The sequence below is a fragment of the Argentina anserina genome, chromosome 5 (genome assembly GCF_933775445.1).
Source record: "Argentina anserina chromosome 5, drPotAnse1.1, whole genome shotgun sequence".
NCBI lineage: Eukaryota > Viridiplantae > Streptophyta > Magnoliopsida > Rosales > Rosaceae > Argentina > Argentina anserina.
In genome coordinates, this window is record NC_065876.1 from 25,051,777 (window position 1) to 25,165,078 (window position 113,302).

Sequence of the window (113,302 nt, forward strand, 5' to 3'; positions counted from 1 at the left end):
AGCACAAGAAGAAGAGAAAAACCAACACCAACAAATACAACAAAACAACTCACAAACCCCTCTTTTCTTCTCTCTCTCCTCTCTCTCTCTCTCTCTCTCCTCCGCGCTGCCCTTCGAGGCTTCCACCGCCGGATGTGTATGCATCCATCGCCGCTCTCCTTCTCCGTTCTCCCTCTCAGGTAACTCCGGCCGCGCTGTCTCTAATTCACCTGATCTACTTTTTTCAATCCAAGCTTTTTACTTGCCGGCTTTTCTAGGGTTTCGGGAGGGTTTTTAATCCCCTCGCCGATTTTGCTGCTCCGGCCGGCTGTGATTCTCTGCGGCGTAGTTTGATTTTTGTTGTTGTGGCTGATTGTTATTTGTGGTTTTTGGTTTGGGTTTTCTTTAGGGGTTGAAAGTAGTTTTGCAGTAGAGAAAGCTGCGGTGGAGATATGACTACTGGAAGATCAAGCTTGCCGTCGCGGATTCGGCAGCTTCTGTCCGCCGACGGTGCTCTCGGCCCGTCCGTCAAACTCGACTCCGAGCCGGTGAGTAGTTGTTGTCCCTTTCGCCCTTTCGGTTTGATTTTGATTTCTTATATGACAGTTGTCTGGTGTGAAATTTGTGAATTTCTGCTGCTTTTTGTGGTTGTGGTTTAGGTTTAGAGATTAGGGTTTCATAGGTTTGGGTTACTGATTTGAAGATATGTGGGTGTGCTTACTGATTAGGTTCTATTAGTGATTAGGTTTGAGTAATTGGACTAAGTGAGTTTTCAATACTTATCTTTTGTTTGGTTACTTTTTGATTCTGTAAAGGTATGGGTTTTCGTAGTATTGGGGTTTAATTGCTTTATACCATACAGTGGGACTCTTAAATATTTTCTTAAGGAGCAATGGCTACATATCATTTGTTTTCTACAATTGGCCATTCTTGTGGAGAATAGGTTTGTTGGGAAGTTTTAAGAAGCAGTGTGTTTGATGTTTGTTTGGAAAGGATAGCCGCCCTTTGGACATATCCGTGCTCCCTGTCCTATAAATGTACTCTTGAAATTTGTGTCCCTAGAGCCTGTACTTTTCATGGGTAATAGGCTCATAATTCCCAAGGCAGTTTTGACCTGAATATACTCTTTCAATGCCCCATAGGCTCACAAGGAAGACACAATCCAAAAGTGTAGTATCCCTCTTTGTTTCTGTCTCTTTGCTCAGAACACTCTACCTGCATTTTTACTATGTATTTAGTAGATAATTAAATGCATAGTAGGTTTATAGGACTGATAACTGCTGCCTAATATATACTATTCTGGCCACCTAACATGTAATTAGGGTTTGACAATCAGGAATCTATAGCAACTGAAGAATTTTTATATTTTTTTAAGATAAAGTGTGTAATGAGTTTGTAGGACAGGTTTACTAGAAATCTTGCATGCTGAAATTTCAATTAGAGTGTGAGTCTGTAAATTATTTAAATTGGCACTTTTGTTATACCCTTAATCAGTTGAATAGTTTAAAATTGAGTGGTTTAAGAAACGTAATTCAAATGCTTAGCAGAGTTCCTTTTGCTAAATATCAATTTGTGTGGGTGTCATTTGATATTGGAGTTCAGACTTTTGTTGGTCAGACTGTTAGTATTAGAAATCTTTGCATGGTCAGTCCTTTATCCTTGTTTGAATTTTTTTTAAGCCCCTTTTGAACTGGACTGTCCTTTAACTGGCCTTTTTGTTGTCAAGAAAAAAGTTTTGATCTGTGGCAATCTCCATAGAGCGTATTCAAGAGAAAAAAAAACGTAGAAATGAGGTACAGTTATCCAGACAGGAAGACGGAACATGCCTCAATTTTGAAGGATATTATTAATAGGATATATCATAAACCGTGATATAGCTCTGTACTGTTGTACTTATTCTTCCCTGGCCTATGTTAATTGACCCATCTTGACTTCATTCCTATGTTGCAGTCTCCTAAGATCAAAGCTTTTATTAATAAGGTGATACAGTGTCCGTTACAAGATATAGCTATTCCTCTTTCCGGTTTCCGCTGGGAGTACAGTAAGGTGATACCATGCTCTGTTTCTTCTCATTTAAGTTTGGAATTTTTTTCTCTAATCTGTTGCTTACTTGTTTTTTTTTTGATACTTCAGGGTAATTTCAACCATTGGAGGCCGCTTTTTCTTCATTTCGATACATATTTCAAGACATACTTGTCTGGTAGAAATGACCTACTCTTGTCTGATAAAATCTTAGAAGATGATACTCCCTTCCCAAAACTTGCAGTACTACAAATTTTGAGAGTGATGCAAACAATTTTAGAGAATTGCCATAACAAGAGTTCTTTTGATGGTTTAGAGGTATGTTGTTGAGGCAGGAAATATGTTCATCACCTCTAGATATTTGCATTTTCTTCCTTAAATCATTGATTTTCTTTCAGGTGCTATTATATCAGTATTTGGTATAGTTCTTTTAATTCATCTGTATATCCTTTTCTTTTCAGCATTTCAAGCTGCTACTTGCATCAACAGATCCAGAGGTTCTTATAGCAACACTCGAAACACTTTCTGCGCTTGTGAAAATATATCCCTCTAAGATGCATGTTAGTGGGAAGATGATCGGCTGTGGTCCTGTGAACGGCTATCTCCTGTCTCTTGCACAGGGTTGGGGAAGCAAAGAAGAAGGGTTGGGTCTTTTTTCATGTGTCATGGCAAATGAGACTGCCCCAGATGACGGGCTGAATTTGTTCCCTTCTGAAGTAGAAAATGATTCTGAAAAATGTCAGCACCGAATAGGTTCTACCCTTTATTTTGAATTGCATGGGAATGCCCAAAATACAGAGGAGAGCAGTGATAATGTAAATAATACTTCCAATTTGGGGGTTATAAACATGCCAGATCTGCATATGCGGGAGGAAGATGATTTAAAGTTGATGAAACAGTGTATAGAGGACTTCAGGGTACCTCCTGAGATTCGGTTCTCGCTCCTGACAAGAATCAGATATGCTCATGCCTTCCGTTCACCAAAAATCTGCAGGTTGTACAGCAGGATTTGCCTTCTTGCATTTATTGTTCTTGTTCAATCTAGTGATGCGCATGAAGAGGTTGTATCCTTCTTTGCTAATGAGCCAGAGTACACTAATGAATTGATTAGAATTGTGCGCTCAGAAGAATTAGTATCTGGAACCATCAGAACACATGCAATGCTTGCCTTGGGAGCTCAATTAGCTGCATATTCTGCATCTCATGAGCGGGCGCGAATTTTGAGCGGATCTAGTATCAGTTTTGCTGGAGGGAATCGTATGATACTTTTGAATGTACTCCAGAGAGCTGTTCTATCACTTAAAACCTCCAATGATCCAACTTCTCTGGCTTTTGTTGAAGCTCTGCTTCAGTTCTATTTACTCCATGTGGTATCATCGTCCACTACAGGGAGTAATATAAGAGGGTCAGGCATGGTTCCAACATTTTTGCCTCTTTTGGAGGATTCTGATCCCTTGCATTTGCATTTAGTCTGTTTTGCAGTGAAAACTCTGCAAAAGCTCATGGACTACAGTAGTTCAGCTGTGTCTCTATTTAAAGAGTTAGGGGGAGTTGAACTGTTGGCTCAGAGGCTACAGATAGAGGTACATAGGGTGATAGGTTTGGCTGGTGATAATGATAATTCAATGGTCATTGGTGAGAGCTCCAGATGTAATGAAGAGCAGTTGTACTCCCAGAAGAGGCTCATCAAAGCTTCGTTGAAGGCACTTGGGTCTGCTTCATATGGTACTGGTAATTCTACCAGATTTCAGCATCCTCATGACAGTTCTTTACCTGAAACTCTTTCTTTGATATTTGGGAATGTTGTGAAATTTGGAGGTGACATTTATCACTCAGCTGTGACCGTTCTGAGTGAAACGATACACAAAGACCCAACTTGTTATTCTGCTTTGCATGATATGGGTCTTCCAGATGCTTTCATAAATTCGGTCATTGCTGGGGTTCTTCCATCTGCGAAGGCACTCCAGTGTGTGCCTAATGGTCTCGGTGCAATTTGTCTCAACGCCAAAGGCTTGGAGGCTGTGAAGGAAAAGTTGGCCTTACGGTTTCTTGTTGACATTTTCACCAGCAAGAAGTATGTAGTAGCAATGAATGGAGCTATTGTCCATTTAACAAATGCTGTTGAAGAGCTTTTGCGCCATGTATCTTCCCTAAGAAGTATTGGTGTTGATATTATGATTGAAATTGTTGAAAAAATTACTTCCTTCACCGATAACAACATTACAGGGCTAGCAGGAAAGGCTAGTGGGAGTGGGAGTGCTGCTATGGAAATGGATTCTGAAGACAAGGAACAGCCTCTAGTGGGTGCAGTAGATTCTGCTGCAGATGGTATTAGTAATGATCAGTTCATTCAATTATCCATTTTCCATTTGATGGTATTGGTTCACAGAACAATGGAGAATGCTGAAATATGTCGTTTATTTGTTGAAAAATCTGGGATTGATGCGTTACTGAAGCTTTTGTTGCAACCGACTGTTGTACAATCATCTGATGGAATGTCTATTGCTCTGCATAGTACGATGGTTTTTAAGGATTTCACTCAAAATCACTCTGCTGCACTTGCCCGTGCATTTTGCTCTTCCCTGAGGAGCCACCTAAAGAAAGCTTTGTTGGAATTTGGTGCGGTTTCAGGGTCTTTCTTACTGGAACCTAAGATGACTTCAGATGGTGAGATCTTTCCTTCACTGTTTCTTGTTGAGTTCCTTCTGTTTATTGCTGCCTCAAAGGAAAACCGCTGGGTAACTGCATTGCTTACTGAACTTGGAAATGATAGCAAGGATGTTCTGGAAGATATTGGGCGTGTCCATCGGGAAGTTCTATGGCAGATTGCTCTTGTAGAAGATACTAAGTCTGAAATGGAGGATGAAAATGCTGGTTCTGCCACCGAGTCTCAACAGTCAGAAATGAATGCAAGTGATTCTGAAGACCAAAGGTTCAACTCTTTTAGGCAGTTACTTGATCCATTGATGAGAAGAAGGCAATCTGGATGGAGCATTGAATCACAATTTCTTGATCTTATTAACCTGTATCGTGATCTTGGTCGTGCTACTAGTTCTCAAAGAACAAATTCCCAAAGTCCTTCGAATCTGCGGATTGGATCTAGTCATCATTCTGGTTCTTCAGATGCTGGTAGAAGGGAGTATGACCAGCGGAGCTCCTATTATACCTCTTGCTGTGACATGGTAAGATCACTTTCTTTTCACATTAGTCATTTGTTTCAAGAGCTGGGAAAGGTCATGTACCAACCTTCTCGTCGACGAGATGATACTGTTAGTGTTTCACCTGCTGCAAAATCCGTGGCTTCTACTTTTGCATCTATTGCATTGGATCACATGGGTAGGGGACATGCAAGTTCTTCTGGATCTGAGGTGTCTATATCGGCGAAATGCCGTTACTTTGGTAAAGTTATTGATTTCATTGATGTCAGTCTACTGGAGAGACCAGATTCATGTAACTCTGTTTTCCTCAATTGCTTGTATGGACATGGAGTCATCCAGTCAGTTTTGACGACATTTGAAGCTACCAGTCAATTGCTCTTCACAGTAAATAGGGCTCCTGCGTCTCCCATGGAAACTGATGATGGGAACTCAAAGCAGGATGAAAGAGAAGATAGTGACCATTCATGGATTTATGGTCCGTTAGCTAGCTATGGCAAACTCATGGACCACCTCGTAACATCATCTTTCATACTATCTCCTTTTACAAAACAGTTGCTTGCACAGCCACTCGCAAATGGAACAATTCATTTTCCACGTGATGCCGAGACTTTTGTTAAGGTCCTCCAATCCATGGTGCTGAAGGCAGTGCTGCCTGTCTGGACTCATCCTCAATTCATTGACTGTAGTTATGATTTTATTACTACAGTTATCTCTATAATTAGGCACATATACTCTGGGGTTGAAGTAAAGAATGTCACTAGCAGTTCCAGTGCCCGTATCGCTGGTCCCCCTCCTAATGAGACAACTATATCGACGATTGTAGAGATGGGTTTCTCCAGGTCTAGGGCAGAAGAAGCTTTGAGGCAGGTTGGATCTAACAGTGTGGAGTTGGCTATGGAGTGGTTGTTCTCACATCCTGAGGAAGTTCAAGAAGACGATGAACTTGCTCGTGCACTTGCCATGTCTTTGGGTAACTCAGAGTCTGACACTAAGGAAGCTGGTGCAATGGAAACTGCGCCAGAAGAAGAAAAGGTCCAACTTCCTCCTGTTGAAGAATTATTGGCTACATGCACAAAGCTTTTGCAGATGAAGGAACCTCTAGCTTTTCCAGTGCGAGACCTGCTTGTGATGATATGCTCCCAAAATGATGGTCAATGTAGGCCTAATATCATAACATTCATTGTCGATCATGTCAAAGAAGCGAGTTTGAATTCTGACAGTGGAAACAGTGCTTTGCTCTCTGCTCTTTTCCATGTTCTTGCTTTAATACTTCATGAAGATGCAGTTGCAAGAGAAATAGCTTCAAAGAATGGATTTGTGAAAATAGTTTCAGATCTACTTTCACAATGGGACTCTGGTTCAATGGGCATAGCAAAACGAGAAGTGCCCAAGTGGGTAACAACAGCATTTCTTGCTATAGACCGGCTGTCGCAGGTGGATCAAAAACTGAATTCTGAAATTGCTGAGCAGTTAAAGAAAGATGCTGTTAGTAGCCAGCAAACATCTATTACGATTGATGAAGACAAGCAAAATAAGTTGCAGTCTGCATTGGGACCATCTTCAAAACACATAGATATTGAGGAGCAGAAGAAGCTTATTGAGATTGCTTGTTCCTGTATCAGGAATCAGCTTCCTTCTGGAACAATGCATGCAGTTCTTCAGCTGTGCTCGACCCTTACCAAAACACATACAGTTGCTGTTAGTTTTCTTGATGCTGGGGGTTTAAGTTTGCTACTCTCATTGCCAACAAGTAGTCTGTTTTCTGGTTTTGACAATATTGCTGCTACTATTATCCGTCATGTTCTTGAGGATCCTCAAACCCTTCAGCAGGCAATGGAATTCGAAATAAGGCACTACCTCATGACTGCTGCCAACAGACATTCAAATGGAAGGGTTTCTCCCCGCAACTTTCTAGCAAGTTTGAGCTCTGCCATTTCCAGGGATCCAGTGATATTTATGCGTGCTGCTCAGTCTATTTGTCAAGTGGAGATGGTTGGTGAGAGGCCTTGCATTGTTTTGTTGAAAGATCGTGACAAAGATAAAACCAAAGAAAAAGAAAAAGAGAAGGACAAATCATTGGACAAGGAGAAAACACAGATCTCAGATGGGAAAACTGCTCTAGGTAACACAAATCCAGTATCTTCTGGGAATGCACAAGGCAAGGTTCATGATTCAAACTCAAAGAGTGGTAAAGCTCATCGGAAATATCCCCCGAGTTTTGTGAGTGTGATTGAGCTTCTTCTAGATTCTGTCTGTACTTATGTACCTCCTTCAAAAGATAATCTTGTTGTTGATGTGCTGCTTGATACCCCATCATCAACTGACATGGACATTGATGTTGCTGCTGGCAAAGGAAAAGGAAAAGCTGTTGCTCCTTTCTCTGAAAATGGTGAAGCTGGTACCCAAGAAGCTTCAGCATCTCTTGCAAAGGTTGTATTTATTTTGAAGCTTCTGACAGAGATTCTAGCAATGTATGCTTCATCCGCTCATGTTCTACTTCGGAAAGATGCCGAAATAAGTAGTTGCAGGACTCATAATAATAAGGGTTCTACTGCTGTATGCACCGGTGGAATATTTCACCATGTTCTTCACAAGTTCACTCCATATTCACGGAGTGCCAAGAAGGAAAAGAAAACAGATGGTGATTGGAAGCACAAGTTAGCAAGCAGGGCTAGCCAGTTCTTGGTTGCATCATGTGTTCGTTCTTCTGAGGCAAGGAAAAGGATTTTTACGGAGATCAGCTTTATTTTCAATGATTTTGTAGACTCGTGTAATGGCTTTCGGCCACCTGAAAGTGACATACAAGCTTTTGCTGATCTGCTTAATGATGTTCTGGCGGCTCGTTCTCCTACTGGCTCATACATCTCCGCCGAAGCATCTGCTACTTTTATAGATGTTGGTCTGGTTGGATCATTGACTCGGACCCTCCAAGTGCTGGACCTGGATCATGCTGACTCACCTAAAGTTGTTACAGGTCTGATCAAAGCTTTAGAATTGGTAACCAAGGAACATGTGCACTTGGCTGATTCGAATGCTGGTAAGAGCGACAGTTCTACCAAACCTCCTGATCAATCTGGCAGGACAGATAATACTAATGGTGGATCCCAGTCCGTGGAGACAACATCCCAATCTCATCACAATTCTACTCCAGCTGGGCAAACTGGGTCTTTTACTAATGTTCAATTATATGGTGGCTCTGAGGCTGTCACAGATGATATGGAACATGACCAAGATCTTGGAGGAGGTTTTGCTGCCACTAATGAAGATGAGTATATGCATGAAATTTCAGAGGACACTCGCGGTTTGGAAAATGGCATTGATACTATGGGTATACGGTTTGAAATTCAGCCTCATGAGCAAGAAAATCTGGAGGATGATGATGAAGATGATGAAGATATGTCTGAGGATGATGGAGATGAAGTGGATGATGATGAAGATGAAGATGAAGATGATGAGGAGCACAATGATCTGGAAGATGAAGTCCATCACTTGCCACATCCTGACACTGATCAAGATGATCATGAAATTGATGATGATGAATTCGATGAAGAAGTGTTAGAGGAGGATGAAGAGGATGAAGAGGATGAGGAGGATGGAGTTATACTGAGGCTGGAGGAAGGCATAAATGGGATTAATGTTTTTGACCATATTGAGGTTTTTGGAAGAGAGCATGGTTTCCCTAACGAAGCACTTCATGTCATGCCAGTAGAAGTTTTTGGTTCTAGACGTCAAGGGCGCACTACTTCTATTTACAGTCTCTTGGGGAGAACAGGTGAGAGTGCAGCTCCCTCAAGGCATCCGCTTTTGGTTGGACCTTTGTCTCTGCATTCAGCTGCTTCCAGGCAATCCGGTAATAATCCTGAATGAATTCGATGTGTTTCAACATTTATATTTTATTTAGTAGTTAACTCTTTTGATTGTCGTTTCTGACTTGCAGATAATTCTCGTGATGGGATCGTGCCAGATAGGAACTCAGAGATCACCTCATCAAGATTGGACAGTATTTTTCGATCACTGAGGAATGGGCGCCATGGACACCGTCTGAACTTGTGGATGGATGATAACCAACAAGGTGGTGGATCAAATGCCGGTGTTGTACCCCAAGGACTTGAGGAGTTGCTTGTTTCCCAGTTGAGGCGACCAACACCTGAAAAGACATCTGAAGAGAATACAACACCTGTAGATTCTCAGAATAAAGAAGTAGTTGAGTTACAAGATTCGGATGCAGGTGTAAGGCCTGAAATGCCTGTTGAAAACGATATTAATAACGAAAGTTCTAATGTGCCCCCTCCCGGCACAATGGTCAACTCTGACAATACTGATTTGGCACCACCAGCAGCAAGTGAATCTTTACAAGCAATGGACATGTCTGGCACACATCCGCAGTCTGTTGAGATGCAATTCGAACACACCGATGCAGCCGTGCGGGATGTAGAAGCTGTGAGCCAAGAAAGTGGTGGAAGTGGAGCAACTTTAGGGGAGAGCCTTCGTAGCCTTGATGTTGAAATCGGGAGTGCTGATGGTCATGATGATGGTGCAGATAGGCAAGGCTCCTCAGAAAGAATGCCACTTGGTGATTCTCAGGCGACTCGAGTGAGGAGAACGAACATATCCTTTGGGAATTCAGCATCTGTAAGTGCAAGAGATGTTTCACTGCATAGTGTAACTGAGGTATCAGAAAACTCTAGCCGGGAAGCAGATCAGGAAGGCCCGGCAGCAGAACAGCAACTTAGTAGTGATGCTGGTTCTGGAGCAATTGATCCTGCTTTCTTGGATGCTCTTCCTGAGGAGCTGCGAGCTGAAGTCCTCTCGGCACAACAGGGTCAAGTAGCCCCACAGTCAGCTGCTGAGCCACAAAATGCTGGTGATATTGATCCAGAATTCCTTGCTGCCCTTCCCCCAGATATCAGGGCTGAAGTTTTAGCTCAACAGCAAGCCCAAAGGGTACATCAGTCTCAGGAACTGGAAGGTCAACCAGTTGAAATGGACACTGTTTCAATAATTGCAACCTTCCCCTCCGAATTGCGAGAAGAGGTACATTGTTTATCGGGTTGTAGGCAATTTTATATCAAATTTGAAATTAATTTCTTTAATAAATGTGTACCTTAAATTCTCTTCAGGTTCTGTTAACTTCATCTGATGCTATACTTGCCAATCTTACACCGGCTCTAGTCGCAGAGGCAAACATGTTGCGTGAACGATTTGCCAATCGTTATAATCGTAGCCTATTCGGTATGTATCCTAGAAATCGTAGGGGTGAGACGTCAAGATCTGGCATTGGATCCAGCCTGGATAGAATCAGTGGAGGCCTTGCCTCACGTAGGCCTATCGGTGCTAAGGTAGTTGAAGCTGAAGGAGCTCCTTTAGTCAATGATGAAGCTCTGCATGCCATCATTCGAGTGCTTCGTGTGTTTCAGGTAGGTAGCCATGAGTTTTTATGATTTTCTATCAATTCACTACCCTTATTATGTGTAACATGATGGATGTAATCTTGCAGCCTATGTATAAGGGTCAGCTGCAGAAGCTTCTGTTGAATTTATGTGCTCACGTTGAAAGCAGAAATTCTGTTGTAAGAATTCTTATGGGCATACTTATGCTTGATGCAACTAAGCCTGGTAATCACTCGAGTGATATCGAAACATCATATCGGCTCTATGGTTGCCAGGGAAATGTGATGTATTCACGTGCCTCAGCTAAAGATGGTAAGATAACCCATATGACATGTATTAAAGAATTCGGACTAAACAAAGTAATATTGAAAGCTGTCTTCGTACTAGCTTTATTTCTGTTAGAATATTATGCAATGGGTGTTTTTCTTTTGTCTGGATTGCATGATTAACTTAGGGAAAATATGCATATACTTTTAAAATTGATCTTCAAGGGAGCATTGATTTTTGTTCTCTCTTTGGAGTATCATACAGTAAATGCTTTTTAAGGCATGACTATTGAAAAGATCAGTGATATAATAGGCCTGGAGGCTCAAATATATTACTAATTTGTGGGTGAATTTCCTGAGTCTAATGATTACTTGATGTCTTTATAATTCTTGTCATTCAGTGGTTTAAATTTCAGTGGAGAATTTGCTTTAGTAACCTCATCCTTGCTATTTGACATTTGGGATTAACTTATTTAGCTTTATGATTAGATTAAACTTGTTATTTCTTGTGTCTAGTGCTTTCAGTTTCAGTGGAGAGACTAATCTCACACTTACCATATGACATTTCGGTTGTACTTGTGCTAGCTTTCGGCTTTAGGGCTCTAACATCTTGCCTTTTATGATGTAGGAGTTCCACCACTGTTGTCTCGCCGCGTTCTGGAAACTCTGACGTATTTAGCTCGGCATCATCCGAATGTGGCAAAGATTTTGCTTCATTTAAGGTTGCCTCATTCTGCTCCTCAAGAAAGAGAGAATAATGACAGGGGTCGTGGAAAAGCTGTGATGGTTGTGGAGGAGAACTGTCTAAATATTAGTCACAATCAGGAAGGATATCTGTCCATAGCCTTGCTTTTGAGCCTCTTGAATCAGCCGCTTTATTTGATGAGAAGTATTGCTCATTTGGAACAGGTGAGATTATGGAGATATTTGTATGTTTCTCTTTGTGAACTTTATTCTTCTATGCAAGTTGAACATCTTGGATTGACATTCCTCTCTTTGTGGTCATTTTTCAGCTACTTAACTTATTGGATGTTATCATTGATAATGCTGAAAGAAAGTTACCTGAAAAATCTGGGGTTGCTATTGCTGAACAACCCTCTGCTCCTCAAGTTTCAACTTCTGACGCTGAGATGAACACAGAGTTGGTTGGCACGTCTGTAGATGGTGGAACGCAAAGTAAGGTTGTTGATTCTTCCAAACCCTCCACTTCTGGTGCAGATGACGAATGCCATACTGAAAGTGTTCTGCTGAACCTGCCACAAGCCGAGCTTCGCCTTCTATGTTCATTGCTTGCACGAGAAGGGTATAACATTTTTTTATATGCAAACAGCATAATCATTTAAATTACCCCCCCCCCCCCCCAAAGTTTCTTTGCAAAATTGATTGTACTTTAATCACATGATCATGTACTGCAACTTATCTAAAGATAATGTTGTTGCTTTTACTATCAGAGTAGTATGTGATATAGCTTTTCTGTCAAAACCTTTTAGTTCTATGCACTTTGGGTATTTGACACTTTTTTTTGGATGCAGCCTTTCAGATAATGCATATGCTCTTGTGGCCGAGGTGATGAAGAAGCTGGTGGCAATTGTTCCTACCCATTCCAATCTGTTTATTACTGAGCTAGCAGATGCTGTTAGAAATTTGACTAGATCTGCCATGGATGAGCTGCACAAGTTTGGTGAAGCAGTTAAAGAGCTTCTAAGTACCAAGTCTTCTGATGGAGCTGCTATTTTAAGAGTTTTGCAAGCACTAAGCTCCCTTGTTGCCTCACTGATTGAGAAGGAGAAGGATCCACAGATTCTCAAAGACAAGGAACACACTACTCTTTCTCAGGTTTGGGAAATCAATGCAGCATTGGAGCCTTTGTGGCTTGAGCTAAGCAGTTGCATAAGTAAGATAGAAAGCTATTCTGAAAGCACCCTTGATGTGTTAACTTCCTATAGAGCTTCCACGTCCAAACCATCTGGTGTAATTCCTCCACTGCCTGCTGGGACTCAAAACATTTTGCCATACATAGAATCCTTCTTTGTAGTTTGTGAGAAATTGCATCCTGGGCAGCCAGGCCCTGGTAACGACTTCAGCGTTGCTGCAGTTTCTGAGGTTGATGATGCCAGTACATCTGCTAGCCTGCAGAAAACCTCAACTCCCATTGTGAAAGTGGATGAGAAACATGTTGCTTTCATGAAATTCTCTGAGAAACATAGGAAGTTGCTAAATGCTTTCATCCGTCAAAATCCTGGTTTACTTGAAAAGTCTTTCTCGCTGATGCTGAAGGTTCCTCGCTTTATTGATTTTGACAACAAACGTGCTCACTTCAGGTCAAAGATTAAGCATCAACATGATCATCATCACAATCCTCTAAGAATTTCTGTAAGAAGAGCATACATTCTTGAAGATTCATATAACCAGCTTCGCATGCGGTCAACTCAAGATTTGAAGGGTAGATTGACTGTTCATTTTCAAGGAGAGGAAGGAATTGATGCTGGTGGACTCACAAGGGAATGGTATCAATTGCTTTCGAGGGTTATTTTTGACAAGGGAGCACTGCTATTTACAACAGTGGGCAATGAATCAACCTTTCAACCCAACCCCAACTCTGTTTACCAAACAGAACATCTTTCATATTTCAAGTTTGTTGGGCGAGTGGTGAGTACAAGAGCTTCTCAGGGTCTTTGCTGGTACTGAGGTTATTTGATTTGCTAGGTGTTCATTCATTTATTTACTTTTACAGGTTGGCAAAGCACTTTTTGATGGTCAATTATTGGATGTCCATTTTACTCGATCCTTCTACAAGCACATTTTAGGGGCTAAGGTGACATATCATGATATTGAGGCCATTGATCCTGATTACTTTAAGAACCTAAAGTGGATGCTCGAGGTATGCAGACTGTGTTTGACTTGGATTCTCTCTCTCTCTCTCTCTCTCTCTCTCTCACATGCACAAATACAATATGTGATTACATGTTCTTTTTTGTCTGTTATGTCCAGAATGATACAAGTGAATAATATGTGATTAACTGTCCTTTTTCGTCTGTTATGTGCAGAATGATATAAGTGATGTTCTCGACCTTACTTTCAGCATTGATGCAGATGAGGAGAAACTGATATTATACGAAAGAACAGAAGTAATGTGTTTTTTTTCCCTTTGAAGCATAATTTCTTGTCCCAACACAACGCCTCTGTATTAATTTTGTTGAGCATAATGCAGGTAACTGACTACGAACTGATTCCTGGAGGGCAAAACATAAAAGTTACAGAAGAAAATAAGCACCAGTACGTTGATTTAGTTGCTGAGCATCGATTAACAACTGCTATTCGTCCTCAGATAAATGCCTTTCTGGAAGGATTCTCTGAATTAATTCCTAGGGAATTAATATCCATATTCAATGACAAGGAACTGGAACTATTGATCAGTGGGCTTCCAGATATTGACTGTGAGCTTCTTATCTGAGCTATTTTCCTATTTTTAGCCTTCTATATTTCAGGTCGTGCAATACTCATAATAATTTATGTTTCCATGTGTTTCAGTGGATGACATGAGGGCAAATACTGAATATTCTGGTTACAGTCCTGGATCTCCTGTGATACAGTGGTTTTGGGAGGTTGTCCAAGCTCTTAGTAAGGAGGATAAGGCTCGTCTGTTGCAGTTTGTGACCGGCACCTCAAAGGTATGGGTCTGCTTTACATGTGCATGTAGTGTATGGATACGAAATTCATGTGCCATTGCGATCTCGTTATGCTGCATCATCTTATTCTATCAAATGTATGCGCATTGGAAAGTATAACGTTTTGTGCAATTATTTTACTTGTAATTATGCCATTTTGTTCAGGTACCTTTAGAAGGTTTTAGTGCACTTCAGGGGATTTCAGGCTCACAGAAGTTCCAGATACACAAAGCGTATGGAAGCCCTGATCACTTGCCATCTGCACATACCTGGTAACTTGTTCTCCCATCTCAATTCTTTCCTATAGCATGATGGCTCTCCATTTACTTTAATATGTTGTCTCTGTTTCCAAATAAAAAAGGCTTATTAAAGCATTTTCTTGATAATGCAGTTTCAATCAGTTGGATTTACCAGAGTATCCCTCTAAGCAACATCTTGAAGAGAGATTGCTTCTTGCGATTCACGAAGCGAACGAGGGATTTGGTTTTGGTTAATAACTTGTTGGGATCTCAGAAAGGAGAAAGGGCCGGCGCAAGGATGAGTATTGACACTCACCCCTTAGAAGGATTCGTGTTGTGACATTCAGGAGTGTTCGCCATGTAGATAATATAAATCATGGAAAGGGAAGTGGTAAAGGGGCTGATGAGATTTTGTGTTTTTGTTGATACATTATAAAACTGTACAGTTACTTTCTTTTAATGAGAAGTGCCGTTGGCAGTTATTTTTTGCCAATTTGCTTTTATCACTAGTTCATTGTCCTATTAGAGCGACAGAGTCATGACTTTGACTTTTATTTGCACTGGCATCGATGAAATGGACCTTCCATTGCTCTAGATTGTGGTGAAATGGATGTTTTGGTTTTTGGGTACTAGTTTGCCCCGTAAATATGATTTTCATTTTTTTTCTATAATTAATAAATACCGACAGTTATAAAGTTAACGTTAAAGTGGGCAGTCACTAAATTATTTTGTATTTACTGTTTTATCTTCATATTTCATTCACTAAAATACTCTTCTAATATTTAAGACAATTTAAAATTAATATATGATATAAGGTTGTTATGTAATTTCATGTCCGTTTTAGTTGATAAAGTGTGTTTCGGTTATTAATAGTATTAATAATGTGGTAGAAGTTGGGCGTTTCTCAAATTTTTTACAAGTTCAAAGGAAACTTTGTTTTGGATCAAAACTTGACAAAAGCAAAAAGTCAAACTAAGATGGTTAAGCAGTAGGGGCGTAAATGAGCTGAGCTGAGATACCAAGTTCATGTTTTGCTTGTTTTCATTCGATCGAGCTCAAATCACAACATACTAAAATTTTGATTTTTGTGCTTCATGTTCAAACTCGGCTCGGCTTGAAAAAGCTCGAGCTTGGTTCAGGTCGACTCATTTTATTAGACAAGCTTAAACTCAAATCGAGCCGGCTTGAAATTAAAATTTTAAAATTAAGAAATTAAAACGAAAATTCAAAATCTGATGTCATATCATCACACAAAATCCCTTTTATTTGTAACAAATTAAAAATAACAATTCAAACTCATTATTAAACTTAAAGTCTTTAACTAATTATTCTAAAAAGAAACCTTTCAGCTTTTTCAAACTACTATTATATTTTTAATATAAAAATTATATTTTATATATACTATAAAAGTAAATAAGTCAAGTAAATTTAATTAGTAAACGAGCCGCACGAGCTTTTTCTGCTCGCGAGCTAAACGAGTCAAACCAGCTGAATACTTGAGCTCAAACTCAGCTCATTTAACTTTACGAGCTCGAACTACATGTGCTAAAAGCGAGCCGAACACGAGCGGCTCAGCTTTAAACGTCAAGCAGGGAGGGACTGACGTGTTTCCTTTCTTGGTTTAGTTGTTCAAGTTCCAAATGTGTTCTCAAGTCCTAGTGCAAGTCCTAGAGTTACAAATGTCTCTCTGGAAAACTACTCTAGGACTTGTGAAGAAGTTGGTGCTGGATCTGCAACTAAATTCACTATGTCATTGTAATTCTATTGTCTCAAATGGAAGGCACCCGATGCGTAAAAAGGCTCCTGTTATAAAATGCCATCATGCTCTGTATAATCTCTACAAGGCAATCAGATCGCATTCCTCAATCATTCACTAACAAAAAGGTTGAGACAAACACCTAGATAGTGCAAACCAGTAGGATGAAGCTTTTCTTTCATCTCAACCAGATCTTTGACTTGACTGCTGGAACTTGATCTCTCTCATTTTTGTTGTGAAGGAATGATTTCTGAGTAGATGCTGGTTTTATACTTCTCGTGATCCTAGCCAATGCTTTCTGCGTTCCAGACTTTCCTCTGTTTGATTCATCTGCAAACATTTTCCCACCAGTCAATGCAGCTGGCAGTGTGAAATTGTTCTCATGTCCTTTGCTTCGGAACTCTCTTTTTCTCCTAATCTGGTGAAGCGATTCAGGAACTTTGAGCAGGGCAGACCCATTGTCTGTCATTTGGTTAGTATAGCTGAAGCTCCTTTGACTAAGGGGATTGACATCGCCAACAGTCTCAAGTCTCAAGCGTGGGTTTTGATTAGGGGTGGCTTCTGACTTTTCATTATAAATTGCTAGTGATGCTTGTTCTTGTTCTTGCTGTCTCAACTTTTCTTCAAGTTCTTTTACCTGAAAAAAAACCGTGAAAATAAATAAGTACATCTGTCATCTCATTGTACATGCACAACGAAACATGTAGTACAAACCTTTTGTTGAAGCAATTTGAGCCCTTTGTCGTTTTCCTTCATTGCCAACTTTTCTTCAAGTTCCTGAACCTGATACGACAGAAAGCAATAGATCAGAAATTGTAGTCAATTTGCGGATGTGGTCACTTGTAGTCAAACCTTTCTCTTTTTGTGAGATATTAATACCTTGCAATTGCGTTAAACGGGTTGAACGATATGACATGCAAAACATGGCATCATGTAGATTTTGATAGATATACATGAAAAACAAAGAGTTTAGGTGTCAAAGTGTGAGTGATCTTTTTACATTTGGGTATAAGCATTTAAGTCATCAACTTGATTCAACGAAGTTTACGTGAGCAACTTTCCATATCATGTGTCATTATCCAATAAGGTATCGTAGGTGACCTTGTCCATTATGTGCAAAAAGAATCAAGAAGGACAAGATCGACAAGTGATTATCCAAAGAATTTTGAATGACAATTACCTTCCATTGAGCAACTGCTGAGTGGTGCTCAAGCTCTTGAGTTCTTTCTTTTAACTTGTTCTCAAGTTCTTTCACCTGTGTAGCATAAGACGTCAAAACTAATCACTGTTGACAAGTACCAGACCTACAAGCAGCACTATCAGAAACTTTTCTGAGATCAGACAATCAGTAACTCAGTAAGAACTACCCTTCCACTCGAAAGGATTATTATTTTCTAGCTTTTGAAATCTAACTCTTCAAGAATAATGCTTCCTATACTTGTGCTAATTAGAAATTTTAATTTTATAAGTACTTTTTAGTTCTGCAAAGACCTTGTTTTGAAGAATTGTGGGATATGCCTGCTCACGTTCATTCTGCTTGTTCTCAAGCTCTTTGACCTTAAAAAAAATGAAAACAGAATAAAGATGTTAGGCAACACAGTTCATTGTGTAAAACAAAAGAAGAAAAGGAATAAAAGTCAATCATGTACCAAGCCACCTTTTTCTGAAGATCCAGGCAGGCTTCTCCCTTTTCATTTGCTTGTAACAACTGGTTTTCCAGTGTTCTGGATAGATCTATCTTCAAAGCAATATGCTTTTCAAGCTCAACGATCTTATCTTGTTGGCTTCTACACATCTGATAATCACCTTTGGCCTTTCCTTCTAGATTCTGGAAATTTTCTTCTAATTTTTTGAAAGCATCCTCTTTAGATCTCAACTCTTGCTTTAGCTTGTCAATCTTCCATAACATAAATCAGGAAGATAACAAATTCAGCAATCTTTGAAGTCTTTCTTTAGAATAAGCAGATGCTCAATAGTTGCAAAGTACACAAGTTCACTTTGATAATGGATATTTAAAAGACAGTGAAAAGTCTCTTAACTTAGGCTTCCCTTAGCTTACCTGGTTTCTTAGCTTTTGAACCTCACCCATGTCCACTTGCTTCCTTGCAGGACCTAATTCAACACCCCGAACCCGTGCTGCAAAGTTTAGAGAACTTAAAGTCTCATTGAGATCCTGCTCCGAAGGGCTAATTTGGACAAACATCAGAGTTTTAGCATCTCCACCTGTGCCACTCATAATTCTATGGCTTAATATACTGATAGTGAATTCAGGCCACAAGCAATATATATAATCTGTGCAGCTGCTTACCCAAGGAGTCTTGAAGTAAATGTGTGAGCTTGGAATTCCTGCAAACATCAATGAAACATTAGATTATCCTAAGGATGGGATATATATCTGATATGTAGTATAATGACTATACTCATAACCTGTACGGAATGTGACTTTTCTTCGCTGCCAAAGCAGAGATGACATCACCAAGAGCCGATAGAGATCTATTGATGTTTTGAGCTTCCTTGAGGCGTTCCCCTTGAACTTCAGTTTTTGCCAGCCTCTCACTGCCAGCAAGGTCTACAAGCCAAAGCTTACTCATGGTGCAATCACCAGTCATCAAATTCTTTGCTCTTACCAATATGCAAAGTATGCTAACAGAAGATTGAACAACAAAAGTCAGTAAAATAACAATAGAAATCTAAAATGAAGAGCGCATGTTCGTAATAAGAAAGTTGGTCAAATTCCAACCAATGAGATCGGCTGCTGTGTTCATTCACATTGTTTGATCCTGTTGCCCTTGCATTGCTTCCAGCTTGCAAAATGCTCCAGGCCTCCTTTATGTTGTCTACTTTTGCTTCAATAACTCCAGGTATGTGATGAATGCCTTCAGAACCTTGCCTCATCTCCAACCTACAACCCATAACAATTTTATGGTCTATAAGATGACCATTCCAAGCCCCGTCCACATCAAGCTATGAGCCTACTACTCTCAGCAAAAATAATACAACTCAGGAAAAATTGTATTAGAACAGTACCTTTTCGATGTAGAAGAGGTGGCTAGCAAGTCTCTGATTTGTTCATTATAGACCTCAAGCACGCTAACAGATATGCTGTATGTGATGGTTTCTTTTCACTCCTCAGCATTTAGAAATAACTGTTCCAAGGTCCTATAGTTGACCCCTCTGTTAGACTCGGGACCTTCCATTGTGAATGTCTTTCCTGTCCCTGTTTGACCATATGCAAAGATACAAACATTGTAGCCATCTAATACTGAAACTATCATAGGTGAAGCATCTGCAAATACATCAACTGCAGCAGCAAAAAGGAGAAAAATAAAGTCAGTTTAAGTAATTTATAATCAACCACTCTTGCAGTTTCAAAAAGATAGTACTCCTGGTTAATTTAACTTTTATGTCAAGATTTTTCTCTGTTTGTTCATTCATACCTTGATCATCCTCTGGTGTGTAAACACGGTCAAATTTGAATATTTTCTTACTAAGGCCACTTGAATGTATACCAAGCTCTCCATCATTGGCTGCATCAAAATGTACAACAGTTGCATGCCCAGCCAATGACTCTTCTATCCTTAATGGGCGACACCGACAAAACACCCTGATGTTCCCTGAAATGTACAGTTCACAGTAATTGCAAGAACAGAAGAACCAGCTCAAAAAATAATCTACCATCAACAAGGCAACATATTTTTTTCGATGATTAACGAGATGTACAAAAACGAAAGTGATTATGCCTTTAGCCTCCTGAAGTTGGTTATAAAGTATTTTCCTTTTACCCTGCTCCTCGCTCAGCTTAAACTTCAAATCCTCACACTGTGTGACTGCAAAATGGACAATGTATTAGACATATATCTAGTTGAAAAATGTAGTACTGATACAAACGTACCCATTGCTTGAACTGCAGATACCATATTGCTCAACTCTGGAATTGCATCAGCACACTTGTGCACTTCACTAAATAGCTGATAATATTCTTGCTTCATCAACTGCAAATGGATCAAAAAGTCATTCATTTTCTATCCATTTAAGAGGACACTAATGAACTTGAGAACACATGCAATTGGTACTAACTTTGAATTCCTTTTCTAATTTGTCAACAAGTGCAGTCCACATCCACTTATCCTGTTCATATTGACCCGTTATATCTCTGAGGCTGGCTTCAGCTTTTTCCCTCCCTTGATCTAAAAGTAGTATAAGTTAATCAGAAAAAAAATTCTTAATGAACCTTAAAAGGTATGTGCAGACTGCATAAAATTATGCTCATAGGAAAGGTATTTTGAGCCATTCACTCTCAAAGTTATTTACCTCTACATAACAAAAAGTCCCATTAGGTCATTACTTAAAGCTGGATCCTACCTTACCTAGACAATGAATTGTATATAACTTGTTATCAAGTTCCATGGTGACATCCTGTAGCTGTTTGTTTGCTGCTGTCAGTGACATCCACGCTTCATGACATTCATCTGTTTTGAGCTGAAACCAGGTCTTCAGCTCTTCTATCTTCTTTTCATACTTGGAAATAAACTGCATCCTTATATACTTTTCCTGCAGTTTACATCAATAAGTTTTATAAACAAGAAGCTATAAATCTAACTGACCAGATGAGATTTCTAAAGTGAAGTTCTATATCTAACCTGACCAGAAGAGATTTCTAACTCTGCAGCACAATTGTTACACACAAGAGTTCCATGTTTCATCTCTGATGCTTCAATGGAGTAACATAATAGAGGATATGAGTACAAAGAAGAAGCTTCCTTATACATGGATTTTTCACAAAACCAACCGAAATTAGTCATCTGAAAATACCTGCTAATTTTTCTCGCTTTATACGAATTCCACTAACCATTGGACTTCCATTCACTCCTTCAAACCTTATTATGAGTACCCCATCCTCCCCTACAGACACCCTGACGTCCACAGCCTGCAGTGCCTTATTTGCTCCAACTAGAGAAAAGACATCAACTTCGGACATAACCTATCATTTCCACAAACACCAAAACAAACCAAATTCAAACTTCACATAAAACTACACAAAGAAAAGTAACAAAATTTCGATATATTTAGACAAGCTTTCCTATTCCCACTCACTAACCTTCTCTTCCTGCAAGAAGACATCAAACACCCTCATCCCTTTCGGACCATTTGTGTATACAATCTCCGAAAAATGAAGATCCACACAGTAATCTCCAGGAGACAGGCTCTCAAACCGATAAGCGAAATCCCCAAAACGTGCAGACTGATAAATGGACGGCACATCACTCCCTTCAATGGTCTCATCAGTCCTTATAACATTCCCTCCTTGGAAAAACCTATCAGCCTCGACACGAAAACCGACGTCACTAGCTTCCAACAAAGCCTCCCCTCCAGCATTCACAAACATCACAACCTCATTCTCTGGTCAAACAACAAATCAAAAGTCAAACACTAACCCTAAAAACTCAAAATCAAAATCAACATTTTTTTTCCATAAATTTAACAAAAATTTAATCTTTTATTTCTTTCTAATCAAAACTAGCTTAATCGTTCGATTTTCAACCACTGAATTTCAATTTCGCGAAACCTAGGTATCAAGAAATGAGAGAATTCCATGCGATTACGAATTCGATAACTCGAGAAACGAAATCAAGAACGAAATTGAAGAAAGAATTGGCGAGATTGGTACGAACCGGAGCAATCGGAGTGTGCGAACCCGGTTCGGACGAGTTTCGAACCGGGAATACAGAGCGGCTCATCGTCTTCGGCGGGTTCAGGAGGGTCGATTTCACGGCGGAGAGGAGAGGGAGAGTGAGAAAAATTGGGGGTTAGGGTTTGGGAGGATTGAGGAGGGTGAGAGGCGGTGGTGGTGGAGTGAGGCTCTGCCATTTGAGAGGTTTTGAAATTTTTTGAATGGAAATGACCGTTTATTATATTTGAGAGCGTTTAATGCGTTTTTTTGGGTCGATGGGTCCTAGTTTGGTGTGGTTGGGGTTTAGCGGAAGGTTTGAATCTCTCAACCGTTGAAGTGATCTAACGGTGTATGAAGCTTGCTAGAGGGTGTTCTTAAACATTGTTTCTTGAGGTTGAAGGTTGTTAATTAAGCACTTGTCCTAGAGTCTGTACTAGCTAGGCGGAAGCACTTTATTAAGGCTATCAGGAAAATCACCGGGCCACAAAACAACGTCGTCACCGTCAGAAGGAACCATTTTTGAAAGATTATCAGCAGCCTTGTAGCTATACGCCGTGTATGAGATACACAGTGCATGTCAAATTTCTTTAGAAGTTCCCAGTTATCCTTCACAAAAGTGTTCTTGATATACGGCAACCTTGCACTTTGATATATCGGAGCCATTTCTTTAGCTATTTGAAGTTTGATAAGCAACCTTGCACTTTTTCAGTTGGCCAAAAGTGTTCTTATTTACCAAAGTGATGCTGGCCAAGGCAAGGTTCAAAATATCTCTGATATTTATGATATATCGTCCGATATTTTTCATTTACAAAAAACGATATATTTTAAAGGTAAATATCTTATTTTCTCCCGTATTTGCGATATTTGTTGGATAACATAAAATATTTTCGATATTTACGATATATCCGATATACTTTTAATATTTTGGAGAAATATCTGAAAAAAATCACTTTAAAAAAAATTATCTCAACTTAAGGATGTCTCGGACTCTTAGAGAAAAGTTTTTGATTGATTAATCATCTCGAGGGATATTAAAAAAATAGAAGAGTAGTCTCTCAATCGACTAATGTTTAATTTTTTGTAAAATATATCCGGATGAGAAGTAAAAGTTTAAGTCTTAACTCTTAAGAGTAAGGTTCAAAATATAAATATCGGCAGATATATAGTTTTTTTTTCTTTCAAAAAAGGAGATATCAGATATATCAAAGGACAAGAGGAGCTATTGATGATCAAAGTATTTCATCTGATGTTGCTTCAGTTGGCTTAAGTTTTGATTCTATCAGTTTAAACACATAACATAATGAGACGTCAAACGAATTACATGAAGTCAACTATTAATCTGGTTATCATATTTATAATTATGGCTAGTTTGAAGAAGTATATGATCAATCATTGAGTTGGATTCATCCTCACTATCCTATTCTCGGAGAAATTGTCGGCAACTTGAAAGAGATATATGACTATCATGGCCATTACAATTTGTATTAAATGACTTATATGTCTTGAACAAAATATTATAGTTTTGTTGACCAACGTGCATCAATTCAACTACCTAAAGCATCTTTCTGGTATAAAATTAATAATTGTATATGTTTGTATGAAATTCAATAATAAATAAATAATTTCAGAATATGAATTATATATTTTATCCAAGACACATAACTGACTGTCTTATAATATTTAAATATATCATTTGACTTTTTTCCCATACTTTTTTCCCCTATTTTTGTGGCTATGGAGCTACTCTGATCTAAGAGATTAGTAAGCTTGAAACTTCGTCTAAACCAACAATGACAAAAACATGAGTTATATGCCACCATTGTAAAAACAAATCCATTACAAGAATCAACTTAGCTGCGCTCAAAGTAAGTACCTAGATAATGCACAGGAGTAATAATGTATTAATGGCCAAGCTTACCACTAAACTATTGCACAATGAATTCACATTCTAATATACACACGGGGTGGTTATAATTTACAAAATCTTGTTGGCAATATTTAACATTACCTCATAGGCTCATACGACCAGGAAAACTCATGTCTGAGGCTGTCAATTTTTACGACTTCCGGACCTCTTTCATGACCGTCTATGTATAGTGGACTACATTACAAATTATATTACTTCTACATTTCTCCTGGATCATGAAAGGAAGGATTGAGCCCCGGATCATGGGCAAATTTGGAATTGGTAGTCAACCTCTACAATATATCCTGCCTTCAGCATCCTCCTTGATAATTTTATTAAGGGTATCAGGAAAATCACCTGGCCAGAGAACAATGTCACTATCAGAAAGAACCATTTTTGCAAGGTGATCAGCAGCCCTATTAGTTTCACGCCATGAATGAGATACACGGTGTTTGTCAAATTTCTTTAGTAGTTCCCAGATATGCTTCAAACAGCTACTAGCCTTGAAACTGTATGGCTGATCTCGATTTATTGTCTTCACAACGCTCAATGAATCAGACTCAACCCATAATTCTTTAATCCCGAGACTTGAGGCAAGAACAAGGCCTCTCCATATAGCCCATAATTCAACCAGGAAAATATCATCCCCTAGAGCTTTAGACACAAATGCGCATATTGGTTCACCCTTAGAATTACGAAGTAGACCCCCAAAACCAGAGTTTCCTGGGTCTACCGATCCATCAGTATTCAATTTTGTCCATCCAAGCTGTGGCTTTTTCCATCTACACAATCTAATTGGTCTTAGAATGCTGCTCCACGCAATTTGGTTCAAGTTATCGAGTAAAACCCTTCCATTTGTTCTCTTCAGCTTTGCAGAAGATTTGTATCCACTGATGTGGCCTAGTTTTACATCTTGAAGTGCTTCTACTTTCAAAACATGTTTCTTACCTCGGAAGTGCATCTTCAAACAATTTTCACTTGTGGTGCTAATTAGACAAAGAGCACAGCTCCACTCCCTCTGAATTTTCTGACTACTTTGTGAACCATTTTCCTTTACTACTGCTTCATATCTGTGCACTGGTATTCCCTGCAAATAATAATAGATGTCCCTTATTACTTCATCAAAAAACCTTGATGACTCAAGTCATGAGAAATGATGTATCCGGCAATAAAAGTACTCTGTCTATTTCTTTTAAGGTACAACTGGTCTGAACAGAGGGAGGCCCTTCCCATGGCGGCTTTACGATCTATATTTTCTAAACTAGCGCCTGAGATATTCCTAACATGATTTTGCTCAAGTCAATGTTGCACCAAGTGTTGCCAAATTTTCAGGTACAGGTCAATATAAGAAGGTCATTTAGAAAAATTATACTGACAGCATGTACAGATATTCACATATGTACAATGTCACCAATTGAGTTGACAGGATTCTTGGGGCATAGATAGAGAAATAAACTAAGGAAATAGAAATCAGAGCAGTACTGCATGAAAATCATCAAATTCTCAATGTTCCAACTTAAGGTTGCAAGCTTACCTGAAATATGACAGTTCTCTCTAATTCTTGTGGTTCAATCCTGACAACACATTTATCAATCACATCAAGATGGCTGTCCCTCCTCAGAAAGATATCTTTCGACCTCGGTAATGACAGTGATTTCCATTTATGGATAAATGGATACTCAGAAATATAGGACCTGATAAAATGTTTATACAGATAAGAAGCACCATGGAAGTAAGGTAACACCAGCAGGATAGTAATGACACCCTTTGCATATGGCCAGAGCGGAAGCCTGTCATTGAAAACAATGACCAAAATTAGATGGATTAATGCTTAGTAGAAGGTCATAACAAAGTACAATTGAATTTCAGATCTGCACGGTAAACCCATAACATATATGAGACTGCATGAGATGCTGGTGTATCAAAAACCAAATTGTGATTTCCACGTACAACGTGGTAATGCACTAGAATCCACAGCCTGTTCCCCAATTAAATCCACATGGACTAACAAGGAGAGCAGATCACGGAACCCCAGTTTACTACAAAGAAGTAAAATCCATCATCCAAGAACAATAAGCATCATCAAAAGCTGCAAAGCATGGTTTGAATTTTCATCCATTCAGCCATGGAAGTTCAATGCATCATTCAGGGACCATGTAGACAGTCCAAAACTTACTTTACTTTTGATGAAAACATTCATAAAACCACTCTTTTCTACAAATACACAAAATTGACCACCTAAGTGGATATAAATTGAAGAGATAAACAGCAGGATGATGATCTCTTAATTTTTATTTTTTTATTATAAAAAAACGTAAATTAAAAACATAAAATTACCAATAGAAAAGCTTTCCAAGCGTTGACTCTGAAGTTGTGTATAAAGCAAACAAAACCCAGTAAGCAAGACATTGCTGATTCCAGGAATGAGAGTCACTCTGAATCGCCTGTATGGAAGCATACCTGATTGAAACCAGAAATAGAGCTCTGCTCAATTCCACAGTAATCAAGAATCAACATTTACAAACACAATAATAGAAAAGTAGAAAAGTTACTTACAGGGCAAAAATCAAACTAAACGAAGGCCTGCAAATCAAGAGCAAAATGTGACGCGATCAAAGTCAGGATCTTTAAACTACAATTTCAATTATAGAATGCAAACCACCCATCAAAGTTCCTACACTTCAAGAATTACAGACTGAAAATTTCAACCATACATCAGAAGTCGACAGTGAACGAACATAAAAGAGCATACCAGGAAAGAACAGAGATGAAGTTTGCTGAGAGCTTCAGAAAGACTTGGAAACCCATCAGTGCAATGTGTGTTCTGTTTCGTTCTGGGCAATTTTTAACAGCAGAAACAGGTTTTACAAGAACAAGAAGCAGCTCTTCAATTTGTTTTGCTTTCTGGGTAAAAAGGAAGTGCTTTTATCGACAAGGCAACGAGGTAGCGTAGACTAAGAGTCCAACTGAGAAAAGTGAAGGAGTGCATAACTATTGGGTATCCCCGTCGGTCTCGATCCTCGATTTCTTTGCAATTAAGGCAGGCTAGTCGAGAATAAATTTTCATTTCTTGTTTTCGATGATGGAAATACGAACTGTTCTATCTTTTTAAGGTATGAAAATAAATTTCACCGTCACCTCTATTTGCACACTTTTTATCCACTTTTAAACTCATGACATGTGTTTAATTGCTCAATTATTATCAAAAATATGAATTGAGAAAAAAGACATGACATGAGGTCAGAAGAGTGTGCAAATGAAAGGTAGTCGGCAAATTTGTTTCCTTAAAGTATTGTTTTCTCAAACCAAATGAAAAGAAAAACTATTACAAAAGAATATAATATAGAGAAGTATCATTTTTATTCATTAATAAGGATGTTTTTATATAGATATTACATTGAGTATCCCGTAGAATCATGAATTATATATTTTTTCTTATCTAGACTAACATATACTAATTAGAACAAAATAGACCGGAATATTACAGTGAGTAATTCTCCTACAACACTCACCCTTGTATTGTGATCTTAATGTGTCATGGTGCAATATTGTTGCCTCGGTAAAAACCGTGCTAAACAAAATAAAAACTTATTGGGTAAAATAAAAGTCTTGGTCAAAGGAGAAAAAAAAAAGCACAATGCACCAACTACAGTTGAAAATAACATGTGGAATATACTCTCCCTGAAGGCTGCAAAACAACTCCCCCTGATCGGTAACTGAATCTTAGAGTTTAGATAAATAACGTATATACAAACGCCCTTCACATTCTTCAAAAGTAGTAATGGGTCAATGATTTGAAAATTAAATCTCGTCAAACATTCTTAAATCAAACATGCACACTTATCCATACATGGATCAAAAGAAAAAAAATTGCATAACAACTCAAAATAAGAATTTGCAATGAAAAACAGATTCACGTGTGGTATGATCTTTATGCATTTAATCCCAAGATTTTTTCATTATTAAGTATAGTGGCATGCAATGTTGCATATCCCCAAACAGTTATGAGTAAATTACTGTGCATAACTCGGGCCCTAGTTATAAGCTGTAACTGCTTAATTATCACTCCTCCTAATCCATTATGCAAATGAACGTACGAGATATTCTACATCTATCCCATGTAATAGTCATTAAAAGTCTTCGAAGTGAATTATCCTGCATTGTCCAGTGAAAAAGATTTGATTGGATGGTCAGGGTGATGAGCCCTGAGCTTTGAACAAGGAGCTTCGAAAAAGCAAAATTCGGCTCTTACTTCATCAAGAGTTCATCACACTTCATTTTAATATCCCTACTATAATCAAGTTAACGAACTCCGTGGACTGAAGGCACTTGAATTAGGTGAAACAATCCATTTAGGATCTTTATCTACATTAACTTAGTCCTAACATAGATTATTTGTGACCACAAGCTGCAAATTTAATTGTTTAGAAACCACCTAACTAACAAGATAGTGGAGTGCAACAACATCCATTATGAAAGCAAACATTCTCATATTTGATTTCAGGGCATTTTGTCAGAGAGTTTACGCCATAAGATGAATCTAAACTCTTATCTTTCTCATTATGCCTAACAAAGGTAGAACTGATAGGATTTACACTTGCGGCGTTTTTACCTAACCAAGTACACATCTCTTTATTTAAACTGGATCCTACAACATTTCAGGAGGCGACAAAGGTGACTCGGTCACTTACCAGTCAGACATCTCCATCTAATCATGCCGAATAGCACATTCCATGTAGGTCAATCTACAATGTTGGAATTTTGCTTCAACATAGCATGCATGTATGGTTCGACATCAAACTCTTTCAACATTGTCACTTGTCGAGATCTCTCTTTGGATTGGTATTGACATTAAGGCGTCCCCTAATGATAATCATCATCTAAGAAAACAGACGAGTGAGTATCATTGATCATAGATCAAGTTGTGACATAACTCGCATTCAGCAAGTATTATCGAACCAAGTGGTCTCTCTACACTTTCATGAGAGCCACGACCTAGTGACACCATTTACCACATTTGTGGAGTCACCACGTCACCAACAAAGAGTGACTACATGTCCATTTGTCGGACTTCAATCCTTACAGGCATAGTTGCAACATGTATATCCGATCTCGTCACTTTAATTTATGGGACTTAGTATGAACATGATGAGACACAGTGTGACAAACCACGACAAAACCTAGTCATTTAACTTGAACAAACTTTTTCTTCTCTCCCCTTAACGACGGAGAGACTACTTCATCAAAAGTTACTAAACGAGATCGCATGTTAAGGTTGTTATATAAGCGGACATAAGCATAAGCTCATGGCTTAGACAAATACAACATTCAATATCAAATAATTCATCATTATGCACTTGTGGATGCGTAATTTGGCACATAAAATATGTTAACGATAAATCGTTAACATATTCCGTTAACAACCATGAATATAGTTAGACTTGAAACACTAACATGCATACCGTTACAACTGTAACTTCAATAATGGTGGTATAGATGGATACCAAAAAACAAGACACGTTACAAACCGTAGTTTATGGTTTAAGAAAAACTTATTTGTTCATGTGAAGCATGTGACTGATCAATATATTTATGGGTCCCATATAAATCAGGGTTAAATCATGAACACATCATCAACCAATACATAACCTCTGTATTACATTTCCTTAAATGGTTCACTGACTTTCCGAACCCTAAATGCTATTAAACTTCAAGAGAAAGTAAACATAGGTGTTAAGAATCCAATGTCACCGGCCTAACTACCGGAACCGGTTGAAAGCACCGAACTAGCCGAAATACTTGCCGGAGGTCAAGGACTACTTGTGTCGACCGGTTCACCATGTTCTAGGTCTCTTAATGTTCTCAAATTTTATGAGTATGTACCCATGGATATTAGGAATCAATAGCCACAAGTAGGATCTTAATAGCCCACCTAAAAGTAGGTAAACCGGTCCTTACAATGACAAGTCTGCAATCTATAAATTCTAAAATTTTAGGCTTTTCACACTTTTTGTCATTGTTTTTTGGGTGCTCCATAATATCTAAGTGTTAAGGCTTGAGTTTAACCATGATATATATATCACCAAAAGATATTTTAGCCTCAAAGTGAATCATGATAAACAATTTAGGCTTTCATCTTATGTCTCATTATCTTTAGCATAGGAGGGTGGATGTCACTTGTTGACTCAAATGTCACCCTCAAGTATAAAAGTCAAGTTATAGTGTAGTGAGAGTAGGGGATGCCGTACCCAAAGGATTGGAAAAACCCTCTCTAGCTAGGAGAACCTAAGGGATGCTAGAAGAATATGTAAATATACAAATCACAAATCAAGGCTCACAAGTGAACTTAAATTTATGGTGGATATATGCAAGTTGGTGTAGTGATTTAAATTTGTTTCAGATGTGGAGTTACTTCTAAAAACTAAATGACCACTTAAAATGTAAATTAGGCTATACTAAACTGAAATTGATGGAAGTTAGGACTTAAGGTTTCCACCTCTAGCTTCTCTTGTGAACAATGATGCTACTAAATTGAATGATGTCACTCTAACTAGCCAATTTCTCTCCTTGTATCCCTCTCAGGTATGACAATGGACAATATCCTTTGTTGGTATCAAGCAACCCCTCTCGGGTGTAGTACTTAACTACTCAAGTCATGCATATGAATCCGGTTAAGTATCAAATATATTACCATAAGTGCATAAAGTTTAGAGATGAAGAAATCATGCAAACCAACCATGCTTATCTCTAAGTGATTGTAGTTCACAACTCTAGCATGCACATATGATATGCTATTATGTTTCAAACAACTAAGGTTAATCACAAACAATCATACACAAATTGATTAAGTTTAAGCATGAATGTTCAACTTTTAAACTACCACATTAATGTTATACAAACAAAATATTGTATATCAATGTTATACAAGATTGGCTAGGACTTTCACCCTAGCCCCAACAAATTAACTACTCACTCATAACCAAATACACAAGTTTCAACATGTTTATGAACATCAAAGTAAAGAGAGAGTAGAGAGGTGCCTAGTGAATTTTAAGTTGAGGATGATGTGGATGAACTCATGGAGATCTTGACATGGTGGTGATGGAGATCCTCAAATGATGCTAGACTCATCTTCTTCCTCTTTGCTTGATGACAGTGTATGAAAAATAGTAGATGATGAAGTGATGAAAACTTGGTGTTTGGGTAGATAGAAATTGTCTCTTCCTCTATTTCTCTTGGTTTTGGTGGTGAAAATGGTGTGTTTGGAGATGGTGGTGATGAATATTTTTATATAGGAGAATGGTAGTGGAAAAAGTAGAGAAAAGTGAGAGATAATGATGTAGTGAGTGAGGTGGTCATATGGGAAGTGGGTGATTATGGAGGAAGTGGGTGATCAAGGAATGAACATGGAAAAAGTATGTGATAAAGGAAGGAAGTGAGTGATAAAGAAGTGGGTGATCATGGAAAGAAGTTGGTGATTATGGAGGAAGTGGGTGATAAAGGAATAAACAAGGAAGAAGTTGGTGATAAAGGAAAGAAATAGATGATAAAGAAGTGGGTGATCATGGAGGAAGTGGGTGATAAAGGAATGAACATGGAAGAAGTGGGTGATCATGGAAGAAGTATGTGGATAACTAGCTAATGATGGACCTAGAAGTGATGATTATACCCAAAATTAAATCAGATTTTTTGCATGTAATATATCTGTGGATTTTTAGAAAAAGTGGAGCCATGATTTTTATGATGAAGAGAGAAAAGTAGTGTAATTAAATCCCAACTAGAAAGATGTGATCTAGTTGTGATAGAACAATGTGTTGCTCCTTCATAAAATTAGCCGAAAAATGCATAGCACCACTAAAAGTGGTGGCGCTCTGCCATAATAGTGCCGCTAAAAGTGGTGGTGTTCGGAAAATTGCCAGGACTTGTCGTTTTTCTCTTCTTGTCAAGATATTCTACAAAACATGGAAATGAATTAGTTTAAATTAAATTAAACACATAGAATAAGTAAATTTCATATTTTAGGGTATTAGAATATATGAGAATTATGACCCAACATCACTCCTAAACTTTTGCTAAATAAAGAAGGTTTGAATAATGAACATAGTTAATTAAGGATCATAGGGGGTCTTATGCACTTATTAACGCATAAATTATTTCTCCATTATGCTGGAGGAATTATATCGATACGTATAACATCTTTTCTCAAAGAATATCCTATGAGAGTCACTGATTAATTAAACTGAATCATAGTAACATGAAAGAATACAATTCACACTATATCGACTTATGAGATATGCTCTATCATTAGAAGCGATACACAAGAAATTTAATTATCACAATGAGTTTCTAGGTGATACAAGTTGGTATAAGTATTGCCTTCAAGTAGCTTATCGTCTTACCAATTTTATGGTTCCGTTGTTAATTTATCAACGTAGACAACTACTATAACAAAAACCAATTCATAGGTTTAATTGTTCTCTTGATGCATAAAGCATGTGACTTGAATCATAACGCCATAAGACATTTAAACTCGAGCATTTAAACCGCTCGTGATTGTATGTGATGAGCTAGTCATCGTAGTCACAATGGATTAAAAACTAAATCCAGTAATAGCTTTCTTTTAGCTATGCACTCAATGTCTCTTCAACGTATTCATAAGCAAGAATATGGAGACAAGTAGTCTTAGGTCAAGACATATAAATATCGCAATATAAAGCTTGGCAAGTGCACTAATATAGTCACAAATGGCCGCTTAACATTACTTAAGGGTTTTCGACCCTCAAACGCCATTCACGAGTGATTTTGACATGTAAATATCATGCATATACATCATAGATCTAAATACAATGATCGGTGTTGCCTAGGCATAACCAAAAAGGGTTGTCGGCGTCAAAAAATTAAAGCCGAAAAGGCTTAGAATTTGTGAAGAGGCCGTGCACGGGGCCTGCAGGGGCTATGCATGAGGGCTGCGGGGGGCCAGCCGAGGGGGGGGGGGGCTTAGGGGCCGAGCTAAGTGCTCACCTACTCTTTGATGCCATTAGGGGTAAAACCGAGCTGCATACAGAACTTCTCAACCGAGGTCAAGGCTGTGCAACGCAAACCTGTTATAACTTACCACTCTCCTTAATCTTTACGAGCGTTAATTCAATTTGAACTTTGTGAAAATATCACAATATTTTAAAACCGGTGGAATATAAAGTGCATTACATGGTGATACATTACATATCATATAACTTTAAAATATCGAACCATATTTGCATCAAAATATTCTCGTATGTTCGTTTACTTGAACTACACGAGAATTTTGGGAATAATGTCAACAATTGTATTAAGATCTTGACCATGAAATCAATTCAAAGTATAATGACCAAGTAACTATAGTCACACTTGTGCAGTGAATACATTCACAAAAACTTAAAAAAATACACGGATTTGTAGTTATTCAAACTATTAACCGAAGCTTTATGCTTCATTCTTTTCATTTTATAAGTGCAATGTATAATTGCTTAAAATATCTATAATTGTGAGAAGAATATTCTTATGTTCTTCCATATAGTAAGTGTCTTGTTTTAAAAACTTTTCATGTCTAACTCTTATAGATTTTTTACCATAATGTTTCTGTATTTCAATGAAACGATGTTGCACCAAAAGAAATTAATCTGGACTAGGTGCATAACCACATCCAACATGAATAGGCCAAATTTCAGGCACATGTCGCGGTCAACAAGAGGGAATATTTATTAGTATTAATATCCGATATAACTTCCAAGTACATAATTATAGATCAAGTCCCAAGTATGGTAACTCAATTCAATAAATCATGACAATTACGTCACAATGGTAAAAGTGACAATTTCAATTACAAGCCGATGGTATAAGCGACAATTATTGTCACAAACCAATATTTGTCCCCTTTTGTTTTCAAAACTTGTAGCTACACACAACAGCTACGGATGGTAACAACAACACTCACAACTGTTCCTAAAACTTGGTATCAGGAGAATCATATCTATGTATACCACCCGAGAAACGAAAGAATCGGGTAGAAAAGGAAATTAGAGGTTGAAAGTCCTCGATGAAAAACAAAATTCAGAGAAATTTAAATTTGCATGAAAGCAATAACATTAATTAAAACGTATTTCTTTGTTTTCCAAATAAACATCATAATTATTGCTCTTGGTTAATTCTCATTGTCATACTTGATTCCACGTACGAGTAGTGAAGTGATTGTCATAAGTATGATTTGTGTTGCCGTGCAATTTATTTCATGAAAACAAAAACATATGGTTAGTGTAACTAACCATAAAGATAAATAATAAATTGAATAAAAAGAATTTAGTTGTACCCGTAGGATAATATAATTTGTTTTGACCTGGAGGCAGTTACCATGTCCATGTTACCGTTTTACCAGAGGTAAAATCTCCTTAATTTAGCTAGGTCGAGGCTTGTAACATCCTGAATTTTTAAGTTAGTCAAATTCTATTTTTATTTTTAGAAATATAAAGTAAGTATCGACACGAATTCGGAGTATTTTTCGGTTAATTTTTCGGAATCGCCACTATTCTTAACGATTTTCTTAAGATAGAGCCGAAATTAGATAAAATAGTGACGCGGCATTTTCCTATTAGCTGATTTCCCACTTTCTCGGAGCCCAAGTACAGCAGCCCCACGTGGGTGCTTGTAGGAGCTGGTGTACTTTACACGTTGTGTTCATGAGGAGAGGATGAATCTGATGGCGCACATGGCGAGTGATGAGTAAACCTTCACTTAAATCTTGACACTTGTCCTTTCACCATTTGTCCTTCATTTTAAAACGACTCTCTACGTCGGTGAACTACACCTATAAAAAGGCTGCTGTGCTCAGTTCTTCTCCACAATTTTTGCAGAGAATCTATCTTCGTATCGATGTCGTCTTTTTATGCAAGAAGTTTGGGACGGTGATTTCTAGAAGGCTCGGTTTAGGAATTTGTTTACATTCAGTACACGGGGTGACGTGTTAAAATGATTGATTTATGTAATGTATTTCAAATGTTCTTATATGATTTCAAAATTGTCGAAAAACATGTTTTAGATCTATTTTGAAATATCTCTTTATTTTTAAGTAAAGCTTGTCTATTTGCAAAATATGTAAAATTTATATATATATTATATTATGTGTTGGATCCACTGTGTGACAAGTCATGGAACATGTGAACTTCTTGATTAGTTATACCGAAATAAGGATGTGACACATGGAGGTATATGTCAGGATGACCATTAGGTGCCCGTGTGGTACACTAAATTGAAGAATATCTAATAAGAATGAAGGATGTGATGTAACGTATTGTTGTGAACTGTGTATACGATATATATTAGTTTTGTAGCGTGTGTAAAAATGATATTGCTTCACTGACATATTACATGATCTACTCACTGAGCACGTGGTTTTGCTCACCCACCCATTTTAAAATTCTTTTGCATAGAGGTTTTAGATTTTACCGAGCTGGGGTTAACAAACCTAGAAAGAAGAGCCTAGAAGCAAGTTATATATATTTTTTATTTACATTCCAACTCTAACATTTAACTCACACGTCGGGACCGGTGTCGAGTGCGGTAAAAGACACCGACCCCGGACCGGGACGTGACAAGGCTACATAGGTCGGGTCCGACAAACTTGTTCTGGTCGACTCCTCTTTCAACAGCGAAGGAAGGGGCGACTTGGAATAGGATCGGTGGCGCTAGGTCAGAGATCTTCACTGTGGGGACGCTGGAAGATATCGACGTCATTTGGCATAGGTTCGATTGGGAACCGAGTTGTTGAGGAGCAGCTTTCTAGCATTGAGGCTGGTGCTTGGGTCCTGCGGGAACACACAAACAGTGGCCGAAGAAGAACAAGGGTTGATTCGGAGGACACCGATGCTAGGCAGTTGCGTCGACGTGGTTGCTGCGTCCAAGATCAGAGAAGGTGGGTGCCCGGAGCGAAATTCTGGGTGCCCACTGGTCAACCCGATTTATGGGGTTTTTTGTTTTCTTTTCTGCAATGTTTTTCAGCATAAAGAAATTTCTCATGGTTTTTCATCTTCTTCTGTCGAATTTTTGATGGCAAAATGATTTTTTTCAGGGATTTAGTTATCTAGACCTAGGAATTCAAGGTTAGAACTACGTGTTGATAACGTGTTATAGAAGAATGTAATACGCATCATAATAGAGAGAAACATTATCTTTATTCATTGATAATAGCCTTTATACAGGCATTACATTAGCTATCCCGTAGAATCAAGGATTATATATCATTCATTATCTAGACTAACCTATACTAATTAGGACAAGATACACCGAATGATTACGGAGAGTAATTCTCCTACAACAAAAGCCTTTTAATAATATTGTTTTTTTAACATGCTAGAGTAATAGAGCAAAATGGAATTTATTTGCACTTCTAAAATAACTAAGTGTACCTTTATTATATATTACACCTCTCAAATAGTTGAGTGTACCTTCAAAGAGAAAATATTATCTTACACTTAGTCATTTCAGAGGTACAAATAAAACTTCCCATATAGAGCCTTCTAAAAAAAATTGAATTTTTCAGCTATTCCAAATCAGCTGGGACCCAGTTTCTTCGAACTAGGACTTTTCCTAGTTACTTTCGGCTTTACCTCTTTACTAGACTCGTACCCGTGCGATGCACGTATTAATAGTAGATATATGCATGACTGTATACAAGAACAATGCTCGTTTTTTTTTGAAAGGGGTTTGGAACCCAGCCTAGCTGGGAGGCTCATTCCCACGCCTGGTTCCATTTATTGAAATAGTAATTAAATTTTGCATCAGGGGGGGACGTATAACTTGAACCCCGTGCTACATAGTCCAAACTACTCAAATCCGAGTAGAGAACATCCTGAATAAGAGCAGGAGTCTCCCCTAACCAACAATCATCAACATAAGACTTACAAGCAAGGTGAGCTAGTCTATCTGCTACACCATTTGCTTCACGGAAAATATGTCTTATTCTGACTGAACGAAAAGCAACAAAGTAATGCTTACAATCATCCAAAATACGACTTACCTCCGAATAATTCTCTACTTCACTCGTAAGGGCCGTAATAAGAATGGCCGAATCACTTTCAATGTCAATGTCATCCCATCCCTGAGAAATTCCCAGGAGAAGACGAGCTCTACACGCCTCCGCTTCCATATTTAGAACCGAGTGCGCATGTACAAAAGGCCTTGCAAGTGCAGCAATTCCCAAGCCATCATGATTTCTAACTACAACCCCTACACCTCCAGAATTACTATCACTGATGAACGGACCATCTATATTCATTTTGAGTCGGCCTCGCAGGGGACACTGCCATTTTGTGCTCGTTTTATAATAGCAGAGATATGTATGACTGTATACAAGTAGTATGAGAGCCCCTTCATTGTCTCCTTTTTAAAAAAAACCATATCCTTTCTCTTTGGTTTTTCTTAGCTTTGTTGAAACAGATCGACATGGAAAGCTCACAAACAAGGTCTCAAAAATCAAGCAAGTATCGCCCTAGGATGAACAATAGCGAATCCGAAGAGAAAATATATATTGACGATGGACTTATCTTTTCTGATGATATTGAGGAGAGAACAAGCAAACTCAATATTCTCAAAAAGAAAGAAGAGGGCGTGACCGGTGTGAAGTCAATTGCACTCCTTTCCGCGGCGGCCGCCGCCGCTGCAATCGATGAGGAATCGCCTTCTCCCAAGGTTGTCTTAACATACATGGACAGCTTTTTCTGCGGCCTCGAGCTTAATGATAATTATTTCCACAACTATAAGCCTCAATATGTTAAGCAAGAACTTGATTCAGATAAACTAGAACCAAAAGAAGACGCTGATGAGTCACAATTTAGAGAAGATGAAAATCAAGTGGTAATCAAGGATGAGAAGAAAGTTCCGGCTGTTGGAACTATATGTGAAGCTGCGATTGAGACTTGATATTGAGAGTAAATGACGAAGTCAGTGATTGAGAGTGCAAGGCGAAGTGAAAGAATAAAGTCGCTAAGTGAATGGAGGCGATGAGTTTTTGATGGAATGAGTTCGGGTATATGGGCTTTTGTAAACCCTAAAACCCCCTTAAAAATATGAGATTTTATAGTTTCGATATGGTTCGGTATACTCAGTATTAGATCTAATGAAACCGACCCATTCCGATTATATGCTTCCAGTATCAGTATCCGTTCGGTATAAATTTTTTACCGATTCATCCTGTCCCGTCGGAATTCGGTACGGAACGAACGGTTTCGGTACCATTTTTTTGGTACCAACTCCCAACCCTACTTGTACCCTTATGGTTTGGTGAAAGCAGGCCCGCAATGAAGGGAAGAGAATTATTTCTTTCATGAAAGATAGGTACTGATCGAGTTCATCGATAAGTGTATTATTCATACATATTCTTGTTTTCAATCTTCTAACGTTTGGTAATATGCCTGAGAATAAATATTTTATGTAATCTTATGTGATAGATCTATGCAATTAAAAGAGAAATCTATCGGTTAATGAACAAGTAATTAATGAGAGAGAAAGCTAGGTAAACAAATATATTGGTAGAACACTAGAACCATGCACACAGGTTTAAGGGAAGAGAACTATTTCTTTCATGAAAGATAGGTGCAGAGTTCATCTAAAAGTGTATATTGCATACATATTCTTGTTTTCAATCTTCTGACATATTACCAGAGAATAAATCTTTTATCTTAATCTTATGTCACAGATCTAATCTGCAATTAAAAGGTATATTGTATTGTTTTCATCACCACCAATTTCTTCTACCATTTACGTATTTAGAGAACAAGTGATGAGAGAGGAATCTAGGGAAATAAATACGTCGATCAAGGCATAATTCTTTGGGAAATCATCATGAATCGGATCGATTCCATTCCAACTTGATTCAATCAGCATGAGTGACCCGCCGGGCCATATGGTGGAAACACACGAAAGTTGGCTAGTCAGCAAAACCACAGGTATCCATCTAGAAATATACTATACTTCTCCAAGTATATATATATATATATATATAGTTGTTGAATCATTGGAGGATATATATAGTTGTTAAATGAGCATTGTAGTTGCTTCTCAGATTGCTATATTCAATGGGATTAGACTCCAAGGCAATGTGCAAAAATTGTGCATTGTTTATTACTAAATCTAGCTATCTCAGTTGTAAAAAAAAAAAAAAAAAATCTATCAACTGTATAATGTGAGTTCTCATACTGCTTACTTAGTGAAAACTCAAGTTCGTAAAACTTCTTGGATCGCCTTACAGCCGTAACCTTGAATTTCTGTGAGATAGCCTCTGTCCACTGCAATTTTGAACCCATTACTTTAGTTCACATTCTCGCAGTGCATGTTCGACTGTTCGAGAGACCTGATCACGAAAGGAATGCGATGGACTGTCGGAAATGGTAAGTCCATTAAATTCTGCACTTATAATTGGGCTTTTGACTTCCCTCAGTACAATCTACGATATGAAAATAGTATGCTAGCTATCCCTAAATTAGGATGTAACAGTTGATCTATTTTTTTTTTGTCTGGAATGCAAGTGTTGATCAATTCATGATCAATAAAAAATGGAATATAGCAAAACTGGCCAGTTACTTTGACAATTGCATAGTGAAACAAATTGTGGAAGTACCTATGCCTCACCTGAATAAGGATATTTGCAGAATGGGAGTCCTGAGTAAATTTGTGCAGATCTATGCAACAGGTTGTGCAATGTTGGAGCTGTTGGTTTGTGCAATGGTATCTCAGTTGCAGCATTATGTGCAGTAAATATGCAATGCTACAATTAATGCTCAATCTGTTCCCCTCTTTCTCCGTTTGCTTGTTTCTTAGGCAAGATGATCTTGTCCTTCTTTTTAACCTTTTCTTTTTTGGTCAATATTTTTTAACCTTAATTCAAGGAGTAGTTGTTGTAATTAGTTTTAGCATTTTATCTGTTAGTCTTTAGGAGTTGTTGAAATAGTTGGCAGACTAGTTTTTTAGTCTTTTGAGTAGTTAGGGTCTCTCTCAAGTCTAAAGTTGTATATGTGCTTTGTAATTCTCTTAGCTCAATTCAAGTGAATCAATCTTCCTCTCAATATCATCTCAGTCTAGATTTCAACAAAGGAGGATGACTTTGTTTGGAGGTCGTCACCCTCGGGTAAGTTTTCTGTCAAGTCTTCTACCTAATTGCAGCTGGAGAATGACGAAAAACATAGCAAGTAGGTTTTGTCCGTAATACAAAACTCTATACTTGTAATTCGTACACTATGATGACCCAAAATGAAACCAAAAATAATACAATACTCGTCGTATTGAATAACATATTAAAAAGAATAACTGTTAGTATATATCTCAACTACAGAACAAACCCGTCAATTCTAGCTAGCACATAATCTAACTTTAATTTTCTCTCGTGTCTTCCAAACAAGCTCGTATGAGTCGAATGTGTAACATGAAAAGACCTAATCAGACCAAAAAATAAAATCAATTTTCAATAGGGTTGGGACTAGACAGTCCATACAATTTGGCATCCACACCATCACTCGTAATAATCAGAGAGACCGATGAGCTCCTCTACGCTGTCGTTTCACAACTTCCTCCTCTCCTCTCCTCCCCACCTCAAAAATGGCGCCACTTCTTTCTCCTCCTCCTCTCCGCCCTCAATGCCACTCCTCCACCGCCCCCGCCCTTCTCTCCTCCGCCTCGCCCCAAACGCACCGTTTCGCCACCGCAAGCCCAATGCCAGACTCCACGCCTCCCTCCCTCCCAACCCTCCCCCTTCCTCCCCGATCATCACAAACGGCGTCGCTTTCTCAGCCCTACTCACCGTCGCCCTCGCCGTCTCCAACCGCGTTCTCTACAAGCTCGCTCTCGTCCCCATGAAGCACCACCCTTTCTTTCTCGCCCAATTCGCAACCTTTGGGTATGTAATCTCTTCGTTTCAATTTGTTAACTTTTGCCTTAAAGTTTTGATCTTTTTGGAATTCTTGGTTTGGTGTGATTGGAATTGTCGTAATGTGATTGCTCCTTGAGTTAATTTGTTAGCTTTTACCGTAAAGTTTTGATCTTTTTGTGAATTCTTGATTGGAATTGTGGGTTTTTGGTTTGATCAGATATGTGGTGATATATTTTTCGATTCTGTATATACGGTACCGTTCTGGGATTGTGACTGATGAAATGCTGAGGCTTCCGAAATCGCGGTTCGTGGCCATTGGAGCCTTAGAGGCACTTGGAGTGGCTTCTGGGATGGCTGCTGCAGGTACCATACTAGTTGCTTTATATCGTTAGTAATTGTGTGGTTCTGTGTTGTTGGTAGTATAATGAGTTCGTATATGAGGTGGAGATAACCTGCTTGAGTTTTGTGTGATGAGAAATGAGCTAATGTAAGTAGGGAGTGTATATGGTTATTGATGGTTTTGGCGTCCTGTTTTTGTGAATTGTACGTGTCTCTGAACAGCCATGCTTCCTGGACCGGCCATACCCATATTGAATCAGGTATATTCTATTATCCTAGCAAGAGTTGCAAATAAATTAAACGAAAGAGCATGTTATATTCCCAACAATTTAAGCTACTTATCTACAAGAACCTGTATTAATGCATCATCAGTACGATGCATGTGTTGTTAAGTAGGCTACTGATGCCGTGTTGGACTTGAACAATGGAAGGCTTGACAATCAGTGGCATTGAAGAATCCTGTTTGTAATAGACTCTAGTATGTTCAGTGGAAACAGATAGTGTAGAAAAATTGATGAAGGAATTGTTTGTGGTGAAGGTGCTTGAATCCCAAAAGGGAGAGGAGGGGGGTTAGCAAGCGGATAGAATATCATGGCCTAGGGTTGAATAAGGATTATCTACGCTGCATTTTGAGGATCAGTTTAATTTTTGGTGAAATAGTAAGAAAAAAGATAAAAATAAGCAAGAAAAGTTTTTGGAAAAGGAAAATCTAAACTCCTTTGTCTTGAAGTTGGATGTGGCTGCCAAATTGATCATCTTGCAACTTCAATTATTTTATAGGTCAAGCCAGGGTGAGTTTGATCTGTTCTTATAGGTTCTATTCAAGTTTGGCCTGAACTCATCTCTAACATGCACAACTAATCTGTTAGACAGAAGAATTCAAATGTAGCAGGGTTATGCAACATTCTTCAGCTAGCCCTGAATATTTGGATAACTACTTTAGTTTAATCTACTATGATAGAAAACCGATATTCTGATTGTGACAGCATCTGTAGAAAAGTATGAAATTTAAAGAGAATGTGTAACATTTGTTTTTATGGCCAAAGTAACAATGGCAAACTTCTCATTTTCTCTTTATGTTTCAATATTGTGCAGACGTTTTTGGTGTGGCAGCTGGGTTTTTCTTATCTTATCTTGGGGAGAACATACAGAATCAATCAGATTATTGGTTGTATCCTCGTAGCTGCAGGTGTAGTGCTAGCTGTTGCTAGGTATCTTCATTCATTCTTTTATAATATAAAGACATGCCACTATTTTACTAAGTATGTACTGGTGTCCGGTCCATTATTGATTAGTTGGTGACACGAGTCTTGAAGGGCACCTCTGGCAGTCACGTGGACCATGTTTATATAATACTCGCAAGACGTGAATGGCTGCATGCTCATGAGTCATATGGTAGATAAGGTCAAAAGATAATGTCAGAAGACAATCACGAAGATGAATGGGGTCGACCATAATAATTTCATGTTATGCATTTAGAGATAAGTAGTGTCGAGTAGAAAGGAGGTCTTCTCAAATGTCTGAGCTCATATTTGGTCTTTTCATTGCTCCAAGTGAAAGAGGCAATCTGTCCATAAAGAAAACAAAATCAAAAGCATGTTTTTTTGTTTTTTGGGATGAAACACAGTCCCTTCTTTGAAGTCTGTCTGCGGTTTATATCTCTATCTGGGACGCGTGTTCTACACCTTCTCCAAATATTTGCTTAAATCTAGGGCAGTTCCATTCTCACACCCAGCGTGTCATCCTGCACAAAGTTTAACAACATGAAAACTCTCTTTTCCGCTTTAAAAAACAGTAAATGCTATTGGTAATGTGTCATGTTCTAGAAAGAGAAACTACATTGTGTTAATCTTCTGTGTCTAGTACCCCTGTAGGTTTCATACTACATGCAGCGAAATGGGTTCCTGATGTCTGTTGTGATTTATATGATTTCAGTGGGAACAATTCTGGCCAGATGCTATCTGGAGTTGAGTCTGTGTGGCCATTACTAATGATTGCTTCAAGTGCTTTTCAAGCTGGTGCATCTATAATCAAGGTTAAAGCAATGAACATTCCCTGTGTGTAGTGCTGCGGTTTATAAGCAAAATTGTCAACCTTGATTATTCTTCTGTGAACAGGAATTTGTCTTTGTTGATGCTGCGGTTCACTTAAAGGTATGACCTTAGATTTCAATTATTTCCTGTAATCAGATGACATTTTTCTAAATTTTTTTCTTGTTGACAAGCTGTTTTGCATAGTTTCTGAACTCAATCTGTTTTCATGCAGGGAAAATCACTTGACATATTTGTTGTCAACTCCTTTGGATCTGGATTTCAGGTAACTATTACTCGGTTGATCAAGTTAAATCCTGCTCTTACTGTCGCAGTTAGAAAAATGAATCTGATGTGACCTATATTCCCTTTGACTTGCAGGCTCTTTTTGTACTCCTATTTCTACCTTTCTTATCAAATATGAGAGGCATACCATTCGCCCAACTTCCTAGATATCTAAAGGATGGTGCTGGTTGCTTTCTGAATATGGGAGCTGCTGCATCAGGCAAGCTTTCTTATCTACTTTCAATTGCTTTCTGTTATTTTGTAAAATACATTGATATTGTAGTTGTCTAGGTGATGAGGACATCATGCCAAACCTTTCAAGGTTTATGAATGAAAGAGATGGAAATTTAGAGCAGCTGATATTTGCCTTTCTCTATGGTTTGATTAATTGCTCTCAGGATATTAATTGGCAGCTTAGAAGTCTGATCCTAGGAGTCTTTTGGCTTTGTGTTATTTCAAGAGTCTACTTGTGTCTTTTTGTTTCTGTTCAGTTTAGGAGTTTAAGTTTTTATTTATTAGGTCTTTATGTTTCTGTTTCTGAATTTCAAGAGTCCTAAAGAGTGCTAAAAGCTAGTTAGTGTCAGTTATAGAACCTAGTATAAATAACTGTAAAAGCCAATGGGCTGAGATATGTTATGTTGAATTAAAATATCAGAGTGTTTTCTGAATTATCCTGTGATAGCATTAAGGTGAGAAGCCTGGGAGAGATTCCCAAATTATTGTGTTTTAGGTGTGAAGCCTAGACTAGGGTGTGAAGCCTGGGTGTGAATCCTAAAGTCAGTGTGTGTTTAACCTACAGTTCTTAGAGCTTGTGATCCAGATTCCTAAGCAGCTACTGTGCTGCGTCACTAGGATATTTGGTGCTATATGATAGGCATACTTTAAATACAATGTATGTTGACTGATCGAAGTATCTGCTCTCATATAAAATCAATAATCTGAAATTACTGATATCATTATAGCTTTTATTAACTGCACTCTTCTACCAGTTTTGCAAAGATAATAGTGAAGTGTGGCATCATATCAGTTGCCACCATCTGTTTTATCTTTAGTCTAATTTCCTCTGACCCTTTGGCATCTTTGAACTCGTGAGATTTTATAATAATTTTACGATTGCATGCAGCACTACCTTGAACTTAAGTCATAAGATTGATAACAGTTTAAAACACCAACCTCCATTTATGTGCAAATGGTAAATTCCTCTTGACAACATGCACAAGCAAACAGACAAAAGCTATATCTGAATGGTTGCCTGATGGAATACCAGTACGGCGGTTTCATACAAATCTGGAGCACCGAGTAACAAAAGGCTCAATTGGATTGATCTCATGAAATATAGGAGTGATTGATTTTTCTCATTTCTGTCGTGATTTTTCTGTTATATATGTGTTTTATGAATGAAGAATGAAGAGCTTCAAAAAGTTTTTCCAATGTTCTTAGTAAATTCATCATCACTTGCTTCAGGTTGTAATGGGGCTCCATTGCTTCCACTGCTTTACATAGCTGGCAATCTGTTGTTCAACATATTCTTGCTAAATGTCGTAAAGACTTCCTCGGCGGTTGTTGCTTCTCTCATTGTGATGTTGTCAGGTTCTCAGATCTCTCTAGCTTTGTGTGTAAAACATCTATATACATATCTGTGTTTGTGTGTGTATGTGTGGCCAACTGTTGCTAATATGGTGCTTTTGTTATTTCTGCAGTGCCGATCTCCATATATGTTCTTTCCCTTCCATTGCCATATCTCCAAGAGGGTGCAACTTTGAGCCCCTTTTTTCTCCTTGGTAGTGCAATTCTTGTCTGGGGTCTTATTTTGTACAGCATACCCCAATCTGCTAAGGATGGTTCTCAAATTAGTTGATGTAATTAATTTGTTATGAATCCAAATCTAGATTACGCTTCACTTTTTTACCTCGTTAAATTTTAGTTTTACCTCCACGAATTTTTCTATTTGTTCTCAATCTTTCACGAGGATATGTTTTACATGTAAAATCCTCTGGATCCTTGCCCAAGTAATCAATAGAAAAATTTAGATTGTCTAGTGAACATGGAGTGAAGATTGAAAATCATTATGGTCACGAAGTGAAGTTTGCCGCTGGATAGGCTTGGCTTGCAAATCTTGATTATGGCAGTAGATCCCTTCTATCAGGTTCCAGAGTATTTCACCTCTGGCGTTCTATTTGGCACAAGGTTCTATACCTCACATTGCTTTCATTATGATGCGCCAAGCATTTGTCTTTCTCTTGCTGCTGCCTCGGCCCCTCAATGATTTCGTTTTTTTTCTTTTCTAGTAAAACCTACTCTATAACGTTTTTGTTCCGTTTTCGGTTTCTATTTGGTTTTCTTAAGCATTCTGTTGCCACATCAGCAAAATCATGAGTCATTGGTCGTTGGTATATTGAACTAGTTCCATTCCACTTTTTTTTTTTCAATTTTGGCATAAAATGTTTGGTAGATTAATGTATATCATCCATTACATCAACTAGGGTTGGTGAACAAGTGGGTTTTGTTTGCTGATTGGAGCTCAATGATTCAAACTCACTCGTGTATTCTAAATTAAACACTGAATATGATGAAACATGACATCTTGTCAACACATCATCACAAAATCTCACTCCTAATTCTCTTAAATAATTCACGCTCATTCATCATTCAAAATTATAATTCGTCATCTTAAGAACACATCAATACCTCAACTAAATTATATTAGAAACAAAAATAGATCGACTCTATGCAAAATGACCAACTCGACCTGATCCCAAATTAGTCCTTATACATTCGGACTTGCTTACTTGTCATATCGGATACAATGGTACATTGAGCCGCACCCCTTTTTTAAATACGAATTATCGAATATAGTGTGGGAAAGCTGATAGACATAATTTCAGAATATAATTGACTGAAAATTGCGTGGTTAGGGAGAACTAGAGGGAGAGTGGAGGGAGAATTTAGGGATCAAGAGAGTGAGAGTGGAGGAGAATGTGACAAGAAAAAAGTAGTCTAGTTGAGAGCGTTTTGTGAAAACGGTTAAAGAACGAAGAAACGCTGAAAAACGTAGTAGAGGCCTAGACTAGATTAGACTAGAGAGGGGACCAGGGGTTCCTTTTCCCAACACTATTCGTTGGCGGGACCCTTTCCCTCTGACATTTGTTTTTCTCTCCTGGTTGTCCTCTTCCCCCACCCTCCCTGCGTTTTTTTTTCCTCTCATTATTTTTGGGTCCGGTGGCTTTTCCTTCTCTTATGAAGTCAGCACAACCAAAAACCAAACATGACTACTTCTGCTACTTGCCATGTTTGACTCCTCAAATGCCGCGATCTAGTTTAACTTACTTATTCCAATCTCCCCCTGCTCAAATTTTCGAAGAGCAGTAAGATGGGAGGAGGAACATAACTGCCGAGTTCACTTTGTCTTCATGATTAAAATGGCTTCCTCATCTACGGCGTCGTTTCGCAACTCCCTCCTGTCCTCCTCCCTCTCCTTTCCTTCTTCTTCGGACACCAAAAATGGCGCCTTTACTTTATCTTACTCTACATCAAACCCGCCTCTGCTCCTGCTGAAAAGCTCGGATCATGATTATCGGCTATGTCGAAACGCACCGTTTTGGGTCGTTTCGGATTGCAAACCGAGAAGCTGGATCACAGCCAGGAGGGATGTCAGGCTGCAGGCATCGGTGGTGAAAACGACCTCCGCCGAGGTCTCTAATTCGTCGACAACAAAACGACGAGTCGTTTTGAGCTCGTTACTGACCGTTGCCCTCGCCGTCGGCAACAAGGTTCTTTACAAGCTCGCCCTCGTCCCCATGAAACACCACCCCTTCTTCTTCGCCCAATTCACCACCTTCGGGTAACTTTCATTTCTCAAATTTTTACTGTGATTGTAGCAAACCCTTGTGGTAATTTAATTTCCCATTTGAATTTTACTACTAAAAGTTTGAATCTTTGTGTAATGTTAATGTAGCTCAGCTATGTGATTATATACTTCTCAACACTTTTCATTTTTTTTTTAATTTTTACTACTCAATTGTAAAACACGCGTGTGGCAATTTAATTCCCTGTTAAGAGTTTTTTTTTATGTTTTACTTCTGAAGTTTGAATTTTTTTTGTGTAATGTGGCTCAGATATGTGATTATATACTTTTCAATATTGTACCTGCGGTATCGTTCTGGGATGGTGACTGATGAAATGATTGCCCTTCCCAAAGCTCCCTTTGTGGCCATTGGTGCATTGGATGCCCTCGGAGTCGCCGCGGGGATGGCGGCCGTAGGTACTATATACTCTGCACTTTTGCGTTGATCCCGGTTTGAAATTCATGTCTGTAATGTATTATTCATAGATAAATGAGCGAGTTTGTTAAATGAACTAATCAAGTAAGAAGTGTACCTATTTTTTATTTTTTATTGATGATTTTGGTGTTTTGTTCTTGTGAATTGTATGTATTCTCAACAGCCATGCTTCCGGGACCGGCCATACCCTTATTGAGTCAGGTATTCTTTAATATCCTAAAACAAATTAACAAACCAATACAAGCATGCCTGAGTAGGTTGTTTAGAACCTACATAAGTCATCCCCAACTACTGGGATGTTGTTTTTAAGAACCTCAGTTAACTTCTTAAGGATGTATGTAGTCAGTATCATGCATAGGTCGTTAGAGTAGATTTTTGTACTCAACTACTCATGCCATATTGGAGCGCATTAATGGGAGGCTTTAGTCATTAATCATTATATAAAAGGTAATCTATAAGCTGATTGGATTGCCCACCAACTTAGCTTTAATTTATAGCTTATTCCAGGCTGAGGTCAGTCCAGTAGCATAGGATCCAGACAGGTTTGGGCTGAACTTCTGATAGGCACAAATAGGAGTAACTACACATCTGAGCATTTGAGCATTTCTTTTCCTTAATCTGTTGTATGGGCAGAAAACTTTAAATTTAGCAGCTTACAGAACATTGCTCTGGCATCCCTGAATGTACAGATACAATTTCGTTAATAACAATATACTGTAACAGAAATAAGATATGACCTGATTTTGGTTGAAACAAGTGAACGAAATTCATATAGCATGATATCTGTCCTTCTCAAGAGTGAAAGCATAATTGTAGCTGTTTATTATATAAAGTGAGACTTCATTTTGTTCCAGTAACATGCAAACTTTGCGTCCTCAGCTTTCCTTTGTGTCGCGTTATCTTGCAGACAATGTTAGTGTGGCAGTTGGGTTTTTCTTCTTTTATCTTGGGAAAAAGATACAGATTCAATCAGATTGTTGGCTGCATCCTTGTCGCTGTAGGTGTAGTGTTAGCTGTTGCAAGGTATATTAATCCATGCTTCTACAATTCAAAGATGCTATTTATTTACATGTAATGTGGTCTGATTGCTTGATCATTTGATTTGTGACACAAATCTTTGGATGGCTCAACCAGCAGTCACATGGACATGCTTCTCATTGTATAGAAGTAGTACTGGAAAATTGTTACTATCTTGTCACTGGTCTGCACTCATGTATCAAGTGGCAAATAACTCTAAAGAAATTATCAGACACATAGTCAATTGGTAGATTATCACTCTTGTTTCTATTGCACATGCCTTTGTTCATTTCGCTAAGATTTCGTTTCGATCTAGGGCAGTGTTCTAGTCGCACTTCAAGTGTGTCATCCTGCACCTTTGTGAGTAATCTCAAAGAAATTAAGGGTGTGATTTAGAGCCAAGGATGAGAAAATTGACCTTCAATGCAGTGTCAGTGGATGTCTCCTTCTGTGTCATGTTATGTTGGAATTGCTACAAGAATCCCATCTTCTTTTGGAGTCAATTTGTTAGTCAAAAATATATTTATTGAATGGGAACTTAACAATGTCTATTGGTGCATAATTCTCTTAGCCCTCATATTGAATAGTGATTCTTTGTGATCACTGTAAAGGTTCTTCCTGTTATTTGATTCTCTCTCGTTGCTGCTAAAGTGTGTCACTTGTCCTTCATCATTCTTAAGCTAATTTGTGTATTATTTTTTAACTGCCAACAACATGAATATATATATATATGTGTGTGTGTGTGTGTGTGTATTTTTTTTCTTTCATATTAGAAGGTGGATGTTAGTAAACCATGATTTTGTAGTGTAAGTAAATCTCCATATTGTTTTTTTTTTTCGAAAGGAGTGAATCTCCATATTGTTAAACTTGAGGGTCTGATGCTTATTTGTGATTTATGTGATTGCAGTGGGTCTGATTCTGGCCGGATGCTGTCTGGAGTTAAGCCTGTGTGGCCGATACTACTAATTGCTTCAAGTGCTTTTCAAGCTGGTGCATTTATCATCAAGGTTACAGAAATGAATATTATAAGTTCCCTGGCACACTTCATAAGGACAATATTTAATCTTGTGATCTTTTGGTTTTAAATAGGAATTTATCTTTGTTGATGCCCCTGTCCACCTTAAGGTAAGGCCTTGTCTTTTGTTTATTTGTAAGTGATTTGCTGGCATTAGAATTCTTTCCTTTTTGGCAATCTAATTTTGTGTGCTTCGTCATAAATCTATTTTTCATGCAGGGAAAATCACTCGACATATTGGTTGTCAATTCTTTTGGATCTGCATATCAGGTGACTGTGTCTTTACTTTGTTTTACTTTAACATGTGCTGATTTCTTCTTCATAATGTCTTTGATGCACCTCAATATTGTTGTCCAATTGGGTAGACCATCAATAAAGGGTAAGAACTACAAAAGTTTCTCCAAACAATGAAGCCAGCCTGTGGCATTGATTTCTTTTAATTTTCTGGTCCTAGTCTCAAGTGTCTGCCTGAAGGAATCTGTTGATTTTATGTTTGCCTGTTTGCATGATTGAAATGTAGAGTATGGAACAAACTAAGATATGGACAAGGTACCGATTGGAATCTATTTAAGTAAGCTTTTGAAAGGAAAAAAAATTATATGTGTCTTGTAATATATCTGGGAGAGTATTCCCAACTGTTACGTTAACCTGTCATAAATGTTTTCTACATGTTTAGTTATTTGGAGTCACGGTCCTTTCATTACTAGATATGATTGTGTCCCAAGTTTCCGACAATAAAAGTTTACTCAATGTGCTTTTAAGCATCCCTTTCATAATGGTGAGAAAAGATAATCGTAAGACAATTAGGAGCTCCTATACTTTTGGAGCCTTTAGGTGAGCTTACATCAGAGATTCATACAGTACCACAAGTTGGATCATGAATCTTCGATATTTTGTTTCTAGTATACTATTGACATTACCACAAATTAGGTTATTCCTATTAGGAGAATAAAGTCTCTGAGGAAATTATTTTGTTCCGGTCAATCAAGCTATTGCTATTTTTTTTTTCAGTTGGAATGATAAATCTTGTTTGTAACCTTTATTTCTTTTGACTTGTAGGCTCTTTTTGTACTTCTGTTTCTACCTTTCTTATCAAATATGAGAGGCATACCATTTGCCCAACTTCCTGCATATCTAAAAGACGGTGCTGGTTGCTTTTTAAACATTGGAGCTGGTGCATCAGGCAAGCAGTTATATCTATTTTCATTTTCTTTCTGTTTATCTTCAATTCTATTCTATTCAATTTTTGTTTTTTGTTTTTTGTTTTTTTTGTGTTGTTCCTATTTGGATCCTCATCCCTCTGCTAGGTAAATAGAATAGTTTCTATTCTTTTTAAGATTCTGGTATTACAAGAAACTGAAAGAGATATTCTGCACTAAAATTAGGTTGGTGAAGTTACATCTGAGTGGTGAATATCATCAATTTGAGAAATATGTATATGTCAACAGAGGACCTATATCTTACTGGGTGCAGGTGGCTAGCTAGGAAATAATGACGGGCAATTATCATATTCTTAGGAGAATAGGAGATCAAAAGCTTCACTAGTTTGTCATGTAGTTCAGTCATTTTAATTGATTTCTCTTATGTTGCTTTCGTTCAATATTTTAAGCGAGTCACTGTTGTGGTAGTTCTCATGATGCCTGGAGCATGAAGAGCAATCACGTTTTAATGAATCAAGAGTTGAAAACTTCATGAAATTTTTCCAGAAGTTCATGACAATTCAATTGATCACTTTTGTTTTAGGTTGTAATGGAGCTCCATTGCTCCCCCTGCTTTACGTAGCTACCAATCTGTTGTTCAATATATCCTTGATGAATGTGGTAAAGATTTCATCGGCAGTTGTTTCTTCTCTCGTTGTGATGTTTTCAGGTTCTTACCAATCTCTCTTGCTTGGATTGCTATATAAAATGACACGCATTGAGTCTATATTTTTGCACAAACTTTTGCTGATAGTGTTTCTGTTTGTTTTTTCAGTGCCAATTTCGATTTACGTTCTTTCCCTTCCATTGCCATATCTTGAAGTGGGTGCAACTTTGAGCCCCTTTTTCCTGTTTGGTAGTGCGATTCTTGTCTTGGGTCTTATTTTATACAGCATACCCCAGCCTGCCAAGGGTTGCTCTAAGATTAATTGAAATAATTTTTGTTAGAGATGTTACATGACCATAATTTGTTAAAGCTCCATAGAGAGTCTGATCAAGTTTTCTAAGGCCGAGTTTAGAATTGCAGTCAGAATAAGTCAATAGTGAAAAGCTCCATAGAGAGACTGATCAAGTTTTAGTAAATCGTGTATTTAAAATTTATGTGATTTGAAAAATAAAATTAAAAGGAAAACAGATGAGCAGAGTTGTGATTGTGTTTGGTAAAGAAGTGTATATGCTGAAATTAAATGGGTGCTTCTCCATGGAACCCCATTTAGATAATCTCCAAGTTAACAAAATTGAATTATCAAGCCTAGCCGATAAACAAACTATGGGAGTTGTGCATTTCTGTTAGAAACTACGTACGGTCCATCAGATTACCAATTTGCAGAAGGTGATCGATGGAGCTGCACATCCAAACTTCAAGGCCTGTTTAGAAAGTTCTCTTCAAATTTCTAATCCTGACTATAATTTCGTGGTTTTTCTTTGTACTTGTTTTCTTTTTCATCCAAAAAAAAAAACAATCCTGATTGTGTAAATTTGTATTACCTAGTACTTCTGAAAAGCTTATGAATCATATTCCTGAAAATATTAATCATATTTCATTTGATGGAAAGGTTATGCCGCCACGGTAGATTTGTTGTGCAAGGCAAAATGCAACCTTATATTTAAATAGCCTCCTCGGCTTGCCTCCTTTCATAGGCTTCCTTCTTCTCCTCCACATCTGCCCGCTTCACCCATTTATCCCTTTTGCCTTCCAAACCCTGTAGTAGATATATAGAAGGGTTGTATCTTATGCGGTTGCAGTTGGCTAGAAAATATTGATGGGAGCAAATTGGGGCAATGTACAACTCTTGGAGGATAAAAAGCCCTACAACAAATATGAGCAACAACCACAACCCATATAGTCACACTTACGTGGGGTTTTTTGTGCTTGCAACACCCCTATCAGGCATTAGTTGTGTGGTTGTTGCTTATATTTGTACTAGTGAGCTCTAGTAGCTTTACTAACTTGTCATGTAGAATAACCTGGTCTCTTTTACGTAGCTTTATTTCAAAAAAAAAATAGTCATTTACCACAGCAATTCTCAAGACTCTTTTCAGCATAAAAGATCAACCCATTCATGAATCTCCAAAAGTTCAAAGCCAAACTAAGTGTTCACTTTTTTAGTTTCAGGTTGTAATGGAGCTCCATTGCTCCCTCTACTCAACATAGCTACCAATGTGTTGTCCAATATATCGGTTGTTACTTCTCTCGTTTTGATGTTGTCAGGTTCACTCCGATCTCTCTTGATTGGTCTGCTATGTTAACAAGCATGCATTGAATCTATATTTTTGCACAAACTTTTGCTAATATAATGTTTCTGCTAGCAATTTCGATACAAGGAAAGAACTTTTCATTGATGTATCTTGAAGCAGGTGCAAGTTTGAGTCGTCTTTGGTTGTGTGGCTCGTCTTGGGTCTTATGTTATACAGCATGCCCCAGCCTGCCAAGGATTGCTCTAACATTAATCAGATTTAGTTTTATTAGAATCCAAATCATGTCTTCATTTTTCTCTTAAACCTACTAATATCGCAGAAATAATCGATTGTGAAAAGCTCTGGGGTGAAAATGAAATCCATGGTGAGAATACCATTTGGAAATGCCTTGTGTACTTTACGTTGTGAAAAGGAGCAAAAAGACGAGGAACGTTGCAGAGACAAGATCCAGAAGGTCATTGATGGAACTTGTGTAAACACTATCTAACAGGGCAAAGTTCTCGATGTTCGTTCTCGATTTTCTACGTCTTCCTTTTCATTTATCATTTTGATAATAATCAATATAGTTTGCCCGGAAAATAAAAATCAAATACTGGCGATGAATCATGGTAAAGGCACATGCATTGGGGACAATCGAATGGTTACAAATCTGTTCACTAAGAGGTCAAAAAAAGGACTTCAAAAATATTGCATATTGAATTTAAATTAATTCTTCAAAAACTTTATGTTGATACTTGATACCCATATCGCACGATTACAACAAAACTGACTAATCACCAAATGGATGCTCGTTTGCGTCTAAACCAAAGCAAATGGAGTTGTGAAGCTGCATAACAGCATAAGTCTGTCCTTCAATGTCTCATCTGCAAATGAGCCAAATTGGTCAATGCATTCACAGTAATGGTCAGCAAGGACAATGAACTAAACAAAATATGGAACTACTCGAGCTGAAAATGGACCTCCCATCAACTTCCATAATTGGAAAGTACTCAAAGACTAGCACCAGTTTTGAACCATAACTGCCTTCATATGCAAGGAAAATAAATAACTACTATAGTGTGGTTCCTCACTTGGGTTGGTGTGTAATCATGTCTAAAAGAGTCTAAAACGTATTCTATAGCATATGTCTCATAGGCTCCCATTCTTCTGACATGAACTAGTCTAAAACATATTTTTACTTACATTATAATAATGGTAAACCAGATCAAAGATCTTTTGTCAGGTCTGGGATGATTATCTACATACATTAAATCTCAACTGCGGGGAGGCCAGAGACCCTTAAACAGCAGAGAAGCAAGAACCATAAGTCATCCGCACTAATCCCCCGTTGGGATTGTCTACATATGTAGCCATTAAGGACGAAAACAAAATTTAATCATTAGTAACACAAGTTACAGAGCAGAGCCTCTGCCACAAACCCCTCCAAACATATCAAAATGGAAGGCATGAAGGGTAGAAGCTGGGACAGAAATCAAAGAATCCCCCAAGAAAGGAACACCAGACATGGAGTGGCCTAAAGATGTTAGTGTGCAACAAAATTCACCTCACACCATACATGATTAAACAGGACCGAAGGACAATGACTAGTAAGATGCAGATATCTGCTACAAGATGCTTGATTCAACTAAAGGGGCAATAAGGTTACAGAAGATTTCTATTGGTTGCTTTTACTCTAGTTGACATGGCGCAACAAGGATTCAACTAAGGGTCAGAAACCGAAACTATGTCAAAGGACCTGCTTTCTCTATTCCTAATAGGCAATGTATTTCATGCTCGATTCATCTTTAATTAACTATACTATAAAATCTTATATGTAGTACCTCCACCCACTTGCTTAAAAATAAGTAGATCAGCACTAATTCCAAACACTAATGTGGGATAATAGTGCCAAGTGAAAGAAAGAGCTTCATCGATAAATTTAATTGTGGAACCAAGTATGCATTTTATATATTAGATTTGATAGTTTATATAAGACGGTATACCTTGCGCTTCTTATGGCCCCTCATTCCACTTCTTCCACCTCTATCACTATTGAAACTTGACATCTCATCATTCCCCTCTTCCAATGGTAGGTTTTTAACTTCTTCAAAGAAATTTTCGGTCAAACCAAGCAACCTAATAGAAAGAAATTGACAAAAGTCAGTCATCGATATTTTTTACAGACCAATACCTATGGCATGATTAAAAGAGAATCAATAACTAAACAGTGCCTACCCATTTCTTGACTTTAATAAGTGTTTTGTCTTCTTTTTCTCCGCCTTTGTAATAGGAGCACGAACAAAACTTTCCTCTTCCTGCCGTTCACGCTCATCCCATTTTGCCTTAAATCTTTGCATTTCTGTACTTTCAGCTCCAATACTATCCACAATCTGTAATTTGACATCAAGAAAGAAACGAGATAAAACACAACAGTAGTATAGATTTCAGGCCAGATAACCCCTTCGAAATCTAGGTGAAAACAACAAACCTCTTCAGGTCTCCCTTCAAAATCATCAACCATGTCCTTCAGGTAACGATTATGCTTAGACTGTCGTAGACTGTTCTCCTCCTTTCTGAGTGCATTTCTTTCAAATCTTGACGACTTACTATCTTTCTCCATTGAAGTTGGGTTAATATTGGGTGGTCTGTACTTGCCACTACCCTACAATATATGAACAGATACAAACATTATGAACGGTTCACTAGGTAGCAAAGTTTGATGACAGATATTGTAGTGATATGCACTTCACCTCAGAAGTCGTGTCTATTTTGCTAGTAATCATATGAGGATTCGGGCGATAACTCAGCGGATCTTCTGTTTTATTCGATTGTGATTGCCTCTCATTTGGTTGTATATTCTCCGCTGTACTCGCAGTAACCTTAGTCAGCTTCTCAATTTGGTACTGCATCTTTTTGTCAATAGGCCGAATCTGTTGCACACAAAAAGGTAATACATGAATAATGACTGATCAAACATATTAACAAAATTACAGAGTGGGGGGAATCCAAAGACAAATCCCTAAAGATACAGACCTTTTCCAAAAACAACCTCGTCTCGACAAGGCTCTGGACAACAGGATGCCCACTGATTGAGAGTCCTTCAGCCTTGCGAAGTAAGTAATAGACAAGTGACAGGCAATAGTGCAGAAGCAGCATGTTCTTGGCTTCAAGATAGTGAAACCCTTGGGATGTCGGATACTGATTTTCTTTCACCTAGTAAAGCAGAGAACAGACATTTCATACATACCACCATGCCAGTTGTGGGAGAATTTATTTACGTGAAGAACAAACATGGACAACACACACCTTGGCAATCAAAGCCCTCACTTTGGAATCAACGACATCCAATCCTTGCTTCATCTCCTTCAACAGGGCCACAAGCTGCGGCGCTTCTCTGAAAAACACAAGCAGTAAAAAAAATGAAACATGACCATACACTCAAAACATGTCTGCCAAAGCCCAACTATCATAATCCAACCTCCACGGAAATTAGACTCACTTGTTTATTATATCTTCCTGGACTCCATTTGGATATGAAGCATCCTCCATAGCTTGGGTGCTTCAGTTTTCTACGCAATGCGCCAAACTGAGCAGAAGAGGAGTCGCCGAGGGAGAGGGAGAGAAAGCAGCTGCCGCCGTGAGCAGAGGAGGAGTCGCCGTGAAAGAAAGAAAGAGGTGCAGAGGCTGGAAACGCGAGACGGCGATAAAAGAAAAGAGTCTGCGTCTCTTTTAGGTTTAGGTTTTTAGGTTTTTTTTTTCTTAAAGGGGTCTTAGAGTGGTATTTAGACCTAATTTTTTATAACTTTAAAAGTCCGGTTTTACCCTTGATTAATAAAATTTTAATATAATAAAGATTAAAGAGTCGGGAGTTTACATCAATTATTTCTTTTCTAGGGTTTGTTCATCTATAGATTTTAAGAAATTAAAGTAGGAAATTAAAGAAAATAGAAAGGAATTGAATTTAGACAAGTATGATATTCTTGAATGATAGATTATACAAAAGATGTTGTTTTAAATAGTTGTTCATCTATAATTCTATATAAGCCTACCTAATTACAATATTAGGATTAAACCGTATCCGAATAGTAAAACCTAACATTAACAAATAGTCCACAATATATGTAGTCCAAAGTAATAATAGGTCATTGTAGAAGAATCGTTACAGTCATCCCCTTGGGGTGTGAATCTATGACTAATTAAGCGTACGCCTATGAAAAGCTTGAGAAAGAATCGATAAGAGATAGCAATCATAGCATTCGTAAGCATTCTTGTATACAACAAAACACATATAAGGACTACTGTGACTGTGAGTGTGTAGTATTGCCCAACATACGATAACCAAAACTTTTAATACTATTAGGATTTGAAATGTTGAATTGCTTTGCGGTTCTTGATTCCTGATTCAAGTAGCAACACAAATCAAGTAAATAGATGATGGCACAGTTGATACATCTTATTCCATGCATTATCATAGTATCATATAGCTTGTAATCCTTGTATGTATTCCTAACTCAATCACTTCCCTTCGTAATTTCTTTTAGTGAAACGGTTTATATCATGCCCATTATATTCTATTAAGAGGATTGACTGCATATGTAGGTTCATATGAACAAACCCTATAAAAGAAATAATTGTTGCAAATAATTAGTCCATATTTCTTATATTTAATTAATTAATTCTATAAATAAGGGGTAAGATTGGACTTCTACAATTACAAAAAGTTAAGAGGTCTAAATACCACTTTTAGAGGTATGAATAGAAGTTCCATTTTTTTAAAACATGTATTTTTTTATTGTAAAATTTCTGACGTGGTGTGTCCGGGGTGACGCGCGTCAGTCAACGTGTCAAAAAGTCAATATTTCCAAATACGTCATCTGCTGTGTCTGATACGTCAAATTGGTGTGTCGTGTCGGGACGAGTTGGATACTGCGACTCTTCGAGTTTTGGCGTGTCCATGCAATAGAGTCATCCAATGTTGCAAGGAATCCTTATTATCTATCCTCATACAATCGTGCTTTAAATATTTTGGGTTATACTCCCTCATGGTACAATGCATTGAGGACCACACTTCTTGATAATGAGAAACTCCACATTGAGAGGGTTCTACAACCCGTTAAGAAGACATGGAAGGAGACCGGCGTGAGCTTGTGTTATGATAGATGGATTGATGATCAACGGAGGTCATTGCTCAATATGATGGTTGAGTCCAATAATGGATCTGTTATGTCGAAGCCAATTTAAAGACAATAATGAAGTTAGTAGATTGCTTGTGGACTCCATCAATGAGATAGGTTTCGATCATGTGGTTCAAGTGATGACTGATAATGTCTTTGTGTGCGCTGTTGTCGGTGCAATAGTTAAGACTACACATCCACACAATTTTTGGACACCATGTGTGGTTCATACTCTCAATCTTGTTTTGAAGAATATATTAAAAACAAACACATATTTCAGGTGAGACTCTAGAGAGACAGAGTTGAGATGACATATGAAAAGTGTTGTCAATGATGTATGGTATGCTAAAATGTGCCTTCAAGTTGCTAACGATTGCCGAGACAACATTTGCCTCTCATTTTGTGATTCTTAAGGTTTAAGAAAGTGAAGAGTGACTTTGCAAGCTATGTTTATTATTAGTCCAAGATAAGACATGTATACAAGAAAACGATGTTAAGAAGGCATATGCGGTGAAGAAGATGCTTCTCTGCCTACTTTTTTTCACTACCCTTGGTTTCTCATAAGCATACGATATTTCTTTGTGGTTGGATTATCGAAAAGACAAAACTCACCGCGGGCAAATCCACACCAACGAACTTCGATCCGTCCTAACGGCGCCGTTGCCCTGTAAATATAAATCCCGTGTCATGCCCAAGGACCCGTCCGTCATTTTCCACCCCACACAGTAAATACTAAATAACAAGTCACACACTCTTTATTTTCTCTCTCTACCCTCACGAATCGGATCTGCTTCTCTCTCTATTACAAGCCCTCCGATCGCCACGCCAGGACGACCCAGTCTCGCCTTGCCTTCATCCCCCCGCCTTTTCCTTTACCCCTCTCCCTCTCTCTCCCTCTCTCTCTCTCTCTCTGCTAGGGTTTCATCAGCAATCACTATGACCACCGAGTTATGAGCACGCCATGCTTCGCCTTCGAATTCTCCGATTCTCTCCCTAATCCCGCCGCTCATTTCTTCGACGCCGCGGTGAGCAGCAATGGCAGCTTCGCCGGTCAAGTTCCTCTTCGGCTTCTTGATCCTCTGCATCACATTATGGCTCCTCTTCATGTAACGCTCCTTTTCCTCCGTCTCTTCATTTTCGCATTTCGTGATTTTTAGTGTAAAATTGTGACGGTAATTTGGAGAATTCCGTTCTGTTTGTTTTGATGATGATGATGAAAATGTAGGATTATGATCTAGGATTAGGCTGAGTTAGAATTTGATGAGCTTTAAGTTTTGATGATTTTCGAAATCTGTATCATGATGCTGGAGTGGAACTAAAACTCGTGCAGCAGTTTGAATCATATGCAGTCATCATTTTCAAACTCGCCAGAAACCGAAAAGGAATGATCAGCAGTGCGATTCTGTTCTTAATCTTATTTGTTAAGTGAGTGCGTTTAGTAAGAAATAGGGAGAGTTTTCAAGTTGCGGTTTCGGATGTTATAAGTCTTTCGCATATATCATCTGTGGAGCATGGTAATAATCATATTTGTCATAATAAAAAAATTGACAAAGTAAAAGGAGAGCCTGATAAGGACGCAGTACAGTTGTTGGGAGTGCTATTGCCGAATAAACTCTTCGTAATGAGGATACTTTATTCTCACATTTTCGTAGGTTGTATAGTTTTCAGCCATAGCCAGGAATGCTTTTTGATTGGGTTGTGATACCTATCATCTCTCTGACTCCATTTCGTATTTTGCGCTAAGCTTCTTGTTAACAATCTTTTGCAGATTTGCTTCAAGGTTCATAGCTTGGATTTTAAGTCGCGTATTAGGAGCATCTGTTGAATTTCGGGTCGCTGGATGGGTATTTGTTAGGGATGTTGTGGTGAAGTTTAAAAAGGTTTCCCCTTTTGCTTCTATTTCCCGCTCTCTATTATTATGACTTTAGTTTGGATGTTGTGGTAATATTAAAGAGATTTATTTTCTGAGGAGGCTGTTGCATTTTTGGTTCTATTTTGAGGCTGCCCTCCTAGTATAATCTGAATACTCTTATAGAGTTACTTGTTCACTTATTATCTAATTAATGTTTTACATATATTTATAAATTAACAGAAAAGAGATTTTCCGGTTTTTCCTTCCCAAGTTAAAAGATCATAATGTTGCTTGTCTCACTCTTTGCTGAATCCATGCTATCCAGAGTCGGAATTACCATTTTTTGTAGGATGCCAGTATTGTGCCTCTCAATACTTTTTCTTTATAGCTGTGAATATGCTGTTCCACTTTTTGAAATGAATGATTATTGTTCTTTCATTGAGGCCTGTTTTTTTATGGGTTTATGACTTTGTTGAAACTGTATGTTCAGTTGATGAAGTACTGTTATTATTCTTTCCATTCTATTTCTTGGGTTAAGCAGCAGAAAGTTGTTGCTTATGAAGCAAGAGTCTGTACGTGCGAGCTTGTTTATGTGATATATCTGTCTATACTCAAGTAATACTAATCTATATTTGGTATGCAATTTATTGTAAGTCGTTTAAAAGTAGATATTGTTCTGCATATTACATTAAGATCGATTATCATATATATATATATATATATATATTAGTTAAGAACATTATTTTCTGAATGCCTGAAGAAAATCTGGTTTCTATGAACTGTACACTCATATAATGGAAGCTTAATTGTTACTCTTCTCTCCTCACCTCCAAATATGGTTCTCCACGTATGCGAATTATGTTCTTCAATAAGACTACTGCCAATAAGATGGTGATATCCGTCTTTTAATGATTATGTCAATTTTGCAGGGCCCTATTGAATCTATTTCAGTTGGTGAAATTAAACCCAGCATACGTCGGTCCTTGGTCAAACTAGGAGTGGGTTTTATTTCTAAAGATCCAAAGTTGCAAGTGTTAATATCTGACTTAGAAATTGTAATGAGGTCTTCAAATAAGAGTATGCCGAAGGCAAAGGCAAAGGCCAAACCTAAGTCTGGATCTCGAAAACCCCGCAATTCAGGCCGTGGAAAGTGGATGGTAGGGGCCAATATTGCACGATATTTATCTGTTTCCATCACTGACTTGATCTTGAAGGTATGCCATCTAGATTATTGTCCAATGTCCTTTTTTCAGGATGAAAATACTTGTTCCTTTGCATAATGGATGAATGTATTTGGATGGTAAAACTCCTTAAAGGGATAAATATGGTTACAATTAATTGTAAAAACCCTTGAAAGTGTAAGTAAATACAAATAATTGAAGTGACTATAAAACGTTTTTTCAACATACTGTTTTTTTTACAACAAAACCATAATTTTGAAATTTTCAGTAAACTGCGCACTCTTGTCATTGGTGTGAGCTAGTTTCTTCTCAAAGAGAAAAATGGAATAATTATCACTCTAACAATATGCCATCAATCAAAGGTTGATTGTTTGCTTGCAATTAGAATGAGACTAATTTGTTCTACTTTCCTTTTTGTTTGGTGAATGAGGTGGTTTATGATTAGTTGATTACATTTCTTACTGCACCTTGGAATGCCAGACACTTCATTTGGGTTTTATATGTCTGTTTTAAAATTTTGCAGACACCAAAAGCTTCCATCGAAGTGAAGGAACTGAAAGTGGACATATCTAAAGATGGTACATCCAAACAAAATCTTATTGTCAAGCTACAGATATTACCTATTATTGTTCAAAAGAATGAACCACGGGTCAGTTTTGACCAATCATCCAGTTTTTGCACCGGAGAATCACTTTTGGTAGGCCAGTCATCATCTGCTTTGGGGGACAGGTCATCAACTCTATTTATCTGTGAAGCATTTTCTCTCATGTGTGAATTTGGTCATGATAGGTATCATATATTATCAAAATATGCGTATTCATTTAAAATTATAGACAAATTCCAGTCCTTACTAGGCCATGGGATTAAATGTTATCGAGTTATTTATCATCAGTTTTCTTTTATCTAATTGTTTTATATATTATCATGTTACCCTCTACTTATCCTCAGGATACTTTAAATTGAACAGATTTACTCCACTTTGGAATGTTGCTTCTCTCTGAAGATTTGCAATGACATGGCTTGATTAATCAGCTAATATCCTTTTGTTTTCCTAATTTGGCCGTAGGGAAGTTGGTGTAATCTTCAAGAATGTGGATATTTCTAGTGGAGAGGTCACTGTGAACCTGAATGAGGAGCTCCTTTCAAAAAGCAAAAGCTCATCAAGCACTTTATCTGACCCTGATAAAGTTATTGAGTCCACGGATTCTATTGCTTCTAAGAAGGAACAAAAAAATCAACAAATGATCACTGCAATCTCAAAATCCACCACATTATTTCCTGAAAAGGTGTGTGTGTTAAATCATACTGAGATGTATTGTTTTTTGCAAGTCATGAGTGTTGGATTGGTTTTCAAATCTTGCTCTGGTTGATTTTGCTCCTTTATCTTTTAAGAAAGTATCTTACAAGTTATAGGCAAAATGGTGGAACCCATAATTGCACAAGAAATGTAAATGACTAGTTACTTGAGTGTTATGCTTAGAAAATTTTAGAGTAATATTTGGTAATGTTTACCAGTGGCTGCTTGTTAGGAAACTAGAGCAGTTTATCACAATAAGATAGTACTGTTAGCAGGTGCACTGCTGTAAATTTCAGTATAGAAGCTGCTAACCTTGCTTGAAATTGGTTGTCCCGGCCTAGTCTTAGATACATAAGTTGGAGGTCCACTGTAAACTAATTTCTAGTTTGATATTATGCTAATGTAATGTATAAGGAACAATAATTTATTTAAACAAACATGACAGAAAGTAGTCCTTCGTAATAGATAACACTCCAACGAGGCTTTGAAATGCTGTTACTCCCATCATTGTCACCTAATTTGTGAAAGTGAGGGAGAAAGTGCCAGCCACTGTATTGTACTGTTGTACTGTTGCGTTGAGCGTGGAAATTGGAGCTGGGTGGCTTAAAGATTAATTTTGGCCTTCTAACTGGTTATTTTACTGCTTTCAGTTAAGGAAGAAGGTCAAATTTTTATGTGGTTGTGTTTTGGGTTTATTTTTGATAATCTGGATGGAAAGGAATGAATGTGAATGATCTTCAAGATTTAAAAGGAAGTGGTGGCAGAATATGTTTTTGGAAAGAGCTGGGTTCTTATTATCCTAATGGGCTCCATATCTGTTGAATTAACATACCACACCATTTTTTAAAAATAATTATTCTGGACGTAAGAGCTGCTTTGGTATAAACCTATGTTTTTGGTGGGGTTTTTGTGTTCCTTAGGGATGGCATTATTATTTTTTCTTGATCACTTTTTTTTGGAAGGTAAATAATCCATTTTTGAGTAAAGCAAGAACAAAAAGAGAGTGATATCTACATTCTTAGCAACACTCCTGCCACAAGAAAGTCCATCAGAACACAAAGTTCTTAGAGTCCATTGATACTCAAGTTTTCTCTTAAAAATCAATTTTCTTTTCCATATATTTTAGAGTCCATTGGCTACACTTTTAGCTGAACAACTATTTTCTCAGGAAAGATAGGTGGTCAGCATAGCAGAAGCTATATGCTTATATGATTTTTCCATTTTTTTTCTTTTTTCATTTTATCTTTGGTGACTTTATTTTTGTTCTTTGACAGATGAAAATCATATTACAACAAAGTCAACTAGTAGTCTGCAATAGAAATAGACAGGTTGAGCAAGATAAAAGGTGCTCGATTTACACTTTAGGTTAGAATGAGTCCAGTTGTGCCTTTTGGAACAAGAAAAACAGAAGTCTTGGTTGTCTTGTTGATGTGATGTTTTTCTTCTTATTGAATTTTACAGCTCTGTTTCTTTTCTTCTGATTTGTGCACTATGTTTTTCATATGCATCTCTCTTCCATGTACTCTTGCATAGAATGAGTGTACAAGAATCCTGCATTTTAGCCAACTGGTTCTCCATTGAACCCCCATTAATTGATACGAGCTGCCTGCAGCCTTGTTATGCTATTATGCTGTTGTTTAGTTTGATGATAAAATACTCCGTGCACACTGTAGGTTTCCTTCAATTTGCCAAAACTCGACGTCAGATTTGAGCATCAGGAACATAATTTTGCTCTTGAAAATAATATCATGGGCATCCAATTGAAAAGTATCAAATCACAATCAAGTGAAGATGTGGGAGAAAGCACACGCATTGATATTCAACTAGAATTCAGCGAGATTCATGTACGAATGTCACTAGTAAATTCTATAATTGATTTTGGTGATCTTATTTTATATTCATAGTCGTTTTTCTTGACAGCGATTTTTGGAATTATATTTCAGCTGCTTAGAGAAGCTGGCACTTCGGTTTTGGAGATACTGAAACTTGATGTTATCTCATTCTTGTACATTCCAATGCAGGTAATATTTTCAGTGTATGTTTTGTATTATTTGGTATCTAGAAAGTATATATTTTTGCCTTGTGTTTCAGAAGTTTTGGATTGTAGGTTGTAGGACATTGCTTAATTAAACATATAATTATGAACCAGTTGTTTTTCATACTGTATCTGTCAACATAACATTGATATCAGCTTTTAAGGTATTAATTGGTCATGATCATGTATAAATTTATTGCTTTATACGTACTAATTAAATGGAGATGAGAAAAGAATATGAGGAATTACACTGGTACTATTATTTGAAGGTTTAGTACTTTAGCTCAATGATGGTTGTAATTCATGATATGTATAATGGTGAAATAGTGATTAAGCACTGCATTTATGATGTGGTCCACCATCATTTTTTGTGATTTTAAGATCTACTTATTTACTTTTCAGCCAAGCTCTCCTATCAGAGCTGAAATTGATGTAAAGCTGGGTGGTACTCAATGCAACATTATAATGAACAGATTAAAGCCCTTGTTGCGCCTCCAGTTCTCAAAAAAGAAAAAAATGGTACTTCGGGAGGAAATGCCTGTTGTGGAGAAGACACCTCCAACAAGCGATACCAATATCATTATGTGGACGTGTACTTTTTCTGCCCCTGAGATGACAATTTTGCTTCATAGCCTGGGTGGTTCCCCACTATATCATGTATGTTCTGTGACTATCCGTGTAGCAGTTTTATAATGTTTTGGGTTCCTGCTGGCAAGCTGATCAATTTTTTCCTCTTCTTATACATATACTTGAATTAAATAAGTGCCTGAGGGTGTCACTTCAATATGCAAGCAATATACAGAAAGAAAACTAACACTGCAAAATTAGCTAAAGAAGCCCCAGATAAGTATAATGATTAGGAATTTGCTTATATAGCTATTTAAAACAACCGTGTAGAGAATTTCAAATGATTATGATGAAGTGATTATTGCTGGCTGTGTCTTTCGGGTGTATTGTTTGTTGGTTGCTGAGTTTGCTTCCATATTTTTCTGTTAGCCTGTAGGGTCCTTCTTATGCTGATTTCACTTTTCTTCTTAGAAATTTGTTCTATATAGCAATACCACTTCTTTATATATGGTTGAAAAAGTCTTCTGGTATATGTTTTATTCTGTTAAAGTCTCTGTTTTTCTTATTCCCTTCCCGCTAGTTTCAAAATAAGTAGAGCATGTAGTATATTAAAGTTTGATTTTTTTGATGTAGGTCTGCTCACAATCATCACATGTATATGCAAATAACATATCAGATACTGGAACTACTGTACATATGGAACTTGGTGAACTTAATTTGCATATGGCAGATGAATACCAACAATGCCTGAAAGAAAACCTTTTTGGTGTGGAATCAAATTCAGGTTCCATAGTCAATGTTGCAAAGGTTAGTCTCGATTGGGGCAGAAAGGACATGGAATCATCTGAAGAATTTGCTTCTAAAAGAAAATTAGTTTTATCTGTTGATGTGACTGGTATGGCTGTTTATTTTAATTTCAAGTGTGTTGAGTCGTTTATATCAACTGCAATGTCCTTTCAAGCACTTCTTAAGAGTTTGTCATCTTCTGAGAAAAGAACATCGCAAAGCCGAGGGGGGCGATCCTCAAAATCATCAGGGAATGGGACTCGGCTATTGAAATTAAATCTTGAACGGTGTTCTTTGAATTTTTGTGGTGAGGTGGCTTTAGATAAAATGGTTGTTGCCGATCCCAAGCGTGTAAATTATGGATCACAAGGTGGTCGAATTGTTATAAATGAGTCGGCTGATGGCACTCCACGGGTTGCTGAAGTAATGTCCACAGTATCTGATGATTGTAAGAACTTAAAGTACTCCATTTCTCTTGACATCTTCCATTTCAGCTTATGTGTGAATAAGGAAAAACAGTCCACCCAAGTTGAACTTGAAAGAGCCAGATCTATCTATCAGGACTACTTGGAGGAACATAAGCCTGAACCAAAATTGGTACTGTTTGATATGCAAAATGCTAAATTTGTACGACGTTCTGGTGGTCTTAAAGAGGTTGCTGTCTGTTCTCTTTTCAGTGCTACTGATATTACAATTAGGTGGGAGCCTGATGTACATTTATCACTAATTGAACTTGGACTTCGATTGAAGTTATTGGTACACAATCAGAAGCTTCAGGTACAGGGTAAAGAACACATGGGAAATGTATCTAGCACGAGCAACTCTGACCAGAAGAAACAAGCCAATACGGAACCAGTAAATTTAGACAAGCAAAAGAAAAGGGAATCAATCTTTGCTGTTGATGTGGAAATGCTGAATGTTTATGCTGAGGTTGGAGATGGAGTTGATGCTGTAGTCCAGGTACAATCAATATTTTCTGAGAATGCTCGTATAGGAGTACTTCTGGAAGGATTTCTGCTTTGTTTTAATGGGTGCAGAATACTCAAAAGTAGCCGGATGCAAATTTCACGTATTCCTAGTGTCTCTTGTGCCCCTGATGCAAAAATACCTCCAGCTACCACATGGGATTGGGTAATTCAAGGCCTCGATGTTCATGTTTGCTTACCATACAGGTTAGAATTGCGTGCCATTGACGATTCTGTTGAAGAGATGCTGCGTGCTCTAAAGCTTGTAGCTGCCGCCAAAACTAGTGTTATCTTTCCGGTGAAGAAAGATCTTTCAAAAGCTAAGAAGTCCAGCTCAGTAAAGTTTGGGTGTTTAAAGTTTTTCATAAGGAGGTTAGCTTTTGATATCGAAGAAGAACCATTGCAAGGTTGGCTTGATGAACACTATCGTTTAATGAAGAATGAGGCATCTGAATTAGCTGTTAGGTTGAAGTTGCTTGATGAATTTATCTCCAAAGTCAGCCACTCTCCCAAATCCACTGAAACAAACGATTCTACTCGAGAAAAAAAGACTTTCTTTAATGGAGTTGAGATTGACGGACAAGATCCTTTAGCAGTTAGTAAGATGCAGGAAGAAATCAATAAACAGTCATTCAGATCTTATTACAAGGCATGTCAGAATTTAGTACGAGCAGAGGGTTCAGGTGCTTGTAGGGAAGGGCTTCAGTCTGGTTTCAAGCCTAGTACATCCAGGACTTCTCTTTTTTCTATATCAGCAACAGATTTAGATGTAAGCTTGACATTGATTGATGGTGGTGATGATGGGATGATAGAAGTTATAAAGAAGCTGGACCCTGTCTGTCGTGAAAACAATATTCCATTTTCTAAACTTTATGGAGGTAATATTCTCCTGCACACGGGCTCTCTTGTTGTTCAGCTGCGTGACTATACATTTCCTCTCTTGTCTGGAACTTCTGGTAAATGTGAAGGTCGCCTTGTGCTTGGACAGCAGGTAAGTACAGTTTCATTTACTACCATTAGTTTGTGCTTTAGCATTTCTTATATCATAGGTATTTCTTCTTCTTCGTGTTGCTCAGCTACTAGAGGTTCATAATATTGAGTGGACTTTCATGTCAGCTGTTTTAACTTTGGAGTTGCTGTTTTAGTAATGTTTTGTAATGGATGAAATAATATGTGAATCCACGGGTAAGTGCATGCATGCAAGCAGACACCCTAAGTCTCTCGTGTCAGGTGATGCAAAATATAAAAATTGGTGGTGACCTGGTCCATACCAATATTGGCTGATATATAAACTGTTCTTTTTTGTTTTAAGACTTGAGTGGAAGTCTATGGCATTCTTAAATCATGAAGGAATAATCTGTTCATTTTGAATTAGTCTTTTGCTATGACTTGTGCATAATTATATACAAAGATTGTTTCAGAAGTAGAACAGCAATATAATTCATGTTTACTTTGTAATTGGAATCATTTTCATTTGGATCAGGCTACAAGTTTTCAGCCTCAAGTACACAAATATGTCTACATTGGGAAATGGCGAAAGGTGCTCTTGCTTCGTTCTGCTGCCGGTACAACTCCACCTATGAAAACATTCACCGATCTGTCCCTACGTTTTCAGAAAGCTGAAGTGTCCTTTGGAGTGGGATATGAACCATCTTTCGCTGATTTGAGTTATGCGTTTACTGTGGCTCTTCGCAGGGCTAATCTATGCATTAGGGACCCTGATCCACAACCCAACCCACCAAAGAAAGAAAAGAGCTTGCCTTGGTGGGATGATATGAGAAACTATATTCATGGAAACATCAAGATTCTCTTTTCTGAAACCACATGGAATATTCTTGCGACTACTGATCCTTATGAAAAGCTTGACAAACTTCAAGTAACAGCTTGTCCTATGGAGATCCAGCAGTCAGATGGGCGAATTTATGTTTCTGCGAATGATTTTAAGGTTTTCTCAAGCAGTTTGGACAGTCTGGCAAATAATCGTGGTTTAAAACTTCCTAAAGGTATATCTGGTCCTGTAATTGAAGCTCCAGCATTTACTGTTGAAGTTACAATGGATTGGGAATGTGAGTCTGGAAATCCTATGGATCATTATTTATTTGCACTTCCTATTGAGGGGAAGCCTCGTGAAAAGGTGTTTGATCCATACAGATCCACCTCGCTGTCTCTTCGCTGGAATATCTTGCTTAGACCATCTCCGTTACGTGAGAAACAGGCTCCACATTCTAATGCGGTAGATGGCATGGACGTAGATGGAACTGTTTATGGTCCTCCTCATAAGGAAGAGAATGCATCTATTCTTCCACCTACCGTGAAGGTTGGTGCTCATGATCTAGCATGGATTCTGAAGTTCTATAACATGAATTATCTTCCTCCTCACAAATTGCGGGCCTTTGCTCGTTTTCCACGTTTTGGAGTTCCAAGAATCCCTAGATCAGGTAACTTATCCTTGGACAGAGTTATGACAGAATTTATGCTCCGTATTGATGCTTCACCTACTTGTATAAAGCATGTACCTTTAGATGATGACGATCCTGCCAAGGGACTGACCTTCACAATGGCAAAGCTGAAATTGGAAATGTGTTCTAGCCGGGGTAAGCAAAAGTATACTTTTGATTGCAAGCGTGCACCTCTTGATCTTGTTTACCAGGGCCTTGACCTTCATACGCCCAAGGCATTTTTAAACAAAGAAGAAAGCACTAGTGTTGCAAAAGTAGTTCAAATGACTATAAAAAACTCACAACCTGCATCAGTAGATAAAGTTCCTACTGAAAAGAGTAGCAACACAAGTAGTGGCACAGAGAAGCATCGTGATGATGGATTTCTATTGTCATCAGATTATTTCACAATCAGAAGGCAGGCCCCGAAGGCCGATCCTGTTAGTTTATTAGCATGGCAAGAGGCTGGAAGAAAAAATCTTGAGATGACTTATGTGAGGTCTGAATTTGAAAATGGAAGTGAGAGCGATGAGCATACTCGATCCGATCCAAGTGATGATGATGGATACAATGTGGTAATAGCTGACAATTGCCAACGTATATTTATTTATGGACTCAAACTTCTGTGGAATATAGAGAATAGAGATGCTGTTTGGTCCTTTGTTGGCGGTCTATCTAAAGCATTTCAAGCCCCCAAACCATCTCCCTCTAGGCAGTTAGCACAAAAGAAACTACTTGAGGAGCAGCAGTCACATAGTGGAGGTGAAACACAGCAAGATGGTAGCTCTAAGCCCACCATTAACTCCCAAGATATGATCTCTAAGTCCACCAATACAAGCCATGGTACTGCTCTGGCAGAGGTATCTGGTTCACTACCACCTCAGTCACCTCCCGTGAGGTCAGAGATCTCGTCATCTGCAGCTGACAATTCTTTATCTGGTGTAGTTGGTAATTTCTAAGCACCTTGAACTAGATCTGAAAAAGTTATTTGACCAATATGTTGACCCAGCCATGTTCACCTGGTCACTAGCTGACCAAGAGTTTCATGCTCAACTACCCTTGGATGTAAATCCAATGGTGAGGAGAATCATTTTTAAGTTGATTTGTTTTTGTTCTTAACCCTTGGATGTAAATCTAAGGGTGGTTGAGCATGGATCTCTTTCTCAATTAGTGATCAGGTGAACACTACCATATGTTGACCTGGTCGTATTTTGATTTTGGGGGTATTCTAACGTTATGATAGTATCACAAGTGTTGTTGCAGGGCAGGTGATTTTTTACTCCAGATTTCTAAATAGAACCATTTGTTTGCCGTTCTTGCAGAAAAGCATAGAGAGAGCAAAGATGCGGAGGAGGATGGGACTCGTCATTTCATGGTGAATGTTATTGAGCCCCAGTTCAATCTTCATTCTGAAGATGCTAATGTAAGTTCATTAGATTATTGGCAGTAGAATTTACCACTCTGAATTCTCTTGTTGATGGAAATATGCTTACCCATGGTTATTTTACCCACGGTTATCTGTTTACTTTTGTTTCTTTCCTGGTCCTGGTATGATTTATGGCAGACTGGTGTATTTAAAATGGGATGTTGACCATATCAGTTCTCTAACAAAATGCTGAAATTAAATACAAGGTGAATAAATTGGTCATGTGTCTGGACATCATAATAGAAGATTAGAAGATATATCAAACAAATTGGGTTCTCTGCGTATTTTCATCCATTTTGAAAGAAACAAATTGCTTCATGTGGACACGGGGTGACAATATCAGTTTCAAACCAGAAAGGGTTTTCTAATTTTTGTAGAATGTAGATAAAAAATTATCTTGTTAGCATTCTGTTTGGCATATAAATAAAAAGACTAAATTTAACACAAACTTCTTTGAAAGAAAACCTAAGTGTAGATTTGATAGTTCCATACCATGTGTGCATTATATGCTTGTGGTAACAAACTTGCAAAAAGTAATAGTACTATCATCTGAGGATCACTGTCATTTTTTGTTTGTTTGGATAAACAGGGAAGGTTTTTGCTTGCTGCTGTTAGTGGCCGTGTTTTGGCCCGGTCATTTCATTCAGTTCTTCATGTTGGCCATGAGATGATAGAGAAGGCGCTTGGTACTGATAATGTGAATTTACCAGAATGTGAACCGGAAATGACTTGGAAACGCATGGAATTTTCTGTAATGTTGGAGCATGTTCAAGCTCATGTTGCTCCAACAGATGTTGATCCTGGAGCTGGATTACAGTGGCTTCCAAAAATTCGCAGAAGCTCCCCAAAAGTGAAACGTACCGGTGCTTTACTTGAAAGGGTATTTATGCCCTGTGACATGTACTTTCGCTACACAAGGCACAAAGGTGGAACTCCCGAGTTGAAGGTGAGTTGGCCCTTTGTAGTCTACCTGTTTGGTCATTGGATAATTAATGTAGGTTGTGGTATTAATATTGCTTATGTTTGTTCATGAAGCTGCATTGGTGCATATGTGCAATATCTTGATAAATATGTAATTATTCTTTAAATATGGATGATGTTATCCCAGCCTGTTATCTGAATGTAGGTATATGTTATGTTTTGAGCAGTTGGCTTATCTTTGAAATCCTCCTGTTGTAGGTGAAGCCCTTAAAAGAGCTGACTTTTAATTCCCATAATATCACAGCAACAATGACCTCTCGCCAGTTTCAAGTGATGCTAGATGTGTTGACAAATCTTCTCTTTGCACGACTTCCCAAGTGAGTGAATAATATATATACATATCTCATTCATTTTATATTGCTTCTTATTCATATATATTATTTGGTTTCGTTTCACTGTGTTATGGTTTACTGCACATCATTTAACATAGTTAAGTACACAGAACCATAGGTCCATGTAAGGATCTCTCTCTGTCTCTCTCTCTCAATAAACGTAATGATATTTTATCAGCAAAAGAGGATAAAACATTTCATATCTCTGTTTCTTCCCTTGTTCCATAATCATTCGAATGATCAAATGACAAAGGACAAGTCCTACACTGTACTATCCCCTAATAATTCCTATTCCAATCAGTTGCAGCTACTTTCCCAAATTGAAAGGAGGAACAGAATCAGACCCAAAAAATAACAAAAAAATACATGTAAGAAAATATTGCATTATTGGAATACGCAAGTAGTTAGTTGGTAGTCTTAGAGTGCATTTTAAGTCTTCATATATCCATGGACCACAAACTAAGAAAGAACCTGCAGTATTGTAGATATGTTAAGACTCCCAAATCATTAATGGCCAAGAAAACCATAATCCTATGGAGCAAGTTTCAGTATTTGATTGTATGTAATCTGATTTACAAGTGAGAGTATTGGTATGAGAAAATTCTAACACTTTCAAAATGCTGCCTTAAACTGAAAAAAATTAAGGCACAACACTTTACACCATGGTGACCATGCTAACATGGGTTAAGGTCTGCATTATTGATAAAGCAAAAAAGCATGCTTTTAATTAGCCCATACTGCAACTGTAGCGCCAGGCTGATGAAGCCTCGCCATGCTTTCTTCACTTCACAACTTCAATAGCTTGTTACTATAAGCGTGATCACCATACTTCAATATAAGGAACTATGGTCCTATCAATATACTGATAAATTGATTTATTTCTTAAAATCTTGATGCTTGGGGCACTTATTAATGTGTGGTAGAGAACTAGTGCTACTTATTAAAAATTTAAAAGTTGTGGACTGTGGACCTTGTATGCTTGGTTTTTTCATAACTACGGGTCTACGGCTGATTTTCGAAACTGGTTATAAATAGATTGAGGTATCTTTTTTAATTTATAAAATTCCCAAGTCAAATGCAGTCAGATAATCAAAGTGGTTGTGTATGGTTACTTGTGACATGATGTTGTCAGAATTAAATATGAGTTACATGAAAATGGCTGGAATTTAAAGCTGGTTCTGAAAGATCGAAATGGAAGCTCTTGGAAGCACATATAAGCTGGAATGAGCCAATCATCTTTGTTATCAGATGGTGGTGGTTAATGAGAGCAGGGTAACATCTGTGGGTGGATTTTTGGGTGGGGTTTCAACTCTTGAAATGCTTTTCTTAGAGACTGTTCAAGCTATCAAGATTTCCTAGCTTAACAGTTGAAAGACTCTTGGGCTGTGCTAGAATTAAGATAGTTTAATTCCAAATGGGTGAAAGGAGATGGAAGTTGGAATCCTCTGAACTTTTCTCTTGCAAATTCTTTCATGACACTAGGCAGACCAATGTTTTCTCCAGCAATATTTCTTATCCAAAGAAAAAGTTCTCCCCAAGGGTCAGGGTGGAGGAGGATTTGGATAGCTCCTTAGGGAGGATTTATTTCGTAGCTTGAAATCTTTCCACTTTTTGGCAAGGGAAAAATGTAATGTGATCTGTGAAGTGGAAGTATGGATGGAAGGAAATGATAGGATGTTTGAATCTAAACTGGTGCAGTGTTGGAAGAATTTTTTTTTTGTGATTATCCCTCTTTAATAGTTAATACAATGTTTGAACCTAAACTGGGCTGTAGTGTGAGCTGTGAGGCGAGTTTATGGATTACCCCTCTTCCCTTAAATGTTTTATATTGGAAGACAGTTTTAGTTTAGGGCTCTTTCCTCAATTGTTTTAGATTGGAAAATAGTTGTAGCTTAGGGTTCTCTGTCTAGGCTGGTTTGGTGGGAGTTGAACCTATTTGTCTGTTTCTCTAAATGTTTTCCCTAGCTTTGTTTTATGTGGATTCCTTTTCCACTTCATTTCTTATGCATTTCTATAAGTTGATAACTAAAAGCTGTTTCTAAATAATAAAGATTTTAAGAAGTCTGTAATTTTCGTTGTCATGGGTTTTTTCAAATTGACTTGAACTGTGCATGTGATCCAGGCCTCGAAAAAGTAGTCTATCACTGCCTGCTGAAGATGATGAAGATGTGGAAGAGGAGTCAGACGAGGTGGTTCCTGATGGTGTTGAAGAGGTGGAGCTTGCAAAAGTGGAACTAGAGAAAAAAGAACGGGAGCAGAGATTGATTCTTGGGGACATAAGAAAGTTGGCCCTTCAGTGTGATACCACTGGGGACCTATATCCAGAAAAGGAAGGGGACATGTGGATGATAAGTTGTACAAGATCTACTCTGGTGAGAATCAAACTTTGTAAAGAAACTGTTGGAACTTGGTTATAATCAGTGACCGACAATGATTTTCTGGTGTTTTTCAATATTGTTTTTCCTTTTTGTGCTTGTTTCTTTGTTGTTTTTTGGAAAACATTTAAATTTGAAAATTGAAACGTCTCAAAAGCCTGGTAGACATTTTGTGTTGTTTGTGTTCCTCCAGTTTTAATATCATTTATTGGTGGTAAGCTTCATGATGATAGCATTTTTTGTTTTTGTAGCCATTTGAGGTGTAGCTGCATTACTTTGGAAATTGATTTATTTGGAAGTTAGTGGATACTCTTATTTTCATAATAACATGTGGTTTATGATTTCCCCAATAATGAAATGTTACTATAGATATATATTTTTTAAAGAAAGAATTCAGCATGTATTGTGAAGTAAGATTAATGTGATTGGCTATAAATCTTATATTTTCTTACCACCGTTGGAGGGATTCTTCCCATCCTATGTGAGCAAGCCTTGCACTTTTGTTTTTCCTTTGAATGTATAAGATTGATGGTAGCCATTTTGTTTCCTTCTGTCCTTTTTTTTTTTTTTTGTGGAAGCATGTTTCCTTCCGTCTTAGTTAGTGTTCTGATGTTCAATTAACCACAACTGTATGAACCACTTGTCTGCTGTTCTCACAACATACTGTAAGGGTAGCCATTTTGTATGCTTTCCGTAGCTCTTTTTCAGTACTCGTATCATATTAATTATGAAATCTTCATTTCTCCAGGTGCAAGGACTAAAGAGAGAGCTGATTAATTCCAAAAAATCTAGGAAAGCTGCATATGCATCACTAAGAATGGCTCTACATAAGGCTGCTCAGCTGCGGCTAATGGAAAAGGAGAAGAACAAAAGTCCATCTTATGCTATGCGCATTTCTTTGCAAATTAACAAAGTGGTTTGGAGCATGCTTGTTGATGGTAAATCTTTTGCCGAGGCTGAGATCAATGACATGGTGAGCACCAAGCATCTTTTAAAAAATGAAAATTTTTTCTTTAATGTTTTTTTTGTTTATGTGGAGGCCAATAAGGCACAGAGAGAATGAAAAAAAATGGTTCCGTACTTTTGTCTTGCTGAAAGATTGGATGGTGACTGCTTTATTCTGAACCTGGAATTCAAAATCTTCGTACAATATAAGTCGTGACTTAAGATTTTTTTTCCCCTAGAAAAAAAGGTTATTGAATAATGCAAGTGTGAAAGGATACACAGAAAATGTGAGAATTGTTCTTTCTTTCTATCTCTATCTCTTTCATTTATTGAGTATTTCTGCAAAATGGTGAAAAATAAATTGTTAGCTTTTACTTCATTTTCTCTTCCTGCCGCTTGATGATTTTGTTCAAGACTTTGCAATGCATGAGAAGTGTTGTACTTCTATTTAAAGTGTCCAGAATCATTTTTCTAAAAATAAAACTGATATGCCTCTCCTGTTTTCTCTTCATAGATTTATGACTTCGACCGTGATTACAAGGATGTCGGTGTTGCTCAGTTTACAACAAAAAATTTTGTTGTTAGAAACTGTCTCCCAAATGCCAAATCAGATATGCTTCTATCGGCATGGAATCCTCCACCTGAATGGGGAAAGTATGTGCATTTCCTTTTTGTTTCATTGTTATTTTATAGTGAGTAGCCATGCTTCAATAATCATTATGCATTTCTTTTCTCATTCTTTTTTGTTTCATTGTACGTTTAGCTTATAACACTCTACACATGTGATATCTACAAACTATACTTAATGTTATTGTAGCTGAAACTCTGATCATATCATGCACAAATCTTAAGTAACAATCCTGTATTTTGTTTTCTAACATTATGATCAATCACATCACTTGCTCTCATTTTCTTCAATTAGAAAAAGCAATAGCAATGGCCTCCTCACTTTTCGGATTTATATTCTAGTCAGAAATTGCTCAGAATTATGTTCCTAATTAGATTGTATCCATTACAGGCAGGAGTTGTAGGGGGAAGTGAATTTGCATTCATTAAATTGTCACTTGTCTTAAACTAGTTTCCTCATTCAAATAGTTCGGGCTTACAAAACGTAGTCTTTGCCATTGGGAAATTACATGTTTACATCCTAATGGGTATGAGATCATGTATTTCTCACATGTTGACTTGTCACATTGTGAACTATGGTCTATGTTTTTGGCTGCAGAAAATCTATGCTTCGTGTGGATGCAAAGCAGGGAGCTCCAAAGGATGGAAGTTCTCCTCTGGAACTGTTTGAGGTAATGAACATCCCCCCCCCCTCCCCCAAAAAAAAAAGGATTAGCATTACCCTCCCTAGACACTGTTAATAATTTTTGTTGTACTTCCTCTATTCGTCAGCATCAAATGTCCCAGAAGGCAGCCATCAAAACACCTATACTTGACTCTAAACCCTTCCTTCTCCCACCGATTTTTTGTAATAATGACTGGGTTCCCTACCAGTACTATTTCTTTTGGAAAACCTAGCTTGTAACAGGTTACCTTGCATGTACCGAATCTGATGTGCGGTTCATATATGAGAACATGCTATGTGATATGTGGAAGGGAATATAATTACTAGTCTAAACCAATACTTTGTTTGAAAATAAAGCGCTACATGATCTTAGTAATAATAGAACTTTCTGATCCTTGCATGAATAAATCTAATTTACGCTGCAGGTAGAGATTTATCCGCTCAAGATTCATTTAACAGAAACAATGTACAGAATGATGTGGGGATATTTATTTCCAGAAGAAGAACAGGATTCACAAAGGCGGCAGGTGAGTTGTATATATACTGATTTGAACTTTGTAACTGCTTTGAGAAAGTTGAGCTGTCAGGAACTTGTCACCAATGCTAAGATCAATCAGTTGTTCTCATTGTGGCATGCAGGAAGTTTGGAAGATTTCAACAACTACTGGGGCAAAACGTGGAAAAAAAGGCTCTTTAGTCCCTGACATGTCTGCAATTACCAGTCAAACAATGAAGGAGTCTGAGGGTTTATCAAAATCCAGTGCTTTGGCCGCTGGTACCAGTCAATCCACTGTTCCTGCAGACTCCGTACAAGTGAGTGATCTTGATTTCTTCTTTTATATGGTTCTTGGGGTACTTAAAAGAAATATTATCACTGAACACTCGTGTAAGTTTTATGTGCTGGGACATAACTGGTACCTTTTCTGGATATGTTTTTTTTCATTTAGTTAGTGAAGGTTATATTTGTATTGCACGGGTACACTAGATGCAATCTAAATCATATGCTCGCAAATAAACTGCACTTTTCTTGATATTTTCTTTTAAATTATTTCTATCTGCAGGTTGCAAGTGGTGCAAACCCCGAGTTAAGAAGAACATCATCCTTTGACAGATCATGGGAAGAGACCGTTGCAGAATCAGTTGCTACTGAACTTGTCTTACAAAGCATTAGTGGGCCTCTTGGGTCCATTGAACAAGATGAGTCGTCTAAGAATAAATTGAAAGATCCAAAAGCTATCAAATCTGGCAGGTCGTCCCATGAGGAAAAGAAGGTACAAAAGTCGCAAGAAGAAAAAAAATCGACCAGGCCTCGAAAGATGATGGAGTTTCACAATATCAAGATAAGCCAGGTTGGTTCAGTTTCATGATTTGTTATTTAACATTTTAATATTTGTAGTCAAACACTAATATTGTTTTCCTTACAGGTCGAGCTATGTGTGACCTATGAAGGGTCAAGATTTGTTGTAAATGATCTCAAGTTGCTCATGGATACATTTCACCGTGTTGAGTTTACTGGTACATGGCGGAGACTCTTTTCACGTGTTAAGAAGCACATCATTTGGGGAGTCCTGAAGTCTGTAACAGGAATGCAGGTCTTGCTATTATATACTTCATGATAGTATTCTCTACTATTAATGCAAATTAATTATCTCCCCCTCTGTCTTAACTTCATAATTTAGTTTCTCCTTTTGAAATATATCCACCTATACATCTTCATTTTTGCAGATTTAGTGAGGCATTGATTCAGAATTTTTTTTTTGTGCTTAATTTTCTGGGGCATTTGCCATTTAATTGAGGGACTTCTCTTCACCAATTTTCAGGGTAAGAAGTTTAAAGACAAGTCTAACAGTCACAGAGAACCCAGTGGATCTGGGGTTCCCGATAGTGAGCTTAATTTTAGCGACAATGAAGGCCAGCTGGGACAATCCGATCAGCATCCGATAACGTTTCTTAAGCGTCCCACTGATGGAGCAGGTGATGGATTTGTGACATCCATCAGAGGCCTTTTCAATACTCAGCGCCGTAAGGCCAAGGCATTCGTGCTGCGGACCATGAGGGGTGAAGCTGAGAATGATTTCCAAGGAGATTGGAGTGAAAGTGATGCAGAGTTTTCTCCCTTTGCTAGGCAGCTCACTATAACAAAAGCAAAGAGGCTTATCAGGCGGCACACGAAGAAATTCCGTGCAAGAAAAGGTTTTCGACTTGATTTTTTTTTTTTTGAAGTTTTTATTGTTAGTCTTGTTTATGATTGGTCACCTGTTACCATACTCTCTTCACTGTGTTTATATTTTCTTTTAAGAAACTTGTGCACTAGCTTAAAACATTGTGATTGAACCATTCTTTTGTCTGTGTTAGGTTCGTCCTCGCAACAGAGAGAATCGCTTCCAGCATCACCAAGGGAGACCACTCCTGTAGAAAGTGATTCGTCTGGCGGATCCTCACCCTTTGAGGATTTCGAAGGATTTAATGAGGGCAACATGTTGGTTTCCAAAGAGGCTCCGTGAATGCAGGGGTGAAACTACTGGGCATGTTTGCATTTTCAGTTGAGTTGGGAGATGAGAAAATATATTCTGTAAACTCCCGTAACCACTGAAGATGGAGAAATTTATGTTGGATGCTGATATTTATCTTCCAAAAAGCATTTGGAAGATGAATAACCCTGATGACTACCACATGAAGAGCATCCATGGTGCAGCAGAAGAGCAGAAGATGATGACGATCATGACATTGTGCAATGGTGGGATGCTGACTGAAGCCGCTCCACTTGAAAGTTTGAAGTCTTCTAACAGAGGAGGAAGTAATTTGCTTTTTCCTCACCCGGCTCTGTATAGTTTTGTAGTTTTCGGGTGAAAAGTACAGAAGCCCCTAAAATATACACTAGGGTAGGTGATTTTCCATATATTTGTACATAATTTTACCGGGAAATACAATATGGAGTTGAATCAGTCGATTAACAAATGGCCAATTGGATATTTGGCACATCACGAGCACTAAATAGGCCTCTTCTTGAAAACCACATTGTACATCTTACATCCCTTTAAATTAAAATTTGATCATTTGTAGAGTTGCGTTATGTGTTTAAACGGCCATTTGCTCTGTTATCCTTTACCCCTTCCCATTTTTTTGGACTGCCCTCTACTGTATTTCTAAACTTTCGTGGTTCCTTTTTCTTGTGGTTACAGGGAGGTGATTTGAGGCCATACAATAGAAGGAAAATAATGGTATAGTTGCATATTTGCTACCCTGGCTTGGCTTCATCACCGCCATCATTATCAGTACTCAATTCTCTGTAAATAAATTGGAAGCTGTTGTCATTTGTTTGCAGCCTTTCTAGGGTTTTTCCTTTTTTTCTTTCTCGGAGAGCATAGTACGTACAGTAACGTCATCCTCCTTCATTTTATATTCATTGACCATCCATGCTCCATTCTGAAGACAGTCGCATCCACATTCGTATCAAGAATGCTAACCCCAACCACCCCAAAACGTATCAGGAATTCCTATAGAAAAGCTTACCAGCCGTATTTGATTTATTTTGGACTCGCAAACGAATACAAACCCTCTGTGTTGCTTCATCTACCATTCACCATTGTAGAAATAGATATCGAATCGAAGAATCCAGGTTGCTCTTGGAAGATAGTAACCTACCAATTACTCGTCAAATAAACCAAGAGCAACCCTATTTTGATGATACCAAGTTACTAAAATACCAATTACTAGTCCCAGAGAATTGATACGGAAAACTCTTGAACAGGAAGTCGAAAATTTTGACTCAGAATTTGGAATTAGTGTAGGAATGAAGAATTGAAACCCGAAATAGAGGAATGAACAAACTTCAAAATTGTCCATCGTCAGCATAAGCATTATTAATTTGAGCCCTCTCAACTTCCTCCTTCATGCTTCTCAATCTGTCTACAATCATGTATATACTACCATCGCAAAATTTCATTGACCTCATAAACCCTGATAGTGCTCCTAGTCTAGCCTCCTAGCTAGATGGTAACTCGCAAGTCGCTAGTAATAAGAGTGAGGAGGTCAATTTGACGTCATCTTTCCAATTTGACGTCACCATTTCTTGTTCCTCAATTGTAGACACCATGATGCGGTTTTACTCCAGATGAACTTGTTAGGACTATAATCTTTATCATTCAGACTACTTATCTGGACTCCACTCCAGTTCCTCAAAGTAATCCATATGATCACAAGAGACACACTCGGATAACTGAACTTTGGTTAATAAAATGCGCTTGTTTCTCCATTTTCAGATACCCCAGCAAATATAAATAAATTAGTAGACAAGTGCGTATTGGAATCCACATAACTGAAACAATCAATGTCAGAATAAAACCACAGCGTCCAGTGCATTGCAAAGCCATTGACAACAAGAAACGGTAGAAAAGGCATTCCGGAATCATTTTACACCAGGGCACTCTCTAAATAAAGATTCTGTACCTCACGGGCAATAATCTCGAGTAATAAAATCTGCAGATCTGCTTTAACAACAATCATAACTAAGAGGAACAGCCATTACTGGATCAATATTGAGGCAGCCTTGTTATAGGTTAACATCCAACCATCTACCCAAAGACCACATACCATAGCATTAGTATCAACTGCAACATCAAATGCAACATGTGTAAGGAGTGAAACCAGAGGCAGCCACACATCAAAACTCACTAGTGAATCACTTTCCAACCCATAAAAAGTTACTATAGAGTATTTATGCATTGGGGAGCTTGACAGTTAGAACATATATATCAACAACACTTTCTATGAAGAAATCGTAGCCGTCAGGTGCAGATGCAAGTTTAGAATGGATTTTGTAAGGTTTGATCAGGTGATGCTCTATCTGGTTGTGCCCTATACCAACAAACATTTCCGTGCAACATATGATCACTCTGCCTGAACACAAAAACTTTTTAACTTTGATATGAATTCATCAGATGATCAACTAGTGGAGTCCAGTCAGTCCACTATCCATCTGCTTCATTGCTTCAATGTGACCAAAAGATACCAAGGGGCAGTAACTTTAATTATTTATCACATGAAAACGTGAACAAGAGTACAGGAATAGGGAGAAGATGAAAAATCTCAGACCATCGAAGATCGAACCTTCTCTCTAAAATATAAGTTTTTGCAGTTTCAAACTTAGGGAATCTTATTAGCGGGGACATACAAGGTCATAATCTCTCAGAGATATCCCCAACACTTTTGCCTCAATAAGTTCTTTGTTGGAACCTCAAGTTGGTCAAAATCACTTGGGTTTGTCATTCCAACTTTCCAAGGATGGTAACAACTTTGAAGATTGATCAGAATTTTCAAAGGCAACAATTTTGAAAGAGCAATCCTGAGTTCCTGACTAGTCTATCCGAGCACTCTACAAATAATTTCTCAGAGGCAACCTTTTAAAGGAGCAAACCCCACTAGTATTTTCAAGCTCAATGCTCTAAATCTCTAATGACAATTTCTCATGTCAGATACCCTTATTTTTATGGGAACTATTGTCAGCTCCGTCTCGGGTCAGTGTCAACATATCCGGAAATAGCAGGTATACCATGAAAAATGGCCTCTCAACCTCATCAAAAGAGGGAGCACCAATCTTTCAATTGTAATATCATGCATGTCTAATTACAGTATTCATCATCAGAAAGAAGCCTGATCAGCAAGACATCACTTACTGAAGTGGGGTGAGGCCACTTACCTTATGAGCAACCAGCCTATCACCCTGTTTGCTATTATACAATCCTCACCCTCATATATGCATATTCATGTGCAATTTCTGAAATCACAAGATACTGCATTATCATATATATACACTATGTAGCATCAAACTACCAAGGCATGTGATAGCTTTGAAATTTGATAGATTTCATGCAGACGTGCAGTACACATACATTACGGTGATGTATCACCTTTGTTGGGATGCTTCCGGAAGAGACAAAACCAAATCTACAATATTGCATTTGGAAGTGGCTTGGACAGTAACAGTGCTAACTTGGACATATTGCACTACTACATAAAAACGAACCAAAAGGACCCAGATCTACGTCTACACCTACTTTTTAATCCCGAAAAGAAAATTGGACTGGAAAGGGAAACATACTTCATAAGCAACTGAAAACTATATAGCCAAGATGATAAGCAGTGATAATAATTCTAACAAACAGAGAGCCAACAGAGACCCTAGCAATATCATAAGTTCCTGTTCTAAGAGCAAAACTTACCTTGAACCATACATGTAAGCAAGACAAGAACATTATGAAGACCAGACAAGATAGCGCAGACATAATCCCAAATATATTTGAACCGATTGTGACACCCTATTTCAGGGTCAAGAGTGAAAATACAGCACAGTGCATTCAAACATATTTTTGTCATTGTATTTTTTCATTTACCTCAAAACGGGTCTCATGAAAGAAAAACATGTGGAGAAAGGCAACTTTATTTTTCAAGAAAAATAATCAAACTATTTCATACTATTTCACCAATGAACAATTGATAGAACGAACTCAAAAGTCATAACTATTCAAAAAACTGAGGTGATTCAATCTATATGTATATATATATATATATTATATCTCAATAAACTGATGAGAATACCCACATTCTGGTAGGTTACCCCTTAATAAGGACAAGATAATGCTAATATCATCGCATGATATCAACTTGATAAATTAACTCTGAAGGAAACAGAATTATTTCTTGAAAACCAAAATTTTGAGATAACAATTGCCCACCATAAATAAGTAAATCTCATAAAACTGTCAGAAAATAACAATTCAACTTTAAAAGAAGACAGTATCTGATAAAGCCAATATAGCACATGGTGCAAGTAGCAAATGCAGTGGAATCACATATTAGGGACAATTTAGCCAGAAGCAGGTCTACTTTCTTTGAAAGGCTCTAATGGATAACAATCATCCAGTGCACATAATAGCAAGAAACTGACATGTAAACATTCCTTGTCATTAAGAAACTAAAAGTACCAGCACCAGCAGCTATACGTATGGCGAAAACTTTGAACAAGACCTCACAATCATATCATGTATTTGACATTAGCTTGTGAAATAGGATGAAGTATGTGTGGCATTATTAAAACTTAGATAAGGTCAGGTAGCAGCTAACAACCACAATACATAACAAACCCGAGAAACATCTTTATATTTTATTGAACATAAACCGACAAGGCAACAAACTCCATAGTATGGACTGGTCTGAATAGTTTAAATACCCAATAGTATGCCTCAATGATTTCTTTGTTGGAACCTCAGGTTGGCAAACATCACTTAATCATGACATTCCAACTCTCCCAGGAAAGCAACAGGTTTGAAGATTGATTAAATTCTCAGAGGCAACCGGTTTGGAGGAGCAAATCCCGAATAGAGTTTCTGAGCTCACTGCCAAATAACAAATTCTCAGAGGCAAAATCCCGAATAGAGTTTCTGAGCTCACTGTCAAATAACAAATTCTCAGAGGCAACCAGTCACATGCAGCATTCCAAGTAGTGTTTCTGAGCTCACTGCTCTAATAAAAAGTTTTCAGAGGCAACAAGTTTCAAGGAGCAATCAAGGCAACAAGTTTTAAGAGCTGTTCTGAGTCAAGAACACTAGCTCACTGCTCTAATAATAAATTTTCATAGGCAACAAATTTCAAGGAGCAATCGAGGCAACATGTTTAAAGAGCAATTATGAGTAGTGTTTCTGAGCTCACTGCTCTAACAATGAATTTTCAGAGGCAACAAAATACAAGAAGCAATTGAGGCAACAAGTTTTAAGAGAAATTATGAGCAGAAACACTAGCTCACTGCTCTATTGATGAATTCTCATAGGCAACATATTTAGGAGTGATCGATGCATCAAGTTTAAAGAGCATTTACAAGTAGTGTTTCTGAGCTCACTGCTCTAATAATGAAATTTTAGAGGCAACAAACTTCAAGGAGGAATCGAGGCAACAAGTTTCAAGAGCTATACGAGTCACGAACACTAGCTCACTGCTCTAATAATAAATTTTCAAAGGCAACAAATTTCAAGGAGCAATCGAGCCAATTAGTTTAAAAAGCAATTATGATTAGTGTTTCTGAGCTCACTATTCTAGAAACGAATTTCAGAGGCAACAAACTACAAGGAGCGATCAAGGCAACAGTTATTATGAGTAGTGTTTCTGAGCTCACTGCTCTAATAACGAATTTTCAGAGGCAACAAGTTTCACGAGCAATTCCGAGTCAGAAACACTAGCTCACTGCTTTAATAATGAATTTTTATAGGCAACAAATTTCAAGGAGCAATCGAGGCAACAAGTCTCAAGAGCAATTTCAAGTAGTGTTTCCAAGCTCACTGCTCAAATAATAAATTCTCAAGAGGCAACCGTTCCGAAGGAGCAATGCAAACTAGTGTTTTCAAGCTCACTGCTCTGATAACATTTTGTCCATTCCTAAGGGGTAATCCCAACTAGTGTTTTTCAGCTCATTGCTCTAATGAACAAAATTCTCAGACGCAACCTTTTTGGAGACTGGTATCTCCGAGCACACTGCTCTAATGACAATTTCACATGTCAGACATACCCTTAATTATAAGGCATCAATTACAAGCTCTAATTGTAATTCAGAATTCTATCATCCATTTGTAATTCACCATTTAATTTTCTTATACGGCAACATAAATTCAAAACAAAACCCCTCACCAATCTGTGCCCAATTTCCTTCCAAATAACTTTGCATCACTGATTGGATATTTAAGCAGAGACAAATGGATGACAGAATTCATAAGTGGATCACATACAACCGCATCAAATTGATGTATAATATGGACCAATTAAACCGCCAGAATTACCATATGAAACTGAATAAAGCAAAAGAACCCTAGAGATTGAAATCGAAGGGAATCACGATGGAATTCGTTACATCGATCAAGACGAATCGAAAGAATCAAACAAAACAAGAGCAGCAACGTTTACCTCAAGCGGAATCCATCTCTCTCTCTCTCTCTCTCTCTCTCTCTCTCTCTCTCTCTCTGTATCATAGAAGAACCAGACCGTTGTAGACTTTGAATTTCAAAATTGAAATGTGAGAGAGGATCCCAGACTTCATTTAAAGACGTCTCTTTACAAAATTAAAAAACAATTAAATTAAATTCGGAGTGCAACACTCCTTATTGCGTGAAGTGTCCAATTTACCCTCACATTGTCTTACAGGTGGGGGTACACCGTTGGAGAACTATTTCTGATCAGAATGACTACTACCCACAACAATGATGCTACTGATCAAAGAACTTGTACTCTGCGTCTTGAGGAAGAACCCTGAAAAACTACCACCAACAACAGCTACTGGGCATAACAGTAATGATACGGAGGCACCACCAAGCTCGGAGCACCTAGCACTCTTGTTGATCAAGATCACCATCAGTTGATTACGTTAAATTTCATCAGAAGCAAGTGTTGCCTTTAACTACCTCTCACTGTAATCGTTGTAGTAGTCTGAGAATTCTGCTTGCAGTATAAATCAAGATAATATATATATATATATAGTCTCTCTCCAGAGTGAAGCTTCACTCTGAAATTACAGAATGAAGTTCCAATTTTGACACACATTTCGGTCAAAAATTTTCACCATAAGCGATTTAATATTGAGGTATGCTATTTAAGATCATCTCTACAAAATTTCATCTAATTCGAACATCGTTAAGGTATTGAAATTAGATTAAATCAATGAATGAATTAAAATTGTTCAACGTGAACCGTTCATGTAAATCTCAATTTTAAAAGCTCAAACCATTGTCAAATTGGATGAAACTTTGTAGAGATGATCTTGAATACCATATCTAAATATTGAATCGCTTATAGTGAAAAAATTTGACCGAAAAGTGTGCCAAAATTGGAACTTCACTCTGTAATTTCAGAATGAAGCTTCATTATGGATAAAGACTATATATATATGTATATATATATATATATATACATATATCATGCGTGCAATTAGCACAATGTATGAAGTTAGTTATTAGCCATCATTGTCATTTAAAGTCGGTCATTCAGTGCGTTTTGAGAGATGTGGCTATGAGGTTGACTGTAGTATATAGAAAAGATTAAAACGCAATCAAGCAATCGAATTTGATCAAAGTTTATGATGGTGTGTTAACATGAAGTTCAAGCCTGGCTGCACCCATAGAAAATGCAGATCGATGACTTTAAAAGTTTAAATCCATCAATGCCAAAGATAAACTCTGATTGATATTCCAATCAAATTCTCTCCCTTCTTGCAGGAAAAAGAAAGTTTTTCTAGCGGCCATTTACTACCCATTTGCATATAAACCCACCCAAAAAACAAATGGAGATATAAGGGTCCGACAATATTAATACAGATCCGAGTGACAGTAATCGATAAGCTCTCATAATAACTCACATCGGCATTTAGTTCCTTATGCCAGAAAACCACAGGTGAAAATAAATTCTCACATTAGCAAATTGACTCGTTAGCGAGCTGTTCATAGCAGATAGGAAATATGGTGATATGCGTAGATATTAATCCCGTGGATCCCAACCAGAAGCACACACTGCGGCCTATCTAGCCACAACGTAGAAGCTTATCTTGGTCAAAATTGCTCCTAAATGAGGACAATCGTCAGAAACCAAAATTCCACAACTAAAAGTGGCTACATACTGAATGTGTCCAACTTATCCTCTTCAGTCCTGCAGTCCAACTATTGGTTGGTTTCCACATTACTAATATTTTTTTTCCTTTAACTAAGCCTGGTTGAAACTGTCACAGCGATGAAGAATCAAGCTAAGATTATACCAGTGCATAAGTTGACAAGTGCTGCAAACGAGCAGGGTCAGTCATGTGGAAAACACTTAGAAGTGCGAAGATGACTCTTCGACCCTCTCCTCATCTCTAGCAGGCTTAATGTATTAATCCCACAGTTTAACCCTGTACTACGGATACCTGGAGAACAAGAAGCAGATTCAGAACATACACTGTCATACAGAAATACAAAAATGAGAGATTTTATGCAAGTGGTTGATGGGTGAGATGTAATAATATCACCTCTCAATTGTAATGCTTTCTCGTGTTCTCATTGAAACACAGGGGCATACTCCTTGCATTTTCAGACATCTTAATAGTCTCAAACCGTGTCGCTCTTGTTGAGGTTTAGAGGCTCTGCCAAGTTCGCTTGCTTGAGCGTTACGGAGTTTGAACTTTCCATTGTAATGACATTTGGAAGAGTTTGAGTCTGCCTGCGTATTCAAGTACAAGTCAAATAACTTTGAAAAATAAATTCAAGTATATCTTCGATATGGTTAATTGAGGGGCAGATCCTTCTAGTTAGTTATCTTGGTGTATGGATGTTTCAAATAACAGGTTTACATGATCATTTCAAAATCACAATTGCTGCCATTGAACACAGCTAATTATTGATGCTAGATCTCAAATGAAACCAACAATCAAAAAGCTTTTACGGTGCCACTTAACAAGACGTGTCAAATATAACCAAACCCACACTTGAAGGTAGTACCAAATATGTACCGAAAATAATATTTAAATTGCTTGGATCTAGGTGCTTGCAAAAGTTCAGATTCTAGAAAACCAGAATTCATATATAGTAACAATGATTAGATGTTTAGAACTAATACTAACCTTATAGTCAATGTTCAGCTAACTGTCATAGGATTGAGGAAGTAGTCCCAGCAGGTTCAAATTTTCATCTGTGTCAGACATGGAACATTCCAAACACTAATATTTAAATGCAGCATGTCAAACTGTTGTACAGAAGGTATATCTCCTAACAACTATTGTACAGAAGGTAAAAACAACTGATATCCACATTAACAACTGTCATCTGAATGTAGCTATTTGCCGCCTCAACTCACATAGCAATCAGACGGTCACGGTTCTTAGCGTATATTAACTCAGAAGCTGCTGAATACCACTACTTCATATGTGCAATAACTTCGGCCTGCATCTCGCACAAGGGCATGAGAGAAACTAAAACCCACACGGTCCAGATGCCAACTAGACTTCATGACATCGTCAGCTAACAACTCATCACCTTCTAATTAAAATTAGTAGGGATGTCAAAATCTGTATCTGAAGTATTAGGGAGCTCGAGCAGAGGCTCCTGCAGATACCAAACTTCCATATAAGATACTCTACATCAAACAGTTAAATCCAGTCTACATAACTCAAAAACATCAGAGAAAAAGGAACGAATTAAAGGGCGTTGCTTAACCTTTTGAAGTGTTCCACCATGAACCAGCCAATTTGTCCTCCAATAAAGAAAAACGCTTAGCAGATGAACTCCTACCAGTAGTCATCACAAGAACACTTCCCTTCTTTGAAATGATGAAAACAATTTGAATCCCTCAATATAATATGTCGAAGATAAACACGTGATATGTATTTCATTGCAGTATGACAATCTCCACATACCCGGAGATTCTTAAAGATTCGAATTGGTGCCCCTGGCGGAGCGGTGAGAAGACCAAAAGCAATGGCTAACTTCTCGCTGTGATACGCTAGGCCAAGCTCCTTTCCCTCTTTATCAATGTCATGAAGTGCAAAATTTGTATCTGGCACGTATCCAGCTTTTCTGATAAACATCATGATCTCATCAATTTTTGAATATATTTCAGTTGTCCATGAATGGCTTCTGTCTTCAGACATAAAGGTATGAACTTGACCGTTCATCTCAACCCAACTACATCCAGGCTCCTTAAGTATTCCCTTTGATTTCATCAGTCTTCTGATTCTTGCCGCATCTTCCCACCTACCAGCTGCAGAATACATGTTAGATAGCTGAACATAAGGCACAGCATTCATGGGCTCCAATATGGAAAGGTTCTCCGCTGCCCTCTCTCCCAGGTCTATTTTCCCATGTACTCTACATGCAGCTAGTAGTGCCTTCCATACAGTTCCATCTGGTTCTACAGACATTTGATTAAGTAACGCCTCAGCCTCATCAAATTTTCCTGAGCGGCCCAAGAGGTCAATCATACACGCATAGTGGTCAGGACCTGGTTTTATTCCATAAGTCCCAGTCATCGATTCAAAGTAGCACTTACCTTTTTCTAGAAGACCAGCATGGCTACAAGCAAATAACAAGCCAATAAAAGTTATGAAGTCCGGTTGGGTGCCAGTTGCAAGCATTTGATCGTAGAATTTGAGAGACTCCTTTCCTCTACCATTCTGGGCATAACCAACTATCAAAGCAGTCCAAGTAATCACATTTTGAACTTGCATAGAATTAAAAACTCTAGTAGCCTCTTCCAGACACCCACATTTTGCATACATTGTTACAAAAGAATTATCTACTGATAACGATGCTTGAAGGCCAGATTTGATAAAGTTTGCATGAATTTGTTGGCCAAACTCCAAAAGTGTCAGTTCTGCAGAGGCACTCAAAATGCTGGCGATGACAATTTGGTCAGGATATATCCCTGCATCTCTCATCTCACAGAATAACTTAAGTGCTTTATCATGAGAGCCGTTCTGTGCATAGCCTGTTACCAGCGAGGTCCAAGAGATAACATCTTTGTCTGGCATATGCCTAAACATCTCAAGTGCAGATTCCATATTTTCCTGCTTAGCATACATATCAACAAGAGCATTGCCTACAAGTTGATGAGCCTCAAATCCAGTCTTAACTATCAGACCATGAATAGCCATTGCATTTGTAACGTCCTTTACTGCAGCAACGGAGTTCAGAACAGATGGATATGTATAATCATCAATCCTCAATTCTCTTGAACGCATTTCTCTAAACAAAGACAAAGCTTCCCGTGTAAGCCCCTTCCTTACACACCCAACAATCATTGAGTTCCAAGAAACAACATCATCAACCGCCATGCTTCTTAGCACCTTCTTTGCACTGATATGGTCTCCACATTTCACGTACATGTCAACCAATGCACTCTGAACAAACACATTAGGCCCAAAACCACTCTGAACAATGCAACTATGCACCTGAGCCCCAAAACTAAGAGCTAAAACCAACGCACAAGCAGTCAATACACTAGGAAATGTGAACTGATTGGACTCAACCCCCTGCGCTCGCATGTCACAAAAAAACTCCATTGCCTTCACGCCATCCCCATTCCATGAGTACCCTGTAAGCATGACAGTCCACACCACATGATTCCTCCTACCCTGCAAACTCTCAAACACACATTCAGCTTCGAAAATGCGCTTGCACTTTGCATACATGTCAACCAAGCCAGTAACTACATCAACATTACTATCAAACTTGGTCTTCACCATATAACCATGCACCATTTCACCTCTTCGGAGCAAACCCAACTTCGAACACAGCCTCAACAAACTCCCCAATGTGTAAAGGCTAGGCCTTTGTCCCTCAACCTGCATTTCCCAAAACAATCGAAAAGCTTCACCTTCACACTCGTTTCGACAGTACCCGGATATGAGTGAGGACCAAGTTATATCAGTCCTACTTGGAGTGGCATCAAACACTTGTTTAGCTTCGGCTAGTCTTCCTGAATTGGCATAAGCGGCTATCATAGTATTCCAACTGAACTCATCTCTGTTGGGCATTTCATCGAACACTTGGCGGGCATCATCGATTCGACCAGAGAGAGATAACTGCTTTAGTAGTAGATTGGACTCGAACTTGGACTGAGTTGCATTCACAATGGTATGGATGAAATGGGTTGAGACTCTTTGGCAAAATTGATAAGCATTGTGGTGAAAAGTGAAAAACTTGGAGGGTAATTTGTTCATAGTTATAACTGGGGTAGTAATTTGTCAGTGCAACATGCCTGTGTTGCCTAAAGATTCAAGCTTGGAATAATAAGAAGGGTTGTAAAGACATTGACACAACAGAGCATTCAAACTCGGAAATCCACAAAGCCAACTAGTGTTACGGCTTACGAGCGTAACATTTAGCTCATATGGTTACTGCAGGCCCTGAAGAATTATCAGAAATTGAAGAGACGAATAAACGACAATAGCAAAACAATGATCATAAATTGAAGGAAGTTTGCACCATTGAAAATCAATATGATTAGTCATACACACCACAGTCGTACAAAAACAACCAAAAAGTTTAAATCACCCTTCACCATTTTTCCAAAGCAAACAACATTACTACTAAATTGAAAGAGAATTCCTTAGTCGACTTCCTCGATTTTCGGACCAGCACCAGTAGGAGGAACATCTTCATCCATGCCACCAGGAGCAGCGCCACCCTGATACATCTTCGCTATGATGGGATTGCAAATGCCCTCGAGCTCTTTCACCTTGTCCTCGTACTCTTCAGCCTCCGCAAGCTGATTACCATCGAGCCATTGGATAGCCTGCTCAATTGCATCTTCAATCTTCTTCTTGTCTGCGGCGTCGAGCTTGGAAGCAATTTTCTCATCCTTAATGGTGTTCCTCATGTTATAAGCATAATTCTCCAGGGAATTCTTGGCATCCACCTTTTTCTTGACCTCCTCGTCTTCGGACTTGTACTTCTCAGCTTCTTGCACCATTTTCTCAATCTCCTCCTTGGACAGTCTTCCCTTGTCATTGGTGATTGTAATTTTGTTCTTCTGGCCGGTAGTCTTGTCCTCAGCAGACACATTGAGGATTCCATTAGCATCAATGTCGAAACAAACAGTGATCTGAGGTACTCCCCTCGGTGCTGGAGGAATGCCGGATAGCTCGAACTTGCCAAGCAGATTGTTATCACGGGTTCTGGCTCTCTCGCCCTCAAAGACCTGGATCAAGACACCGGTTTGATTGTCCGAGTAGGTAGAGAAAATCTGCTCCTTCTTGGTTGGAATTGTTGTATTCCTGGGAATAAGTACGGTCATGACACCACCAGCAGTTTCCAAACCCAAGGACAGAGGAGTGACATCAAGAAGCAACAAGTCCTGGACCCTCTCATTACCCTCACCACTAAGAATAGCAGCCTGCACTGCGGCGCCATAGGCAACAGCTTCATCAGGGTTGATGCTCTTGCACAATTCCTTTCCATTGAAGAAGTCTTGCAACAATTGCTGCACTTTGGGAATCCTGGTCGACCCGCCCACAAGTACAACATCGTGGACACTGCTCTTGTCCATCTTTGCATCCCTCAGACACTTCTCAACCGGCTCCATACACTTCCTGAACAGATCCATATTCATCTCTTCAAATCTGGCTCGTGTAATGCTTGAATAGAAATCAATACCCTCAAACAGAGAGTCGATCTCAATGGTAGTCTGAGCAGTGGATGAGAGAGTCCTTTTTGCTCTCTCACAGGCTGTCCTCAACCTCCTAAGAGCTCTTGGGTTTCCGCTAATGTCCTTCTTGTTCTTCCTCTTGAACTCCTGAACAAAATGGTTCACCATCCTGTTGTCAAAATCCTCACCACCCAAATGGGTGTCTCCAGCAGTAGCCTTCACCTCGAAAATACCTTCTTCGATTGTAAGAAGAGAGACATCAAAAGTTCCTCCTCCAAGATCAAAAATCAAGACATTCTTCTCGCCAACGCTCGTCGCCTTCTTGTCCAAACCATACGCAATCGCAGCAGCAGTAGGCTCATTGATAATACGGAGCACATTCAGCCCAGCAATCACCCCAGCATCCTTCGTGGCCTGCCTCTGGGAGTCATTGAAGTAAGCAGGCACAGTAACAACAGCACTCTTCACTGTCGTCCCAAGATAAGCCTCCGCAATCTCTCGCATCTTAACAAGAACCATAGACGAGATTTCTTCGGCTGCAAATTTCTTCTCTTCACCTTTGTAAGTGACGACAATCATGGGCTTGTCACCAGGGCCGGCAACAACCTTGAAAGGCCATAGCTTCATGTCTGCCTGAACAGAGGAGTCACTAAATCTCCTACCAATTAACCGCTTTGCATCTGCAATCATAACAAATCTCATTTAGAATACCATACACCCTAAATCAAACACAATCCCTTCAACAACAACAACAACAACAACAAAAACACAATCAACAAACCGATACTTAAAGTTAACAAAATATTCTTGGTACCCTGACCCTAAAATATCAAACTACAGCCACAGAGGAATTCAAAATCACTTAACTAACACCACCAAATTAACACTGATCCTGATCAGTTATATAAAGCCCAGTTATTCATATATTCGATAACCTTGCTCCAACAGAGCTACAGATCATGAGAAGATCGATATTAAATCCTATATAAGAATCCAAATGCATTGAACAAACAAGTCCAGCAGCAGACAGTAACATCGTAATCTGGATTTCAGATGAGAGAGCAAACTACTTCAATTCAAAATATTAACCACATTAGCTCATCAAGCCAAAACACATGAGAAACAAGTTGCATTACTGCGATTTAAGCGCCTAAGACCTAAAACCAATACAGCAGTAAATCTTGAACAGTAGAAGTAGACATTAGCCAAACAAAGTATAACAACTGATACACTAGGCAACTAACCAAACCACAAACCAAGATCACAATGATTAAAGCACAAATCTGAGGAAAAAGAAAAAAAAAGAAAAAGGGATCGGGAGAACTTACCGAAGACGGTGTTGACGGGGTTCATGGCGACCTGGTTCTTGGCGGCGTCGCCGATCAACCGCTCAGTATCAGTAAACGCCACATAAGACGGCGTCGTTCTGTTCCCCTGATCATTGGCGATGATCTCGACGCGGTCGTGCTGCCACACCCCGACGCAGCTGTATGTGGTTCCGAGGTCGATTCCGATCGCTGGTCCATCACCCTTTCCGGCCATTACACTAACTTGACTCAAAGAATTGCAGAAACTAAAGTTTTTTAATTGTATTGAGGCTTTTGGTTTTGCAGAGATAGATTTCGAATTTTCGAGGCCGAGAGGAGTCGGGGGATGTTTATATAGGACGAAACAAATCTTTTTGGAGGGAGAAGGGGCTGGAAGGTTCGAGTTTAATGTAGAGCGTTCAGTTTTGATTCTATTTCCTTTTAAAGGACGTGGTTTTGGGCCAGGAAGGTTCTTATTGGGTTTTGTCGGAAGGATCCAGAAGGTCCTAGACTAAAAAGTATAACCCGACTACCCAATCACCCATTACGTGATCAATGCGAGTGGAGTTTGAATCCGTAACCTTTTCACAATATCGGTTTTTCGACCGGTATTATGGGATAAGAGAAGAGAAGGATATAAAAAAAAGGTTCATGAATCGTTGACAATTATGGAAGGAGGAATGCGTTGTTTACTTGCAATGTAATAAAAATAGAAATATAATTTACTACAATCGAAGTTGTTTAGTGATGTTCATGAATCAAAAACAACATAGAATGGTCAATCATGAATCATGTGGTTTACATTTCTAGGGTTGTGAGTAGTAAAGATCATTTCCCGTGCTTCTCCATACAGTCCATACCGTAGCCATCATATTTCATATCATTCATAAATTAAATTCCCTAAAATAAAAGTGGGATCCACCCTCATTCCAACGCTCGAATATCAAAAACATTGTAAAGCAAGAAAGCTCTTTTTTGGTGTATATTACCATATTCATGAATGATTTTAGATTTTTAGAGGTCATAATGGGCAGGGTTAGGGCTAAGTCTTACCCTAAATTTTAGGGCTTAGGGTAGGACCGGATCGGACTTTGATCGAGTCAACAAAATTTAGAGCCGGGCTAAGATTTCAATTTATAAGCTCTCAACCCATTATATCGGCCAATTCTGTTAGGACTAAAAAGGTTGGGTTGGACCGGCCCTCCAAATAGGGTTAAATAAGGCCAAAACGGGTCGGCCATCACATTATATTTGTTAAAAAAAATTCTAAATAAATATATTGAAATTATTTTTTTTCCTCAATATTTAACTCTATAATTATACATGTAATATAATACTTTTCTTTTTAAGTTATAATCATATATTACATGCATATATATGATAGATTTAACTTAAGAATATTATAAATATAAGCCGAAGTACCGAAGTGCTTATATTCATATATTTAATGAACTTTCACTCAAAATCAATGATTATTTAGCAAAAATAAATATAAATAAAACTTATAAAATCAATAAACCAAACAAAAGTTATATCGCATATGTAATAGAAGAAACATATTTAAAAAATTTATTAGATCCAAAAAGGGTGGGCTTTTAGGACCAGACTTTATTTGTTGTAATCGAAAAAGACTTAAGTCAGCCCTTACATTAGGGCTAGCCGGGGCCTTATGGCGGGATGATGAGACCTAAATGATTTCCATTCCGACTACATAACCACGCTTTTAACTTCACAACTTGGTGCCTATAATTCATTAGGAACTTCATTCCTTCAAAGTTATGTGCCTTTATGTTTTCAATTAACTCTAACTCATCAAATTCAAAAATAACTTGGTTAAAAGACATAAAATAAACTAACTTTTTAACTCAATTTTGATGAGAATAGCATCACCATAGGAGACCCATCAGATGGTCAGAATGCTACTCAGACAAGGAATTTCATCATATTCAAATGTCAACTATAAAGAAACAAGTTTTCTCAACAAAAAAAAATGTATAAAGAAACAAGTATAAACTAACGCTATCATCCATCAGTTGAGCATAAACTATATTATCATCCCAACACCAACTGTTACTACAATTGAAATGCAGCATGTCAAACTATTGTACAGAAGGTATATCTCCTAACAACTATTGTACAGAAGGTAAAAACAACTGATATCCACATTAACAAATGTCATCTAAATGTAGCTATTTGCCGCCTCAACTCACATAGCAATCAGACGGTCACGGTTCTTAGCGTATATTAACTCAGAAGCTGCTGAATACCACTACTTCATATGTGCAATAACTTCGGCCTGCATCTCGCACAAGAGCATGAGAGAAACTAAAACCCACACGGTCCAGATGCCAACTAGACTTCATGACATCATCAGCTAACTCATCACCTTCTAATTAAAATTAGTAGGGATGTCAAAATCTGTATCTGAAGTATTAGGGAGCTCGAGCAGAGGCTCCTGCAGATACCAAACTTCAACATAAGATACTCTACATCAAACAGTTACCATCAACACGTGTAATTTACATCTCTAACTATGCTTTCATATTCCATTGAAGTATGATAGCAGTGTGGTATGATATACTGAATCTGACAGTGACCCAAACCCAACATGAGTGATGGCCAAATGTAATCATGATGTGCACATTATACCTGCTCATCATCATTGGTTGAGCAAACAATTTCCATAGGCAAAGTGTTTGCAAGATCCCCGCCAGATTCATGAAAATTCTGCAGCATGAAAACATGTCACAACAGAAACTAATGGAGAATACCCTGCTGATATATGTATAGTTATTTCAACATATGTCTTCATGACAAAATTAGGGAAAACAAGATAGCACGGAACTCTAAGAGTGGGATTAGGATAAGACTCTGACAATACACACACACACACACATACTAACACTAAAGCTATAGTAAGTCAAATATACATCTGCCTGACCAAATTAGGGAAATCAAGATAACACACAACTTTAAGAGTGGGATGGTTAAATTGTACTCTGACTATCCACACTTCTGTTAAAGCAATAGTGAGTCAATAATAACTTGTTGTATGTATTCATGATATAGGGATGGCAATCTTTAAAAAAAAAAAAAGATAAAGGGATGGCAAGTTTATGGTGAATTTACAAAGACACTTGGGTTAAAAGCCTACACCATATGCTAGATATATCATAACCTCCAACATCAAATATTCATTTGAGCAAACCCATCAAAGTCTTAATGCAAGCAGACAACATACACATATATATACCTAGGAAAAGGTACATTTGTGAGCAAACCCATCAAATGTGCGCTTTGCAGTGTATGAAGATAGTTGCATGTCCAAAGAGATGATCACCAGTACTTTTAAATTACTTGAAAAACAGTTGTACAAACATTAAACCAAAATGCATAGGTAAAGTTGACACTATCGTGACCATAAAGGTAAACTTACTTCCACATCAAGGTTGACAGAGGCATCATTGGATCCATCAATAACTAATTTAGAAGGATTTACAGGAGCTCCCTGCGTACACCACGATATTAGGCATATATAACAAGCTTCATCATGTAGGAGGTAAAGAGGTGGGAATAAGAGAACATACATGCCCATGCTGGTTGCCAGGGAATTCACATTCAACAACTGAAGGCTTCATTTCCAGCAGTGTTCCCTGAAGATCACAATTTGTTCATTACATAGATCAATCATGCACTGGCAGCACAGAGGAAATAGCAAAGCACAATTACGTATCACTATGACAAAAACATCTGACACACAATATTCTAAAGCGCACATTATATAATAATGATTCACCGGTTAAAATGAATTTTGACTTCTAAAAGCAAAGAAAATGTCTATAAGTATTGCACATACTGGTTCAATATGGTCCATGGAATGGTTCCTTCCTCCCTTGCTGAGATCTCTCAATGTTCCCTGTACAGTCAAAGAACTGTTAAGAGAAATTGAATGACTTGAAGAGAAGATGGGAACAAATAAATGTGACAACACCTAAAAGAACAAGGAAAAAATTAGAGAGAGAGAGAGAGAGAGATTGCCACATTTACGACTCAGGTAATGGACATCTTATCAGATTATAAAAGCAGAATAACCAACCTTATTTGCCCACATAAGACCACAAGCGTTACATAAAGTTCTTGGACCTGCAGGCCCACGGCGCATAGCAGGAGTACTATTTTCACCAACTCCACAGTGTTGACATCTTCGTAATCTGAAAAACACAGATCAATCAGGTAACAGTGCTCAATACAACAAAAATTTCAGTAATCTCGATCAATATTATACATCATTTAAGTACTTATCAGAAACAAAATTGACTTGAACTCACACAGTTAAAGGTAGAGGAGTGCCATCTTGAAGGGAACTTTGAGCCGAGTCACAACCAGAACCACCAGAATTTTCTTTTAAGGATGCGAATTGTCCATTTTTACGATGCATTCTGGCATATTAAGAAAGAAGGGTACATCATTAGCGCCATAAGATCAGGGAGAAGAGAAAATTACGAAAAAAAACTACTGCATGATATCCCGATATTCCTGTTAATATGCAGAAGCATAGAAAACAGGTGAGCATACATAAGCATAAAACCTGAGCCATAGGATTCACAAGACTCAAATCTTAAGGCAAAATTGTTTTGCAGTAGCCTGTATGCTTTCTGTCATAAATATTTGCAAAAAACAAATAATAATAATAATCAAATGAACCCTATAATTTGTTTTAGAATGCAGACTTAGAAGCACCAGATACAGGAAAGAAGGATCCTGTTTATGTCTCACCTTTGTGCAACCTCTTTACGCACAGTGTACCTAATCTTCTTATCAAAACACCTCTCCTTCCGTTTCTCACGGAACCTAACCAGGGAAGCTATTCTTCGGGAAAGATTTGAACGCTTCGGGGTGTCACTCACACCCTACAAAATAAGTAAGGCAAAACATGAGCATGAGAACAGAAGATGTATCAAAAGTGGTCTCATTAACATCATCCTATGCATTACCCTTGTATTCTGATCATAAGTCACTCCTACAGTAGGAACACCACTTGGTACATCACGTCCTCCCAATAGCAAAAGCACCGCTTGTACCTGTTGTATAGAACCAAAAGTTTCAAACCATGTCTTAAAATAGGCACAATCCAAACCCAAATTAACAAACAAAAGGCCGTGACTTTAACCATCAAATTAACTGAAGTACTAGTCAATATGCTTCATATTCTCTTATATACAGTAAAAAAGAAGCATATTCTTTCTCTGGCTTTATACAGCTATCAGGATTTTAGAACACCACTAGTCCATGACTGAGAAGCATATGGCAGGGTGAAGAATCAACAATTTCATATAGCTGTCGGGATATTCGACATTACTTTGCATGTTCAAACATTCAACAAAATGATTCAATATCAACTTTAAACACAGAGTAGAATCTAAAGCCTGACAACCCAAAATCAACTCTTTACAGTAAAAATGTACAAAACCGAAGTACTGAACACCAGATAAACAGAAAGAATATGCTTCTTTTTACTGTAGTAAATAATCAAGTAGGTAAAAAAAACAGAGCTCGACAGAGTGAAACCTTCTGGGCCGTAACAGCAGGGAACACAAAAACCTCGCCTTCGAAAGAGAGTGTCAGCTCACTAGTCCTCGTCCCCACCGCCGCGGCTGACGTAAGCACACTCACTCCTCCTGCTCCACCACGCGCCGCCGCCGCCGAGATCGCATGAGCCTCCTCCTCCTCCCCGCCCTCCATCGCCTCATCGCCGCCGCCGTACTCGTACTCGCCCTCGTCATCCTCCACCTGAAACGAAGCCGCCTCCGCCTCGTACGGACGCACTTGCAGAGGTTGTGGATTCACCGCCGCCATCGTCCAATTTCACACCAGTCCAAAAACCCTAACCCTCCATCAGGAGTAATTTACAGTCGTCTTTCTGACTATTTTCAAAACCCTAACCCTAACCTTGTAAGCAAAAACCAAAGAGAAGAAGAGAGCTCGAATTAAGAAGCTTCGAAAATCAATTTGCCAAAAATAGTTAAGAATTTGCAGGGCCTGCTCCTCTGTTTCCTTAAGAGAGCCGCAAATAAGTAATATTCTTTTCTTTTCTTTTTTCAAATAAAAAATCCAAAATTAATAAAGCAAATTACTTTCTCCTGAAATTCACCGAGTTTATATCAGCTGCAGCGCGGGAGTACGGTACCGAGTTTCAAACGCTTAGGTGTGCTGCTTTAATTGGTTTTAGGTGGATAAGGTGTAGGGAGCATAGCTCAGATGCGCGTTAGTGATGCAACTTTAGTGGGCCCGGTTAGATCCGAATGGCTGGTGGTAGTGATTAAAGGCGTGGGGTGGAGATTTATTAGTAGCAGTGATTGGGGTTTGGAATGTGGACTGGATGTTTGAGGAAATTACCGAAATGGGAATATGCTATTTATGGAAGAAGTGTGGAGTCGCGTTCATGACCTGCATTTTGTTCGAGTGTACGAACCAAAGAGGATGTAGTTTGTACTTGCCGACTGCCAATGACATTATGTTGCTTTTGATATTTTGGAAGAACTGCCATTATGGTACCTTATGCATTAGGAACAAGGTGCATTTTGTTGATTTGTAGATGCCAGATATAGTGGAGGTGCATAAGAATGTGCTTGGAAAATTAGAGATTGCATTTCGTAGAACAGTAACTTAGTCATTTGATGATGCAAGTGTTATATGATATGGGGAAATTTTTCAATGTGGCATTATGTCAGGCGGCATCAACATTCTCTTTCTCTACCTGTAATATAAAGGTGCGTTTACTAGAGAATGCCAAGGAATGAGAAAGACATAATAAGAAAGAAAAGGAACGAAAGAATTCAAGAATCATTTCTATTCATTTATTTACTTGCTCAAATAATCAAACAATAGGGATCATAATAAAAATGAAGTTGATTACAAAAATACCCATGAGAATAAAAAGTCATATGATTTTTGTATAAATTAGTCTGAAATTTCACGAATTTTTGAAGTTAACTTTAGAATTAGCCAGATTTACTAAGCATCTTCAACAGTGTTAGTTGAATATAGCTAAAAATAGTTAAAAGTAGCATTTAGCTACACAATATCATCGGTTATACTTCAGCAGTGATAGTTATTCTTAAACTAATTCAATTTTTAACACATAACTATAGTTTAGCTAGAGCTATTTTATCTTTCCTCCTTAGCCATATTTAACTATAATTTTTAGTTGAAGTTAAATCTAACTTTTAAATAACTAGTCTGATGGAGGTAAAAATTATCATAAACTTTGTTAAAAAGTCAAATTTTGTCACAATAGCTAATTTTCTGGAGATGCCCTAAGGATTTGGAATCAATAACAAATGTTACAAAAACCCTCCTAAGGAATGAAATGGTGGAATCATTCTCCTTTTTGTTGTGGAACCCACACAAATCTGATTATATCATAGTGCTAGTAAATATTCTCTTTTCATGTTAGTAAACATAGGGTTCGGCCCGGCCCATGAGTGGCAAGCCTAAACCAGGACGGGCCGAGTCAGGTAAAAGCTCATCGGGCTTACAGGGCTCCGCGGACTAAATGACGAGGCCTAAGTAAACATACTCTTGGCACATATATTAATGTGGAATGAATTGATAATAGATGAACTAATTACGGGATAAAAGAATTTCGTCGTTTACTAATACATATGAGATTCAGAATGAATGCGGATCTCACATCCTCATAAAGAATCGATTCCTACCAACCCCTAACTTAATACCCAAGGGGGGAGGTGGGTATCAGAATCAATTTTTCCATCAATTCGGGTATCAATTTTTGTTACCTAAACTACTCTAATTTAATTAGAAATATTTCTAAATTGTCCAACCCAAATTGAGAATATATATATATATATATATGTATAATATATATAGTATTGTTAAAACCCACAAATAAACAACCACGTATATTCTATATGCGTACTTAAGGTAAGTTGTTCTCTTTCTCTAATAATATTCTCCAATTTTTTTTCTTTTATTTTCATAATTTATGATCGATAAATGAAATTTAATTGAAATTGTCTTATTGGGTGTTAAAGAAAAAGAAAATTGGTATAGTGACATTTGTATGTCGTTATGATGGTAAAATTTTGTGTAGCACAGTAACACTATTGATAAGTAGAGGAAAAAAGTGACTTCATAGATATATAGGGGTTTTTAGTAATCAAATTAATTTTCATTCTTATTTTGATGATAAGTAAACAACATCAATCATAATTAGTATTGTTTATGTTCTAATATCATGTCGTAAATAAACAGTTCAATAGAATTGAAAATCTTCACATCCAAATTCATTTCAGTCTCTCATTTCTAATGAATTTCATTTATGATGAGTTTAATTCTAAGTTATTAAACGTGTCATCTATGTAACCGAAATTTGAGTACATAGTATATATACATATACATGTAATGGTGGCATAGTATGTCTGACAATTTGATTCATGGTGAATATATTGGCGGATCCAATAAGTTTTCACGATTAAGTGATTAACATGTGTGGATATCATTTAATCCTTGACTAAAATTTCAAAAGCACAGTTCAATCACTTTTATGTAGCTTGACAAATTGACAACAAACTTTGATCACTATATTGGTATGTCATGGACTCCTGGACTGATGGTGAGTGTGTTCTTTTCATATTTGTTCTGTAAGTTTTTCTACAAGATATATCTATTAATTCTAACCTATTCTTGCGTCCTCATCGAGTTTATATTTGATGTCTACCAAAGAAAAGTCTCTGGCTCTCTGCTCACTTTATAGCAAGTTTCTGTGAGACTATTTAATATTCTTGGTCAGAAGTTTCTATGCTTGGTGTATTAGGATTGGCACATCCGTTGATATATCCAGTTGCGGTACACGTTCTTTTTGTTCTTCAAATGTGGTTCACTTTCTATATGTCTAGCATATTAAGTGTACTCGACCAACCAGATCCACGACAAGTTTTAGGTAGATAGCACCTTAACGACTAAGGTGCAGTCAATTAACAATAACGATTATGTCAAACTTATCAGTTTACCATATGATACATGAACAAAGTGCCTAAACGATATCACATTATTATGTTAACTCACTTTTAGATTTCATATTTGATTCGTTTTATTTTTCCCATGTTATTTTGGAACAGTAATACATTTCAGTTAGACAGCTGTGAAAAGCAAATGTACTGAACCAAGCGACGTTCAAAATGATCAAGGTTCAACCATTTCATGCAAAGGGTGTTTTTTTTACACTAGTAATGTGATCGTAGGCATTTCCTCCTTCGCAATCACCGTAGAGCACATTGTTGCAATACATCCTATTTCATCTCACTTATCAATACTATTGATAATGCATCAATGATCATTAAGAGATGTCAACCCATAACCTAATGCAAACAAATCTACAAAACCAAACAAATCTTTGGAGGAAACATGGTTTGATAAAAGCTTTGCACATAAGAGCATGCCAAAGAGATGCTCATTTTCATTTGACACTACCTCAAAAAGCAAGACTGCAAGAGTCAGATCATTTTAGGGTGGTTCTTTTGTCAAAAGATAAAAACACTTCTGGAGCTGTTGACTTCTGAGCAAGCAATCAAATTACCAGAAATGTATTTCAGGTCAGCTAAAAACTGATGAAATGGTCATGTTCCAAGAGAATACATGATATTATAAAACGGATTCAGTTTTGCAAATACGTTTATGTCCTCCCAGGGTAGTGTAGCAAAACCTTCGAAAAGGAAAGACAATAAGTTACTTCGTGTATTGATCAAGGCACTACTATTGCTGTACATAGATCGGATAAGCCAAATGAAAATTACGACCCAACCTCTACTTAAATTGGGATTTTAATCCCACCGACCTACGTTTCAGCAACTAAAGCCTTGTTATCACCATTAGATAAAGGAACAGGCTCACCATTGTGTACAACCAGGACCATTCCAGAGTCCGAGTCATCAGCTTCAGTCTCACCCTGTTTATAATGCATGAAAATAAGTAATCACATTTAAACGTGCAGAAATATAATATTGATTGTGACAAGCAGTAAAAATGCCCCAGATAAATGTCTGAAATAAGGACGCACCTGTTCTCCAACTGCCTGAGATTGACCCTGCGGTCTCTTGGAGATATCCCTCAAAACACCCTGCAAATTTGCGATGTCAATTGTGAGTTCTACCAAAGTCTGCTTGAGAATTTACAGCTACAGATTATAAGCAGAAACAAACTTTACTGGTAAAGCCCAAAAAAAGGTGCAGTCACTAAACAGATGATGTTAGTAGACATTCAAATCATAAAACCAAAACATGCAAGCTAAGATAAATACTGTGAGAATTTCAAGCATGAATTTATTTGCTTACAACAACAAAAAGTACAAGTACCGCACATGATTAGATTCTAACTATTTAAACATGCTCATCCACAAAAATAAGGCTATCATGAAGTATTATCTCTTTTTAGTTCCAAATATATATTTATATAAATTTTTTTTTGCCAGAAAGAAAAGAAAAATAAAGTTATATTACTTAATGAATTCAGAAGTCACCCCACAACATTCCATATTAGATATAAGCTGACAGCATCCACGACCCCATGTGTTGGCATTCAGCTCATAGTCCCAATTGCAGACTGTGAGCCAAGAATGTATTCTCAACCCTATTTCCCCAAAACATGCAAGACCTATAGTCTCCACATTTTCAGTTGACTATCAATCAGTCCATCAAAAATACAGAATGTAAAGTAATTCATGAGGACACAAACAACATCAATCGATTTACACCTTTAGAAAACAACCCCATAGAGATATAGGAATAAATGAAATCATGAAAGTAATTCATCTTAAGCCATACTGACCCTATTTGCCCAGAAGAGGCCACAAGCATTGCAAAGAGACCTTGGACCGGATGGACCACGCCGCATCATCGGTGTGCACTTTGAACTTGTTCCACAATGTGTACATCTAGACATCCGAAAAAAAGTTGCATATCGTGAAAGGTCCACCACAAAAAAAGGGGGTAAAAACATAAAACTGTATGCATATAAAATACAGACAAGAGTACAGAAAAGAAATGACTCTTCAGAACTTACGAGGTTTCTGCATTGCTGTCATCTTGCCTCGAGTCTTGGCCAGAACCCCAGCTGTAATCTCCATCCGACTTTTTGGAGGAAGTAAATTGCCCCTTGTTACGCTGCATCCTGAGGTAAGATATTCACAAATGATCTAGGCATGGATTGTAATTCAGAGATAAGTGGTAGAGCTAGAGAAGTAATGAGCAACACACTAGAGGCAGAAATCAGCAAGACAAGAAGGCATGGTGCTCATCAAATGCTAGAATGAAGCTATGATTAACCGAGTCTTAATCCCAATTCTTTGCAGTTAACAAATAACTTCACTTCATGATCTAAACTAAGATTCATCATTTGCTAAATAAGCTACGATTAACCAAGTCTTAATCCCAAAGTTTTGTGTTGGTATATAACTTCACTTTAAGATCTAAACTAAGAAACATAGACACTGAAGACAGCAATCTCGAGTGACAAGCCAATTTTCTGCATGCCAACAATGAATGGCGCATAAAGCACAGAGCTTCATGAGATTGAGAAATGCAACCAAACGATAAGGCCAGAGAGCAGTAATGCTGTAGAAGTCCAAAACACATTGCTATCATCTTTGACTAATATTTTTGTTTCTTCTAATTGCTAAAATCTTCCTAATGTAGATTTCCTGGGAATTTGTGTGCCTCATATAGAAATAAGATAAGTAGTTGGCTGACACAAGTTTGCAATCATTATACAATAAAATTACCCACACTCACAGTGTCATATACTTATCAGAGCATGCGTGACGTAATGTACACCACATATCCTGGTACCACAAGTTAACATATATGTTAGTAATTCCTAATCTACCCCCAACCACCCCCACCCCAAAAACAAAATCTTTCTAGTTAGACCCAGAAATCCCATACCAGTTCATGGACCCATACTCAATCTGGAGCTGAGATCAAACCCTAAAATCTTTAGGAGGCAGGAAAATCTAGCAAAATAGTCATGTATTGAGGTTTCAACCCCATCGGGCCAATGCATTTTAACTAAAATCTGACTACATAATCAATTATGTTTTCTTTTATCACATTTGACAAACTGACACAAACAGATCTGACTAAAATTTTCAAGGGGATTAACGAGTTATCGAAACACTGTGGGACAAAAAAAATGCTAATTTTTTTCCTAATTCATTGTCGAGTACAAAGCTAAAGAAGGTTTTGGATGAATCAGAGAGAGAGAAAGAGAGAGAGAAAGAGAGAGAGAAAGAGAGAGAGATGATGCTCGAGTAGATACAATTCGATAAGTAGTTGCACATATTACATGAATATAGTTGCCATACATTAGGATGATACCATGACAGAGCGTATTAATAAAGAAACTACCATCAAAATACTATACACTTATCATAATTAAGATATTTTTTTCTTTCTTCTATCCACCTCAAATTATCTAACATGAGTACCAAAAGATCCACAATCATTAAATTAAAGCTCTAAATTTTATTTCCCTAGTTACTTGAATTGATATTGATCAAGCAGCAAGTGCAACAATTCAGAGTTGCTTAAAAGTAATTTTGTGTTTAACAAACTTAATATAAACAAATAATATTCGCTCATTCGGTCATTCTAGGAAGTGCTAACCATCAATTAGTATTGACAGAAGTCCTAAGAATGATATTGTCTAAATAAACTAAAATAGGTATGTATATTCTAGTACTAAACAGACATTGCATGTGAATATACTACACCAAAATTCTACACTCAACTAAGACAGCAATGTGAGCAGAAAAATCACCTGAGTGCAACTTCCTGGCGGACACTATATCTGACTTTCTTATCAAAGTTCCGTTCTTTCCTCTTTTGACGGAACCTATTTAACGACGCAACTCTATGAGGCTGATTACAGCCTGTTGGAAACTCTGCCATGGCCTACAATTGCCAACAATACATGAATAACACAATCAAAACCATAAAACCATCCAATGTGAAAGCTTTTTAGCCTATAACACATACCCTCTGGTTCTGAGCTGCCATGTCTCCACCTTGATTACCGGAAGACGATTCCGAGCCCCCCAACAGTAATAGCACAGCTTGAACCTTCAAACAAGATCCAAATGCACGAAATTGAAGTAATCAAATTACACTAACACGGCCGATACACACAAAAAATTAAACTTGAAGTTCGAAAACAATCTAATCAAATACCAATCCAACCCCACACAATTCAACAAATGCCAACACTATCCAAAATCACAGAGGTCGAATTACGACGATTGCAATGAACCCTAAATTCAAACTGCGGTACCTTATCAGGGGTGACGGAGTCAAAGACATAGACTTGGCCGCGGAACGAAAGCGTGAGCTGACTGGAGCCCTCGTAGGGAATAGCCATGTCGAGGTCGGTGTTCCCTCCGTGAATGTAAACGTCGTCGGAGGTGGCCTCCTCGACGACGACGCCGCCGTCCTCGAGGGTGTGGCCTTCGTAGTGAATGTGGGCGTTGTCGATGGACTCGGCGCCGGGGGCGTCGTCGTCGTTGGCGGCGGCGGCGGGGATCTGGTTCTGCATGTCCATGGGGTGGGCGTGACCGTACATTGGTTTTAAAGGGGAATTGAGCATTACAGGGAGAGAGAAAAGAGGGAGGGGTTGATTTGGGATTGAAACCCTAACCCTAACCCTAAATTGGAGTTGTGAAATTGGTTGTGGGGGGTTTGAGGAGAGAGAGAGAGAGAGAGAGAGAGAGAGAGAGAGAGAGAGAAGGAGGAGGGGATTGATTTGGGATTGAATTGAAGGTTCTGACTTCTGAGAGAAGGGAGAGAGTGAAGGACAGCTCAGGGGAAGATGGTATGGACCCTCGTTATTGTTGTTTAACCCATAAACAAGAATTGGCCCCTCTCAGTGTTGATTATTTACAAAATATTGCCCTTTCCTTTTCTGGTGTGATTCTGGGCTGAATGCCCTTGTTATGGTGGGCTCTTCCCTAACTTTTTTTTTTCCATCTATTTTGGCTTGCTAAAAAATCCTCAACATCATTTAGTATAGTGGCGTAATATCATTTAGAAGGTGTGAGTTTAATAATCGTTAAAATGTTGAAACATTATTAAATTACTCAACAAACTAGATTTGTTCAACTTGAATCATTTGTGTAAATCACAATTACATAAAGTTTAACAATCATCAAAATGTATGAAACTTTGCAGGAGTGATTTATACATTATGTTTAAAGATATATATGGTGGATATGTGAAAATGTGACTGAAAAATAAGTCAAATAACAAACTACACACTGTAATTTACAAGTAAACATTCACTCTAACACACATATAGGGGCATACCTAGACTCAAGAGTGGGATGGTCTAGACCCCCTAGCTTAACAAACTTTAGACCGTAATTTCAAAGTGAACATTCACTCTAACACACATATAGGGGCGGACCTAGACTCATGTCTGGGATGGTCTAGACCTGTTAGGAAATAAAGTTGTCATATCTTTTGTATTGATGTAGAATGATTTTGTACAGATTGTGTATTATCAATATCTTTCCTTTCTTGTACTATAGATATCAATAAGTTCCTGATCTCTAGCATCAAAACATCTTTATACTGTAATCAGTCCTGTATAAAGGATACCATTATGTATCAATGAAATTCAATCCATTCAGTCATATCTTATTCTTTGCATGGTATCAAGAGCAGGTCAGATCTAGACTCACCTCTTTCTTGTGTAGCATCTCTTATCCTTGCTCGTCATGGCTGGTGACGATGAGCAGTCCGGCAAACCTATTGCTAGTGCATCAGATTCATCCAAACCAAACATCTCAGATCCTTAGTTTCTTCATCCATCTGATCACACAGGACTAGTCTTAATCTCTAAAGTCTTGGATGGAAACATCTACAACAATTGGAAAAAGGGCTATGCTCCGAGCCTTGAATTCCAAGAACAAGCTGAGTTTCATCAATGGCACAATCAAGCCTCCTTCAAAGGAAACAGATCCTGATGGTTATCATTCATGGTCGCCGGTCAACGACATGGTGCAACAATGGATTTCCAACACCGTCGAGTCGAATATCGTTGATAGCCTCAATTACTACCCTACGGCTCAAGATGTATGGGCCGATCTTTCTGAACGTTTCTCTCAAGGGAATGCGTCTCGTATCTTCGATATCCAACGCGAAATAGCGTGTTCCCAATAAGAGCATCAACCGATCTCAACCTACTACACCAAATTGAAGGCTCTTATGGATGAATTGGGCTCCTATGGTGTTGTACAATCAGAAGAACAGAAACTTATGCAGTTTTTGATGGGATTGAATGAAACTTACATTGCAGTTCGTGGTCAGATTCTCCTGATGAACCCTCTCCCAACTTTGCGCCAAGCTTATTCTGCCGTGTCTCAAGAAGAAAGGGAACGCACACTCAGTGTTTTTGACCTAACAGATTCAAGCTCCAGTTCTAGTGTTGCATGGCCGTGAGATATAATCCCAGATCCAATTCTAATGGGGGAAGAGGAGGAAGGCCAGATCGGCAAAACCCACATACTCCACAAGAAGGTCGGCGTTTTGAATCAGATCGTCGCCGTGGCCCAGGTAGAGGGAGGCCGCACTGCACTCACTGTGATGAACCAGGCCATTGGGTTCAGACTTTCTATGAGATCATTGGTTATCCTCTTGGGCATCCTAAAGCTAGAAAGAATTCATGGTTGAATTTTGGGAGTCAACAAAGCAGAGCTAGAGTTCTTTTTGCAAATCACGTCGCTGAGACGTTGAATGAGGAAAAAGGGCCAACTTTCACAATGTCTGAGGCTCAGTTTAATCAGTTTATGGTTTGTGTCAATGAAAAGTTCCAAAAGCACAATCTGATTGCAGGCCCAAGTGAAAATGTAGTCACAAAACCAGGTTTGTCTGAGAACGTTTCTCGCAGCTGGATCATTGACAACGGGGCAACATACCATATTACTTCATCTGCTTTAATCAATTCCACTAAAAATTCCAGGTTTGTCTGCTTTAACATGGTGTTTTATTTGCATGATGTATTGTCGGTGCTGAAATTCAAAATTGATTTATTATCAGTCAGTCGTTTGACAAGGGGATTAAATTGTTCAGTAACTTTTTTTCCCTATTGGTGTATTCTGCATGATCTAGTTACGAGGAAGACAATTGGTTTGGGTAAATAACGTAACAGACTATATTACTTGACGGCATTGGCGACGGAACAACCCCCTACCCACCATTCCTCCTCTAATACACAACCCACCTGCTATCTCACCTCCGGAGCCTCTTCCGATCTCTGGCACAATCGTCTTGGTCATGTGTCATCTCCTTGTTTAGGTTTCATTACTAAGAATTTTCTGAACTTTTCCATTAAGTCTAATAATGGTTGCCACATATGTCCATTGGCAAAGCAAAGTCATTTACCATTTAGTCCTAGTAAAATTTCATCTTCTCAACCTTTAGCAATTATCCATTGTGATATATGGAGTCGATATCGTCACCCTTCTCTTTCTGGAGCTCACTATTTTCTTACCATTGTTGATGATTACACACGATTCACTTGGATATTTTTAATGTGCCATGAACATGAAGCACAACCACTCTTGAAACACTTTTTTTACATATGTTCTCACTCAATTCAACTCACACATTAAAATTTTATGTAGTGATAATGGTAGTGAGTTTATGTCCATCCGCTCCTTCTTCCATGATAACAGTGTCGTCTTTCAACATTCTTGTGTTTACATGCCTCAACAAAATGGGGTTGTGGAACGCAAACATCGCCATATTCTTCAAGTGGCTAGGGCACTAAAATTTCAAGCTAGCCTCCCTCCTCAATTCTGGGGGGGGGGGGGAGTGTGCTCTCACAGCAGTCCATATCATTAATCGTCTCAATTCTCCAGTTATTTCCTACAAAACTCCATTCAAACTTCTCTATTTCAAACCTCCTTTTTCTCATCTTCGGGTTTTTGGGTGCTTAGCTTATGCCACCAATGTTCATCCTCCTTTTTCTCATCTTCGGGTTTTTGGGTGCTTAGCTTATGCCACCAATGTTCATCCCTCCCACAAATTTGACTCACGGGCTATTCCATTTATATTCATCGGTTACCCAGTTGGATAAAAAGTTTACAAACTGTATGACTCCAAAACTAGGAAAATTTTCACTAGTTGGGATGTCCAATTCCATGAAAACGTTTTTCCATATGCTTCAACCCAACCAAGTCTCTTGTTGGGCCGGCCATCCAGCCCACCCGTGTCCTCTGCTGACTATTCCTTTGAGCCCACTTCTTCTCTCCCTCCTTCTTCTTCTAACTCATCCGATCTCAATCTCCAGAATGAGTCTCCTTCTCTCTCTACTCCGACGTCATCTCCACCGCTTTCGCCGTCGTCCACCTGCACCACCTTCCTCTACCCAGTTGGCCTAACAAGATCTCACAGCCCCATCCTATCCCAACTCAGCTTCACCTCATGCCGCTCCTCCGTCAGCATCGCCAGTCTGGTCTCCTCCTCTTCCACACCCCGCCGCCGACCCATTACCTCAGCCTCCCGTCCCTGCCCAGCCACTCCTCCGTCGCTCCAGTCGTGTTTCCGTCCCCCCTGACCGATACAGTGATTACGCATGTAATCATGTTTGCTCCAATCAATCGTCTTCTTTGTTGCCTGGTCCGACCAAAGGCACTCGGTATCCTATGGCTTCCTATCTCTCCTACCATCGATGTTTGCCGCGCCATCAATCTTCTTTGGCTCAACTTGACCATGTCCCTGAGCCTCGTTCTTACTCTGAAGCGGCTCTGCATCCTGAGTGGCGCATGACGATAGATTCTGAATTGCAGGCTTTACAAGAGAATGGTACTTGACTTTGACCTCTCTTCCGGCTAGTAAGGTCCTGATTGGTTGCCGATGGGTTTATAAAGTAAAGCACAAGGCAGATGGTTCTATTGAGAGGTATAAGGTCCGATTGGTAGCACAGGGTTTCACTCAGTTGGAAGGTGTGGATTATCAGGAAACTTTTTCTCCCACTGCTAAAATCACTACCGTGCGGTGTTTGTTTTCTTTAGTTGTCACTCGTGGATGGTCCTTCCATCAATTGGATGTTAACAATGCCTTCCTTCATGGTGATTTGTCTGAAGAGATTTATATGTCTCCTCCACTGGGTTTTTGGGGATAGGGGGAGGAGCATCTAGTCTGCCGGTGCACGTCTTTATACGGTTTGAAGCAAGCCTCGCGACAATGGTTTGAAAAGTTTTCAACGGCCATTCGATCAATAAGGTATGTGCAATCTAAAGCCGATTATTCTTTATTTACTAGAAAGCATGGTGATTCATTTACTGCACTATTAATATATGTTGATGATATATTGATTACAGGGAATGATCAAAAGGCCATTGATTCATTTAAGTTGTTCATGCATGGTCGATTTCGTCTTAAGGACCTTGGAAATCTGAAATATTTTCATGGTATTGAGGTCTTAGCTTCCAAACATAGGATTTTTGTTTGTCAACGAAAATATGCTCTAGAAATTATTGAAGATGCATGATTACTTGGAGCTGCTCTTGTTGACACTCCCATGGAAAAAGGTCTCAAGTTGTCTGATAAGAGTGATTTGCTTGAAGATCCAGGGAAATATAAGAGGTTGATTGGCAGACTCATTTATTTGACAGTATTTCGTCTTGACATTACTTATGCAGTACATGTGTTGAGCAGGTTCATGAATCAACCTAGGAAGCTTCATTGGGATGTGACACTAAGAGTTGTTCGTTATCTCAAAGCTGCTCCCGGACAAGGTCTATTTTTCTCTTCTATCAGTGACTTAAAATTAAGAGCATATTGTGATTCAGATTGAGCGGGGTGTTCTATAACAAGAAGATCTACCGCTGGTTATTGT

General features: G+C 38.1%; 11 protein-coding genes across 14 annotated transcripts; 4 read left to right on the forward strand and 7 right to left on the reverse strand.

Moving 5' to 3' along the window:
* The first annotated feature begins 388 nt into the window (after positions 1-388).
* On the forward strand, positions 389-15,228 carry LOC126796145 (E3 ubiquitin-protein ligase UPL2-like). Its single transcript, XM_050522910.1, has 16 exons — positions 389-527; positions 1,930-2,025; positions 2,113-2,319; positions 2,463-9,009; positions 9,097-10,193; positions 10,280-10,576; positions 10,657-10,861; positions 11,444-11,724; positions 11,829-12,118; positions 12,348-13,464; positions 13,550-13,696; positions 13,863-13,943; positions 14,027-14,252; positions 14,347-14,486; positions 14,649-14,755; positions 14,875-15,228. Exons 1-16 carry the CDS (start codon positions 432-434, stop codon positions 14,975-14,977), a joined length of 11,037 nt encoding a protein of 3,678 aa, XP_050378867.1. The 5' UTR covers positions 389-431; the 3' UTR covers positions 14,978-15,228.
* Positions 15,229-16,344: 1,116 nt separating this feature from the next.
* On the reverse strand, positions 16,345-22,353 carry LOC126793433 (kinesin-like protein KIN-14R). Its single transcript, XM_050519952.1, is given in 19 exon segments — positions 16,345-17,115; positions 17,193-17,261; positions 17,659-17,733; positions 17,970-18,035; positions 18,136-18,375; positions 18,538-18,701; positions 18,787-18,824; positions 18,906-19,121; positions 19,219-19,380; positions 19,506-19,779; positions 19,916-20,092; positions 20,219-20,305; positions 20,371-20,470; positions 20,556-20,665; positions 20,846-21,029; positions 21,119-21,189; positions 21,291-21,459; positions 21,577-21,878; positions 22,151-22,353. Coding segments are annotated over 19 exon segments (3,159 nt in total). The 5' UTR covers positions 22,347-22,353; the 3' UTR covers positions 16,345-16,656.
* Positions 22,354-23,994: 1,641 nt separating this feature from the next.
* LOC126794942 (uncharacterized) lies at positions 23,995-27,101 on the reverse strand. Its single transcript, XM_050521739.1, has 5 exons — positions 26,808-27,101; positions 26,612-26,638; positions 26,393-26,515; positions 25,590-25,845; positions 23,995-25,142 (listed from the first exon to the last, which is right to left on the reverse strand). The coding sequence occupies exons 1-5, from the start codon at positions 26,861-26,863 to the stop codon at positions 24,342-24,344; spliced, it is 1,263 nt and encodes a 420-aa protein (XP_050377696.1). The 5' UTR covers positions 26,864-27,101; the 3' UTR covers positions 23,995-24,341.
* A 13,521-nt stretch (positions 27,102-40,622) lies between these two features.
* Positions 40,623-44,477, forward strand: LOC126794261 (protein CLT2, chloroplastic-like). The gene is made up of 9 exons (XM_050520925.1): positions 40,623-40,973; positions 41,164-41,309; positions 41,508-41,545; positions 42,381-42,496; positions 43,221-43,320; positions 43,403-43,438; positions 43,551-43,601; positions 43,697-43,891; positions 44,453-44,477. The coding sequence occupies exons 1-8, from the start codon at positions 40,714-40,716 to the stop codon at positions 43,889-43,891; spliced, it is 942 nt and encodes a 313-aa protein (XP_050376882.1). The 5' UTR covers positions 40,623-40,713; the 3' UTR covers positions 44,453-44,477.
* A 2,314-nt stretch (positions 44,478-46,791) lies between these two features.
* Positions 46,792-53,486, forward strand: LOC126794107 (protein CLT2, chloroplastic-like). Of its 2 annotated transcripts, XM_050520754.1 has the most exons (10): positions 46,798-47,441; positions 47,716-47,861; positions 48,044-48,081; positions 48,788-48,903; positions 49,805-49,904; positions 49,987-50,022; positions 50,132-50,182; positions 50,972-51,095; positions 51,656-51,781; positions 51,887-52,087. In XM_050520754.1, exons 1-10 carry the CDS (start codon positions 47,011-47,013, stop codon positions 52,042-52,044), a joined length of 1,326 nt encoding a protein of 441 aa, XP_050376711.1. In that variant the 5' UTR covers positions 46,798-47,010; the 3' UTR covers positions 52,045-52,087. The 2 variants fall into 2 exon arrangements, with proteins under 2 accessions (XP_050376712.1, XP_050376711.1); XM_050520755.1 differs by lacking the exons at positions 51,656-51,781; positions 51,887-52,087 and adding an exon at positions 53,228-53,486 and having other exon boundaries at positions 46,792-47,441.
* A 472-nt stretch (positions 53,487-53,958) lies between these two features.
* LOC126796262 (uncharacterized) lies at positions 53,959-57,029 on the reverse strand. Its single transcript, XM_050523045.1, has 8 exons — positions 56,789-57,029; positions 56,596-56,683; positions 56,323-56,502; positions 56,040-56,219; positions 55,778-55,951; positions 55,525-55,679; positions 55,293-55,425; positions 53,959-54,173 (listed from the first exon to the last, which is right to left on the reverse strand). Exons 1-8 carry the CDS (start codon positions 56,836-56,838, stop codon positions 54,162-54,164), a joined length of 972 nt encoding a protein of 323 aa, XP_050379002.1. The 5' UTR covers positions 56,839-57,029; the 3' UTR covers positions 53,959-54,161.
* Positions 57,030-59,280: 2,251 nt separating this feature from the next.
* Positions 59,281-79,996, forward strand: LOC126796260 (protein SABRE). 2 transcript variants are annotated; one of them, XM_050523043.1, is made up of 23 exons: positions 59,281-59,569; positions 60,232-60,343; positions 61,245-61,529; positions 62,020-62,285; positions 62,563-62,782; positions 64,467-64,637; positions 64,737-64,814; positions 65,231-65,485; positions 66,029-68,137; positions 68,630-70,532; positions 70,907-71,007; positions 71,600-71,956; positions 72,190-72,308; positions 74,446-74,695; positions 75,447-75,671; positions 76,158-76,297; positions 76,869-76,941; positions 77,360-77,461; positions 77,574-77,747; positions 77,996-78,283; positions 78,359-78,526; positions 78,755-79,127; positions 79,290-79,996. In XM_050523043.1, exons 1-23 carry the CDS (start codon positions 59,499-59,501, stop codon positions 79,436-79,438), a joined length of 7,989 nt encoding a protein of 2,662 aa, XP_050379000.1. In that variant the 5' UTR covers positions 59,281-59,498; the 3' UTR covers positions 79,439-79,996. The 2 variants fall into 2 exon arrangements, with proteins under 2 accessions (XP_050379000.1, XP_050379001.1); XM_050523044.1 differs by lacking the exons at positions 59,281-59,569; positions 60,232-60,343; positions 61,245-61,529 and having other exon boundaries at positions 62,148-62,285; positions 62,568-62,782.
* Positions 79,997-88,772: 8,776 nt separating this feature from the next.
* On the reverse strand, positions 88,773-100,444 carry LOC126796407 (GATA transcription factor 19-like). Of its 2 annotated transcripts, none has more exons than XM_050523236.1 (10): positions 99,959-100,443; positions 99,385-99,471; positions 99,167-99,300; positions 98,719-98,829; positions 98,487-98,601; positions 98,247-98,306; positions 97,978-98,043; positions 97,827-97,898; positions 97,040-97,117; positions 88,773-89,041 (listed from the first exon to the last, which is right to left on the reverse strand). In XM_050523236.1, exons 1-10 carry the CDS (start codon positions 100,244-100,246, stop codon positions 88,976-88,978), a joined length of 1,077 nt encoding a protein of 358 aa, XP_050379193.1. In that variant the 5' UTR covers positions 100,247-100,443; the 3' UTR covers positions 88,773-88,975. The 2 variants fall into 2 exon arrangements, with proteins under 2 accessions (XP_050379193.1, XP_050379192.1); XM_050523235.1 differs by lacking the exon at positions 88,773-89,041 and adding an exon at positions 96,386-96,845 and having other exon boundaries at positions 99,959-100,444.
* Positions 89,161-91,663, reverse strand: LOC126796394 (pentatricopeptide repeat-containing protein At2g03880, mitochondrial). The gene has a single exon (XM_050523221.1). The coding sequence runs from the start codon at positions 91,654-91,656 to the stop codon at positions 89,224-89,226; it is 2,433 nt and encodes an 810-aa protein (XP_050379178.1). The 5' UTR covers positions 91,657-91,663; the 3' UTR covers positions 89,161-89,223.
* Positions 91,920-94,699, reverse strand: LOC126796397 (heat shock cognate 70 kDa protein). Its single transcript, XM_050523224.1, has 2 exons — positions 94,412-94,699; positions 91,920-93,763 (listed from the first exon to the last, which is right to left on the reverse strand). Exons 1-2 carry the CDS (start codon positions 94,623-94,625, stop codon positions 92,046-92,048), a joined length of 1,932 nt encoding a protein of 643 aa, XP_050379181.1. The 5' UTR covers positions 94,626-94,699; the 3' UTR covers positions 91,920-92,045.
* A 3,521-nt stretch (positions 100,445-103,965) lies between the features above and the next one.
* On the reverse strand, positions 103,966-108,201 carry LOC126796408 (GATA transcription factor 25). Its single transcript, XM_050523237.1, has 7 exons — positions 107,735-108,201; positions 107,443-107,526; positions 107,225-107,358; positions 105,470-105,577; positions 105,236-105,341; positions 104,469-104,528; positions 103,966-104,357 (listed from the first exon to the last, which is right to left on the reverse strand). Exons 1-7 carry the CDS (start codon positions 108,044-108,046, stop codon positions 104,247-104,249), a joined length of 915 nt encoding a protein of 304 aa, XP_050379194.1. The 5' UTR covers positions 108,047-108,201; the 3' UTR covers positions 103,966-104,246.
* Between the last annotated feature and the right edge of the window lie 5,101 nt (positions 108,202-113,302).

Coding starts and splice junctions, on each gene's coding strand:
- LOC126796145 (XM_050522910.1), top strand. CDS start 432: ATGACTACTGGAAGATCAAGCTTGCCGTCGCGGATTCGGCAGCTTCTG. Junction 10,862..11,443: donor ACGTGCCTCAGCTAAAGATG/GTAAGATAACCC, acceptor TTTATGATGTAG/GAGTTCCACCACTGTTGTCT. Junction 14,756..14,874: donor TTGCCATCTGCACATACCTG/GTAACTTGTTCT, acceptor TTGATAATGCAG/TTTCAATCAGTTGGATTTAC.
- LOC126794942 (XM_050521739.1), bottom strand. CDS start 26,863: ATGGGTTTCCAAGTCTTTCTGAAGCTCTCAGCAAACTTCATCTCTGTT. Junction 26,516..26,611: donor TTTAGTTTGATTTTTGCCCT/GTAAGTAACTTT, acceptor GGTTTCAATCAG/GTATGCTTCCATACAGGCGA. Junction 25,143..25,589: donor AGAGAACTGTCATATTTCAG/GTAAGCTTGCAA, acceptor TATTATTTGCAG/GGAATACCAGTGCACAGATA.
- LOC126794261 (XM_050520925.1), top strand. CDS start 40,714: ATGCCACTCCTCCACCGCCCCCGCCCTTCTCTCCTCCGCCTCGCCCCA. Junction 43,439..43,550: donor ATGCTGCGGTTCACTTAAAG/GTATGACCTTAG, acceptor GTTTTCATGCAG/GGAAAATCACTTGACATATT. Junction 43,602..43,696: donor CCTTTGGATCTGGATTTCAG/GTAACTATTACT, acceptor TTTGACTTGCAG/GCTCTTTTTGTACTCCTATT.
- LOC126794107 (XM_050520754.1), top strand. CDS start 47,011: ATGATTAAAATGGCTTCCTCATCTACGGCGTCGTTTCGCAACTCCCTC. Junction 47,862..48,043: donor CGCGGGGATGGCGGCCGTAG/GTACTATATACT, acceptor TATTCTCAACAG/CCATGCTTCCGGGACCGGCC. Junction 49,905..49,986: donor CTGGTGCATTTATCATCAAG/GTTACAGAAATG, acceptor GGTTTTAAATAG/GAATTTATCTTTGTTGATGC.
- LOC126796262 (XM_050523045.1), bottom strand. CDS start 56,838: ATGGAGGATGCTTCATATCCAAATGGAGTCCAGGAAGATATAATAAAC. Junction 55,952..56,039: donor AAATAGACACGACTTCTGAG/GTGAAGTGCATA, acceptor CATATATTGTAG/GGTAGTGGCAAGTACAGACC. Junction 55,680..55,777: donor TTGAAGGGAGACCTGAAGAG/GTTTGTTGTTTT, acceptor GTCAAATTACAG/ATTGTGGATAGTATTGGAGC.
- LOC126796260 (XM_050523043.1), top strand. CDS start 59,499: ATGGCAGCTTCGCCGGTCAAGTTCCTCTTCGGCTTCTTGATCCTCTGC. Junction 59,570..60,231: donor ACATTATGGCTCCTCTTCAT/GTAACGCTCCTT, acceptor AATCTTTTGCAG/ATTTGCTTCAAGGTTCATAG. Junction 74,696..75,446: donor GTTGTACAAGATCTACTCTG/GTGAGAATCAAA, acceptor TCATTTCTCCAG/GTGCAAGGACTAAAGAGAGA.
- LOC126796394 (XM_050523221.1), bottom strand. CDS start 91,656: ATGAACAAATTACCCTCCAAGTTTTTCACTTTTCACCACAATGCTTAT.
- LOC126796397 (XM_050523224.1), bottom strand. CDS start 94,625: ATGGCCGGAAAGGGTGATGGACCAGCGATCGGAATCGACCTCGGAACC. Junction 93,764..94,411: donor CCCCGTCAACACCGTCTTCG/GTAAGTTCTCCC, acceptor TTATGATTGCAG/ATGCAAAGCGGTTAATTGGT.
- LOC126796407 (XM_050523236.1), bottom strand. CDS start 100,246: ATGGCGGCGGTGAATCCACAACCTCTGCAAGTGCGTCCGTACGAGGCG. Junction 99,472..99,958: donor CTGCTGTTACGGCCCAGAAG/GTTTCACTCTGT, acceptor TCTATACAACAG/GTACAAGCGGTGCTTTTGCT. Junction 98,044..98,246: donor CCATGGACCATATTGAACCA/GTATGTGCAATA, acceptor TGTGATCTTCAG/GGAACACTGCTGGAAATGAA.
- LOC126796408 (XM_050523237.1), bottom strand. CDS start 108,046: ATGCTCAATTCCCCTTTAAAACCAATGTACGGTCACGCCCACCCCATG. Junction 107,359..107,442: donor TGGCAGCTCAGAACCAGAGG/GTATGTGTTATA, acceptor TGGCAATTGTAG/GCCATGGCAGAGTTTCCAAC. Junction 104,358..104,468: donor CTCAGGCAGTTGGAGAACAG/GTGCGTCCTTAT, acceptor CATTATAAACAG/GGTGAGACTGAAGCTGATGA.